The following is a 144179-nucleotide window of genomic DNA, read 5'->3' on the forward strand; positions in this document are numbered from 1 at the left end:
GCATGATGGCATAGTGATTTGGAAAGACTTCATAAGTAAGCTGCTTGAGAGAAAGACAGGAGAGACGTGAAGGGGGAAAGGGTGGGTGTGGTTGGTCTCAGATTGTTAAAAAAGAACTGGTCAGTAAGAGGAGCAATGCACCGCAGATTTGTGAAGTGTGTAGAAAAGGGAAGGCCAGTTTGGCTGTCGGTTTGTCCATCTCATTCATTGTAGGTTATCTTGAGAAACAAGGGAAGTGCAGAGTGAAGAACCAGTACAGACGTGAGGGAGGGAAATGCATGTTCTATTAAAGCTGGCAGCAGAATCCCTTCTAGAGAACTTTTGTTGTTGTTGTCAGCAAAGCACTTGCTGAAAAGTTAGGTCCCAGGATCTGGTTTAGAGAGCAACACATGACACAAAGAAAGCAAAATTGCTTTGCCAAATAAAGAAGAGTTTTGAGTTTTGGCTGGCCACACCAAAGGAGGGGTAAAGGGATCCTGGGAATCGAAGAGGGAAAGGGAAAATTGAGACGGATGGGAGAGAAAGTTCCATGACTCTGAGCCAGCAGGCATTATACCCTGTCCCCTTTTTACAGGGAAGGAGTCCTGTAGCTTTCACATGGTAGAGCCAGGGTTTAAACACAGAAATTCGAAAGCCTGAAAAAAAAAAATAACCCAAACCCAGAACCAAACAAAAGCCTGGTGCTGTCTCTGCCTGCAGCCCCGCCCCAGTCAGCATGAAGGAGCTCGGGTCTGAGCAGGAGGCAGTTGGTTGGTCATTCACAAACCCTCTGGTGTCTCCATCTATGGAAAGGCTTTGTGGTGAAGGCCCACCTCAGTCGTGAACTCTGGCGTCAGATGCTCTGGCAGGAAGCTCTACGACAACCTTGGGGCACAGGCAGTTTCCTCTGGTAGTGCTGTGGGTGATGGTTCCACCTCCTTCCCCAGAACAAACCGGCAAACAACCTTCGCCCCACCTTCCACCCGCAGGTCTCCAGCAGCCAGGCCTCTGTTGCTGGGGCAACTGATACTTTCAATTTCCTAATAAGCAGGGGACTGGCATCTGGGCCCCCACAGAATAAGTACCAATCTGAATTTGGTTTCCTTTGGGTTTTTTTTTTTTTCCTGTATATCACAAAAGAAAAAAAACGATAAAGCAAAAGCAAAACAAACAGTTTTAATTTCATAGTTCCATTCACCCTGGGAACCTGATGCTCATGGTCTCCCACATATTCACACCTTGATTGCTGCTCAGATTTCCCACCAGCGGGTACCAAGTACTGCTCCGTTCCTCTTCCTCTTGGCAGCAAGCTCACTAGTGAGCTCCATTATATACCCCACTGAAGTACACGGTGTAATATTAGCTCAGATACTCCACTTATTCAAAATATTTTCACAATTGAAGTCTCCCCTGGGCTTTGCAAAAAGCCCACAGGTTATGTTGGGTGTGAAAACTCTGAGAGCTGAGATGGTGCCTCCTCGGAGCCAAGTTCAGGTCTGTAGCACCAGGCAGCATGCCTGGGACACAGGGGATGCTCAGCAAGGGACATCTGCAGGGAGAGGTGTTGGAGTGACAGGTGAAGGGGAACTGAGAAGAGGAGAAATGATGAAGTGGGCTTGGCCCTTCTCAGCTCTCAGTCAGGTCTGGTAAGGGCACCCGCCGAGGCTGAGGCTGACACTCACCCTTGAATCGGCGTCTGATTTCAAGAGTGCAAGCTCCAGAGGGCCCCGAGTTTGAGTGGCTGTACTCAGTAGAGTCCAGTTTTGGAACACTCGTCAATTTGGTACCTATAGTTAAATAGACCCATGGGCATCTATGTGAGTGTGTGTATAAGTCCGTACACACATCTATGTGCATCATCTCTTTAAGTATGACCAAGACAGGGAGCCTGGGTGGCTCAGTCATTAAGCGTCTGCCTTCGGCTGAGGTCATGATCCCAGGGTCCTGGGATTGAGCCCCGCATCGGGCTCCCTGCTCAGTGGGAAGCCTGCTTCTCCCTCTCCCACTCCCCCTGCTTGTGTTCCTTCTCTTGCTGTGTCTCTCTGTCAAATAAATAAATAAAATCTTAAAAAAAAAAGCATGACCTAGACATAAGATGGAATGATATTCCCTGCAGGAGCAAAAGGGAAGAGAAGAGAGCAGGCTCTAAGACCCAGGTGGGGGGCCATGGTTTTGAGGGTGATGCCAGTCCTGCCCCCAGCCTCTCTACCCAACCACCTTTCTCTCTTCCCTCCAAGTCCCACCCACTGTGACTTCTCCCCTCCCTTCCCCCTTTCCTCACATGCTTGTCTTTCAAAGCCTTTCATCATTTCCTTAGCTTCCTCCACAATGGCCATGGTCACAGTTGTTCAGCACAGCTCCTTCCTGGGCTAGGCAGGGGCGGAGGAGGGGAATTGTGGGGGCATGGAGGTCATACCTTCCTGGGCTTTGTTATTAGGGTGAACGTGGACAGCTGGGTGTTGATGTCATTAATCAGTCAATGAACAAATATTTACTGATTTCCATGTCCTAGGGCTATGCTAAGTGCTCACTGCTCTCTCTGTTGTCTTTGCTTATTAAGTGAATAAAAGGGAAAAAATAGATTATTCATCAGATCCCTTCACTGGGCTGAAGACGGGCTTGGACAAAGTCATCTCGGGTTCTGATCCTGACAGCCACTAACTAGTTGTATGGTGACAAGACTTCCCCACCATCCCCCCGCCCCACACCCCTCCAGCCCAGCCCCTACCCCTGCCAGCAAGGCCAGCAACTGGCAGACTCTCATTTTCTCAAGGCGGGGATTTTCCTATCGCCGAGACCGTGCCTGCTGAGGTGCCAGCATGTGACAGGGACAGCCTGGAGCATAGGAATGCCTCAGACACAGTCCCTTCCGACTGGACATTCTATAGTTCTAGGCTGCTTCTGTCAATAAATGACCAGAATATGGTGGTGAATGAGACAACTGAGATGGAAGCGGACAAAGAGGGTGTGGAATTCAGGCAGGCGGTAGAAATATTTCACTGCAATTCAGACAAGGAGAAGAGTTTGGACTTAAATTAGTCAATTGAAATTCATGTGGAAGACATCTTGGTAAAAGTGTTATAAAGGGTTACCATTCAAAAAACCAAAACAGTGATAGAAGATGCACTATATTCTGAGAAAGGCATAGGATTGAGAAGTCTTTTGGCTCTAAGAAGGGTTCAGCTTATTAGGGTAGGGCTCATCTAGAATGATCTTGGAATTATTGTGCAAGCCTTGTTTCCCCATCCAGAGTCTCAGACCAAACCCTGACTCTGAAATGTCAGTTACTGCTGTCATGACACTGAGGTGGTTTTTCAGTTGGTCAGATGAGAAAAATATGTAGTTCTGGGAAATTGTACAAAGAAGCAGGGAGACAATAAAGAAATGAATACAGAATCAGGACCTTCATAAATTGTGTTCATTCAGGGAAAGTAATCTGTCTTTGCAGAGCTGCTTCGGTTACGCTCTGTCTGCTCACCACATTTAGCAGGCTGATATGTTTGATTTACAAGACTCGTCCACCTGCTTGGAAAGATTGTGTTTATTGGATCAGAAGTTTGGAAACATTGGAGAAAATCAGGTATTTGTCATTTCTAATTGTAGGTGGAAATGTCTAATAATCTTTGATGAATTACAAGCCCTCCCTGATCTTTGAGTCCCCTTCTTTCCTCCTACAATGAATGGTGAATGGTGGGCTCATTTCCCCAGCATTACAGAACTATATGTCTGTCTTATCTCTGGAGGTGTCATGTACGTCTCGGGACTTCCAGCAGCTGTGACACCTATAATGATGAGCCTCTGTCCCATGTAGGAAACAACAATGACAAAAAAATAAAAAATAAAAAACCCTCATATATAGTTTGGGGAATTCCTCAGTGTGGAAGGTAGGGCACTTTGGGAGCAGTGAGCAGACTGGCCTGACTGTAATCACACAGGATATCTGTTTGAGGGCATCATAGGAGACTTTGAGTACTGGACTTTCACAGAAGATTCCACAGCAACTGCTGATATACTCATCAGCAGTGCCCTCTCACCCCTTCTCCACCACCAAGAACCTGGAGATAAGGTTCTCATCTGAGTGTGAATGAAAGGAGCAGTCTCCCTGCTTTGTGACTTTGGGCAAGTTTCTTAACATCTTTGAGCCTGTTTCTTCATCTATAAAGCAGGGATAGTAATACCTAGCGCAGAGGATTATCGGTAAAGCTGATTTGAAGTAATGTTTATAAAATGCTTAGCATAGTGTCTGCATATAGAAAGAGTTCAATCCATGAGAGTTGTCTGTTCCTATTAAACGAATGGCCGGGGAGAACTGGGAAATTCCTAAGCGTAATCAAGGGGTTAGGATTATAGCTCAGTTCAACAAATACGTGTTGTGCATGTGTTAATATTGTAGTCATACTGCCGGGAATTTATTCATATTTGTTCAACAAATACTACTAAGCAGTTGCTTGTAAGAAAATTGGTTCTGCCTATCGGTTACTCAGAGCCCTGAATAGTGCCAAAAAGATACTTTCCAATTCTATCCGTTCTTTTTCTTCTGAATGTATTCTGTATTTAGGAAGGTTTTTTAAAAAAGTAAGTAGACATTGCTAAGTGAAAGAAGCCAATCTGAAAAGCCTACATACTGTATGATTCCAATTCTATGAAATTCTGGAAAAGGCAAAACTATGGAGACAATAAAAGATCAGTGGAGGCCAGGGATTTCAAGGGAGGAAAGGAGGAATGAGTAGGTAGAGCACAGGGGATTTTTAGGGCAGTGAAACCATTCCATCTGATACTGTAATGATGAATACATGTTACTATACATTTGCCAAATCCACAGAATGTATGGGACAAACAGTGAACTCCAAAGTAAACTATGGACTTCGCTTAATAATAGTGTATCGATATTGGCTTATCAATTGTAACAAATGTAACACACAAAGGCAATATATTAATAATAGGGAAAACTGTGTGAGGGTGAAGATGAGGGAATATACAGGAATTCTCTGCACTGTACTTTCCTTTCGATTTTCACATACCTGAAATTACTCTAAAAATTTGTGTATTATGTTTTTTAAGTAAATAGAAATTTCTGATTTCATTTTATCTCCCAGTCTTACCTCCTGGAGATTAGACTTTATTTCTTGGGCTGGAATGCACATTTCTCCTTCATGTCCCTAAATTGCTGCATGTTTCTCTTAATCCCAGTACCTCCTCATTAAAACATCTTTCCCATAGGAATGGAAACTCCGTAAGGGCAGGGACTATGCCTTATTCATCTTCGTGAGATCATGTCAGTTTTCTGGTCAGAGCTCCTAATGTCTCCCAATCCCAAGTGCTTTCCATGTGTTAACTCATTAAATCTTTAAAACAACCCTAGGAATTAGGTTCCATTCTTATTCCCACCAGATAGGAGAAAACTTAATCACAGAGAGGTTAAGAAACATGTCCAATTTAATAAACCTAGTAACTGGCAGAGCTGAGATACCAACCTAGGTAGTCTGATTCCAGAATTTGCAGAAAAGTACCAGAAAACCCCCAAATTTTTTAAGGAGTAGGTCACACACATTTTTTGGGTGGTGTAATCATTAGAGGGAGACTCAATTATGTCTTTTCATTTTTTAGAAACTTATTTACTTATTTTAGAGAGAGAGAACATGGGGCGGGTAGAGGGAGAGAGAGAATCTGAAGCAGACTTGCCACTGAGTGAGGAGACTGACATGGGGCTCGATGATCCCATGACCCTGAGATCATGACCTGAACTGAAATTAAGAGCTGGACACTTAGCCGACTGAGCCACCCAGGCGCCCCACTCAATTATGTCTTTTTAAAAATGCAATAATAGAATGGAAGAAAAAAAGGAGAAACACCTTGCACAGAGTAGGAGTGGTATTGTCCTGCGAAAGTTTTGTTTTTTGTATATTACATGCATGTGTATTTGTGTTGGATGCCATGTAAGATGTATTTAGAAAGCTCACTGCCTTAATCTGTAAGGAGAACTATTAGCTCGGGTAACAAGAAGTGCAGAGCTGAGGCGGCGGCAGGCTCCTGCCAGCCACACCTGGTACCTGCCCCCTTGCTCTGAGAGCATGTTGGCCTCGTTCTGCGCATGTGCTGGCTTCGTCTCAGCAGCTTCTGTCATGTCCAAACGCAGTGATGTCCAGAGGCAGAAAAACACCATCCCTTCTAGAGAAACCTGTACCAGACATCCCCAGCAGATCACCCCTTGACTAGAATAGATATCCCCTTACTAGTCAGAGCTGAGTCTCATGCCCACTATAAATGAAGGTCAAGAAAGGAGACTGGGACTTCTATGATCAGATTCCGCCCACGTGATACAACTCCGGCCAAAGACTGCCAGCAAAGATAAAAGGCAGAATGGGTGTTAAGCAACCTAAGTGTTTGCCCTGAGTAGAACCCAGAAAAATAAAAACGTTTCAAGTAATTTCCTGTCTCCTTAGAGATGGAAGTTTAGGGCAGACTATCCTTTGATTCATCCATTCATTTATTCACTCAAATATTTACTGATTACCTCGTGTGCACCTGGGACACAGAGTTAAGCAAAAGAGACACGACTAATGCCTCTTTGGGAAAATTCTGGAAAAGGAGAGAGTAGTTGAATAATCTCAGAAATATATGTGTAACTACAAATTGTTATAAGTGCTTTTACAGAAACAAGGGAAATTGTGTGAATTGAGGCTGTAACAGGAAGATCTGATTTACATGGGGGAGGGTCAAGGTTTGGTCAAGGTTATGCAAAGAGAGAGCACAGACTCTTGTCTAAAAGAGAGAGATTTGAGAACTTTGGCTCCAGAAGCTCTTTGTGTAACATAAAAGGTCATCTTTGTTTCCATTATTCAGACATCCTTTACAAATCCTGGCCACCATTGCTTTTTCCTGGTGAATGTATGGGTTATTGTCCAAGTCATTTATCACAGGAGATCAGAGGCCAAAACTTCAAGATGGTTTGAAGGCTAGATAGTTGAGCTTCTGTTCACCTCAAGCTATGAAGAGGAATTGCACGGGACTATTGATAATGTTATTCTGTACCAGAGAGCCCATCCTTTGGAGTGGTTTTTGATTTTGCTCTTGTTCTGGTGTCTTTGTGCCAAAGGGCAAGATCACATCCTGTGTATGGGTCCGCATTCTCCCCTGAAGGTAATAAACATTGTCATCGTCGATAATTCTAGAACATGTGAATATGGAGGCAGGGCTGGACTCCAGAGCATTTCCACTGCAGTCAGGTCAGCTGGCCCCTGGAGCATGGGGGTGGGTGTGAGGGCAGGCAGAGAAGTATCCAGGAGAGGACCCCGCTGCAGACCCCAAGAGCAGTGATACTTCACGTTTAACTTCCCTCTTTGGCAATATCCATCTCGTATCACTAAGCCTTCAGCAAAGTCTTAACAAACCTTCTTTCCTGATCTTAGCAATCACTGTACGGAACTGGAGATAGGATCAATCTCTAGGTTGGGCAAAATGGCATGGGGAGAGCAGCAGTCTGTCTTGAGGCAAATGGGCATAACTGCAGAAGGAGAGGGTAGTAGTTTGGATCCCTATGATGATGACAAGCAGCTACCAGAATTGGTCTGTAGAGCATGTAAACACTTCTTAAGGGTTTCTCAGGAGCACCTGGAAACAGGAGCCTGGTAAAAGACAGTACTTCTGCAATGAAAAGAGACAGAGTGGAGACTACGGTGATTTGGGGCATTAAAGTGATGTGTGAGGTTTGGACATTCAGATTACAGTGTATTCTTTCTAGTGCTCGCAACCCCCCTGCAAGGTGATTTTATTATCTTAGAGGAGAGTGAGGCTCAGGGGGATGCCAACCTCAGGCTACAGGGCAAGTAAGCGGCAGGTAGGGCTGAGTCCAATGTCAGTCCATTCTGCCACATTACCTCCCCAAATAAAACTCACTTGGGAGCTTCCTTTCAAGACCGTCAAGAAAGAAAGGCTCATGTCATTTTCTTCTGCTTCCCCTCCAAACTCTGGGAGAATAACCTGTGGAATAATGTGGGGAATGGCAGTTACAGGAAGAAAAGAGGAAAGAAGCCTTTTCTCTTAGCAGAAACTGAGGTGTCTTGTTCTATCCTGTAACTTCCCACTTTCTGACCTACAAATCAATCAGCATCCATACCCATTCTCATCTCCTGTTTTCCCCTTCAAATAAAGTTCTCTTTTCCCTTTTGAAGCCAATCTTGTACCTACGCCTTCTCCCCTCCTCTCAGACCTTGATCCACCTGCCACTCTCATACTTTACATCTCGTCCCTGCTGTTCCCATCCCTAGGCTTATAAATACCTTCTAATCTGTCCCATTTCAAACCCATATGTCCCTCTAACCAAGCAACAATTAACTTTCCTAATGTTATCTGTACTTCCTCATTCTCAACTGGCTTATCCTCCATTTATGTCACCCTAAGGTCCTAATGAGCATTTTAAAAAATCTTTTAAAATTAAACTCATATAGGGGCACCTGGGTGGCTCAGTCGGTTGAGCAGCCAACTTTTGGTTTCGGCTCAGGTCATGATCTTGAGGTTGTGGGATCCGGCCCCGCATCCAGCTCTTCGCTCAGCACGGAGTCTGCTTCAGATTCTATCTCCCTCTCCATCTCCCTCCAGCTCTCTCTCTCTCTCACCACAGACACGCACACACTCTCTCTCAAATAAATAAGTAAAATCTTTTTTTAAAATGAATAAAATTAAACTCATATACATAGAGAAAAATGCATGGAAGTGTACAATGCAAAGAATGTTCACACAGTGAACACATCTATGTATCTGCCACTAGGTAAAGAATTAGGACATTCCCAGCACCCCAGAAGCCCTATGGTATTCTTCCAATCGTTACCTCCTCCTTCCTTCATAAATCTACCATCATCCTGGCTTCTCATACCATGTATTAGTTTTGCTTGTTTTTTAACTTTGTGTAGATGGAAGCTTACATTATGTGCTCTTTTGTATCTGGGTCTCTGGCTCAACATCACATTTGTGTGATGCAGGCAACGGGGGTTAATTTACGTTTTCACTGCTGTATAGTATTCCATTGTAAGAATGTGCCACAATCCATCCATTTCACTGTTTAGGGACATTTGAGATTATTTCCAGTTTGAGGCTATTTCAAATAGGATTTCCATGAACATTCGTGCATGTCTTTTTAGTGTGCATGTGCATGTATTTCTTCATCTGTTTTTAAGGGAAGGAAATAATTTGGTTGGCACCACCGTAAAATAGGTTGGGAAAATTAAGGCACAATAATATTCAACCAACCGGACAAGTTGATCATGAACAACCACTATACTTACACAGAGAAGCATAGGACACCAGGGCAGCCAAGAGAAGACACTTGGGGAAGAGATGTGTCCTTGTGTGTGGGTGTAACACACAGAGAATAGGGAACAGAAACAGACCGTGTAATTAAGTACAAAATTGCATAGGCCCAGAGTACAGACAACTCTTAGAACCTCCTGGCAAAGACTAGACAGTTTAATACCAGGGCTGGATTCTCCACTCCTGCTCACCCACCCTGTCTGTGACACAAGAGCTACCTGGAGGCCATTCATGGGAGAGGGAAAGGAGCTGTAGGTCTGAGGGTCATTTCTATAGATCCCAGACATATTTCTGGCTGTGTCTTCTGCCCTCTGCCTCCCACACTGAAACTGAGGCTAAAACCTCTGTGAATGGAGACACATCGGATGGACTCCGCACACCCTCCACCCTTCCCACCCTACAGGTGCAGGTCTGGAAGGGAGAGGGGAGTCCTGCAGATGGCCCAGAAGCAAGTGGGGCTTATCAGATGCAAATTTTCATGTCTGACCACTAAAGCTTGAAGTCTCTGTGTGTTTGGAAGCCAATGAATATAAGAAGGGTGGAGGAGGAGCTGAAAGGTTGTTTGGGGATTTGGGATTAGACCACGAGTGTGGACAGCTACAATTGACATCATCATCATCACCACCACCACCGCCACCACCATCATCATCCCTTACATGTGTATCACATAAGAGTCTACAAAGAGCTTTCTGTTCCTTAGCTTTCACATCTCTGTGGGGCGGCAGGGCAGGAATTACCCCCCCACTTCGCTGATTTGCCCAAGAACACTCTGGAGGGAAGGCAGGGTCAGAACTCTAAGCGCCTCTCCTGTCCCTCCTTGGGAACCCAAAGGGCAGCCCTTGGCTTGCAGTCGTTCTTAGGGAAGTGAAACAGGGAAAAGAGCGAGGGACACGTGCCCTGCGGGTGCAAGGACACAGAAGGCAAAAGATCTGGAAATGGTCAGAGGCTAAAGCGGTTGCGGGGTGGAGAGAGATGAAAGGTGGGAGGGTGTGCTGACTCTGAGAATTCTGTGCCCTCTGAGGTAAGTCCGGAGCCACCTGGAAGAGGCACCGATACCCAGAGGGCACTCCCAGCCCCCGCCGCGGAGGTAGGGCGTGACCGCGTCGCACCCGCGCGTTTGGGGGCTGCGGGCTTCGGCAAGTCAAACTTCCCGGGGCGCCCCACGGAGGGTGGGAGCGCGGTGGCGCCGCCCCCTCCCGGACGCGCGTCGAGCGCCCTCTGTCACCCCACGCCACCCCGCCGGGGGGCCGAGGGCAGAGCCGGCCCGCCCAGGTGCGCCGGGGGTTGGCCCACAGTCCGGAAGGTGCGCCGCCTCGTCCCGGGCCTGTGCCCTCGACCTCCCCCCGCGTGAAAGCGAAAGTGCCGGGCCCGCGAAGGGCGAACTTTGGGGGCGGGGCCGGCGCGGACCCGGGACGGGCGCCGGGCACTCGCCGGGCCATGGACGGGCTCGGCCGCCGCCTCCGAGCCAGCCTGAGACTGAAGCGCGGCCGCGGGGGTCAGTGCGGGGCCGGGGCGCGGGGGCGGCACGGACGCCCGAGGTCGGAGCCACGAGGCTGGCGGGGCGGGGGCCTGGGGAGCGTGGCGCGGGGGGCGGCTCCGGGGGCAGTCCGAGGGCCACTAGGAGCGCAGGCCCGGCGCCAGGTGAGCCGGAGTGGCGGGTGGCGCAGGTGCAGGGGATGGGGCCAGGTGGCGGTGGCGGAGGTCGGAGGTCAGAGGAGCGGCCAGGCCCCTGGGGGCGAGGGGGGAGGCGGCGGGCCAAAGGAAGCAGTTGTGGGGCCCCGGGGCCACGTGTCCTTCTAGCCAGGAAGCTTGTGGTGCAACCGCAGTGTTCTTGAGGCGCCCTCCCGGAGCCCTCGCCTCAGCCCCGCCCCGCCGCTCGGCTCCCCGACGTGACCACCCCCACCTGCGGGCGGCGGGGCCGGGGAGAGCGTGGCCCCCAGCAGACCGGGGACAGAGCCTGCTCGGCTGCTGCCTTAGAGTGTGCGGACCAGACAGGGCACGCCTCCCCTGGCTCCTGACACCCGCCCCCCCCCCCCGCACCTCCCCCCAGGTGAGGGGAGAATAATTACAGGGTTGTGGGGATTCAGTTAGAAGTCACTGTTCCTTCGTTCCCTTTCTTCTTAGCAGGGGCACTGGGTTTTGCAAGAACGCGATTAGGAGTTCCTTCATGTTTTCATTCATTCAACAAACATTTATTTCGGCTTGCCAGTAGCCAGTCCTGTGTCTGGGCAGCAGTAACCCTTAGATACTTGGCCCAGAGTTCCCACCTACCGAGGAGAGAGGAGCCGATTGGAAAGTAAATCGGGGCCGTTCCCAGCTTTCTAACATTGGCAGTCAAAAAGTTTAGCGAGACCCCTTCCTACTCCAGGCCGCCGAACTGGGGAGATCTGGGAATGAGATCAGCGCCCCTTCTACCATCACTCCTACCCCCCCACCCCCACCAACTCCCAGTCCTTGCTGTTCTCCCTAAACCCAAGGCTTACAGTATCTGGTTATTTCAAGGCAGAGAGGTCAGAGACCAGAGTGGGGGCAGAGCCTGGAACTGCAATGGCTGGAAAAGAGTTCAGCTACTCTGGCGCGCCTGGTGTCTGTCCTCTTTTCTCCGGAGAGTACTGGCCTGATCTTTCCTGGGCTCCCTTAACCCTCAGAAATCCGTGTGAATGGAAGAGTTCTGCCTTTTGCTGCCCAGAGGAGACATTCCAGTTGTTTCACCCACCCCAGCCCCCAAACTGGGCTGATGATTGTGCCTGGAGCAGCTTCCTGGGCACGGAGTAGCTGTGAGATGAGCAGCCTGGATTACCTGTCCGGAGGTCAGCCACCTGTCAGGCCAGGAGAGTGTGCCCTCTTCATCTTCCATAACACCCTCCACCTTTCTGGGGAGTTCCCCATCTTCTTTTGCCCTTTTGGCCTCAGGGCAATTGTGTGATAAGAGGGTGTGTGTGTGTGTGTGGGTGTACATGTGTGTGTAAGTCATCCTGGTGGGAAGACGTGGCAGTGGTGGTAGTCCTGAGTTGGGAGCAGCTGAACTAGAAAAGGAAGGGCCAGCTTTCCAAATCAAAGTTCCAGAGAGTCCCCTCACCTATACTCTAGCTGGTTCTGTAACTTTACTCGGGTGCCTGTGGGAGGGGCTTCCTGGTGGAGGAACAAGTGTAACCAGACTCCTGACTTCCCTAGAAAGGGTGACTCCCTCCTCAGCTAAAAAACTCAGGACAGGAATTTCATTCCAGGGCCCTGGGGATTAAATGAGATGACCTACATTAATAGGATGGAGTGTTTTCTCTTCTGCTTTTCTCTTCTGTTGATAAACCTCTTTGAAAGGAAGAAGAAAGCAATCTTTTTCTGGATTTCTTGGGCTTCAGCCCAAAAGTCTAGTAACTTCTTTTGTTTGATTTTATGAGTTTTGCTGTTCTCCTGGCTCTCCTGATAAAGCAGGAGGAAATGGGCTGAAAATGCAACCCAAAGGGTTTAGGGAAAGGAATAATTTCCTGAGGTTCTGGAATGACCAGTGAGAAGATTTGGGTTCTCAAAGACCCTTGCAAACAGGAGGCACCCCACATTGGTGGGATGTTTGGTGTGTACTGCATCCAGAAGGCGGGAGCATAGACATGGAACTGTCATAATTCCTACTCCAAACAGACTCTGTTAATAGTCCCTAAATAGTCCCTGAGTTATTCTGTGCCTCAGTTTCCCCATCTGTATCAGGAAGATACTTGTTCCTCAGACAGGTGGTGAGGATTATGCAACAAGTCTGTGTAGGTTGTGAGTAAGGCGTGGTGACAGTTCTGAGTGTTCTGGGTCATTGTCCTCATCATTACAGCATTTGTGACATCCTTATTTACTGTGATTGGGGTTCTCCCCAGGAGTCATGTCTGGGCCCCTGAGTACTGGCTCTTACTAGTCCCAAAGAAGCCTGGTCTGGAGCTCTTAAGAACAAGGCAGCCGTCTCCCCCTATTCCAGCAACCCACTTTCTGCCAGAAGGCTGCAAATTCTTTGCTGGAGTGGCAGACAAGGGACACCAAACGCTTTTGCCTCCTGGCTCTTACCCCATGCATTTACTCACTCAGAAATTGACATGAAAATCCCACGTGACTTATTGCTATTTTTCTCTTTTCCCCAGCCTCCGGACACAGCCTCGAGACACCACTAGAGCCCAGGGGGTCAGCTGCTCTGCTCTTAGCTTGGGCAGAACTATTGACCTGACCCAACAGGGGAAAAAGACTGAGCAGGAGTGGGGGTGGGGCAGGGATCACCCCAGTTGCTTTCCACTGTCACTGAGTGAGCCTCAGGCTGCTGATGCAATTAGTCCCCTACTGGGGGCCAGGGAGAATGTCCTGAGTCAGTGCTTCCTATGTGGGAAGAGGGATTCTTTGCGGGAGCTCTGGAGCCGGTCCCTTGAGAGAAGTCAGTCTTAGGATATATTGCAGGGGGGCGCCTGGGTGGCTCAGTTGATTAAGCGTCTGCCTTCGGCTCAGGTCATGGTCCCAGGGTCCTGGAATTGAGCCCGCGTAGGGCTCCCTGCTCAGCAGGGAGCCTGCTTCTCCTTCTCCCTCTGCTATTCCCCTGCTTGTACTCTCTGTCAAATAAATAAAATCTTAAAAAAAAAAAAAAAAGGATATATTGCGGCTGGTGAGAGATGCACCACTGTAGATCATCCTGACATATCAGGAACTCTTCAGCTCAGAGATGAGTTTGCTCTTTCTTTTACCTCCAGGAGAGGAGGGTTTTAGGTTCGGATCTATTTCCAGAACTCTCCTGCTAGAGAAAATTTTCCATGTAGAGAATTAATGGGCCGAGTCTATTTATCTTAATCAAGGGAGGCAGTGGTCTGCTGGCTGTGGGGAAGGTTTGGTCCTCTGCGCTTGCTTGCAGTCCTGAAGTTCTGGAAGCTTCAGCGTGCAGCAGGGGGGCCTTGCAGGGCTTTTTGGCCGTAGTGAATCAAGTTGAGATGTGAAAGGTCAGGAGTCAGAGTTACGGGGATATCAGATCCCTGTCCTGGGGCTGGTGAGGTTCCAGTGCCCACAGTCTGCTGCTGCTGGGCATTCTTCACTGTCCCGAGGTTGTAAATAAACCCATTGGGCAGACTGCAGCACAGGATTCACAGCCCTTAGCCCAGAAGCAGCTGGGCCTTAGAGGTGTTTGCTCGTGACCTTTTTTCTTGCCACACCTTGGGGCTCTTGGGAGGAGCTGAGGTCATAGCTGCAGTGCCAGTATGCTGCCTCTGTCAACGCGGGCGTTCGGCCGCCTTCCTGGGTCCCGTCACATCCTTCTTGCTCAATCATTGGGTGCTCAGCATGGAAGCTGCTCTCCCCTATCTGGAAGGCAGCACACGGGGTGGCTGCATGGAGTTGTGTTTGGAGACCGAAGCGGCAGCCTCTCTCCCAGGCTTTCTGTAGCCAGCTTGTGCTGGAGGAAGGGGAAGCGCTCCATGCGCCTGCCCCCCCCCCTCCCCCCGCCCAGGCTGGAGAAGATGGAAGGACAAGTGGTAGGCGGGATGCTCAGGCTCTTCCGCAACCGGCTGCCTCGACTCCGAGCAGGTCTGGACTGGATTGCCCACTTCCTGTTTTCTAGGGTGACCCCTCCGATGGGCTGTTTGCTTCTTCCTTCTCTTCCTGTAGAGTCTCTATAGCCTGACCTCCACCTAGTCCCCCATGTGAGGAGGCCGGGATGCTTCCCCTATTAGATTTCAGAGCTGGTCGTGCTGTCCACGGGGTTGGTGTGGCCACAGACACATGGCCCCGGGACCTGTTATGATTCAGGTCCATGTCCGCTCAGGCCTTACTGCTTCAGGTCCTGCGCTGGGCGCCTCTGGGTGGGCACAGTCTCTGCCTCTGGGGCAGAGGGCCTCCCGAGTGGCTCCCCAGTACATGTCCTTGGTTTCCACACCAGTGGTTTCTGTCCTCCTCTTGGCTCCCTGCGCTTTCAGAAATCTCCCAGGGCAGGCACGAAAACTGCCCAGGTGGCTCTCAGCCTGTGCCAGGCCCTGGGTCGCTGGGTAGGCTCCGGGGACCTTGGCATTGGCATGGCAGCCCCGAGGGGAGAGGTTGCCTGGAACCACACAGACCCCTTGGGGCACGGGCCACTGAGATACCAAGTGGGCCTTGGTGTCTTGGTTTCAGGATCTCTCCAGGACAATCTGAGGGACGCTGTAAAGGAGCCAGAAAGGGCCCAGGAGCACTGTCTGCCCCCCTTTGCTGGAGGGCAACACTTCTTTGAATACCTCCTCGTGGTTTCCCTCAAAAAAAAGGGTTCGGGGGCTGACTATGAGCCCACCATCACCTACCAGTTTCCCAAGGTAAGGTTGGAAGGAGGGGGCAGCGGGAGACAGGATTTGGGTGTTTGAGAGGCAGTGGGGGTAGGGAGAGGAGCCTCTCTCCCACTCCACCCTGCCGGGGCTTGAGTCTAGAGCCGCCCTGTGCTCAGTGCTCCTTTCTTCAGGCCCAGCCCGGTTTCCTGTTATCACCCACAGGATCTAGGTCTGGCTTCTTTGTGAGGAACTGACCTGGACTCCCTAGCCGGGAAAGGAGGCGGGTTCTTCTGCCCCTTTTGGGGCCTCCTCATTCTTCCAAATTCTGTCCTCAGTCACCCTTCTCTGTAGAGAGGCTTGCCTTCTGCCAGACCTCCTTGCAGGCCTCCCCTCCCTGGGGTGGGTGGGAAGGAGAGGGTGGGGCCGGCTTACCGCTGGTGGGCAGGCTCAGCCTATGGCCACAGCCCAGACACCAGGCTTCTTCTTGTCTGCGCCTGGGCTAGGGTAAGGGGTGGGGATAGGGCATCCTTCTTGTTAACCCCAACGGTTCGACAGCTGAGCTGGCCACTTCTCTTCTCTGATATGGTAGCTCTCTCACGTGGCCCTCCCAGGAGGCCAGGCAGCCTCTGGGCCTTTTTGTATTCAGTGAGGCCCTGGCCCCCTTCCTGCCTATGTGGGTCCTTAGGATCCTGATGTCTAACTCAGGCTCGTGTAGATTTGGCCTAGGAGGGGCTGTTCCAGCCCCGGGGTGGGTCCAGCCCCAGACTGCAGTCCCTGTGCCGAGTGACTTTGAGGCACACTTGAGCCCCCATGCCAGCAGGAAGGCTTATTCTCACACTGATCTAGAGCCTCAAAAAGAAGCCTGCCAATGCTCAGGCCCTCTCCGCCTGCCGCGGCCTCCACAATTCACTGGCTTCTTTTCCCGTTCCTTCTAGCGGGAGAACCTGCTTCGGGGCCAACAGGAGGAGGAGGAGCGGCTGCTTGGAGCCATCCCCTTGTTCTGCTTCCCAGATGGGAATGAGTGGGCACCGCTCACTGAGTATCCCAGGTAATTGCTCGGGCCTGGGACAGAGGAATCTGTGAATAGGGGAGAAGGGACAAGTGTGAGCTCTGTGGGCCCTGTGGCTTGCTGTGCATGCCAGTTTCTCACCAGCTTACCTCCTGACGCAGAGGGACTGGAGTTGACTCACTTATAAGCATCTTGCCTGGAGTCCCCCAAGGCCAATGGTCTTGACTAACCAGGTTGACCAGTCAGTCACCTGTGTCCAGAGAAGGGCAAGAATCTCTCACCTATCCTGGGAATGACGGTCGCCATGTGTTGACTGCTTCTGGCAGAAGCTGGACTTTATGGAAGGCCTTTGGCTTCTAAGAAGGCAAAGTGGCAAAGTCCCTTTCGGCATCACTCCTGGAATTTGGCTGCCTGAGCTCAGATTTTGGCTTTACCACTTTTGAGTCAAATGACTTTGGATAAGAATGACCTCCTCAGTCTTGGTGCCTTTGTCCTTAAAGTGGGGATAGTAACTGAACCCCCCTCAAAGGGTTGTTTTGAGAATTAAATGAGGGGGTATATTTAGAGCTGGGTGCCGATAAGCACATAATAAATTATTGATGTTATTATTACTCTCATGATTAATCAATCAGCAGCTCCCCTCTGCCCTCCTGACCCCCCTCAGCATCTGTCTGAGGCTGACTGCCTTCCTCTTTTAGATCCGGTAAGTAAATGCAAACCATGTGTCTGCTCTTCCTCAGGGAGACCTTCTCCTTCGTCCTGACCAATGTGGATGGGAGCAGGAAGATTGGATACTGCAGGCGCCTCTTGGTCTGTGCCACTCAGAACTGCCCCCTCCTCTCTGCGGCCTGCTCCGCTCCACAGCTGGGCTTGCTCAAGCTTCAGCTGCAAAAGCCAAGGCTCCCTGGCAGTGGTGGTTGCCGGGAGAGCCCAGCCCAGCACCTGCTGCCATGTTAGTGCCCTCTGCGCCCCTGCAGGAATGGGGACGCAGGCCCCTCTCTCCCCACCCAGGGGACCTTCGCGGGCCATGCTGTGGTCTCTGCTCTCCCCCAGGCTTTCAACAGCTCGCCCTGTGGGAGGCTCCTACCTAATCCTCCCTCCAGCTTCTGTACCCAGGCCTAGCTGCCTCGGGCCCTGGAGCCTCCCAGAGCATAGACCGGGATTCAGACAATGATTCTTGGGTCTTGAGAGGATTCTCCAAGTCACTTTTACAGTGTTGTCATCTCTAGCCATTCCCTCGTCTCCACAGCGCTCTTGTTCCCTTGCTCTGCAGACCCCAGATGGTGCTGGTGCTGGTGGCGGCAGGGCTTGGCCCCTTCCAGGCCATCTGCTTTTGACTTGGGTGGCCGCTCCGGCCTTCCTGCTGTCCGTGCCACAAACAGAACCTCTGCCCACCTCTGCCCACCCCCTTGCCCCGTGAGCCCCCCAGCCCCAGCCTCGTGCCCCATCAGCCCCAGTTGGGAGAAGCCCTAGGGAGGCTGCAGCACTGAAGGAGCCTCTCTGTCCCTCCCCAGCCTGCCGGTCGTGGCCCTCGCCTTCCCAAGGTGTACTGCATCATCAGCTGCATCGGCTGCTTCGGCCTGTTCTCCAAGGTAGAGGTGGAGCGGGATTCCTCGGGGCCTGTTGGGCCTGTTCAGCTCCCAGGTCTGCCTGGTCGCCTGACCCATCTGTGCTCCTGGGGCCCTGAGTGGAGCTCTTCCCTCACAGCCGGGGGCAAACCAAGGCACATTTGGGCAAACTGAGGCAGAGAGGAGCTTGGGCTCAACTTGATTTTAGAGAAAAGTGGGCGCTGAACCCAGGGGCCTGTCTCCCCTGCAGAGAGCCCAGGCTCCCCTTCTGGTCAGCGAAGAAAGCACCTGGAGCAGGACAGCAGGGAGAGCCCCAGGTTAGGAGGCGGGATTTTCCCGTTCCTCATCTGGCAAAGCCGTGCAATGATCCCTCACCTCCCTGACTCATGGTCTGGCGCGAGGCTCCAATGAAGTGACGTGAGAAACGCGGAACACTGAACAAATAATGAAGATAGTTACTATACAGGGTCATAGTATACTATTCCGAGACTCCCTCCGACTCCTCGGAGGGTGGAGTTCTCTAGGGCTTCTCCTGCTGGAGTAACTGGAGCGTCAGTACACCTGAGTTGGTCCTCAGAGTGAATGCGGTGTGTCTTGGTGGCCACGCAAGAGCTTCAGTGTGCTCTGGCCCTAGCAGGCCTTTGGGAGGATGAGGAGGGGACACTGTCACCTTTGCTTGGCGGAGTGTTCTGAGGGATGGAGTCTGGCCCTGGCTCTGGGGAGTCTCCAGTGGAAGTAGGAGGGCCGAGTGTCACCCAAGAGGCCCAGGCTTCGAGCTCCCGCTGCATCCAGCATGACTGGACATGGTACCATCGTGGATGATGATTTACTCTGGGAGGACTCCTGGGGGGAAGGCAGCTAGGAGGAATGGGGCCTGGTAAAGAAGGTAAGAGGAAGAAGGCAGCAGGTCTCCTCTTGCGCAGGAGATAAACAGCAGACTGGGCTCTGCCAGAGAGGAGAGGGAAGCAGTTGGTGGAGGGGCCTGGAAGGTCCTCAAGGATTGGCTGGACCAGAGCAGGGGTGGGGTTGGTGGGGTAGTGGAGCAGGGCAGGGATGGGATTGGTGGGGTAGTGGAGGGGGGAGGCTCACACGCGGGGCCTCTGCCGCCTCCCAGTGGCTCCCTTTGAGCCTTGCCTCCCACAATCCATACCTTGCCTTGCAGATCCTGGATGAGGTGGAGAAGAGGCACCAGATCTCCATGGCGGTAATTTACCCGTTCATGCAGGGCCTCCGAGAGGCAGCCTTCCCTGCTCCCGGGAAGACCGTCACCCTCAAGAGCTTCATCCCCGACTCAGGCACGGAGGTGGGTTACTGCGTACATGAGCCCCTCCCTGGCTGGAGAGGGCAGGCTTGGTGGGGGGCGGGCACCGCTCTCTCAGTCCTGCCATCCACCGGGTTAGCACAGACAGACTGAGCCAGGCAGGGATGGGGGCCCGACTGGAATTACCGACAGAGCTGAGAATCAAACCCACGGTTTCTGATCCTCCCAACCTGAAGCTCACAAGTACCTCATTACTGTTCAAGCCACCAAGACTTGTATTTATAATAAAACATGTAAGCTGAGGTTCCTGGTGCTAGAATGGATGATGCCCACAGCCCCCAAACTGCCACTTGTCTCCATTCCCCCCCATCTTCCCGTGTGTGTCCAGGATCTCTACCTGATGGCCTCCGTCAGTCTACTTATCATCCATCCCCACCCGTGCATCCCCACCCATGCCTCACGGGGATGCTACAGTTGCAGGCACTAAGCAGACCGAGGCACCAAGTAGGACATTGTTTTAAGAATCCCAGTCCTGACCCTGGGGACTGCGGAGGATCCGTGTGTCTCTCTGAACCTTGGCTTCCCCACCTAAAGACAAGGGGGGGGGGGGGGGGCTAGGCTTTTCCCCTTTCTCCCAAAATAAGCACGGAACGCTTGCCATGCGCCAAGCTGTACTATTTTCTGGATATGAAGTGGTGAATACAATGAATGCGATTCCTGACCTCCTGGAGCTTAAAGTCTAGCGGAGGAGACAGATGTTCAATAAGTAAACGCACGAGGAAAGTATTTTATTTAAAATGGCGTGACAGTGATGAATGGGAAGGCACGGGATGCTTCCTGAGAACATGATGGGAAACACACATCGAATTGGAGGGGGCCTCTGAGACGGAGGGAGGCGGAGACCAGGGGGCCTGAGCCGCGAAGGCCCTTGGGCAGGAAGAGTGCATGGAGGGGCGGGCGCAGGCCGGCCTGTGGACCAGGCTCCGGACCCGTCCGCAGGGCCCTGAGCGCGAGGGAAAGGAGGGGAGGAGCGGGGTCCGATGTACGTCGGTGGGACGAATGGAGCGGAGGCCGGTGGAGGCCCAGCATTCGCGGCCCTGTGATTTTTCAGTGTGGCGATCCCTCCTCTCTCTGATTCCCCTGCAGTTCATCTCCCTGACGCGGCCCCTGGACTCCCACCTCGAACACGTGGATTTCAGTTCTCTGCTGCGCTGTCTCCGTTTTGAGCAGATCCTTCAGATCTTTGCCTCTGCGGTGCTCGAGAGAAGAATCATCTTTCTGGCAGAAGGTCTCAGGTGGGTCCAGCCGCTGAGCAGCTCTCCTGGGCTGACTGGCACCCCCGGGTTCAGAGGACAGGCTGGAGGGCTCTCTGAGGGAATCCGGCTGTAGGACCTGCGTGCCTCCAGGTCTGATTTTGTACTAAGCCTCGTAGAGAAACAGCTGTTGCAATTCCCCTGCTTCTGCCTCCAAACTTGATTGCTTCCTAAGCCTAAAGAAATTTCCAGATTTAGCTCTGAGCAGGGCTTGAAGTGTTCCTGGGACAGCTCAGGCGGAGACCAGTCAGGGTGGGTGCAGATGTGATTCTACTCCTGATGGCTTAGGGAGGGAGGCAGGGCACAGGACAGGGTGAGAAGGCGTATGCTGGTATGGAGGCCAAGCCCGTCATCCTTAAGGGCAAACACATCTCATCTATCCATTTATTCACTCATCCAACAAACATTTATTGTGTGTCAACATCAGGAAGATAGGGACAAACTAGACATGGTCATTGACCTTAGGATATGTAGAATTCTCTAGTGGTTGAAAGCAGAGATGTTGAAATCAGCAGAACAAGGTTCAAATCCAATATATTCTTCCACCTTTAGCTGTATGCTTCCCCTTAGGTCAGTTTCTTAACTTCTTGAAGTCATGATCTCCTTATGTGTAAAATCAAGATAGCAATTGTACCTACCTTATAAGGTTGTGTCGAGGGTTAAATGAAACAGTGCACATTAGGTACCTACCACCTTTCCCAAGTGCATACATATTGGTAAGAGCTAGCTGGGATTTTTTTGGGGGGGGGTCTTTTAATTTTACTTATTTATTTTTATTCTTTTGATTATTACTTTTTATTAAGTATAGTTGACATAGAGTGTTATGTTAGTTTCAGGTGTATAGCATATTGATTCAATAATTCTATACATTATGCAGTGCTTACCCAGATAGGTGTAGTCAATGCCTGTCACCATACAATACTATTACAATATTATTGACTATATTCCCTATGCTGTACTTTTCATCTCCACGACTTATTTATTTTATAACTAGAAGTCTGTACCTCTTAACCCCCTTTGCTTATTTTGCCCATCCTTCCTCACACCTCCTCTCTGGCTACCACCAGTTTGTTCTCTGTATGTATGAGTTGGTTTCTGCTTTTGTTTGTTTTGTTTTGCTTTTAAGATTCCACATAGAAGGGAAATCACATGGTACTTGTCTTTCTCTGTCTGACTTATTTCACTTAGCATAATATCCTCTAGGTCCATCCATGTTGGTATGAATGGCAAGATTTCATTATTTCACATGGCTGAGTAATATTCCATTGTATATACATCTTCTTTATCCATTCATCAATCGATGGACACTTGGGTTGTTTTCCTATCTTGGCTATTGTGAATAGTGCTGCAGTGAACATAAGGGTGCACGTAGCTTTTCAAATTAGTGTTTTTGTTTTCTTTGGGTAAACACGCAGCAGAATTACTGGGTTGTATGGTATTTCAATTTTTAATTTTTTGTGGAACCTCCACACTGCTTTCCACAGTGGCTGCACCAGCTTGCATACCCACCAACAGCGCACGAGGGTTCCTTTTCTCCACATCCTCTCCAACACTTGTCATCTCTTGTCTTTTTGATACTACCCATTCTGACTGGTGTGAGGTGATATCTCATGGTGGTTTTAATTTGCGTTTCCCTGACGATTGGTGATGTTGAGCATCTTTTCGTGTGTCTGTTAGGCCATCTGTATGTCTTCTTTAGAAAAATGTCTATTCAGGTCCTCTGCCCATTTTTTAGTCACTTGATGATGATAATTTTTGGTGCTGAGTTGTAGGAATTCATATATTGTAGATATGAACCCTTTATCAGATATATCATCTACACATCTTTTCCCATTCTGTAGGTTACCTTTTCATTTTATTGATGGCTTCCTTTGCTGTGCAAAAGCTAGCTGCTATCCTTAATAATAAGTTCACAGTTGAAGATATCTCTGGGCACAGTCAAAGAAGGGTACTGTCATGTCTTGGTCTCTGCCTCTTAGGGGCCTCAAGTCTGAGAAAAACACGGGGAGACATGTGACAGAATGGAGGAGAAAAATATGAAACAGTGGGAGGCTGACCGTCTATTGCTGTCTGGGGAGGGAGAAAGCCAATGAGATTGCGTTGACAACCCTGGTTCTGTCTTTTAGGGAAGAAGAAGAAAAGGACGTTAGGGACTCAAATGTTAGGCCAGAGGGCCAGGTGGATATCATGGGTTTTAGAGGAAAGGAAGTTTGGGCAGGGAGTAAAGGCTGTGGGTTGAACCTTCTACAAAATCAGTGATAACCAAAAAGGCACTAATTGTAAGCCAAATCCTTCATGGAAGTGGTGTAATCTTTTGCTCTGGAAATAGCACTTCCACTTTCAACCCTGTAGAAAAATGAGAAGGTTCTGTTGTGGCTAGGGCTGGGGTTCCTGCCTTTCCCCTGAGATCAGTGTTAAGGAAGTGAGGGTGACTCCAGGTGCCCGCTGACCTGGATACAGGCCCAGGTTGGCAGGATTCGCCGCTCAGGTGCTCACTTTCTCCAGGGGAATCCCACCACTCCCCATTTCCTTCCCACACTGAGTTTGCCAGGCTCCCGAAGCCCAGGCAGGGAGGGGACTTCCAGTCAGCCTCAGCCTTGGCTGGACCCTCAGAGACTCAGTCTTTCTAACTCAGGAATTGCGAGCTCCATACCAAGAACTGGAACAGGGTTCCTGCATGCGTGTTTTTATTGGCCTTGGCAGGAGGGTTGTTTGGAGAAACGGAGAGCCATGAAGAGGCCGTGGGGAGGACAGAGAGCGGGGCTGGGTGTGTGTGTTGGAGGGTGGGTGGGGTGAGGAGTCTGCCTGAGCCGTGACCAAAGCAGTGATCACGCAGGGAATGCTTCACTGGAAGGGTGGAGGAGCCACCTCTCTGGGACTTTCCGGCTAGCAATCGCTGGGCAAAGGTTCCTGGAATCTAGGAATTTCCCAGGCTAACTCAGGCACCAACCTGTTAACTTTAAATAACGTCGAGGGGCCAGAGGGAGCTGTGAGAGGTAAAGACTGGGGGTGAGGGTGGATAGTCACAAGGAGGAAATAGGGCTTGGCCTCTCTGCTGTGTTCCACTGTTTACATGTTTGTCTCCTTAACTACGCTGTAAGTTTGTTAAGCAGGGTCAGTGCCTTGGACTTCCTGGTCTCCACATCCTTAGCACAGTGGCGAGGCTATAGAAGGCTCACCCCGTGATTCGCTGGAGTGAAGGCATTTCCTCTCCCCTCCTCTTTGGGGCCACTAGTGTTTTTGTGCAGAGGTGAGAGAGAAAACTAACTGAGAAAAGAAGGATCAGAGAGAGGCCCTGTCCTTGATGAGAGGAGGCTCAGCCTCTCCTGGTTTCCGTCCCTCCGCTCCCAGCTACCCTTCCTCACAAGCTCTGCGACCAGCACAGCTCCCAGACTTGCTTCTACTGTTGGCGGGGGAGGGGCCATGGGGGCTGCATAGGGGTGGAGGCGCAGGGAGGCCTGTCTGACTCGTGTTCTCTGTGCCCTGTCCCCAGCACCCTGTCTCAGTGCATCCATGCTGCTGCCGCGCTGCTCTACCCCTTCAGCTGGGCACACACCTACATCCCCGTTGTCCCCGAGAGACTTCTGGACACTGTCTGCTGCCCCACTCCCTTCATGGTCGGAGTCCAAATGCGCTTTCAGCAGCAGGTCATGGATAGCCCCATGGAAGAGGTACGGTGCTAGAAGAGGGCATGACTCGGAGCCAGGCACAGCTGGAGTCAGACCTGGGCTCTGCTGCCAACCGCTGTGTGACCTGGAGCAAGTTGCTTCACCTCTTTAAGCCCGAGCTTCTTATCTGTAAAATGGGGATATCGGTGTTCAAGTGCTAGGGATTTGAGGGGAAATAACCTGCAAAAAGCTCATAGCCTGGTGCTTAACATAACTGATGCTCAGTAAGTGGTTGCTTCCTCCTCCTGAACGATTTCCTTTTGGATGTAAGGGCAGCTTATTCAGGGGTCATTCAGCTGTCCTAGGTCAGTTAGTTCCAAAGGGCAGGCTTTGGGCTGTCCTATCTCTCATCTGAATGGACAAGCACAGCTGGTCTATACAACACACAGCCCACTAGAATTCATTCGCATTCCTTGCAAGTGAGCTAACGTAGCCCTCCTACAAACTATGAGTCTTGAAAAATGCAGATTTTTGTAGCAGGAGTTAACTTTTTTATAATTTTAATTAATTAATTTATTTTAGGGGGTGTGTGTGCATGCAAGTGGCGGTGGGGGGGGTTGGGTGCTCAGAGGGAGAGGGAGAGAATCTTAAGCTGAGTGCGTAGCCCGATGTGGGGCTCAATCTCACACATCTGAGCATGACCTGAGCTGAAATCAAGAGTCAGATATATAACTGAGCCACCCAGGTGCCCCAAGTTATCTTTCTGATTACCTCAGAGTGCACTTGGCTAATGAGGATATAGGTCCAGATCCCCCTTGATTTTGTCATCTTATTTCTTAGCAATGCCCCAGACACACCAGAGGGCTCAGTGGTGAAAATGGGCATTGGTAGCATAAAGCTATCTCCAGTGTTGGAAAAACAACTCAAAACGTGCACTCTGCTTTGAGTTGTCGGTAGCCACTTTCCGAAGATCACCTTACTGTAATCTCGAGCCACCAGAGTTACTTAGTTGCGTCTGCACTGGCCAACCATGGACTCCCCTGTGCAAAGGGCTGACCAAGGGAAGAGGTGGGGTCTTGTAAGCTACTAAAGAGGCAGGAACCAGCCCTGGTGGGAGGACTTCTTCCAATTGCATAAGAAATAACGGAGGTCCAGAGAACTGTTGATTCATTCGAGGCCACACAGGCAATGATGGAACCTAGCACCACAGATGGAACCAAAGCCCTTCTTATACAAAGTGTTGCCGGGAAGTAAAGAAACGGGCTGTTTCCCTTCCTCGCTTCCTTGGCCTTCCCAGACCTCCTCAGAAGTGCTGAGTAGATGGGCCCTTTGAAGCAGCCTTTGCCATGTGACTAACTGGGTCAGAGTAGCAGCCCCATGTTTGGCAATGACTTAAAATGTCCCAACCCTAGGAGTTATGAAACTTGCTGACGCTGCAGTTCCAGCCCCCCCCCCCCCGCCCCCCAACAGCCAGGCAGGAAGATACCCCAAGGCCAGCCAGACTGCAGCTCCTGCTATCCAAGAGCCTTGGCCCATTTTAGTCCTCAGCAGCTGCTCTGTGAAATGGGCAGGGGATGAGGAAGGGGGAGGGCCAGGGGCCAACTGTGGCTGTGGGGGGATTCTCTGCCCACAGAAGCTCTGGAAGGGATTACTCGACGGACAGTAATATAGCAAATACTGGAAAGATTTTGGGGAACTTCACAAAAAAATTCTTCATGCACATTCTTAGCTCCCTGAAATGAACAGCCTTCCCTGAATAAAGAACGGCATCTAAGCCTGTGTATTCAAGAGGCCTCAGGCCTGGGCTAGTTCAGCTTTTCTCCCCTGAGGATGCATGATGACACTGCCTGTTCTGTCTTTTGGCACACTTGCCTGTTCCTCTTTCCCTTTATTTGGAAGAAGGGCGCATAGAAGGATCATTCACCGTACTGACATTACGGAGAGTCAAAACTGAAAAGATGGGCCCAACAGGCATTTAAATGACCAACCCAGACTCTGGGGGATCCTGGTAAACTGCGGAGCACAGGTCCTGCCTAAAGGAGGCAGCTGCACTCCGTTCCATCCGAACATGGTCCTTTAGAAACGTGGACCAACCAGTGTTAGAGCTACTGACTTTTCAGAAGCCCCCAAAGCAAATTTGATGTGAAATTTTCCAATTTAAATATTGGAAACCAACTCAATTGTTTAAAAATACTCTGAGGCTCAAAGAAACAGATCGGCAGGCTGGAATCTAACCAGCAGGATGCTAATTTGTAATGTCAGGTCTAGACGGAGGGCCGCTCCGGCAGTGATGAACTCAAGTGCCAGCCCTGTGCTCGCCTTCCCCACCGCCTGCAGACACATGGTCTCCTCACTGCCTTTCCTTCCCTGTTCCTGTTGCCCTGGGCTCATTTCCTTCTCTTCCTGTTTCCTTCGGGAAGGCCCAACAATCCCAGGGAGTTTTTAAAGTAGGACTCCCGGGCAATCGTACATAAAGTTGCTGCAAGCATTAAAAGATCAAAAGGTGTCCACTGCTGGCCTAAATCTGATCAGAGGGCAGGGAGCTGAAGGCGTGGGGAGGAGAGGGACGCAGTACCTAGGACAGCTCGATCTAGGCTTGGAAACCGGTTCTACTATTTGTAGGACCTCAGGCAACTTCTCTGGTTCCTCATCTGCAAAATGGGGATAGTGCCTCCCTCTACAGGAGCGTGGGGAGGATTGAAGGAGAGAAAATGTGCAAAGCCTGATCGTGTGTGCCGTGTGCTCAATGTTCCATATATAGAAGCCATTCCTACGATCAGTGTTTCATTAGGAGAGTGACCGCCTGTGGCTTCCCCAGTTGTAGTCTCTCCTACCTCAGCGCTCCTCCTCCACCTTCCTACACCTTCCTGCCTTTCCCCAGGAAGGGACCTGGGGTTTCCAAGGATGGTGAGAAAGGAGGGTGTCAGGCAGAAGGGAGAATTGCCGGTGCTGATCTTGTTGCCCACTTGGGCCGACAGGTGCAGCCACAGGCAGAAATGCAGGTGCTGTGCTCCTGAGGTCTCTGATGGGAAGAGAGAAAGCCATTCGTTCTGTTTATTTCAGGTCCTGTTGGTGAATCTTTGTGAAGGAACCTTCTTAATGTCGGTAAGTGTCTGGGCTCTGGCCCCCTGCAGGCCCACCACCAACTCCATCACTCTAGTGTCTCCCGTGCGCCATCTCCTTGCACAAACTTGAAGTGCTTTTCTTGGGTGAGAACCCATGCTAATAAGATCTCTCTCCAGGAGCCCGTGGCAAAGACGCAAACGGCTTCACTACCAGGCAATCGGTTTTGGTGCCTCTAGAGCAGGGATGTAAACCCCGTGCCACAGGGATACAGGGGAGAGTTGCTAATGTTTACAGTCAGATGGAAGGCCAAGAAGCGGCTTCTGTTGCTTCTCTCCTACGTGACCAACTTGGGGTGGAGTCGGGGTGTAGAATTCATGCCCTCCTCAGGCTTTCTACCAACACGGCACACCTCCTCCCGGACTGCTTGACTTCCGAGCTCTCCTCTCCTAGGTTGGTGACGAAAAAGATATCCTTCCACCCAAGCTTCAGGATGACATCTTAGACTCCCTTGGTCAGGGGACCAATGAGCCACAGAGTAAGTCCTGGGTCCCCCTTATTTTGGGTTTCTCTACAGAACCTGAGGGCAGGATTCCCAACCATCCCAGCCAGAACTAAAATGCACTCACTCAGCAGTCCTGGGCCAGTCTCAGGGGCCTAGATTCTAGGGCAAGTCTGAGTGTGAGATTTGTCTTCCCAAGCAATGGTGAAGAACCTGTACCCAGTCTCCCATTTTAATCAGTAGTCATGAGCCCGACCCTAGCTGCTTCCCCAGGAGCTTTCGACCTGCCTCAGAAGGCACATGGGGGCAGGAGTGGGTGGTTCTTCTGAGATGGCCTCTGTGTGTCTCCTGCAGCTTCAGAACAGCTCAACGAGCATGTTTCGGGCCCATTTGTGCAGTTCTTTGTCAAGACGGTGGGCCACTATGCTTCCTATATCAAGCGGGAGGCAAACGGGCAAGGCCACTTCCAAGAACGGGCCTTCTATAAGGCTCTGACCTCCAAGGCCAACCGCCGATTTGTGAAGAAGTTTGTGAAGACACAGCTCTTCTCTCTTTTCATCCAGGAAGCGGAGAAGAGCAGGAACCCTCCTGCAGGTATACGGTGACAGGCCCCTATCATTCCAAGGCCAGAGAGGGTCACTGCCTCCAAGTCAGGTGTGGCACTAGGATGAAGAGCATTGGCTCTGGAAGCCCGCAAAATAGACAGGAGTCTTGTCGGTGGGGTTGGACCGAAATAAGCTGAAGCCTCAGAAAAATGCCTCTGGGCTGCCATTTTGTCCAAGTTGTTCTTTGTTTTAGTCTGGAGCTAATTTCTATTAATTATTCTATTTGTAGCCCCGGTTTGGGGCCAAACTGAGTACCTGGCTCTCGAGAGGCCCATGAGGACATGGGAATCCTAACGGGAATGTGGGTGTGGCGGGGGAGCACGGGGAGCAGAGAGGTTACTTCTGATCCCCATTCCTAAACTCATCATCGTCCGCCTGGCCAGATGACATGCCTCTAACACCTGTATAACCCACAGGCTACTTCCAACAGAAGATACTTGAATATGAGGAACAGAAGAAACAGAAGAAATCAAGGGAAAAGACTGTGAAGTAAGAGCTGTGGTCAACAGGAGGGACTGGACTCACAGGCCCGTTTTGGACTTTGGCCCCTGCCAGCATGGTGGGATCGGCAAAGTACGCTGCCGCCTCCAGAATCCACAGGCTTCTTCCAGGTCCTGGTAGCCAGGTCTTGGGTTTGGGACCCCTGGAATCAGCTTTCTCTAGACTCTGGAAGGCTCGGCCTGTGTGCTCAGAGCTGGGCTCCAAGCGGCATGTTCTGCACGGGCAGCGCAGGGCGGCAGGCCGCAGTTAGCACAGGTGCTGAGGAGCTTCAGAAGTCGCCGTGACTGCCCTCTTCCAGGAACCACTATTACAAAATCCTCAACACGGAAAGCACTTGTGGCCCAAAGGCTCCGTCTCTCCACATAAAAAGAAGTCTGTGGACATGTGAAGCTAAGAATAAAGATGAACATCTCCTTGTTGTCTATGTGTTATCTTTGGCTTCCACTCTGGGGGCGGGGGGAGAACCAGGAGCACAAGGCCACAGATGAGAGAGTAAACGGACTGGGAGGGGGGACGTGGGCACAGTGGCCCCGAACTCTGGGGCTGTGTCTGCAGTGGGACAGCTATGCGGTCAGCAGCTCTGCTTCTAACAGAAGGCAGGGCACACTGGTTGAAGCAGCAACAGCACTGGGACAGGGCAACAGTTCTTGGTTCCAGTCACGTGTGCCTGCCAGAACCTGGGAGGAAAGGCTGCTGGCCAGGGAAGCTTCTGCGGTCTAGGGCAACTTGAGGGTAAGAAATTTCAGTTCCCAGAAGCTGGGAAAGAGCTCTATGCTGCCTCCATAGACAGGTCTGTCTGCCCATCACTTCTGGTTTGGAGCCTCCAGTTGTAGACATCCAACTTCCTACTTGGTTATTTTGAGAAGCCCAGCTCAACTCTTTAGCTACAGGTAGAGGGTTTGCCTCAATGCCATTTTTTTCCCTTTCAGAAAAGAGTATTATAATCTTAAGCGTCCAAAGGAGTTTAGTGGTCACCTCAACCATCTTCCCGCCATACTTTTTTTTTTTTAAGATTTATTTATTTGAGAGCAAGCGAGCGAGCATGGCAGGGAGTGGGACAAGCAGACTTGGTACTGAGCACAGAGCCTGATGTGGGGCTCGATCCCACAATCCTGAAGATCATGACCTGAGCTGAAATCAAGAGTCGATGGCTTCACTGAGCCACCCAGGTGCCCCTTCCCTCTATACTTCTAATGGCAGCTTCTGTTCCAACACTGCAAGGGGTGGGAAACTTTTAGAAGCCTCTTGTCTTTCAAAACTTTCACCTTTTTAATGTGTGTATGTGCCCTGGCATTTTCCTGCATGCACTTCTCTACCCCAGATGCTGGAGAAGTTGCTAGCAAGCAAAAACAGAGATTTCTCTTTACTGTTATAGTCTAGCAAAGAAATGGAAGGTTTCACGGTCACTGCTACTCAAGATTACATGGGATTAATGGAAGCATTAAGAGTGCAAGAAAGTAGAGTTCCGCCTGCCAGCTGAGGCAGTGCAGCTACTGTTCACCCACGGTTATGGAAACAGGGTATAAATAAAAACCAGTAAGAAGATACCTTGTTTTAGCCAATAGTTTCTTTTCTGCTGTCCCCCTCCATTCAAGCAACTGTACTATCTACACACAATGGAAACAGATCTGGATTATAGTTAGTGAAGAAACCTGGTTCTCATTTCAAACTGTAGTATACTGCGGAGCCAGAACAGGAGTATGACTTTTCAATAACTGCCCAGAGAGGCCTAAGCCTCTCTTCTTGAAAATTTGGGGGAAAGGTTTGAGATTCCTAAGACATAATCTCAGGGCACCTGGGTGACTCAGTCAGCTAAGCCTCTGCGTTCGGCTCAGGTCATGATACCAGGGTCCTGGGATCGAGCCCCACATCGGGCTCCCTGCTCAGTGGGGAGCCTGCTTCTCCCTCTGCCCCTCCCCCTGCTCGTGCTCTCGCTCTTAAACACATAAATAAATAAATCTTTAAAAATAAATGATGCTGCCTTTAAAAAAAAGACAACTGCAACAAAAAGAAAAAAAAGAAAAACCTATTGAGAGGGAAAATGAACACAGTTCTCCTAGGTTTCATTTTTTTGTTTCCTGTTTTTTAGTTCTCCTAGGTTTTAAATTAAACAGCTTATACAAAATAGAAAGATCGCAGGACACATAATGACAAAGCAGCTGACCGAATTTCCTTATTTATTAAAGAAGAGAAATAAATTTTGCTTGAATTTTAAAAAATGACATTAAAACTTAGTTATCTTTCCACTGAATAAAACTGAGAAAAAGGCTGGCTTTCAGGTCATATATTTATTTAAAAAAATAAAATGGATCAACAAAGTTACCACATTATTCTGCATGCTAATCAGATTTCCCAAGCCCATGAGATACCATTTCTTGAGCAATAAAAAAAATGACTTCCTCACCAATGTAAAGATAGGAAACCTTTCAATCCAAATTCAAGGTCTTTATCACTAATTCCATCTCATAAGCTAGTGGGATATGTCTGTGCCACAAGCTGAGCTCTTTAGTTAAAGAAAGCCTGAGAAGACACTAAACAAGGATGTCACTAAAAGATGATGATTTGTTAAAATTATAAAGCAACCATCTTTTGGCCTGCAAATATTTTACATTAGACATCTCCACCACTGGGGATCTGCTCCCCAGGACAATTTTATTCTGAATCCAGGATAATTACAAACACGTGGCAATTTTTCCTGCATGCTTCCTCGGGCCAAACCCTGTATGACAACATGTACAATTACAAGATGGGACTTGAAATTCCCACTCTCACACAGGATAGTTAAGGAGTGTTACCAATAACAAAGAAAAGTTATACAACATTGATTATTATAAATTATATTTGTTCTTATCCACCCCATTCTCCTTAATATGTTCGGATTCTTTCCTGCAGAAAACAGGAGTTTCCTATATAACACGGAGTTTACGTCATTAATGATGATTAGAATGAGCTGTAGAGACCTTGATTCTGAAGACATGTATGTGCAGGTGTGACGCAATCTGATTGCAAACACTGACACAATAGCGGATCAAATCAAAGAAAGAGAAGACCTAGAAAGAAGAGAGACCGTTAGATTCTCAGGACCTGCTTAGGCCATCCCTGAGCTTCCTGAAAGTAAAGAGGAGGAGCTTCTCTGACTTTCTTCCTTTCTTTTCAGATTTGTCTTCAATTCCATACGATTTAATAACTTAATTTCCTCACAGACTTTTCCTTTACACTAAGGATCAACAAACTCTCAGAGAGACAGTACATATTTTAGGCTTTGTCTGCATCTCAACTGCTCAACTTTGCCACTGTAGCATGAAGGCAGCCACAGACAATACAGAAATGAATGGCCATGGCTGTGTTCCAATAAAACTTTATTTACAAAAAACACGTCACTGGCCCACAGGATGTAGTTTATCAGCTCCTGCTTTAGTCAGAAATCTGGAATTTTTAAGCCCTGACAAAGGCAGGATTAGTAAGAATAATGCAAAAAATGGCTCAAAGACAAAGCCACAAGGAACTCGCAAAGTCCCATAATTGTGGTTTTCTGGCATGCCAAATCATTACAATTATATGATCTTATCTTTCGGGACTGGCCCACAGAAACAAGAAAACAAGTGGCTTCCAAATCATGAAATAGGACACAGTACAATACTTACCAGGGCAATCCAAAGTACAATATATTCATCAATAAAGCTGTTAAAATACTGGTCCAGAAACAAAAGTGCTGGGCCTATGAATGCTGTGTCGAGCAAATGCATTTCACTTTTAGTCATGTGTGCCACCTGCAAATAAAAGAGACACCGTGATGCAGGCATTTTCATACTAGAGCAACTGTGAGCTACACATTAAATCAGTTTTGTGCTCAAATCACAAGTTTCAAGAATTATTTAGCAATACTGAATAAAAAGTTGAATTTCCAAACTAAAAAATTGACAAGAAGTATGTGTGAGAGCTATACACCAAAGGGAGAGCCCATGTAGCGAAGCCCCCCAAAAGATGCTTTTCATAAAGAGCCTTAATTTGAATGTACAGACTGAGACTGGAGAAGGCAGATAAACTAAAGCACCAAATTAAGCTGCAGTAGAAAGAAGTGTTGCGGAGGTCCACGGAGCTTCTGGTAATGTCAAGTTGTAGCTTCACAGAAGAGAAAAAGAGCTCCCATGTTGATGGAGGACAGCAAACTCTAGAACTGCTCGGGAAGCTGTGGAATGAAAACTAGGGCCATAAAACCAAAACAAGATGAATGTTAAAAACAAAAAAAATAAAAACTCTGGTGCTTACCACAAGCTTATTAGTGATTTTAGCAGATACAAAACCAAATGTCAGTATATAAAGACAGGGATGCTTTTCAAAAAGCTGAACTGCTGATTTCTTATAGATCATTGCAGCTAGGGCAATCACCGATCCAATATGGAGAAAAGGAGAGAGGACGCTTGTTCCCTGTGCGGAGTAAAGAGAGGGGAGGGGTTAACGGCACTCAATACTGTTAGATACCACTTGGATCTGCTGTAAGGCAGATCAGCTCAAACTTCTAAGAACCTCATGGTGCCTGCCAGCCAGCAGTTTCTGTAACTGAATACCAGAACAGCTAATGAAGAAAGCAGTAGCATGGGCTGGTTAGGCCCAAACTGAGGATTTTACTTACATGGCCAGGTTCATTTTACAAAGCAGATCATACTTCTATTTACTTTAAAATTTTTATTTATTTATTTGAGAGAGCACAAGTGGGGAAAGGGCAAAGGGAGAGGGAGGGAGAAGTCCCAAGCAGACTCCACACCGAGTGTGGAGCCCGATGCGGGGTTTGACCCCAGGACCCCCAGAACATGACCTGAGCTGAAACTAAGAGCCAGCGGCTCAACCGACTGAGCCACCCAGGTGCCCCTGATCATACTTTTAAAAATATATATGTGTATAAACGTGCATGTGTCTGTGTGTGCATGCACAAAACAAAAAAGCATGTAAGCATATAAACATATGCACGTATAGATAGAACTGAGAAGGTCTGGATATCATGTTTGTTTAAGACTAAGCAGAAACTCTAAATTAACAAGTATTTTATACAATTCAAATCAAAAAAGCAACTACAAAACCAAGTCCTGGTATAAACAATTGCTGGAAATCTTAACATGTACTCACTGCTATCGTTGATCCATTTTTTCCAACACCACCTGTGAAGATTACACGGAAGTAATTTGTACAGGAAAATATGGTCCCTGCTACAGTACAAAGTGCAGGAAAAATTTTCATTTGAATATTCAGCACTGGAATCTTTAATGGGTAGAGAGAGAGAACAATTAAGATATATACAAATTAAAATAAGAAAATACAACAAACATTTGATTCATATTGCCATATATCCTCCATTCCTTCCAGTTTAGCAAATACTTAAATTAATGAACATTTCCCTCTTTCTATTATAAACAATATAACCAAGAGAAGAGGCTATATAGAAATTAATCTCACTTCTGACACCAACCTTTAAAAAAATTACTGATCCAACTTTATTAATTTGTGCCACTCGCTAAGTAGAGTTCACCTAATGCATCCCAGAAGTCTGGCAACCGTGGAACAGGCTGTCTTCTGGACTTTGTATAAATGAAGTGTACTTTGCCTTTTTCTCTGTACATTTTTGGAACTCTGCCCTTAAATCTGTAGTTTGTTACTAATTGTTACGGGAGAGAAAGTACAGAGCATAAAAGACTAGAAATATTTGCAACTAGATTTAAAAATTCTGCAAACTAGGGAATGGAAGACGAAGGTTGTACTCAGAAGAGTTCCCAACTCCCAACTGTTAGGATACAAGCAGCTTGAAAAAGCAGAGGGCAGCCAAGAAGACATTCATATACAGGACAAAAAAGACATCAAGCACATCAAAGCAGGTACAATTTTGTATCCAAAATTTTAACATGTTTAGTTTCCTTTTCAGAATAAGCAAATAATGTACTTTTATAGTGTACTGAAATACGGATTGATTTACCTAAAAGTAAGGGGGGCTGAGGGCATTGGGATCACATATTCAATCTTGCAAGCATAATATCCACCATTTCAAATGAAATACACTTGTACTAACTTTTTAAAATCATTTAAGATTTTCTTCCTTTTTGCACCTCTCATTCCAGCTTTTAAGAAGGCTCACATTGTGTCCAATATGTGTTGAAAATAGAGCAACATAAAGCGATATATTCTATTAATAGAAACAAATGAGTATAGGTACAAAATTTCAGAAGCCCACAGGGTTTAATAGGCAATGAGTTCTTATAATGAAAACATTTTAATTAGGGCTGTTTATACTTTTTAGGGATACCATTTCAAAACCAAATAGGAAATGTCACATTTCCCACTTTTTTTTGTACATATAAAACCCAAGTAAAATTGGTAAAGACATAAATCTTAATGTTTAGATACTCTATTTCTTCAAAACTCTGAAGAACTCAGTTTGTTTACACAACTCTATGACCTCTTGCAAAACTGCAGCTCAAAAAAAAAAATTGTAATCAACTGTTCAAATTTCAAGTTGTACTATGGCAGTGTTTAGTTTTCTAAAATGAAGTAAGTCAACTTAACAATTAAGCCCAGAACTTTAAGGAGCATCCTAAATAGCCTTCTTCCTTCCCTAATTCATTTCTAAACCCTACAGCCCAAATCAAAACTTGTTTACAGTAAAGGAGAAAATCAACACCATGGATGCTTTGAGCTCCAAGAAATTTTTCTGCTCTAGTTCAGAAAACTAGGGATATTGCAATCTTAATCTGATGCACCTAGCTTAAATTTAATACCCTTGCTAGTTTCCTTTTCCCTCCAGATAAAAAGGACCTGTATGGCAAAGGGGGAAATACTACAGTCCCTCAGATTTCAAAAGAAGCAAAGCATTAAGCCATTACAGGGGCATGCCTGTATTAGGGCCAGGGTATCAAATGAGTGCCAACCTTAGAGTAGCAATAATCTGTGCCACAATACTACTACAACTATAATTAAAATTTGGTGAAAATGCTCTTAGGTAAATGGAAACTGTTGCCTGTTGAAAGAAGAAAGAATAAACAGAAATATTGAAGAAGCCAGGCAAATTAGTAAATGGCTTGGACCACAAAGTAAGCAAGCAAGCTACAGACTTAGGAGAAAGGTATCATAAACATTCTTAAGACCCTCTCCACTTCCATCATATAGGATAGCTATATACACCAAACCATAAGCTCCTGAGTGTAGGATTTTGTTTGCACTGATTTTTATACTCTCTGTAGAGCCGTGCATATTATAAGTGCTAAATATACACTTGTGGAATGAAGATTAAGATCTCCCTTTCTCTTACTCTCTATGCAGAATTATTGTATGGGAGAATATGAAGACACATCTTGCCCCTATATTAAGAAGGAAAAAGGATGTTAGCTAAGGAAAAAGGATGCTAGCTACAAGAAAATCTGAGGCAAAGTGAAGGAAAAGCTAGAATGAGAAGAATCCCAAGGCTCACCATGCAATCCCTTAAAACTCAGCACCAACTGAACCACTTATAAAAAGCACTAAAACTGTTGTTGCCATTTTCACCTCCCACCCAAGATCAAGGAGGGTGGGCACATTCTATCTTCTTCAATTTTTCCCTTTCTGTCCTCCTTCTCTTGGAACTTGTCTAAAGCAACCAACATGTATACACTCTACAGAAATAGCAAGGACCGATATTGAAAACACCTTCATCAGAGCTCTGGGTCTTTTGGACTAGGGAGAGTAAGAACTCCCTCGGGTCATGGTTTCTGCTCTACAGCCAGGGGAAAACCCTCTGGATTCATGCTACCACATTATGCATTTAAATAGTACCAATCCAATGTAATTCATTTTAAATAAAGTTAGAGATAGAAAAGCATTATTAAATTCTCAGATTTACCAGATTACAATGGACATGTTTTGGTTCAACAGTTTGGATCAATATAGAATATCAATTATTAATTTGTTAAGACTTAGGAGCATAAAATGTTCTTATAGGCTTTGCAAATTTCAGCAGAAATATAATGTATCACTTTGAGATTAGATACTATTAACTGTCTTCCAAACAACATGGCAATGATTGTTTATAAATACTTTTAATATAAGTGATTTCCATCTAAATTTAATATAACAATGATTACAGTGTCTACCAAGTGTTTAAGGAAAATCACCATGTCTTAATTATTTAAGTGTAAGGGTACTTCTTCAGTCTTTTAGTTTAAGAATGAGACACAAATAAATTACACTACAGAGTAGGTCTTTAGTTCTACCTAGGGAATTCTGAAACTTCACCTGAAGTCTCTCACGACTTGCCTTAACTGGATTCCAGAAGATATCTCATGATATAGTACACATTTAATCAACTACTACATTTAAAATAATCAAACATCAGTGAAAGTGACCATGAGGGGATTACATGTGGGTCCCTTTCAAAGTGATGATATTCTCCTTTAAAAAAAAAAAAAAAGAAGAGTGATATGACAAATGATAGTTTCAAGACATTCCAAAAGAATATACTCTTTTGGGGAAGCAATACAGAAATCAACAATACGGATTGTTGTTTTATGTCTTGCAATGTGTAAACCTGTGCACTGACTTTTGTGCATGAAAATAATTTCTTTCCTTAAAAAAACACTCCATAAAAAACCACCAACCAAAACCAAAAGAACTAATTACAGACTTTGGTAAAAACCCATCTTCTCTGAAGAAAAAAAAAAAGCAGCAGCAAGAAACGGGTAATCCATAAGCAGCAGATATAAATCACTTATCTTTGCAAAACAGCTGATCTTCTGGAATCAGCTTTATGAAGACATTTGTACTGTTTTTGTTTGTTACCATAAATTTGTTTCCTAACTATCAGTAAAAGCCTTTTATGAGGATTTGGAAAGCAATGTCAATTTTATGCCCTCGACTTCAAAAGGGATGAAAATTTCACATCTGGGCCCTAAACAGGTATCTTTGCTCCATTTTGGCACACGAATAAGTGAGAATATTACATGTAATCTTTCCTAAACTAACATAATGCGATTTGAAACATCATATTCATGGGGCGCTTGGGTGGCTCAGTCGTTAAGCGTCTGCCTTCGGCTCAGGTCATGATCCCAGGGTCCTGGGATCGAGCCCCACATCGGGCTCCCTGCTCTGCGGAAAGCCTGCTTGCTTCTCCCTCTCCCACTCCCCCTGCTTGTGTTTCCTCTCTCGCTGTGTCTCTCTCTGTCAAATAGATAGAAAAAAAAAAACACCATATTCACTGATGAATATGGGCCAAGTAAAAAGAAAAAAATATGGTGGTCTGAGGTCAATTATGGGAATCTGTACCGGGAACTGCTCAAAGAATACACAGTATTTCTCTGAGCCTCCAAATATCACCAGAGAAGTCAGGCCCTTCCCTATCAGTTTAATGATGGTCACAGTACGGCCAGTAACACCAAGACAAAGGCCTGGGAATCTGTTTCCCTACTGCAACCTAACCTCACTACTACTGGAACTGGATTGCTGGGCCTGGGGATTTTCAGTCTTCGATCTGAGACTTCCTAAGGTCACTCTTTAAAATATATAATAAAAAAGGATGATTATATTAATTATCGATAAAGACTGAACAAAATATTTGATCCTTTTAAAAGAAAAAAAAAATCACTTCTGTTAAGTACATGTATATAAATCCTAGTAAAAAAGGTACCAAGTGTACCTGAAGCAAATTCACTGCCAGGGACCACCTAAAAAAAATAAGGATATATACGGCCTCAGTCCATTAAGTGTCCGATTCTTGATTTTGGCTCAGGTCATGATCTCAGGGTCATGAGATACAGCCCTGAGTTGAGCTCTGTGCTCGGCACAGAGCCTGCTTGGGAGTCTCTCTCTCCATCTGTCCCTCCCCCCACCCCACTGTGCGCTTTCACACGCGTGCTCTCTCTCCCACACACACTCTAAAAAAAAAGATCCTCTCTCGCCTCTGCCCCTCCCCCCTCGCTCTTGCACTCTCTCTCTCAAAAAGAAAAAAAAGGATGTATGTATAGCCTATAACTTCATTTGCAATAATGCTTTATGTATTTCCATACTGATAAGGATAATCAGGTATATATAACCAACGCTGACTTGTTTTCCAATGATCAAGCCAGAAATCAGTTTTTGGTTACTGGTATGACAAAACTTTATCGGTAATTTATATATGTTTAAGATAATATACTTAAAAAATTTTGGAAGAGGGGGGATTTTGGTATAAAACACAAAGTCTATGAACATAATAATCAACATAGTCAAGAGATACAAAAAATTTAAGTCAACATAAAATTGACCCTCGAACAACATGAGGATTAGGAGTGCCCACCCACCCCCAGCTCCATGCAGTTGAAAATCTGCGTATAACTTTTGACTCCCCCCCCAAACTGAACTACTAATAGCATACTACCAACCAGAAGCCTTACTGATAACACAGTCAATTAACACATATCTTGTGTATATATATTATATACTGTATTCTTAGAGGAAAGGATATGAGAGAAAAGAAAATGATATTAAGAAAATCATAAGGAAAATACATTTGCTGTGCTGTATGAAAAATTTTTTGCATATAAGTGGACTCTCACAGTTCAAATCTGTGTTGTTCAGAGGTCAACTGTATATATAAAAATAACAATATTTTTAACCTACTGGAAAGTAAAATAAAAATTTCTCTATATATCTATATATCTATATATCTATATCCATATATCTATCCATAGAGCTCAGATTTCACTAGAATATATCTTAGATTTCACTAAAGACCCATTGGCTTTTGAGACTAATGTGTAGGAAAGATGTGAATTTGCATGATATTATATACATAACTGGACAGTTTCAGAATTTTCCTGGTTGACTATGGATTATTTTTATTCTTTTATCTCCTTCCTTCTCACAACCCTATCCCTCCCAACAAAAGGCATTAAACAATTTCTGGTGATGAATACTCAGGGAAGTATGTCAATTACACCTCCTCAAGTATCTAATTTACCATCATAAAGTGAATTAAGTATGGGAAAGATCTTGTTCAATTTCCTTTATACCTTAAAATTCATCTGAATTTTTAAGAATCGTTTGTTTGGGAGTAGTACATCTTTTGGTTAGATCACACCAAACAAACTGTAAATTCTGAAGCAGTGGTGGTAGTGATCAGCAGTTACCTGGACCAGGGCTTACAAACTACTGTGGCTCAAATCTGGAAGGAGTAATTCCAACTGTAAGAGCGGCTTTCACTGATACTGTAATTGATACACACTGTTCTAAAGGCTTTACATGTATTATTCATTTAACAAAAAAGAATAACCCTATGAAATAAGTACTGTGATTGTCCTCATTTTACAGAGGAGGAAACTCAGCCACAGTGAGTTGAGTAACAGATGGTGTTCACATCATAGGCAGCGGAGCCTGGATCAAACTCAGGCAGTCTGGTTCCTAAGTCTTGGCTGACATATTATATATATTATGTCCCCTCTTTCAGAAATTTGTGGAAAAAATATTTGTGTTTATAGGTCAGGTTGAAAGTCAAAGTCCTGGCTTGTTAAAACAATTCTATGTCACCGATTTCAATAAGCATTTGTTCTATTTTGGGGCTAGTTTATTTACTACCCCAAATTTGTTAATTCAGCTTTAAGCATATGATAGAAAAACTAGTAGACTCATATAGCTCAGAAAGAGAAAAAAAGTCTCATCTTGTCATTGGTTAACTTGGTATACTACCTGCTGTTTCCTCAGATGTAAAATGGGATGACAAATAATAATTCAAATAGCCTTCAAAAACAATAGCCCTGGAATGGACCTAATGTACTACCTAACTCCAAGTAGTAAAATTCACCATTCCCTAAAAAGAAGTTTGTGTCCTACCATTGCTGTGGTTTTTCATTTTCATAAAAAATAAAATAATTTTACATATCACCCTTTAACTGGATTATCCTGTATTAGAAAACACAAGCAAAAGACAACATGCATTACATGGGATACACAATGTGAACAAAGTTACCATAGATTGCCAAAAAGGTGGTCCTCCAATCACTGCCAGCAAATGCATGATTATTATGAAGATTTGCACTTCAGTCACATCAATTCTGATTAGGTACAAAAAGCCAAAAAAGCAGAATTACTCAAAACAATTTCAAGTTAATTACTTGCAAGCTTAGCAGCATTCCTCTATCATGCACAATAGAAAAAAATTTCAAATATTGAGGAGAGGGGAAAAGGAGGTGTCAAAAATTTGTTATGAGCAAAATCAAATAAAATCCAGAGGCTTTTAATTTAATTTGATGAATTTCACAGAGCAATAAAAACCCCTCCTTTCCATAGGAAATTTCTGACTCCTTGAAGTTGGGCTGAAACTATAGCTTAACCTTTCCCACCAAAAAAACAAAAACAAAAACAAGAAAAAAAAAAAAAGAAAAAGGGGCTGGGGCAGGGTATGTGTGTATTAAATTTTGAGTCTCAAGCAGAGAGGACTGCATTGTACTGCTATATAATATGAAATCTTGAAACAAGTGCTTTGTAATACCAAGTGGAGGAAATGGTGAGTTTTTACTAAAACAACATAAATCACCGAGATCTTACAAAACTTACTGCCCTTTAGTTATAGTCATTTAATGCCTTCCATGGTAGGGGGTTTGAAAAAAAAATTTCACTCAATTCTCAATCAAATTCTTAAGCTTATTAGGTCAACTACCCTAAGATCTCTGGAAAGAAGAACTAAAAGCAGCCAAGAATTAGTTTTGAGGTTGCTGAAAATGATCTTATAGTCAAGAAAAGACAAACCTGGTACAAAAACAGGGCAGTAGAAATTAGAAGTCTGAAAGCCTGGAAAAAAAGAATATGGACAAAAAGACTGAGGAGCAAAGCACAAACTGGTATTCCTTTCCTTCTATAGATTAACACTTTGTATAATCTTGAGATTATCATTCTCAGATTATTGGATCCAAAATTAAAATTCTCAGAATTTATCCTAGAGATATGGTAGCACAAAATGTTTGCACAAGGTTATTTATTACAGCATCATTTATAATAGGAAAATTTTTAAAATAGCCCTCAGTGCGGGAGTAGTTATAGAAATTCTGGTACTTCCATACAATGAAATTTGGTAGTTTTTAAAAAAAGAGTGGGCAGCTCCCTACATAGTGATATTGAAAAATATCAAAGATATACTAGGTGAAAAGGAATGTTGCAGAGTGTATAAATGGTATTTTTTTGTGTAAAAAAGAGGAAAAATAATATTCTATCTTTATTTTTGCCAGTAATTACATAACAAATTTCTGGAAGGATGTACATTACAAACTAAGAACAGTGGTTACCTATTGGAGAGGACAGTGTGGGAATAGACAGCTGGGAGATGAGGATGGGAAGGAGACCATACACTGCATACCTTTTTTATAATGTTAGTTTTAAACAAAGTGAATAATTTATCTATTAAGAAGGTAAATTTTTAAAAAAATTAGTCCAAGAAAAATAGGTATCAACAGTAAGGGGATTCAATTCCCAGAGTAGAATGGAGCACCCATTTCTAAAACTGACACTTAAAACATATAATGTGAGCTAGATAGGTAAGCTTTCATGCCCATAATAAATAACTAAGTTGAAACCAGTCTCTCATAACTAAAAAAACTGAGCTTTGTTTGCTCAAGAATGTTTTTTGAACAGAAGCTTATTAAATTGCAAACATATAGTGATGTAGTTATCTTTAAATACACATTTATTGGGGGGAAAATGGACTGAATTAGGCTAAAAAGAATCTGTAGAGCTGACCTGATGAGTGGTGTTGCCAATAAGGGGAATTACACTCAGTAGCAGATTCAGGAGACTAAGCAGGTGTCAAAGATGATCGACTCTGTCTTGGGTGGAGGAGGGTAGACATCTTACAACATTTTTCTGGATATATGAAGTAGCCTTTTGGGAGGGGAAGGGCCAGAAGTATAGAATTACAAAATAAAAATGGAGGGAACCTCATGCAATTTATCTTTGTACCTTGGATGAATGTAAAAGAGAATAGGAAACATGAAAGATCTTTACAAAGCCCCAAAATGGGATTCCTAGGTTAAATTTTATGGATTAGCTTGTTTGGAAATTTTGGAAGACAGAATTTTCTAAACCATTCTGATACTGTCATTGTATTTAGATCAACAATGCCTTAATGTTAGGAGGGAGAGCCCGGGAAAGCTTACTTACCAGTTGTAGGTAGTTAAGAATATTTTTTCCTGTTTGCTCATCTGATTTAGAGGAATACTCAGTACTCCTGGATGAGCCCCTCCTGCTCTGAATCATGAGAACTGCCTATCACCACTCCTGGAGGTGTGGCTCTAATCTTGACTGTCAATGAAAAAGGGTGCAGTAAGAGGCCATCCCCAGAGACAGGAACTAAACAAGCTAAGAGGACAGGAGGCAGAAGCTATTAACAATGAACAAAAAAGTCAACGATTCTATTTAGGAAAGAGGGGTTATGTGGCAGTTCATCTTCCCACCTTTCCACTAAGAAGTCTCTTAGTATGGGCTGAACTTATTGTAACATGTATTAGGACAGGGCTCATTTCACTCCTTTTGGCTGGGGAGGAAAGACAGTTATCCAGAAGGAAGAATGTTATAGAAAGGTAGGAATCTGGCACTTCTGTAGTCACTTCCTTATTATTATTTTCAAAATAATAACATGGGTGATAAAATTCCCAAATGTTGGGACTTCTCAAAACAAACAAACAAATCATCCTCCATAACTACATCAAAAATAAGCCCTTCAAGATATAAAGAATATATGGTAAAAGAGCATCCAAAACACGAGTGATTTTTTTTTTTTTTAAGACATATGGGAAAACAAATCTCTTCTCCACAGCATTAGATTTCCACAGCCTAAAAGTTTCAGAGGGGGAAAACTCAATGATAATCCACTTAATTTTCTATAACCATGAAGGTATTTGAATATCCTGAATGGTACTGCTTTAAACAATTTCCTATTTCTACTTTATTTTAGTATAGGTTGTCGAAGTACAAAAGGAACCTCCCCAACGCTGTGTGAAATCCACTTAAATCACTACCGCAAGCCAGCAATAAACAACATTCTGATGGCTACCACAGAAGACAAATGGAAAGAAGCAAACCAGTTGTGGAGACTAAGCTCCCTCATTCTTCTGATGGGGAGGCTCTAATGTGGCACTCAAAATAACTTTGAATAGTCATAATAAATCCCCTGGGCCCATCACTCCTAACAACATCTCAATGGTCTATTGACAAAGAGGTAAAGAGATCAAGGTACCTTAAATGAATATGAGTAATTTTAACTTCTAAACAGGGAACAGAAACTCTCTCTAGTTGGAGAGAAGAACTCATGGGGCCTTCATCAAAACAGAAAGGCAGCCTAGATCAGTTATTACATCAGAATTACAGGTTTACAATATGACTCAGGGGTGTAACAACCCCAAACTACCTAAGTTAACTAATTATGAAGAAAATTTCTGTTTTGAATTTCATTTTTATTTTTTAGTGTTTAGAGAGATACCTAACAAATGCATTTGGTTTGAATTCCAACAAGACTCAGGAATAACAGGGATGTGAAAGGACTTAAATGACATTCTGTGAAAGTTGGTAAGCATGTTAATCATCTTTTCCCAGAATGTTTTATGTCTTTCCACTTTAATATCAGAAATAAGACAAGTTAATCTATTTTTCTTGTACGTGTAACATATGCATTCAAAGATATATTTGCAGGGCGCCTGGGTGGCTCAGTCGGTTAAGCGACTGCCTTCGGCTCAGGTCATGATCCTGGAGTCCCGGGATCGAGTCCCACATCGGGCTCCCTGCTCGGCGGGGAGTCTGTTTCTCCCTCTGACCCTCCTCCCTCTCGTGCTCTGTCTCTCATTCTCTCTCTCTCAAATAAATAAATAAAATCTTTAAAAAAAAAAAAAAAAAAAAAAAACAAAGATATATTTGCAGCTAATTTGCAAACATAATTTGTTATACCACACATAGTAAATGTAATGGTGTTATAATCTGGGTTGGCTATTAGCTTGGTTAACACAGAATATGCTCTAGGGCTAAATTCACAACGTCAAAAAACCCCAAATTCGTACAACTTGACTTGTGAGCTATTTATTATTTAAAAAGAAGAATTTTGTTTGAAAAGACATCCACTGAGGGTGTCTGGAATCCTATTCAAGAATTTGATTGTTATTACCTACAGATTTGCAATTATCTATAAATGGATCTGCAGGTCTAGGGAGCTTATATATAACCAGAACACTTATTATACCAGAAATACCATGGGTGGGGTGAAATCTTGGTAGACTGCAATGAAGACTGGCCTAGAAATTGATCATACTGCCTTCCAATATTTTACTTTCTACTCTTGATAAGGGACAAACTGGGCATGGCAAGCTAAATGTTAAGTAACATTAACCAGACAAGTGAATGATAACTATGATATTTTAAAATCAAGTGGTACATACAGAGAAATTCTAAGCATCTATTTTTGAGATAAGCTGAATTATTTAAAACCGTATTATCTACCACATGAATGACTACATGGATCTTTCGATTATCTGAGAAGACTAAAAAATACGAACAACAGCAACCCATCCAGGGATTTTTGAGTAGGAAGACAAAAACAGCCAAAGGCTTAAAACATAGTAAGTCCTCTAAGAAGAACTCAAGTTCAGGTCTCACATTTAAGGGGACAGCAGACTCTTACGCCCTTGGAAACAGAAGAATTAGGAGAGTCCTCTCACCTCATTTAGTAATAATGTTGATGGAGTTAAATGAAGGGATCATGGACCTATTCTTCCTCTCAAACTAGCACAATCAATTCTGGAACAAATCTGGAAACTGTTGGGAATTACTAACACAGGTCTTAAAATTAATATAATAATAGTGGTAACAAACACTATACACCAGGCGCTATAGTTAGCACATTACATTTTGACTTTTTTAATCTTCACAACTATCCTAGGAGGTAGGAACTACTGCCACCATTTTATAGATGAGGAAATTCAGTCAGATAGGTTAACTGACTTTTCAAGGTTAGACAGATAATACATGGCAGAGCCTTGAAAGAATCTGGAAGTGTTGTACCTACACAATGCTAAAAACTCTTTAGTTTACTGATCAACTGGGGTAAAATTTGTCCTAAGTTTTTAACTTTTTATCACTAAGGAGCCCACACAGGATGATGTTTCTTATATACTAACACAACTTTTCTTAAATTGGTAGAAAACAACAGGCAATAGAATAGGAAGTTTAGATGCTAATAAATTAAATTAACTCGAAACAAAATATAATGAACAACTCTTTAAGCTTATTTTCCCCCTGAACTTTGTAAAAAAAGAAAGAAAAGAAAAACCCACAAAGAAACATATGACAGTCTCATTTCAATGATCAAATCAGTTAAAGCAACAAATATTAAAAGCAAATCTCTGCAAGTTAGCAACTGATAAAAGAATGCATTTCCAAAAGATTTTTCAGGACGTTAAAATTAAAATGCATTAGTTTCTAGAAACATTTTAATAGGAAAGGCTCTGTAAATACAGGTACTTTGTTATCATAAACAAGGTGAAAGTCATTTAGTCAGTATTCTATTTTCACTAAGAACACTGGGGAAAAAAGACCTTTGGTGAGTGTAAGTAATTAATAATCATAAATGAGCCATCAAAAATTATAAATGTAGACAACGGCAGTGAGCATAAATTTTCAGGTCTTTGAAGAAAGTGCCAGAAGACAGGTTATGGGTAGAGGGGTGCTAAAAAATGACACATTCTTAACTATGCACATTATTTTACCCTACGAAGGACTCCCACAAATAATTATGCAAATACATTGTAAATTCAAATGAAAATGGCTTTTGTTTTGCTGCTAAATCATGCCTATAGTACCTCTCAGTATTTTCCAAATTCTAAACTTATTTTGAAAAAAAGATGTAGACTATCCCTCTCTTATTAATCTGTCCCCAAAGACGTCACTACTGCCACTGAATAAATGGATTTACAATGCTGCAAGATACCTTTCAGAAAGAACTCTGCTACCAGACTTACTATTTCTATCACATTATTGAAACATTTTTGGGCATGGGGATTCAATATAGGAAACCTAATGCAGCCTTGTATTGCTAGAATGATCTGTTAGGTGTCCATATGAACAGTTCCCCAATACTCCCTGAAAGCAAGATAAATGGAATTTAAGTTCTATTTTTCTTGTGAATAAACCTTTCATACTAAAGTGTGGATTCTTGGCTATTCTACTGGGAAACCATTTTCTAGTGAATCTTTTCGAACTTTTAAAAGTCATAAGGTCAAAATTATAATTCTAATATGAAAGGAAAAGGAGATATTATTCACTCAGCATCAATTAAGGAAATATGGATTTACTAAAAACAAACCAAACCTGAAAAAGGAGGGTATTCAAAAGATAGCTATAGTAACATGAAAAGCAAAGGATACTTAGTTTTAAAAGCACACCTAAGAGAAGAAAACAATAAACAATACAAATAGGAATGAGAATAGTTTCAAGCATTAATTTTTTAAAAAATCAAGTTCATCGAAAACAGAAGAAGTGGTACTAGATTGCTTAAAGAATATATTCTAAAAGAGTTAAGAGAATACACAGAATCTTTCCTATTACTATTAAAAGTCCTCTCAATTCACTTATCTAAAGGGCAACCCTGCTTTATTCTATTTTCAAAATATAAATATCAAAAAAAAAATCTAGTTAATGGTGGAAAGGTATTTGTTTTAAAAATATTACATAGAGGAAAAATCATATTAGGTATAGTAGGTAAGTGAGATAGATAATTTTTTTTAGCATCAAATCACCAGAAATATTATCTTCAAAAAATTTTAATAGGGTGGATTTTTATTGCCCTATATATATTAAAATTATTTTCTATTAACCTGTTTGTCTGTGAAATACCACCAGAAGACGTTTTATTTTTTACATTTTAATTACTCTGTGCATGACAAAGGTGCTGTCTTTATTGAGTTCACGCCACTGTTCATTGGACAGCATCAATATTCTAGCAGTTACCGTGAAGTTCCAGAACCAAGGTCCCAGGGTTCCTGTGAGAAGCTGGCATATTATAATTATGATCTGGGACTCTGTAACATCGAATCTATGCATAAGGAAACAAACATTTCAAAATAACTTTACTCAGAGCTTTTGCCAAAGAGCCTTACAGGTAGCAAAAACAGATTTAGAAGGTAGCATTCTCCTTATAAAGACATCTAAAGATTCAATGATACAATTTATACAGTACTATTGTTATCCTTATGCAAACATGTATATTTCTTACCCAAACCAAAACATTAGAAAAGTTTAAAAATTCTAAGTGTAACACACTGAATAAATGACTTGTAAATAGGGAGCTGGTAACACTAGAACTAAAAACACAGTCAACTCTTAATTACCTTAGTGAATACTACTTGCCAAATAATCACATTATCTTTAACATAGGTCCTGTCAGTGCCAGAACCTACCCAGACTTCTCTGGAGAGGAATGTTTTCAGAAGCCCCAGGGCACAGTCATCTATGTGTTTGAAGAACCACTAATCTATCCCGCACCCCTTCACTGCCCCACATCTCATCATACTCCTACCTCTGCTATCTCAGTAGAATTAGCACATGCATGTGGAAAGGACATTGGGAAACTGTGACTCCTTTGGATACGGTTAGAACCAAATCAACTGGTCAACTCCTTGTCCTGTTTCCTAATAATCTCTAGTCCAGAATCTTATCCTCTTTCCTCTTTTTCTTCCCTTAATTCCATACCAGCATTATAACTCTCTACTATATCGGATTAGTTTATTAGTGGTAAAAATTAGTAAAATGTCCAATTCAATCACTAATGAAGTTTTGGAACACAGATGGTGACAGAAAAAGACTTGTGGTATAGAATAGGCTTCAAATCAAAACCATGTAATCAAAATTAAGAGCTGAGGAATGCTAAAGGAGATAGAAACTAGTCTACGATTTTACCTGATGATCCAAGAGTCCAAACTGCAATCTAGGCTTTATGTTAATATAAATAGGTGTTTTAAGATATGTTCTATAACAATTTAACAAAATTAAAATGAGCACAGTCCTAATGACTGAATCATTACCAACAATAAAAAATACACTTCTAGGGAAACTAGAAACTGAAAGGAAAATCTCTGATATTTGTTTATGTGATCAATCTTAAACTTTTAAAGAGGCAAATATCCTATACAGGCATTCAATAGGAAGTTTCCTAATTCTTAATCCACAAAAAGTGGATTATACATTAACAGAGAGTTTGGATTATAACATTAACGGTTTTTAATTACTAGGGTATCTTCAAATATTTATTCTTTAGAGGTTTCTTGGGTAAGAACTGAATCGGATTTGTTAGACTACAAGTAGAACACATAACCTATTGACTTCTCTCATTTAACTAGAAAAGAAAAAGTCAGAAGTTATCTACTTACATAGAAATAAATGTGGTAGCAGTTATTAGCTAATGTAAATGTGAAACATGAGAAGCATGAATTGAAAAATGTAATAAAGATAAATACTCTGCCTGCTATAATTATAAATAATTAAGTACATTGGAAACAATATCTGTGAAATTAATAGACTTTCAGAAGGAACCTCAGACACCATCAAATCCAAAACTGATTTACAAATTAGGAAATGAAAGTTATAGGCCTTGCCCAAGCTGATAAACAGACAATAATTTGGAGATAACACCTGAGGCAAGATATACTGATCTGGTTCAATTCATTATAATTTTTTTGTCTTGTGAAAAGAGTGTCCTCCCGCCCCCCGCCATGCCCTACAAATGATAATTTGAGAAAGAATTCTACTTTTCACAGTGTGGAGGGTTTTTTTAAGGCCAGTATTTTGCATAAACAGTTTTATTAGAGATTGTTTAGAGTTTCTAAGCATTTAATTTATAAAAATGATTCCACATATATGTAGAAATTACCGATTTTAAAATATCTAGATATACAGGGTTTAAGCCTTAAGAGAGGAAACGTGACCACTTCCATTTAATATAATCCATAAACATTTTAAAGAATATTTTACAAATATTTACAAATGAGCTCCAACTCATAATTCTTATCCTCTTCCACCGACCCGTTCCTTCTGTGAAGGTCTAGCCTCTGAGCCCATGTCCCTCCTGTCTTTCAAATCCAAGCTAGTAAAAATCCTAACAGGCTAAGCTAGACCAAGAAGGGTCCCAATAAGCAGTACTCATCTTTGTCAGATCTCCATACTAGCTTGGTCCAGAAGGACTGTGAGGACAGGGGTCTGTCTAGATGTGAAAGGTACTAATATTCTCTGTATAAGGAAGCTTTCAGCTGTGATCAGAGCAAAGTGCTGAAAGATTTAGCTCATAATTTCAGGGATAATGTACCCAAATCACATTGGCTTTCTCATAATATCAGACTTTGAAAGGAAATTACTTATAGATGAATTAAATTACAGAGCCTATTTTTGATCGAGATACTATGAGCAAACTTAATAGCAACTAAAAATGATGACATTAGGAGACTAAGAAAAACAAATAAAAATATCTTATTTGGCAAATACGGTATGTGGTTATTAAACACACAACAACCTAAACTGGTTATATATAAAAAAGAAATCCTTGTGACTTTTTTCACTTGTGTGTAAACATCAAAATAAAACAATTAAAATAAAAATATTTTAAAATAAAATTTCCAAGGTACCTGAAGCTGCTTTCACTTTTTTCCAAAAAAGGAATAAGAAAAAGCAAGGGATTTAAAAAAATTTCGTTAGTCAAATTCCATTTCAGAGTTTATCTTATTATTTTCTAATTAAACAAAATAAAATTTGGACTTTCTCCTCCATACATAAACTTTAGTTCAATATTAGCGTATTATACACCTGCCTATTCTCCCTGCTCTTGAAAAGAATGTGAAATCTAAAATAGCATTTTTAAAAATTCTTTAGGAATATCGCTATTATTCCATATGCCATTACATTGGTATTTTGATAAATACCTCCTTAAATGTAAGCACTCACAGCACATTACTATGAGTGTTGAGAACTGCTTTGACTTTAAAAAAGAAATAGTGCAGCCTTAATATGAATGCAGGATTTCAGAAAATTGTATTCAAATTTTCCAAATCAAAACCAATTTCTTGTAATACTAATATGTAATTTAAATTGAGATATTATATTCAAACTGGCCCCAATATTTCTATATATATAGTCTCATCATAAGAAAGCACTAGAGTCTCAGGGGGAGAGTGTCCTCCCATGTAGCCCCTCTGCCTGTTACCCTAAACTCTGGTCTTGCATTTTCAACAATCTAGCTCCATATACCCATCTCTCTCTTTTTTCCCCAAATATTTTCAATCTCTTCTCTAGTCAATTTCTTCTGTGTAAATACAAAACCCTCCTTCCTTTGAACCTATGTCTTCTTCTAACAGATGCCTTGTTCCTTCCCATCATCACAGCCACCCATTTTCTAAGTCACCTGTACTAAATGTGTGCTTATTTATTCCCTTCACTTGTCATCCCTACAATCTGGCTTTTACCTTACTGCTACAGAGAAACGACTCTGGATGGCCTCACACTGCCACATTCAGTGTACAATTTTCTGTCCTCGTTTTGAGTCTTGGCAGCATTTATCGTTGTTCTCTTTTGAAATTTCTGGCTTTTCATTCTGGTATGCCTCCTCTGGCTGTTCAATAATTTTCACGGGCTTCTTTCTAGGCTTGCTTTCTAAGTTTTCTAAGCTATTTTCATTCCATTTGGATGTCTAAAATCCCTCACATACACGTTCTAGTAGAACTCTCCCTTTCACAGAGGTTCCTCTGCCTGTAGTGCCTTTCTCCACTTTCCATCCAACCACCCATGGAGGGGAACTGGGAGTTAAGTCCCTGCTCACTCATTCATTCCCCATATGCAGACAGAGACGAGATCCTACAGTTTCTACCTCTTAAACCTCCCTCCAACGTATGACTTTCTCTCTGATTGCACTGTCATCACACTAGCTCCGGCATCAGCATTCCTCACGCTAATGATGCTGATGACTTCTAAGGGTCTCCTTACCTCTGTCACAGCCCATTCTAATTCACCCTCCGAATATGCCAGCCTGCTCTTTCCAAACTGTCCTTTTGTCATTTCCCTGGTTTAGGTCCTGCAAAGGCTCCCCACAGATTCAGGACAAAGCCCCTATTTCTTGGCAGGACACAGAAGTCCCTGATTCTCTGGATCTCCTCCAGCCTTATCTCCTGCCACTCCCTACAAGCATCTTATGATTTAACGGTATAGAACTGCTCATAGTTCTCCAAGTACGTATGTCATTAAAAGAATACACCACAAGGGACATTCCAAGACTGGCAAATAGAAAGCTGTGATATCAAATCGCTCCTAAAAACACTATTTATTCTTCCCCTCCTTCCATGGTTCCTTCGCTCTCCTTCCTTCAGTTCCCATACCACATGGTTGGTGCTGCTTTACTTGAAAGGGAAAGATAATTAATTAGAGCTGATGATAAATAAGCTTTCAAAATAAGGGCTTGAAAGTTAACTATGAGATAATAACCACTGAAACAAACTATGTCAAATTCAGATATTACAAATTCTCCTATTTTTGAAAACAGTAACATCACTAAAAACTAAAAGTGAATTAGGGCGAACCAAGTGATCTTAGAAGTCTAATATATTTTGTGGTTTCACCAATGCAGAGAAATACTATGAAAACATTATTGAGATAAAGGCTATAAAAACAACATTGAGAAAAAATACATCTGCACATAACATTTTCAATTACTGCTTTTTTTCCATCAGAAATCCATAATATTTTCTGAGCACTGATCATTTTATAAATTGCTGAAGAACGTAGAGGCATAGGATTTTCAATTGGACACACATGTCCACTATTGTCACTAAGGGCATTAAGATGGGCTTTAAATATGTTTTCTAAACTTCTAGGACATGTCTTTTAGTTAACATCCAAAATTTTAATAGTTATTGTTACTGTCATAAGTTAAGAACATCTTAAGTTCTATTTAAATAAGTTTAACAAAAATCATTTGAACTAAACTTGTAAGGAACAGCTGAATTTCTGTGCAGCCTAGTTCTTACAAGACCTAGAAAACTAAGTTTATTCGGGATCTAAAAATTTAAATATCCACTAATGATTCACCTTAAAGGGACTAGGTTAAGATGTTCTATCATTTGCAATCACAGATTTTTATTTGGCTATTTCATGAAGTATTCAGTCTTTTCTCAAGTTCTTTGTCTTTTAATCCTACACCACGAAAAAAATAATACTAACTTGAGCAGTGTAAACAGGATCTGTGATACTTAATTAAACACCGGTTGATAAATTCATCCTTTACCTCATTCTAAAACTAGTTTACTCATTAATATTTACAGAAAAGTACTGATCATCAGGTAGAAACCATTCATTTTGGAGTTTGAAAGCAGTATGTATTTCATTTTTTAAATTCTTGGGCATTTTGTTGGTGGTAGTAATCTACATGGTATGTCATGTCAGCTGAATTATCAAGAGCTTAGATTTTTATAGATTCATAAAGAATATGAAAAGAACAAAATCTAATTAAACTATGATATTTAGAGAGGAGAGTTGCTCTTTGCTCTCATAAACTATCTTATTTTTCCTGAAAACGCATTTCATATGTCAAAATAAAACATGGAATTACGGTGAATAACAATAGGAAAAATACAGTGAATTTATCTGAGGGAAAAACAAGTGGGTATGAGAGAGGAGGGACAACTGCTTTTCATATTATTTAAAAAATATTGGTTGGGAGGTTCTAATAGTTCCATTAGGCAGCTATAATAATGAGTTTTAAATTTCTTTTATTTGTTAAACTAATTTAGTGCTTTGATCCATTCCTAATATTGAAATACTTAAAAGCAACATTCTCCATATCTTAAAGAGGAAACAACAACAACAACAAAATCACCATTAAGTGTTACTTACATTCCAAATCGCAATGTTCCAGAAACATATGTCTGCCAGTGTGCACAATAGAACATGAATGTCCCAGCAAAACAACAAAAAAACATCCAGTCAGGGTTTGTCCCCAGCTGCACTGCAATACAAGTTCCAAGAACCACGAAAACTGCAAGAGAAAGATCACAATTAAAACTGAATAATCTGAAAAATCAACATTAACTGAGCTGGGAATGATTTTAGATGAGGCAAAAAGAAGACATGCTATGAATATACAATCTTCTCTCTGTTATCCAAGGTACCAGAAAAGCAGGATGTAATCTTTTACCCCGTATTTTCAATTTCTTCTTTCAATACACCACATAGTGGAACCAAAGGTCTCAAAAGCAACTAAAATACTTGAGCATTTTTTGGAGTATACTCCCAACTCAGTGATACTAATGAACAGTAAAAAATTATAGACCAGAGTTAAAAACAAAACAAAACAAAAAAACACCCCCTGTGCCTCCGCTTCCTCATTTGTAACATGACGATCAAAACCAGATAAAATAGGGCGCCTGGGTGGCTCAGTCGTTAAGCGTCTGCCTTCGGCTCAGGTCATGATCCCAGGGTCCTGGGATTGAGCCCCGCATCGGGCTCCCTGCTCGGCGGGAGGCCTGCTTCTCCCTCTCCCACTCCCCCTGCTTGTGTTCCCTCTCTCACTGTGTCTCCCTCTGTCAAATAAATAAAATCTTAAAACAAAACAAAACAAAAAACCAGATAAAATATATCAGTATTGTAAAGGATTTCAAACAGTGCCTGAAACATATTAAACACTATGTGATTGTTGAAAAAAAAAAGAAAAACTAAAGGCCTACATAATTCACAAAAGGACTCACTTTTTAGATTCATAGCTATCTTTTCTTAGGTAGCAGATGTAATTACGGGTGACTTATATAGAAAAATACTTCCTGTAAAAGTTTGGAACTCAAACTACAGCACAAAAATGACTATCACTTAAAATAAAAAATAGGATACCTATCATTCCATAGTCACCTAATTATAATATCCTTTCAAGACGCCCAACAAGCCTTTATATTCAGTGAAAGTCTTGAGTTTTTCTTGAGTCCTATAAGTTATAAGTGCTTAGCTATTCACTCTCCTCTACTAAGCAGGCTATTGTTAGGACACACCAAAACAATGATTTTCACATGAACCTACATCTGCAAATCTGAGTTCAGGAGGTAAAATTATCATGGGTTTTTGTTTATTTTAAAAATATTTAAAATGCTATGCCAAATGACAAGAAATCAACAGAAAAACTAAGTAAAAATATGTGTGTGTGTGTGTGTGTGTGTGTGTGTGTGTGTGTAAGGGGGTGGGGACATTCCTATCAGGAAGGCTAGACAGAAACTGTCATTTAGTTTCTAAATCTTTTTTTTCCCTTTCAAAAAGTACTAAAATATTCTTAAAGTACTAAAATATTCTTTTTAAAACAGTACAAATAAAGATATATCACCTATAATCTAATATATAGTAACTCACCTACTGCTAGCACTTTAGTATATTTCTTTCTAGTCTTTTTTTTTTAAAGATTTTATTTATTTATTTGAGAGAAACAGAGATAACGACAGAGATAGTGAGAGAGAGCATGAACAGAAAGGAGGGAGAAGCAGGCTCCCCACCAAGCAGGGAGCCTGATGTTGGCCTAGATCCCAGGATCCTGGGATCATGACCTGAGCCAAAGGTGGATGCTTAACCAACTAAGCCACCCAGACGCCCCCTTTCTAGTCTTTTTATCCAAGCCCATTACCAGTTATTCTCCAAGTCTACAACATAATCTTAAACATCCACAGAATATCCATTTAAATATAAAGACCACGAATTTCCTAGTCTCCCACTATTGTACTCATCTATAATTTATGAGATTTTTGATGATGACAATAAAATCTTTTAAAAAGATTTTAAAAACGGTAGGTGCCAAAAGAATAATATTTAGGTTTAAAAATAACTTCAGTAGAAATAATTTCTAAATTAATTTCTAAATTTCCCCATACAGGCAATAGTGAACAAACATTAACTGTATTTATAGTCTTTTGAAAACATTAAAACTTGATATAAATCACTTATTCGGATAACTATCATAACACCATAAACCTCTTATTTATTCCAACACTTTTCTCACATTAATTTTTTCACTATTAATCATTAACATTAAAAAATCAACAATACCTGTTGATAGTGAATCACAACCATGATCAAAAAGTTCTCCCAAAGGAGAACTGCTATTGGTTCTTCTTGCCTGTTTCCCATCTATAGCGTCCAAAGATTGGTAAATGAAAAGGCCACATGCACAAGCAATATATGCCCACAGAGGAGCCTGTGAAACAAATAAGAAACATAAGTGTTATAAAGACATTCATTACTATGTTTTGCTGATATATTTTTACTCACAGATATTTTATCTTTATTCTCCAGAGAAGTACTACTGGTTGGAAGCTATGGGAGAGAATCCAAGAGCTATGTGATGAAAAACTTTTTGAGACAATTGGAATTGTAAAAGAATCAAATTCTTTGCTTTGTAGGGGTGCTTAAGTAGATGCTGGATAACTACTTCATACGGTTATATAAGAGATCAGACTAGGTAACTTCCATAACATTCCTCCTAACATTTAGACTCTAAGAGTCAATTAAAAAATAATCTAGTACAGTTCTTCCCAAATTGTATCTTTCAAGATGTTTACAGGTCTTATGTGAAGAAAATGAATTCCACACTAAACTCACGTGGGAAGTACGTGAAGTCTGTTAAACAATGTTAAACAGACTTCTCTACTGCAGGACTTCTTCCAGCCATTAATCTTGCTAATACACACTGTGAATATTCAAGAAGGGGGACACAATACGCTGCCATTTTCCAAATTTATTTGAGCATGTAACCTATTTTTCAACACACTTCTTCAACGTTCCATGGAATGACACTAGGGAAATGATGATCTAGTACACAGAGTGCTTAGAACATTATTTTTCAAATATTTATGGGCACATTTTCAAGGAACAATTTCTTTTCCCAGACAGAAATTGAACCACTAATACAGGATTTAAATGTTGTGTTAAAAAAGGGGAGCTTCTATTTGACATGTTCTCTTTAAGAATGTAGAAGAGTGTTTTTTATGACTTTTCACTATTTTCCCATGCCCAAACCATGAAAAAATTTCTATAATCACAAGGTATTTTCTCAGATATTGGTTATCAAGTTAAACCGAGTGTTAAATGCTCACAGCAGCAAATTAAAACTACTCGGAGCTGCAAATAATATTTATATCCTGCACTGCAAAGAGGTTTCTCTCAAAATTCTATTTAGTTCTCAGTATTAAAGGTAAGGATCTTCTCTTAAACATTTTCTTAGAGTCTCATATTTTAGAACACTGAAGCTGTCAAAAGGACCATAGCATAAACCAGAGTTACAAACCCTGAACGCAATCACTGTGATTGTGTAATCATACTTTATGTGCAAGCTCACTGGACTGATTAATCCTGAGTGACTAAGAACCCCACCTTCCAGACTTTGAGTCTACTGGTTCTTGCTCCTAAAGGAATCTAGTAACTCTCTAGAGCTGCTCTGTCCTACATTAGCCATTTTAGTTTAGATTATTAGATATATTTTAGATTATTTTAGTTTCAGTTTAGATTATTAGATTATTTGGATTAGCTATTTTAGTTTAGATTCACTAAAATCATAAAACTAAAACTCAGTTCCTCAGCTACACTAGGCACATTTCAAGTGCTCAATAGTCAGATGTGGCTATGGGCTACCATACTGGACCACACAGAACATAACTATCATCACAGAAATTTCTATTGGACAGTACTGCTTTACAGGACTAGAAAGCTGGGGACTTCTTGGGGTCTAAACTTTGGATTTAAATGGGGGCAAAGTGTTAGTCTGAAACAGAGACAGCTTCAACTATCAGTATACACACAGTCCTAGAAAATGGCAAAATAGTAATTACATATATATATAAGAGAAAGCAAAGTCCTGTAGTCTTCGGATCGTTCTTTCTTCCTGTGAATCTGTAGAATACTAAACTAATATTTACATATTTCTTCCTTGTTCCCATTCTTTCACAACTCAGAAGTGTTTTAGGAAGAAAGCTTTCTCGGGGCGCCTGGGTGGCTCAGTTGGTTAAGCGTCTGCCTTCGGCTCAGGTCATGATCCCAGGGTCCTGGGATTGAACCCCCACTGGGTTCTCTGCTCAGCGGGGAGCCTGCTTCTCCCTCTCCCTCTGCATCCCCCTCTGCCTACTTGTACTCTCTCTCTCTCAAATTAATAAAACCTTTAAAAAAAAAATAAAAGGAGGAAAACTTTCTCATTCAGGAATAAGCCTGGTCTCAGCTGGTTTAAGAGCCTGAGAGATACACTGAATCAATAAAGGAACACATTTATCACTCAGGAAAGCATCACACCCTGATAGGTGGGTAGAGAAGGATCAGCATAGGAAAATAATCTTATCACAATCAGGCAATGAACTGACTTGCAAAATCTTGCAGAGATGTTCTTATACGAGTCAACTCATGTGAAAAAATTCTAAGAAACATGGTTTTATGGAGCTTTTGAAACAGAACTGTGGGGTTTACATACATACAAATATGTACATAGGCTGATGCAATAGTGTTTATTTTTTTCTTTTTCTGGGAGAATATATCAAAAACTTATTTACATTATGTACAAGAAGAGGAATTAGAGGTAAGAATGGAAAGGGAAGTCAGGTAAAAAAGATTTTACTTTTGTTTTATTCCTTTCTGTTTGAATTTTTCCAACTATGTAGTTTCCCCTTTCCTTTTCAATGTCAGTAGGAGTCTGGGCAGTAAGATTATGGGCAATGTGCCACTTTAATTTTCTTTCCAATCTTCTATATTAAAAAAAAATCTAAGAAATTTCTTAGCAAGTCAGATCAAAAACATTAAATTTGGCAATATAAAACAAAAACAAATGAACGTTAAAACAAAAAACTCTTATGATCATATTCCAAAAAGTTATATTTAAACCTGATGGGAGCTCTCACTGGTAACAGCACATAGCTCAATTCTGGTTTTCCTGTGTGTAAAATAGCTAATACCAATTTATCTATCTTATGCGGCAAAGGTAACTCAAGCATGTGTAACATATATCAAGCTGCAAGATAAATTCCAAATTAACTTAGGAAACTAAAACCAAAGCTACTAGCTGATAAGATTTAAATACTTAGGCTCAGAAATAGATCATGAGGATATTATGGTACCCATATAAAAAGGGCTAAGTCTACATTTCTACCTTAGAAATGTGAAAAATAAGGGCTGATTTTCCTTTCTTATCTACTGGAAAGTTATTTTTTAACAAGAATGGCAAACTCCACCGAAACCATCACAATAGTGACATTCTTTTCTACTAGAAAGATTATCTGAAACTCTAATATATTAAAAGAAAATCAGTAACATAAAAAATATATGGAAAGTTCACAACACCTGGTGACATGAAATTTAATGTTCACCCACTGGGACAAGGCCCAAAGGAATTAGAGCTAAAATGAATGAGAATGTCCCTGGGTAATAAATTTATGGAACACTTTGACTCCAAAACAGTGATTAAAAAATAAATAAATAAATTCAATTAAGGACTTAAATAATTTGTGATACCATATATATGTATTATTAGGGGAAATCAGAATAAGAGGAAGGTTGTGGGAAAGAAAATGTTACATACTTAATGTTTTTGACCAATGAAATAATAACCACTTATTGAGCATTATATGTTAGGCACTCTAAATGGATAATTTTTATTTCTCTTAATACCACAAAATAAAATTTCAAAGGATAAACTGTGACTTAGAGAATTTACATAATTTACTGAAGATCACAGAGATATAAGAAGACATGGAAGACAGCCATGACCTATTTTAATGCACTGTGATCTAAAGCCTAACTAGGATTTCTACTGTGCAGCTGTAAATGCATCCAGGCATAGCCTTTGTGGACACTACCTTCCCTAGCAGAGCACCAAACAGTGGCTCCAGTCATGTTCTACCTTGATTCCTCCTAGCAGCAATTCTGAAAAGTTCTCTGTGATTAGAATAGTTCCCATTCTGGAAGTTTCCTCAATAAATGTATTCAATAAATGACTATTAGTGGTTGAGCTACCTTTGAACTTGCACTCAGTCCCTGATCCCCATCATGGAACTAGCTTAGGATTGTTGGAGAGCTTCCTTTAGAATCAACACACCTCCCTGTTATCTGCTGTATCTCTAAGGATATGTGAGACCTGGACCAAGTTCCTCTGGAAGTGGCTATCAGGTCCTCAAATAAGCCACAGGTAAAATAGTTCAAAGGACATGTGATAAAGAATCCCAGAACACATTTAAACAGTCATACTGGTTTTTGTTTTTTAAGTTTCCTGATTGATATAAAGGAAGATAGTTAAGAAAGTGATAAAAATCAGAAATATATTCATACAATCTGTATGAATATACAATCTGTATGGACGGGATTTATATAGTAAAAGAGGAATTAAAATAAAAGTATTCAAGGGTGAGGAAAAAATGAACATCTGGAAGAACACAAAAAAACAAGTAAACGTGTTTTATAGGTAACTGTGGAGTTCAACAGCCATTTACTTTAAGAGCTATATGTGGAAACAAATGAATTGATGATAACCAAAAAGGACAGACAGAGGGTTGTATGGTGATAATTTTACTGCAAAGAACAAATCATCTGAAAAGACTACTTAAATGATTACTTCAAGTTTAAAACAAGATAAGGACTATTGTGACCATGATGATTTCATATGGTTCAGAGTCACCTCTGACACCTTCAGTTGAGGATCACCTTCTATTTTCTTGATTACCCACGACTGATCCCTTGGATTAATATAGGCACAATAAATGTTTCTGATTCTCTTCCATTTACCTATTTTAGTTCCCTTTTTATCAAGGAAATTTTAAAACCGAAGAGATAAATATCGATTTACTTATTCTGATGAAGAGCTCTAGTTTCAGTTTTGGTTTTAAGTAATGGGTACAGAGGGTAAAAGAGGGACCAGCAATAGAGACTTGTGCTTAAGAACGCCCAGGAAGAAAGTCTTCGTCAGCAATAACTGCTCGCCTTCTTAACAGCAGCCATTGCAGAATACAGAACAGGAAATGCATTATGTTGACTTTTTCTTACATGTCTTTTGCTTTGTTAGTACAAGAGAGATATACCTGAGGCCTATCAGTCACATATATTTACAGGAAGAGAAAAGGGATATTCAAACAATTCTCACAGGAATGGAGAGGAAACCACTTTTGATAAAACGGATTTACAGCTGTGCCATCTCACTACTAGAGACTTTTTCTCTCTGATCATTTTAAACTTTGCTAAGATTTCATTCAGCTATTAAAAAATTAAAAAAAAAAATTCACTCATTTTTAAAAACTTTTTTTATATTGAGATTTACTGATTTTAAAAGGAATATCTTTACGTGTTAATCCCTGATAATATTAATTTACCTACTAGAATCAGATTCCACCTTTTGCTTCTGGGTTTCATAAACAGAGGGTATAAAATAGACTGCAGTTATAATCTTTATTAATAGTATGTGTGATACAGTATTTTAAAACAGTTGATAAACAGCTGTCAAATCATCTTATCTTTAGCTAAAGTGACCTAAAAATCCCAATTACAGTTTTGGGTACATAACAAATGCTCAAAATCTGTTAAGAAATTCATCTTACCTGCTCTGTAGCTGTGGGACAGTAGAAGACTAATAAAACAGTTGTACAGATGTTTATTGACAATCCAATGATGGTGATGAGATTTGGGGCAATCCAGGAGGGAACTCTTCCAACTAGCCATTCCCAATACCCCTGCATTAAGGGCTCAAGCAAGGACCGTCCAGCACTCTGATATCTGTGTTCTTCTAGCCGCTTTAGTTGATGTCTTGACAACGGTGGTGTAGGTAACTGAAACAATTTATTTAATACACACCCTGGAGTACTCATATGCCCAAAGCCCACAGGGGACTCCGGGTGAGAATCTCCACATCGTTTCCTCGTTGACCGATGCCCACTCATGGATCTTGGCTGTCTTTTATTTGAAGAGAATAATTTATCTTGTTTCACGGCTTTTTGTGGCTGGTCTTTACCTGAAAAAAAGAGAAAAAGACACATCTGTCAGCCACTATTTATATCAATGTCAGTAAATTTTAAAAACAAACTAGTAACAGTAATGCATGTCAAACAGATCAGAAAACCAGGGATCTGTTTTTAGTTCTTGTTCTTACTGATGGTGTGAGCCAAAAGAAGTCATATAACCTCACCCTCAGGTGAAAAATATTAAGGGATTTAATAGTAATATGCTTCTTGATACCTTAGGGCTTGTCTGACTTCAAAGCTCTTGCCTTTTTTTCCTATCTCACACTGATTTCAGTAATACAATGGAACAAATCTTAGAAATGACCTAATCATTTCACATACATGGACACTGAGGTCCAAAGGCATACCCAAAGACAGCCAGCAAATTAGTATTAATATCAGAGGAATGACTTGAATAGTATGGGTCTTAAATCGGATTTTAATTTAACGTTAATAGCTAACATTGGGCACTTACTACACACTAACACTTGAAGCATGTTTCACATTTTAACTCATTTAATCCTCACAACAACTCTAGAAGGTAAAGATTATTAATTATCCCATTACAGAAAATGAAACTAAGGCACAGGGGCTAACTTGTCCAAGCTCATACAGCTGGTAAGTGAGGTTCACACAAACATAGGGTTTCTGTCTAAGCTAAACTGAAAGATAAAACTTATTAGTGGAACGGGATATTGATGACATTTCAGCATTTCAGGCAGGGGTGAAGAGCAAAAAAAAAAAAAAGAAAAAACCAAAACCTCACCCTAGGAAGACAGAATATACATATTAGCAGAGTGACCTAATAATACCTAATAAAACTAAAGTAGTAAGAAAAAAGTGTAAGTGTATTAAGTGATGACTATTCATAAAGGACCTTGAGTTTAATCCCTGAAATACTTGCACTTGACTTAGAAAAGATTAAAGATAACATAATTATTATAAATTACTAAGCAACATAAGAAAATGACAAGAATATTTTCAAGATTAAAGGGTAGTTATATATATTCATCAGACTGCAGAATGTAGTGAGAACACTCAAAAATTAGTATGGTGACTTCAAACGTTTGAAGTGGTGAGCACCTAGAAGAGGGTGGTAAAAATGGAAATGTGAAAGACAGTCAAATCTATAATTTCTAATTAGAAGGAAGAATCAAGGGAAAGCACTTAGGAATTAGATATGAAAGGTGAAGGAGCAGAAGAAAACACAAATCAACAGAGACAAAAAAGGGAAGTTAGGAAAGAAAACCACTTTGGCTTGGAGGGTGATGGAAGGGGATCTGGGGATACAGGTTAGAAAGACATAAAAGTAACTTTTTAAGTAGATATGTTTTAGACAAGATCAAATACCTGGAGTTTAAGACGTGAAAATTTCAAGTTATCAACTCTGGATGCTAAAATCTAGTTTTTTGTTTTGTTTTGTTTTGAAAGTAGAAAAGTTCTAAACGGGATTAAGTATGAGGAAAAAAGGAAAATAATAAAGAACTTGGAGGAAACTCAGGGTTACAGAGCAGAAGAAAGGAAAGCCATAAAAGGATTAAAGTGCGGGGGGAGGGATAATCTCGATAGAACTAAAAGGGTAGTGGCATCAAACCAAGAGAGGTGTACTTCGATCTTCTGGTAGAAAGCTATCCAGAATGCAATATGAAATTCCCAGAAATGTTCCACTAGAGGAATACAGAATGTGATACAGGAAGCAGGACATTTCAACAATGGACCCAATATCAAACATGCCCAAGACTACTCCTTTCTATTCCCATACATATCAAGTTCCAAAGTTTCAATATCACCAAGGATCTAGAGTGACAACCAAAATTTCAATCATGTGTCTCAATTGGTTCAGAAAGTAGTTTTGTAATTATCAACTGCCTTAAATTTTCAAAAATCTTAAAAAAATCACCAGCGCCAAAATGTAACTAAAGTGCTCTGAGATAAAAAATATTGAAATAATTTTCAAACCAAGGCAAATCAAAGCTAATATCTTATTATTTCAAAGAATTCTTCCACACACCCAATTGTATCACAAAATAATTGATTAATGTCAACTGGTTACAAGATCATTTTAGAGAAAGTGACAGACTGATAACCACACAAAACTTAATTTTATAGTAGTCAAATTTTTCTATAGTTAAATGATGCATCTTCACATTTGATGAGCTATAATAAATCAGCTTTTACAAAATTCAACTTAAAATGGGAATAAAAAGTTTATTCACCTCAATTTATATTTTATTATTGTAGTATTCCATTTTCCTACTGTAAGAATCAAATGACATATTGAGGGTGCTGGCTTGCTTTTGGCACTAAACAACTACAAGCAACTGATCCTAATGGTTTTAAGTTTGAGCATTTGGCAGGATTATATGATAAACTGATACCTTCCTTCTGAGTGCTTTCCCCCTCTGACCTAGATTTTTTTTTTTACCTTTTATTTCTCTTTTAGAAAAGTCTACATTTTGAAAAACCTTCCTAGATCTAGCCATTACATAATTCATACATGAAAAAAAGCCAATGAGGGGCGCCTGGGTGGCTCAGTCAGTTAAGTGTCTGCCTTCGGCTCGGGTCATGGTCCCAGGGTCCTCGGATTGAGCCCTGCATCTGGCTCCCTGCTCCGCCCTCTCCCACTCCCCCGCTTTGCGTTCCCTCTCTTGCTGTGCCTCTCTCTGTCAAATAAATAAATAAAATCCTTAAAAAAAGAAAAAGAAAAAGAAAAAAAAGCCAATGAGTTTTTAACTATTTCAATTTGGCAACACTGTCTCTATGAAGCTATTAGCAACAAGATTGCAAATATAAATTCAGATACATGTAGCCCAACCTACAGATATCTACTTTGCTTTCAATACCTGCCTACAGACATAGACACAGAGGTTGTTGTCACTGCCACAGGTGCATCTCCACTCTTCGTTCATCTGATCACATCGAGACCCACAGGCTACTGCAATTCAAACCATCTCAGGAAAAAACAGGTGCTTTTGAACTTCAGCAAAGGAAAAACAAGCATATCTCAAGGGAGTGCAACAGGGTAGATGACTATTATAGGAAGATCGAACTTTATGGAGAAAAAGGGAAATAGGATGTGGGATAGGAATATGGAATGGAGAAGCAAATAGTACAAATATTATTCTAGCCACTTGAGATTTTTTACCTAGTCAGGCCTATGCCCAAAAGGGTGAAGAGAAAATGTCCTTTTCCTGCCACACTACAAGGAACTAAAACAATTAATGTAAGGAGTTAAAATTTATTACTGGCTAGCCTAGAAACCATCAGTCATAAGTTTTTATGAGAAAATGAATTCCAAGTTCCAAATGGATTCAGCCAATATTGAGTGCAGTAAACAAGACAGACACTGTCCTGGTTCCCATGTCCAGTTGGAAAATAACTAAAAACAGGTAAACAAGCAAACAGCATTACACATTGTGATGGGTGCTATGAGGAAAACAAAGTGTGGAGCCAGAAAATAGTAAGGGGTGCACATTTTAGATAAGGTGGTTGAAATCTATGAAGAGGTAGCATTTATATCAAAATCAGAGGAAGAAAAGGAGTTAGCCATTCCAAAAACAGAAGGAAGAACAGTCCAAGTAAAGGGAACAGGGCCCGAGGCAAGAAAGAGCTTGTCTTGTTCAGGTGCCTTTGAGATCACTATGGCTGGATAGCAATAAATCAGATGGAAGAGTGACATAAAATAAAGTCTGAAAAGCCAGATAATGCAGAGGTTTATAGACCATGGTAAAGAACTGAGATTTTATATTGATGTTTTGAAAAGTCATCAATGAGCTTATAAAAAATTTTATAATTTTGTAGCACAACCTATTTATTAACTGAGGATATATTTTCATAAATCATAATAGTAAAAGTGAGTATTTTCAGGTGAAAAACTTCCCATCACCTGGAATTCATTTTGGTATAATACTGATCACAGGCCTATAGCTATTGTAAACTTTCCACTTGTAATCAGCAAATTCCCCTTCTCTGTTATAACCTGGCTCTAGTGCAATACTCATTTCATAGCACTTAATCACATTTTGAACTTTTCTGTTTGTTGTATTGTTTTTGGTCTTTTCCCCACACTGGTCTATTAGCTCCATGAATGCAGAGACCATGCCTGTCTTAACATTCTTTTCTCAGACTCTCCTATCATACCTAACATTAAGTAGGTAATTAGGACTTATTTGTGGAACAAGGAACAAAAATGGTTCATCTAGTATTTAATGAGCACCTAGTTGTCCTAGACCCTGAAGAAACAGACAGACTGAAGTATGCCATCCATGATTCCAAGAAACTCAAGGGGGTGGGGAGGAGAGTCTTATAAACAACTAAGTTATAATGTGCTGTGAACAAACCGTTGTGGTAGTCCAGAGGAGGGGGGGGCACATATGGTCTAACAAAAAATTTTCTTTGTGCAGGCATGAATATTTATGTGAAAAGCCCAACAAAGGTACAAAAATGTAATCAGAGATATTTAATGAATACCTTTACTAAAATTACACACAAATTGTGAAGCTAAATCTATGACATAGAACATCTGTGCTTATAGCAGCTGAGGAAAATGGCATGCTGCCTACATTATTCCTGTGTTCAGCTTTGGGGAACATCTGACAAGTATCCCACTAAAAAAAGGCATCTCCAACTGCTCAGCAGAGCATAAGGTAAACTTACACAATATCGAACCTGTAGTGTGAAATTTCAGAATTCCCATCCCCCATGCCTAAGGGTGCCAAGTTTTGAGCTGCAGCACTGATTCAGCAGTATGTTTACAGTCCTTTCACAGGAATTAGTGACTACACAGCTCTTTCCAACCTTTATGGCACTACTAAAGAAAAATACTAACGGCCAACACTATTTGGAAGGTAGAGCAAATTATAAAAAGTAAAAAAAAAAAAGGGGGGGGAAACTAATAGGATCACAGGATTACATTCAGCATTATTTAACAAGTGATACATAGAACAAGTTAGCAAAAACAAAAGCCTTTTCAGCAGACTTGGAAGCAAAAACAGTACTGTGTAATACAATTCAGATCTACTGTTTTGCTGGAGTGAAATCTTACATTCCTTAAAAAAAAAGGAAACAACTTCCTCTAGAAAAAAAGAAGAAGAAAAGCAAAAGCCTGGCATTTTACAGATTATTTCCATATTCCCTTAAAAAAAGACAACACAGCATGACCCTCAAAAGAACATCACCAGCACTTTTAGCCAGCTTAAAGAACAACTCTACTGCTGCCTAGAAAACAAATTGACTATGCAATAAAATGTAAGTTGACTTATAGCAATTTTAGAGTTATAGTATTCAAACATTTAAGTGTTTATAATGTAAATTTGAAGAGAGACTGGGTGTGGGAAAGGAAGGAGAATAAATTTATGAAACCATAGTTGTAAATATTCAGAACAATCTATTAATTGGACAAAAAAATAAAGATGCCTCTGGCGGAACAGGTTAATACAAGAGGCAGATTTATCAAACTTATTTCTCAAATGGAAGCACTGTACAGTCAAGTTGTACAAGGGGCTCTGACTAGTTTTTCTCAGCACAAAACAAATATGTCGCAAAATAAATGCTTTCAGAACTTCAATCGCTGGAACTTTATGTGAACGCCAATGTTCTAAAGTAGTAATGCTAAGTATCCTTACGACAGTCTAACTTGTCGTTAAGTCAATTAAATACACACATTGAACACATTCTTATCCTACTAGTTCGAGTGTAGAAACTGAATCTTTATTCTCTGCCCACATACAACATAAGACACTAATATTTGCTGAAAGATAACTATGAATTTGCCTATTATAATATGGATTCATTAATGAACTAAGAAACCTCAAGCAAAATTATATATTCGACACCAATGATGCAAAACAGCAAAATGACACAACGCCAAGCACCGAATTGGAGAAAACAAGTTAAACACAGCTAATTATAAAGATCCTATTCATCCAATGTCCCTGGGAACACTTGCAAACACTGGCAACCCTCCTGTCCTTTCTCCTTCCAAGAATACTGCTGAAATAAACCCTAGCTATTTATATACTAGAAATATACGCTGAAATTTCTAGAAAAGTTATTGATCAAGAAGCGTGGCCCAGCCACGAAACACCAGCACCGCATTCCAAAAGGCCGGCCACCCCGGCACCGGATGCAACACGGCTTGGGGACCTGGCAGCACCTGAGCAGGAGGGTGTGGACCTGACATGGCAAGGTCGGTTCTACGCGGGCAGCGCCCCCAGCCCTGAGCCCGCCCAGCCCCGGCCGGCCGAGGTTCTCCGCTCCACAACTCCCGGCTCCCCCACTCAGCAGCCCCCGGGCTCCCGTGCTAGCACTTCGCCACCTCAATCTCTCCACCCGGGGCCAGAGAGGCAGGCGCCCCTCGTCCTCCCCACAACCCCGCGTGCGAGGCCAGCCGGCGCGAGGAAGCACTGCGTTCGCCTCGCTGAGTCCATACACACCTATATTCCAATGCCCCACCCCAGAGCATACAGCTCTCTCTCCACGCCTCTCGAGAGTCGTGCCCCCCAACACGTCCGTCACACCCGGCCATCTTCCCAAGGCCGAGCCCCGCAGCCTTACCCCGACCCCCGAAAGCACACCGCTAGAAATAAGACCTCCGCCTCCAGACGACTGAGTGACTCTGAACGGCGGCAGCCCGTTCGCGACACTTTCGCGTTGCCGTAAAGGGATACAGGGTCGGAACGAGCGGCGGCGCGGGCGCGCTCCTCGGGGAGGTAAGCGCGCCCCAGGACTGCCCTGGCTGCTCGGGAGCGCGCCCTAGCGTCCCGCCCTGTCTCGGTCCCGCGGGCCGGCTTCGGACGCGGCGGCCAGCCCTGGCGGGGTCATCCAAGCAAACAAGGTAGGCCGAAAAGGGCCTGAGGGTGGGCCCCAGCCCCCTGTAGGGGTGTGCGTCAGAGAATGGGATTAGGCGGGTCTGGGAAGTGTAAGTCGCCCGGAGCCCCTACCCCCATGGCCCGCGCGCGAGTCGCGTGCCGGATGGCCCTGCCTCCCGGGACTACATTGTGCGAAGCGCGGGAGAGGGACCCGCTGGTGGCCGGAGCGCAGGCGGGCTCCTGGGGACCTGGGGGACGGGGGCGGGTGCGGGTGCGGGCTGGGCTCAGGCCTCGGTGCTTCACCTCTGCCTCCCCATCCTTGGTCTCTCCTAGTTCCTCTCCCCTACTAACCCCGAGCAGGCGGAGCCAGGGTCCGCTTCCCGCATCGTTTCCGGGCCGCAGGCAAAGCCCAGATGAGATCTGCGTTCCAGGGCTATGCGCCTCTGTAAGGAGGCAGCGGTGTAAATAATGCCTTGGGTTTTGTTTCAAGCGGCTACCGAGAACCTTCGCCCTAGTGCCACAAAAACTGCGGTTGGGTACGCATTCCAGTTTTCACTCCCGGGCTCAGATTCCAAGGTAGGGGGGTTGGGGGCAGGTTTGAAATTGAGATCTGTGGTGACCTTGTGTTTATCCGAAGATCGTCTACCACGCGCAGTTCTGTCGCGGGGCGGACCTGAGGGGCAGAAAGGTAAATGGCTGGTCCTTTGTATCCTCACACTGTTCGTTCTTTACATTAGGATACATTTGAAAACCAGTAAACACACCGGGGAAATAATTTTTCCAGTTCTCCCAAATTTTAATTTATAAATCAGTACCCAAACCCCAGTTTCGTAATTCTTGTGGCATTATCAGATTCTCCCCCCATTTCTCCCCTTGTAACATTTGATCCAACTTATATATAAAAAGTTACTTATCTTCTAGACTCTTTAGGATTTAACAATTACAACAATATCACATTTGTCAGAAGGCCAGGTTACAGTTTAGAAAAATAACCGTTTTCTCTTATGCTTTGCTTTGGGCCTGGTGGTTCTGTGGACTTTTAAAAAGAGCTTAAGGCTTTCTCTCTTCACTTGGAATATCCAGAATTTACTTTCTTATTGTTTCTTAGCAGTCACCACTTAGAGGAGACAGTATAAGGAATTAATCTTATTACCAGTGGCATTCAAACATTTGTGAAATTTAAGAATTGTAACTGCTGTTCTGATTCATGGATCTTCAAAGAAAGCAGAGAAGGTAGGTGAGAGATGCAAGAATATTTCATTAAGCACTCTGACTGCTAGATGGAGGTTGTTCTTGCCTATTTTCAAAGATTTCTTAAATCATTAACCATTAAAATTTTAATTTTGTTTACTTGGCAATTAGCCAGCCACACTTCTAGCTTTCCACTGTGAAAATACATGGGCAAAAGTAGTTTTCCTCACCGAGTCAGGGCCCTTAAATTTTCCAGTTGTCATTAGCAGACTGGTAAATCATTTCAAGCCCTGCTTGTCTTCTAAACTGTCAGTTTAAACAGAAACCTCAAAGGCTGAGGAGATAGGAATCCAAGATGATTCACACATGCAAAGAATTAAGTGTTGTTCCCCATCCTTGTGGCTAGTTACAGTTGTACCGAATTGATAAATCAGCTATCATTGTTATATTGTATGCTTTCTCTGTTCTACTCTAAGGAACAACCCTTTGAGATAGCTACTTTACAAATCAGAATACTGTAACTCAGAGAAACTTAGTAATTTTCCTAAAATCATACAGCTGGGACTTGATAAAGCTAGGATTTGCCCTTGGGTAAAGCTGATCTCACAACTGTGTTCTTCCCGTTGCATCACACAGACTAGTTAATGTTTTATTTTGCTTAATAATAAACTATTGTTCTTTGCTCATTTTTGTCTTTCCTTCCATAGGAGGAAATTCAGTGTTTTTCCTTTTATTTTATCTTTTTTGACATCAGCGAAAGGTGTCTAATGTGAGAAAGGATAGGAAAATTGATATCCTAGATTTAAAATATTAATTTTAGATGGTACAACATCATTGTAAAACAAACTAGTACACTTAACCTGATGAGCACCAGGTATTGTATGGAAGTTTTGAATCACTGTATTATACACCTGAAACTAATATAACTCTGTATGTTCACCAAACTAACTTTAAAATAAAAAAATAAACACAAGTATTGACTCTTCAAAGAAAAATAACTTATTAATAATTCTATAACATAGTGTCCTACCCATGAACAGATACTGGTGCATTGACTTGAAATTGTACGTTTAAAAGAATGTGGTTTGAAACATTTTCTTATTTTCTTTGTATATAGATTTCAGGGTTTACAAAGGTGCAGGTTGGTGCAGATTTGAAGACCAATATCTTATGAGCTTGTAAAACAGGTAATTCATCTTTTACAGTCTAAAAGAGGAACAACAGCCATTTATTGATCATCTGTGACAGTATTTTACATATATAAACTCATTTAGTTCTTGCATAAACCTCTGTGAAGTGGGTATTATTTTAGACCATTTAACAGTACTAAAAGCTACCACTTATTATGTATCAGTAACGTGTTTCTTTACTTGTGCTATGTCAGTACAATCCCTATAATAGCTACTCAGCAGCATCCAGTAGAACTTTCCCATGATAATGGAAATGTTCTCTATGTTCACCATCCTTTATGGTAGCCTCTAGACACATGGGGCTTTTGAGCACTTGACATGTGGCTAGTGTGACTGAAAGAGTAAATTTTTAAGTTTTATTTTAGTCAATTGAAATTTTAATTTAAATAGCCACATGTGGCTAGAGGATGCTGTTTTGGAACCTAGCGTTACTCTCAGGTCTTAGAATCTGGATAACCTGGAAAAATGGCAATACTGTTTACTGAAATAGAAAAATCATGAATCTTTTTGGGGTTTAAGAAGATTTGGTTTTGGCTGTTTGTACAATCAGAAAATATTTAGTGATTACTCTAGGCAAGGCCCTCTACTGTGCTTAGTGGAGTCTCTCACCAAGGATTTTATCCACTTAAGAGCCTTTCCTTGTTTGTCATACTGTAGAAGACAATAGCCATAAGAGATGTGCAAATCAAGTGTTCTCAGAAGAAGGAGTGCTTATTTCCGGATGCAAAGAGATTAGGAAAGGTCGAGTGTGGAAGATCGTATTTGAGCTCGATTTTAAAGAATAGGAAGGATGTGAGCAAACAAAAATGATTAAAGGAAGAGGAGGTTATGCTTCTAGCAATGAGATGGACACAATGTTTTGGAAATTCCTTTTGCCAAAATTCCTAAATGCTGGATTAGCCTTTTAAATGCATTGCAGGCCTGTAGAACAGAAAGGGAAATCCCCAGTGCTAAAAGGTCAAAGAGAAAACAAACCAGAGTAGTAAACTAGCAGTGTGTCTTTTGGTTTGGCTGATAGTAGAAATAAAGCACAATTAGGGACAGGTGATAGGCTCCTCTTGCTCCCCACCCAAGGTAGAGAGAGAAAATTCATAGCCCTTTGACCTCTCAGGTATACAACTCCAAGAGGCACCATTCACATGGTAGTTTGTATAAATGTGTTTCAGGGGATGATTTTGTTCATAAAAGTTAAAATGTAAATATTTCTACTTGAAATTGTACAACCCATGGCCTTGGAGAACCACGTTCCCCCAAATTCAGCCTGGATCCTCAAAAAACTACACTTCATGAAAGGTGGGCTAGGGAAAATACCTCTTTCCTGGCCAAGGGGGATCACAAAGAAATTTGTTCATTTTCACCCAGGTCCAGGTGGGTGAGTAAAGCTACCTCTTGTGAACTTGAAACTGCAGGGTCTGCCATCACTCAGATTCAAGGTTCAAATTTACATATCTACATGGTCTAAAAAACCTGAAAGTCAGGAAATTAAAGTTGGCCCCTTGGTAATGTGCCAGACCGCTTGGCAAAAATAGATATAGACCCTCCCTGGAATGATTCACCCTTAACCTAAGCCTTTTAGAATACTCCCAATTAAAATCCAAATCCTAAAGTTCATAGTGAAAAACTATAAACAGGTGCAAAGGTTGGTGGAACCAACAAATATGAAACTAGATGCCTCTAAGGATGTTATGTTAAAATTATCCAAAATAAAATGTTTTTCAAAGAGAAGAAAGGAAAGAAAGATTTAAGAAGTAATTCATAATTTATAGAAATTGAGAATTATTGTCTCAGAAACTTATGCTGGGAAAAGCACTATAGGAATGTGGCAAGGAATTGTCATGTTTAACTAAATTGATGAAGAAAATTGATAGAATGTTAAAGACTAAAAAGGAAAAAAAAGAACAAAAAGGAGGAGATTATGATAATTCAAGCAGGAAATTATTCAAATCAAGTCTATAATGGTGACTTTAGGGATAAAGGAAAAGAAACTTATTTAGCAAGATTTAAATGTACATATTTAGCAACAAGTCAGATGATCAGAGTAAATGACAAGTACAAGTCAAAAATGGCTGAGATTTCATTATTTGGAAGAAGCTGAGCACATTGGAGGATTATGCAGATAAGAGTTGTTACAAAGTTCATGGGAAATATTCAATTTCTGTCCATCAAACTATGAGAAGATACTCCTCCAAACATGACATTATTTTTACATGCATAGGAGTAACTTCTTATAATTTGAAAGTATTTCTGTATTTATTTTTAAAAATTAAATGCATTCAGATACATTAATGTCAAGTAATCATAAGTGAATTCGGAAACAACATCCTCAGTCTGGAATTTAAGAGAGAAAGTGGTGATGTGTGATATGTGTGTATTTAGGTGCTCTTTTTCTTTTCTCTCTCATGTAGGAGCTGGAAATAGAATGGTGAACAAAACGGTTGGTTCCTGCTCTGTCAGAACCTAAGGTTTAGTGAGGAAGATAAAACCAAGCAAACAAGCAACAGTTAAGTGAGATGAATGCCCTGGTCGGGGAGGTAAAGGGTGCTCTTGGAAACAAAGTAGGGACACTCAGCTCAAGCTGGAAGAGTTGGTACTTGAAAATATATAGGAGTTAACAGGTGGTAGTGAGGCTGGAGGGTGATAGCATGGTAGTCTGTTACCCAGACAGAACAGTGTATGTGAAGGTCTGCAAGTGTACAAGAGAGCATGACACATTTGAACATCTGAAAGAGGTTTGCTGTAGCCGTATAGCATAGTGATTGATGTTGGAACAGAACTGCCTGAGTTTGAATTCTGTCTCTACTGAGTCCCAGCCCTGTGACCTTGGACAGTGCTCTTAACCTCTGTAATTCTGTTGTGAGAAGTAAATGAGATCATGTATTTAAGGTGATTAGTAACATGCTGACACAGAGTAGACACTGCTTGCATTTGTAACGATGATGAAGACAATGAAAGCTAGAGCAAGGAATTGGGAACAGAGAAGTAGCCAGAGATGAATTACCGAAAGGTAAGTAGAGATCAGATAATGCAAAGACCCTGTAGACTGAGTTAAGGAGGAAAGACAATTTATAAGGGCACAGGGAGGACCTGAAATATTCTTTGTAGGTGAATAGGTAGTCAGATAGGTATTTCTGAATTAGAATGATCACTCTGGTTTTAGGGTGGAGTCTAGATTGGTCATGGTCCACACTACAGAAGGACCATTTGGGAGATTATAATAATAATCTGGCCAAGAAATGATGGTGCTTTAGGTAGAGTAGTGGCAGTGAAGATGGAGAGAAAGGGTAGATTTGAAGGAAATTTAGGAGGTTGAATAAACTGCTTACTACTTGATTATGTGTGGAAAGCTGGGGTAGAAAGAACGTTTCTAGATATGGCAAGTGGGTGAAGCTTGGTTCCATTTACAGAGAAATTGAAAGCAAGCAGGTGTAGTAGATGGTGTGGGGGATGATTTCAGAAGTGGAACAGCTCATGAGATAAGTACAAGATAGTGGGAGTGGGTGGCTAAAGTAGAAGAGATGAAATACTTGTGAATAATCTTCTCTAATTTGTTTTTTCTACTTCAGAAGACCTGTTTGAGATGTGGTGGTTTCAGCAAGGTCTCAGTTTCCTCCCTTCTGCCCTAGTAATTTGGACAGCTGCTGCTTTCATATTTTCATACATTACGGCCATAACACTTCACCATGTTGACCCTGCTCTGCCTTATATCAGGTCAGTGAAATGTATTTTTTTATAGGAGACTGTTTATGCATCATTCACATTCTAACAGTGAAGCTAACATTCCATATTAACATTTTAAAATTCAGATTTTATATTCGACATTACAACAACAAAAAGAATATAAAAAGGAAGTTGTATTTGGTTCTTTCTGTGTGATAGAGAAAGGTGGAGACAGAGGGGTATGATTCACTTAGTGAATTAGTTAGTGAATTAGGACACTTTAAGTGCCTTGTCTTCCAAATAAACATTTGAGGTTGTCTCAGAAGATAGAAGTGGAATTATCTCCCCTTAAAATTCAAAAATGCTGCAAACAACAGTAATAGTATTAAAAGATAATGGTAATGACAACTATTTATCCATCTACTTACTGCATGCAAGGTAATGTTCTAAGCATTCTTCAGATGATAAATAATTGAATCCTTACAACTACCCTTTGAAGAATTTTTACCCCCATGTAAGAGAGAAGGAAATAAGTTATTTGTTCAAGGCCACATGACTCAGTAAGGGATGGAACCAAAATGCAGTTTGGGCAATTTGACTCTGGAGACCCTGCTTTTAACCTTTATGACATATTGTCTAGATCTTTCTGACACATTAAATATCAAAACTTATCAGTAATATTTTTGAAATTTCAAAACTAATTATGATATAAGTATGGGCACTCAGTTGCTTGTGCTATGTTCATAACTCTTTTTTTCCAGTTATAAAGGCAATATATACTTATCCTAACAAATTTTAAATAATAGTAGACTGATTATAAAAGCAAAAAATGAAAGTCTATTTCAACCCCTCTCTAGCTCCTGCCTATCCAGAGGTAATTAATGGTTTGATTGATTTTCTTCCATAGTTTGTTGTTATAGTTTTTCATTTATTTATTTGTTTACATTCTGAAAAATAACCTCTCCAACATAGAAAATAGTGAATTTTTTAAGGATGACAAACCAGAAGCTAAATTTATCTTTTTAAAATATCAAGAAGAGATCAGAATGTTACTATCTACATTTGTTCCCACAATGGTATGGTATGGAGCAAAGGATAGCAACAAATTGGCTACACTTTGGGAAGATGTGCAAAAACCAAAGATATTTTAGAATTTAAGGTTCCAACTCTAGGAATAATTTGATGACTAATCACCACTGATCACCACTCTGCTAGAGGAACATGTAGCTTAAGGAGCCAGTTCATTCTTTAGTAACTTTTTAGAGAACATACATCAGTAATTCCTGAGTGCCTTTCAGCATTTTTATTTCCCCTTTGGGAACTTGTCTGCTTTCACTTTAAAGAGCTTTTAATCATTTAAGAGGCCTTTGGGTTCTTTTTCAGAGTTTCAGTTCTCTGATGGTACTGCATGTGATTGTCCGATAGTACCCTAGACACTTCCTTTTCCATCCCTGTTCTGCCCTTTTATTTTTCTGTATTATTATTGTATTATGTAGTATTATTACCCTGGGATCTTTCTCCAATGTTCTAATACATTTAAACTCAGTACTACTTAATTTTACTCCTCAGGCTCATTTCCTTCATTCGAAGAATGCTTAAGTTAGACTAGATGCTCTGCAAAGTTCCTTTCAGTTCATAGACCCCTATCTAAAAGGTTTAATTGTCAATAGTCCCAAAAGAAATAACCAAATGTAAATTTCACTCCAAAGACAATTCCACTGCAAGTATGTTTCAGGTGTTCTCTTAGTTGGTTCAAGTAGTGGATGCCCAGGTAGAACGCAGGAGAAGAGTACTGGAGCACGAGAACAAATTATTAGAATTTCTATGTATACTTTTTAATCTTGATATTTGAACTTATATAATAAATACATATATTTTGAAGTTACATAATCACACCTTTTTTTTTTTTTTTTTTGATGACATGTGATCAAAATAGTTTGATGACCACTGGGTTGGAGTGCTGTGCTGATGAGGTGATGGACTTGGCTGTTTTCACTTGTAGGCCAGTTTGTATCAAACTGTTCCAGAGCCGAGGCAGCCAGCCATCTTGGAAATGCATGCTTTTGTTTCTTTCTAGGATATTTTGAAACTGCAGCATCTCTTGAAATACAACTATTAAAATTTTAGGGAATCAGAAAATTTTTTTTCTGATTATAAGAAAATATATATATATATATTATTCTTGAAAATTTGAAAAGTAGAAGAAACAAACAACAAAACCATAATCCTCACTCCCTGAAGATGATCAGAGTAACAAAATCTTTTGTTTCTAAAGATACATCTTAGAGTCGGAAGGAGCAATCCTTAGAATTTATATGTGTTACTTTACTTTCCATAAACCTAACCCAAATGTTCACCAAACCTTATTGATTCCTTACCAGACGTGATTTTCCATCTCTTTTTTATTCCCATTACATTGTGTTAGCTGAGATCCTTATTATCTCTTTCCTCTAGTACTTCAATTCGTGGCCAAAGACTTTGTCTTTTTCATCTTTACTGTAGTTTGAGGGAAGGGAAAGGAACTAATATTTAATGGGTGTCTCCCGTGTCTGCTGCTGTGCTAAATCTTCACATGTATTGTCAGTTTCATTTCGTCATGTTGAGCTGATGAGGCTGGGAGGGAATTAATGGCCCCACTTTGCCGATAAGGAACAGTCATAGAGAGATACAAGAGCATACCCAAGGTTCTACAGTAAATGGTAGGTGGGCTGTTATCTGGACCTGTGTTTTCCCTGCTGCCCTGAAACACAAGCATGTAAGCTGATGCATCGCAATACATTGTGATCAGTGATTTTAACAGAAGTCTGGACAGAATGCTCTGCGAGTCCTCATTCTGCTAGAGGAGTTGGCCAAGGCTTTGGAGGGTAGGGAAAAATTGGTCTCCTAAAATGGAAGCTCCAAGAGGGGAAGGGCTTTGTCTCTTTTACTAACCACTATACTTCTGTCCCTAAAATACTGTCAGGCACATAGTAGGTGCTTGATAAATGTTTTTTTTAAATTAACAGGAAATGATTAGGTATTAATTGATTTGTAGACAGGGTCAACAAACAGATGACAAAGCAGAGTTGTGAAAGGACCTGTAATGTTTAGGGAACATTCAGGTGGGACAGAGGAACATACCTGCCCAATTGATAGAAGTTAGTAACACAGCCCTAACATACCCAGGATAGTTTTGGTTTTTTAAATTTTTTTATTTGTATATATTTTTAAGATTTTTATTTATTTGAGAGAGAGAGAGAGAAAACAAGCGGGGAGGAGGGGCAGAGGGAGAGGGAGAAGCCGGCTCCCCACTGAGCAGGGAGCCTGATGTAAGACTCGATCCCAGGACCTTAGGATCATGACCTGAGCCAAAGGCAGACACTTAAGTGACTGAGCCACCAGGTGCCCAGGTTTGGGTTTTTTAAAATCAATTTCTATTGATTTCTGTTATCTGAAAAAGAAATAATCTCAAGTGATATGAGAAAAAAATGAACTAGGGCGCCTGGGTGGCTCAGTCGGTTAAGCATCTGCCTTGGCTCAGCTCATGATCCCAGGGTCCTGGGATCGAGTCCCGCATCGGGCTCCCTGCTCAGCGGGGAGTCTGCTTCCCCCTCTCACTCTCTCTCTGTGTTCTCCCTCTCTCTCTCTCAAATAAAATCTTTAAAAAAAAAAAAGTGAACTAGATAAGTACTGTGAGCTCAAACTGTCATGTTCTCATAAAATTATATGAGTTAAACTTACAAATGTATAAAAAGATACAGGATTTGAAGTAGCCCATTATTTCTTATTCTTTAGAAAAAATACACATGTATATTTAGTGTGAGAAATCTACATACCTTCTTTTTTTTCTTTCAGTGACACTGGTACAGTAGCTCCAGAAAAATGCTTGTTTGGGGCAATGTTAAATATTGCCGCAGTTTTGTGTAAGTAATGGGAATTGTTTTAAAAATCAAAATTAATAGTGAAATTGCCCTTTCCTTCTTTAAACACTTGTGTTACTTGTTTTAGTTTCTGGTTATACCTGAGGGAATGTTATCACTAAATTATTGGTCCCAGATATGTTCCTTTTAAAAGAAAAGCAATTTCTAAAAATGCTTAATTATAGAAATAAATCCTTAAAAAATATCTATAAGGCTATTTGACTACTCATCCAAATAGAAGTTGTAAAGTATAACCAAATATTTCTTGAGACCTTAAGTGGATTTCTTAAGTGACCAGTAGAGGACAAAAAGCTATAAACACACCGACCACAACTAACACCAACTAAATTCATTTAGGAAAAACAATTTAGAAGTTTAAGAGTATAGCAGTGGAACCGTGTTTTGATTTTTGAACAATGTTCTAACATCAAAGGAATGGAATTCTACTGCATTTTACATTCCTGTTCATTATTTATTTTTTGAATCAAGCTTTTATTAATGATTAAAATATTTTTTCCATCAATTGTGATTGTTTTAAATATTTGAACTCTTCCATATGATATTTATTATCTGCTTGGATCAGAAATTGACGTCAAGGAAATGAATGATTCAGTGCATAGAAGTTCACCTTATGACTAAAGTTTTCAAAAACATTTCTTTTTTTTTTTTTTTTAAAGATTTTATTTATTCATTTGACAGAGAGAGAGACAGAGAGAGAGGGAACACAAGCAGGGGGAGTGGGAGAGAGAGAAGCAGGCTTCCCGCAGAGCAGGGAGCCTGATGCGGGGCTCGATCCCAGGACGCTGGGATCATGACCCGAGCCGAAGGCAGACGCTTAACGACTGAGCCACCCAGGCGCCCCTCAAAAACATTTCTACAAAAGCATATCTCTGTTTCATTTTCTACACTTCTGAGTTCTTTGGCAATATTTTTGCAATGGAAAATTTTATTTGATTTGACCCTTTCTTGACTAACAAGGATGGTAAAGTGGGTGTTTTTGTTTTCTGTGTAATCGACTGCTATATCTGATTGAACCAAGTTGTAATAATTTGAAATAAAATGCAATGGGAATGAGGCAAATTACCTTTTGGTGTTTTTTTTTTTGCCGGTACCCATTTTATCCATATTTTAGCAATAATTACTTTAAACTTTAATGCTTATCATATAGGATATTTTGTTTTATATAAAACTTATCATTAGAAATTGTCAGAAAACATCAGACTTATCTCTTAAATTTTATCCTAAATATTTGTAAATGTGAGGCCCATGGAGGCCAGTGCCTTTCAGTCACACAGAGATATGACTAGTTTCATAATGCAGCCTTAAATGTTCTTTAAAATCAACAGCTGTTTCTGCTTTTTGTTTTTTCTCTTCTCTCAAATTAAATTTGAAAGGAAGATACATGTTAAGTGACCTTTGTTAACTCTTTGTTGGCAACTTTATTCCCTGCTTACTTATTACTTTGTTGTCTTTCGGATTATCTCTTCCCAGGCATTGCTACCATTTATGTTCGTTACAAGCAAGTTCATGCCCTGAATCCTGAAGAGAGTCGTATCATCAAATTAAACAAGGCTGGCCTTGTACTTGGGTTACTGAGTTGTTTTGGACTTTCTGTTGTGGCAAACTTCCAGGTTTGTGTTTTAGCTCAGCATAGGTATTTTCCTGAGGTACATAAATTAATACATGTTAAAAAGGAAACCTGAAACATTCAGTTACACACTGTTATTGTTTCTTTGCCTTAACAAAGTAGAATCCCCTGCCTTTAAATTATTTGACCTTCTTCGGGATCACTACATACACAATTAGAAAAATTCATTCTCAGTAAGCTCCTGAACACCTATAAATTATTCTGACCTTTTAAGAATTCACAGGACTCTATTAGATTCTTCATTACTACTTAGTTGGAGATTACTCCAAGACCAGAGAGAATTGATATAAATTATAAGTGACACAATTATAGATTTAAATTTAAAAAAAATATATATATGAGAGGGGCACCTGGCTGGCTCATTTGATAGAGCATGGAACTCTTGATCTCGGGGTTGTGAGTTCGAGCCCCGTGTTGGGTGTAGAGATTACTTAAAAATAAAGATCTTTGAAAAAAAAAATGCCTAACAAGTTACACTCATTTACCTATTTTATATTCTTGTTTAGATGTTCCCATTGATCACCTCTATTTCTAGGTGCTCAGCCCCTCATATGAGGAAGTAAAGGGAGGGTATGGAGCTTTTTCCAGCTTTTTCTCAGGGAATTTTTTTTTTTTTTTAAGATTTTATTTATTTATTTGAGATACCGAGAATGAGAGAGATAGAGCATGAGCAGGGGGTAGGGCAGAGGAAGAGGGAGAAGCAGGCTCCCTGCTGAGCAGGGAGCCCAATGTGGGACTCGATCCCAGGACCCTGGGATCATGACCTGAGCCGAAGGCAGACGCTTAACCTACTATGCCACCCAGGTGCCTCTTCTCAGAGAATTCTTAAAGTAGCAGGTTAACCTTCACAAATATTTGCAAACTCTTCACATTCCTTTCTATTGACATTCTTTCAGATGAGTCTTCGGTAATACCAGCTGTATCCCGGGCGTATAGGTGTTTTGTTTTTTTTTTGATTAATCTCTGCAGTCTTCAGAGTTTCAGTTTAGACATCTGATAACCTATTTAGACATCTAATAACTATTAATACACACTCATACAGATACACATATAGAGGCATATTCATGCATCCACTCCGGGTATTTTTGGCTGATAGACGGCTTTCCTCCCACAATGATTTAAGGCGCAGACACTATCCATCTTTGAGCACTCCCATTCTCTTAAGTCCTTATTGTCCTCTGCATCCAGCCGATTGAAACAGTCAAAGAGAATATAGAGAAATCACACCTGCTTCTTAACAACCTTGACCTGGCAGTGACTCACATCATTCTACTAACATTTATTTGCTAGACACAAAAGGGGCTGGGAAATGAAGTCTTTCTGAGCATCAGTTCCTGGGGCAACTCCATACTATGGAAGGGACACAGAATTTTTGATGGATAGCTAGCTAGCTGTCTTTGCCACAAAGAGGATCCTGCCTTCACTAATCAGTTTCTAAAGCTCAGTGTTAAAAATATGTTTTGGGGAATTTTTAGTATATGGATAGTGATTCTTTGTTCCAGTTGTCCCTTTATCAATTTAACAGTATCTCTCATCTCTGTATGGTAAAAATGAATCCCAAAGTGACCTCCACACTTAAGATGCTAACTCTGTTAGTAACTGATATTTGTTTATGTGATCCAGTAAATTCCAATGGCAGTTCCTGATTGTAAACTGTGCACTCTGCCTTTCTACCTTTTCCTCATTTGCCTACAAAAACGGTTTATATACTTTTTTTGCTGTGTTCCTTTTAGCTTTCATTCTAGTTAATCTTCACCACAGGGGTCCCTGGGCCTTTGAATTTTGAATCAAATTTCCTTTTTTCTCTCTTGATCACATCTCTTTTCATGCAACTTTGGACCTCTGCATCCTTCACTGATGGCTTCATTGCTGGGCCCTATTTATAAGCAGACTCTATAACAGTACCCCGATATCCTTCCTTCCTTTCTCATGTAAACTTTTACTGCTTATTTTAAGTGGTGAGTGCATTGCCCCTGCCTCTTCCCACTCTGTCTTGCAGAAACAAACTCAAGTTATAGAGTTTGACTTGGAAGAGACTCTAGCACTGTGTTTTAAAGTAGGGGCTTGTTGGTTTTATCCCTTAAACATTTCTTGAAAACATCTGCTTCTCTCCATTTCCATCTCCGCTTGCTCTCCCTACCATCTCCTCAACCAGATCAGATTTCATTATCTCTCATAGCCTGGCCTGCTACCATAGCCTCCTAAATACTTCCTCTGCCTTCACTCTTAACATCCCTTTCATTTAATATTGCAGCCAGTGTAATCTTTTGGAATTATGTATATATCCCACTCTGTTTCCCTGTACCCCTGCTTAAAGCTGAACAGCGCCCAAGTTCCATGAAAAGAGATGTAATCAAGAGAGAAAAAGGAATTTGATGAACTGCCAAGCTGCTTAATTAATTCAAAGGTCTTGCATGATCTGGCTGCATGATCTACTTCTCCAGCCTCGTTCTACATCATTCCCCTTTTTAATATCCTCCCTTGTATATAACACTGGACTTTCTTTGTTCCTTAAATAAGACAAGTTTATTTCACTCCATTTCACATGTTTCTTTTGTTGGACATTTCACAACCCCAAACCTAAATAGATCTAGGTATGTCTTCAACATCTCTGTGCAAACTACTTCCTCAGGGAGATCTTCTCTGTGGTTCCTATATAGTTCGAGTTTTCTTTATTTGAATTCTTTGTGTTCTCTAAGCCTCTGGAAACAAATTCTTCACAGCACTTACTATAGTCTAATTTTATATCTATGGTTTTTAAAAATTTTAGATGATATTTTTCTCCATTAATTCTAAGCACAATGGTTTTATTCATCATTGTATATTCAGCACCTAACATAGCACTTCAAACAAAGATGTTCTCATTGTTTAGTGACTTATTAAAGAGGCCAAAGGGACTATGCATGATGGATAAAAATTCTCTTGCTATTATTGTGGTTGTCTACGCTTAAAGAGACCCATTGGGATTTGAAAAAATCTGACTTAAAAAACACAAATTTAATTTCTTTGAAAACAACTGTGTATAATAATATTCAGCAAAACAAACATATGCTAAGGGTCCTCAGTGCCTATTTAGAGGAATTTTTCCCTTCCTAGGACATTTATCCTCAAGGAAACTTGGAAGGGATAAGTAAGCAGAAATCTATATTAATTTCATAGGGCTGCCATAACAAAATGCCATAAATTGAGTGGCTTATAATAACGGAAATTTATTCTCTCAAAGTTCAGGAGGCCAGAAGTCTAAAACCAAGATGTTAGTAGGGATAGTTCCCTTTTGGGGACACATGCCTCTTTTTTAGTTTCAGTGGTTACCAGTAATCCTTGGTATTGCATGGCTCATGGCAACATAATTCTATGATATGTGCCTCTGTTGTCACATGCCATTCTTTCTTCCTATAAAATTTATCCTCAAGGATAAGTAAGCAGGAGATTAGTTCCTAAGTTTCATTAACTGCTTGTAGGTAAAGATTACAGACCATTGAATATATAATTTATAAGTTCTTTATCAGACATTTGCTCCTGACCACACATATCTCTGTAATTTTTCTTGTCTTTGTCAAAGGATAAGTTTTTGTCTTTGTTTTGTGAAAGGATATATTTTTAAAGAGGATAAAATAATGACTTTTGCACATGTGCCAAAGATTTTATTTAACTTATTAATTAATGAGGGAAATATTAGGTATTACAAATCAGCTCAAAAGAAAAGTCAAGGTACCACACGTTTGTAGTCAGATAGGGAATGCTAAAATAAATTTATGATGTAAAACTGGTCATATTCACAGAGTGACAATTAATAACATTCAAAAAGACACAACTTGCATTTGTATAGATATGGATTATTTGCCTTACTATCAGTTTTCTATAAGTTAACTTCTGTCTCTACACATAACTTCTATCATGACGGAAATTTTCTGTGAAAAATAGCCTAATCAGAGCCAAGTAAAACTCATATTCGTGTAGAACCAGCCCCAGAGGCTCTAACGTTCCACTGGAAAAATACTCTCTGGCCTATTTCAAGATCTTTTGCTGTTTCCCTGGTCTCTAAAATGACAAAATTGAATGTACAAGCAGAAGTACTGCCAGTTAAAACCAGTTTTAAATGCCTTTATTTTTAATTATAAAAATACAGTAATAAGCACTCTCCATTCTTTACTTTTACTTTTTAATTCACAGGATTTTGTTGTTGGGACTGTACAGTGATCACAGGTGGGCATCAGTCAGGCTATATCTGTATTTATCTTCATCAATACATATGAGAATTTTTTTTTTTTAAGAAAAAATTCACCTGCTCGTAGCCCTAAAATAGTTAATTTCATTTTTGCCTGTATTTTTCTAGCCTTTATTCATATGTATAGATAAATTCCCATAAGAAGATAATACCATTTTGTATTATGTTTTACGGGTGCTGAAGTTTTTTTTCTTTGTTACCCAAAGTGGTAATAGCAATGCATTTTTTTTTCCCTTCCCAGTACTCATAACTTACTGCCAGTTATAACACCACAAACCGAATCAAAGTAGCCCTTCCTCTCCAAAAGAAAACCAATGGCTTTGGCAAAAACGTTACTATCTTTTACTTCTTATAGCTTCAACTAAGAATTGGGCTCTATGTTTGTGAATTAGCACAGTCGATTGTGAAAGAAGGAACCCAAGCCTTAACCTCTCCCCTCTTGTTACCCCATCATACACTCTGCCAGGTGCTCTATGGTGCCTTCTCAACCAAGTGACATACAGACTGCATCACCTTCAGAAACTAGAGTGGTTCAACCAAAAACGTTTGTAGAATTTTTGGAGAGCTACTGTTGTCACTTTTAAGCAGAGGGTACATGTGATAATAAGTAAAATGTAAATGGATACTGATGAGTGAGATAAAGGAGAAAAGAATTGGAATTTATCAAAACCAATCAGTGAGAGCCAAGAGGGAATGCTTAATTTTTTGACCTTTCAATTGTACTTAGATTTAAATTAGATTTAAGTTGAAACTCCCTCCCTCCAGTTTCCCAACCATCCTGATCCTCCTTTGCCATGCACTACTCTTTTTCTATAACCCTTATTACCATCTAGCGTACGATGGACTTTACTTATTTCTAAAGTTTATTACTTATTGTTTGTGCTTCTTCACTTGAATGTAAACTCTGAGGGCCAGATTTTTGTCTGTTTTGTTCACTAATATATCTGAGTACTTAGAACAGTGCTTGACACAGAAAAGGTACCCAAATAAACCTATTATTCAGTGAGTACATGAATAATTACTGTCATATTTTCAGTAGTGACATGTGAACAATTTGGTTTACTGTAATCTTCTGGCTTTTGTGGAGTACTCTGACAGAGAATTGCTTCAGGAAGTAATCTCTAGAATTCACAGTGCTTTTCCATTCAGCGACTGTTCTTTTGAGATCACTAGCTTGTGCTTTCAAATATTGTGTTGGCAATATGTTTTGAGTTTCCCTTATTTACTTATTTCTTCTTTCTACCTCTCAGAAAACAGCCTTTTTTGTTGTGCATGTATGTGGAGCTGTGCTCACCTTTGGTATGGGCTCGTTATACATGTTCGTTCAGACCATCCTTTCCTACCAAATGCAGCCCAAAATTCATGGCAAACAAGTCTTCTGGATCAGACTACTGGTGGTTATCTGGTGTGGAGTAAGTGCATTTAGCAGTATCCTTTGCTGTAAAATGTGGCTATACTTGGAAGGGAATTGAATAACAGAATTTAAGTGAACACTGTTGGCATATTATGAGCAGGCATTTTGTGGGTGAGATTCTTGGGTTAGTAACCCTAAATTAAAGGACTTGAAACATGAAATTCAAATTTTACGTAGGATCTCAGTAATTGAGCTGAGAACAAAGATAAGATTTAGCCTGATCATACTCACTTCAGAGATAGGAAGGATGAGTTAATGCCCTCCCGAGAACAATTATGTAGCAGAATCTTAGGCTAGTGCTGCTGAGTTACTGAGCAAAGAGGGATTGACTATGCAAACCATTTCATAGTAATCCTCTGGGTACATTTTAATTTTCACTACTGCTGTATAATATCTAGTCTTTAAGAAAATGGGTTTGGACCTTGGAAACAAATGTATGAGTAATCCTTGTGGACCTTTAAAGTGATTTTTATTTTGAATCTAAGCTTACAGGTTTTCTCTGAGATTCTCCTTGACTTACTTTTTTTATAGTGCTGACTTGCTCATCCCTTTTGTACAGTGGGAATTTCGGCACAGATATCGTACAGAAACTCCATTGGAACCCTGAGGACAGAGTAAGAACTTGGAATCTATAAAACTTAGTTTAATTGTATAAAGGATAACTATTATGGTTGATTTTGATGTATTTTTCATGTCATCACTAAAAAAATGATACTTTTTCAGTAGAATAATCATTTTGTTAAATTAGGATTATTTTCTATGTATGATTGAGTTTATGTAGCACCACCTATATTCTTCTGTCACGTTTCAACAGTGAACATTTTCAAGACACAAAGAGAATTGTGATGGCAAAGAGTTTTCTCAGAAATTGACTCCTCTAAATATGTATATAATGTACAACATACCCAACTGAGATCTTTTATTATTAGAATACTTGTTTTCTGAATTACCATCTAGAGATTTATTATTATGGACTCTACATTTGGGTTTCAATATAGTGGATATGTGAATGGAGATAACATCTTTGACCCTGAGGAAAAAAAGAGGAGGGATATATACTAGCTAGATGATAAAATAAGTTCATCTGTTTTCACAAACCTTGCAGTGGCATTTCATTTTGAATTGTTTTTAAAGAATTAGCCCCGGATGGGATATGTTTGTGAGAATGAAAGAATGAAATAATTTACTAGTTTCCTTCAGTTATAATCCATGTATTATTTAATGCTCTAAAAATAACACGTTTATCATGAGCATTTTTTACTGACATTTTTAGTGGCATTTAATGAATCTTATGGCTGTGGGAAAGGCAGTAACTTCCCAATTATAGAGTAGAGGTTCTCCTGTTCTTAGTTCTTCAAATGGAAATTTTATTTGCTCTAGAGGAGGTTATGATAGCTAGATCATTTAGGAGGACTTTCCTAATGTCTTTAATTCTTGAGATATGTGCAATAAATTAAGGGTTGTTTTGTTTTGTTTTCCAGAGAGTTCAGATATAGAATTATTTATAAAAGATAAATAGAATTAAGTTTTTAAACAAACCTTATTTTAGGCAGTTTTATATCTACAGAAAATTGTGAAAATAGTGCACAGGGTTCGATGTTATCAATATATTCTGTACCTGCTTCTTTTAGTAACATCTTTAATTAATATGGCATGTTTGTTACAATTAATAAACTCATGGATACATTTTTAACAAAAGGCCATAGTGTATTAATATGTCCTTAGTGTTTACCTGATGTCCTTTGAATTTCAGAAGGCAGATTGGTTTGCAGGTTTTATGGGTCTTTTATTTGAGAGAAATTCTAGATCATTCAGATGAAATTTCACAGAATTATTTTTTTTTTCCGTTGTCACTCAAGGGTTATGTGCTTCACATGGTCACCACTGCAGCAGAATGGTCTATGTCTTTCTCCTTCTTTGGTTTTTTCCTGACTTACATCCGTGATTTTCAGGTAAGAAAACACAGCATTAGATTTATGCAAACTTCCTTCAGGTGGAATAAAGGAAGTTCCTATAGTCAAGTCTCCAACCTTTCTGAAAATTAACTTCATAAGCAGCGATGCCAGAAGAGCTTCTCAGGTAAATCATTTCTGTGTTTGGGGAAGTAGTGTGTTGTTAGTAAGGGGTTCAACCTTGAAAATAGGATTGTAAAACAAGTAAGCAGAAAACTTTTCACAGAATTTTCATCAACTCTGCCTGTGTTTACATAGGCCATCCTCAACATTTAGTTTCACTGATTCCTTTTAGTAACCAAAGAAAAATGAAGACCTTCTGAGTCGGACAGCTTGGTTTACCTAACTGTTGGTACTACAGATACCTTTGGCAGTACAACATCTGTCTCAATCTTGTTACTCATTAGAATTGATTTACATCTCCAGTCCCACAAATATTCTTCAGAACATGTTGAAGATGTGATGTTGAAGACATTGAAGATGTCTTTAAGGAACAAACGCCTATATATAATTTTCTTTTCTGTTACAGAAAATTTCTTTACGAGTGGAAGCCAATTTACATGGATTAACTCTCTATGACGCTGCCCCTTGCCCTGTGAACAATGAACGAACACGGCTACTTTCCAGAGATTTATGATGAAGGGATAAAATATATCTGTGATGATTATGATTCTCAGGGATTGGGGGAAATGTTCATGAAAGTTCCTTATTCTGCTCTGAAATTTTTAACCATTTAATCAAGGCTGACAGTGATGTTGATGAATACTGATAATCAAGAGACATAAATAAAGCCATTTCACAAGTTATTTTAAAGGATATCTTCAAGAAGACCATGTAAAAACATTTATGCCTATACTTTTTTTAATCCCAGAAAATAAAACCAAAGGACTACAACACTGTAGATTTTTTTCTACTTTATTTAAGAGGAACAACAAGAGGTGCACCAAGCAGTCTGCAAAATCCAGCCTTTCATATTTTCTAAATCATTGTAAACCATGTTTTGTTTGGAGCACTTTTATAAGAGATATTTTCCAGGACCCCAGATAATCAGCATTGCTCAACAGCTCTTTTAGAATTGGATTTTGAAATAATAGTTTTACCATATCAGTACATTTCTTACAGTCTTTATAAAATGTTTTTCTTCTGGAATCCACTTATTAAGGGGAGCAGACCTGAATTCATGTAAGTGCGTTCATTGCTTAAGCTTTGCACAGGTGATTCTCTAGGTATGGACTTGATTCCTGCCACAAAGCCAAATACTATGCCAAGTGGTCTGTCACATACACTTGAAATAGTTTCATGAAGCTTAGTCTCTGAAATGAGATTTTAATCACTAATGCATGAGAGACGTAGCTATAGGCAGATTTACTTCAGTTGTGTTTTACATAAAACAAGGGTTCGTGTTCATACATAAGGCTGAGAAGTTTGTGAATAACAGCAGATATGATTAATGTAAGTTACCACAAACTGCAGTCAAGAGCTTCTTAGATTTTCATTTATAGCAAATTATAATTATTTATAGAAGTCTTGAATGGGCAGATATTAAGCCTTTTAAACAGGGTGTGAACTTTGTAGAACCCAAATTCTAAAGGACAAAATCAGTCCAAAAAAAAAACACAAGGTACAAAATAATTGTGATATAGGTATCCACCAAAATGGTTTTCTTTCTCTCTGTCATGCAAATGATCAGATAGCTTCTACTTGGATCCCTATCTGTGCAGATAAAGGATGGTTTACAGATCCCAGATAAAATTCAAATTCCAATTACTCATCCAGAAGGTGCTCAGTGACTGGTTCTCAGAAGAATCTTTGAAGAAGATTAACAAGGTTTATCATTTTAGAAGAAATGGTTCTGTAGCCAAAATAAAAAATGGTGAGAACAAGTTTAAAGTACAAAGAAGGAGCACTTTTAAAGGAAAATGGATATATGGTGGAAACAGATCTCAATTAGGAATAAGTTGCTAGATATAGGACTATGTAAATAATATTTCTGAAGACTTCTGGGCTAATAAGACAAAGTGGAATAAAATACTGTTTATCATGCAGCAGTGAACATGGGAGATATTTCAGTAAACACTGGTTCATTGAAATCTGGCATCACTAGGAAAAAAATGGTTACAAACCATGAAAAATTTCTGTCATGCTTCTGAAAATTATGGTGCAGCCACACCTGAGAAACAGCATTCAGTCCTGACTCCTGTACATCAGGGAAGATGAAATTCAAGTTGTGAAGGACCACAGTGTGGTGAGAGAGGAATTGATAGAATCGAAGTTTATAAATATGTGGGGAGGATGGCATAGGGAAAAACTTGGATTTACAGGTCCATACTAGAATATTAGGCTTAGAAATGTGCACTAACACATTAAAGAAATTATTTTAAAACAAAATGTTACTTTGATAGTATTTTAATCCAATCATTTAACCTTTACCCTTAGGCATAACAGAGGCTGAAAATATTAAGTTTAAAGGGGATTATAAATAGATTTTTGAATATGTGTTTATCCTTCACTTATGGCTAAAGTAATGGAAGGTAACCACCTCCTCCCTCAAAGTATACCTTGCGTCCACTGTCAGTACAGTAGCTTGGATAAACAGATAAGGCATTCCTTTTCAGTTCAATCAACATTTTTGTATTGAATATTTATCTTTAAAAATAAAAGGTCTTAAGCTGACAAAATTAGCGGGTTCTATGAACTGAGTGTATCTATTTCTTTTTTGTCCTGGAAACCCAGCAAGACTATATTTCCCAGCTTCCCTTTCAATTAAGTATGAGCATGAGACTGAATTTTAGCCAGTGAAATGTAGATGAAATGGGTGTTCATTATTTTCTTATTAAGATTCTGAAAAATGGGAATGCTCTTACCCAATTTTTTCTCCTTACACTAAATGGATATTGATGACAAAATTTTAGGAGATGACAGAATCACATGATAAAATGAACCTGAACTAGTCCACTTCTAATTTTAGATTTTAGAAAATCAAATGAGATCTTTTATAATTTAGGAACTCCATTTTTATCCATCCCAGTTACTTAGATTATATTGTATGTTGCCAGAATAGTGCCATATATCGTAAGTGTTCAGTGGATTTGTGAAAAAGAAAGAGAACTTTTCTTTATCTCGTCAATGTCCTGTATAGGCTCACTGTGAAATGAAGTTCAGTAAACATTGGCTTATTGGTAACTTTGTAAATCCACAATGTATGTCTTCTTTTCAACCAGCCAGATTGCTAATTTTAGTAAACCACTCATTTATAGGAAGATAAGAACATAGAACAGAACTAAAATAAAGAAAAAAATCTTTCTGAGGCATTGTGAGTATAAGCAACTGTATCCTCCAAAAGGCGTGGTAATTTGAGAGAGAGTTCACCTACTCAGGAAGCCTGAGTAGAATACAAAGAATACTTCAGGAATTCTAAAATATGCTGTTGGAATGTAGTGCAGAGAGGAAGTCCCCATGTTTGGAAACCGGGCAGTTTAGCTGAAAAGCACAAAGATTCCACTAGGATCTCACCAATGCTCAGATCCCAATCCCTGCTGAAAGGAAACCCTTTTAATTTAAAATATTTGAAGCAAGTGGTAAAGTTAAACTAAATCAGCAGCAAAGCTCATCTCCACCTCAACTACAGATTAGATTAACTCAGCTTCCCACTCTAAGAGCCTGACAAAGGAACAGGCATGCCCTTTTGTGGAGGTAACTATTATTTATTTTCATTTTATTTTCTACTGTTCTTTTATGGAAAATACCCAGCATACAGCAAGAAATTATAAGACCTGCAAAGAAGCAAAAAATTTGATCCAGAGAGCAAAGAGTCAATAGAAGCAAACTCAGAGATTGCCCAGATGTTACAGTTATCAGAGGTAGATTAACTATGATTAAAATGCTGAAGGAAGTAGTAAAAAGGGTGGAAAACGTGCATGAAGAGATGGGGAATTTCAGCAGAGACATGTAAATTATGTGAAATAAAGAAAATTCTAGAATTGAATATGATAGGATTACACATAGAAGAAATGATAGACTTGGAAGACAGGACAATCGAAAGTAAAAAACAAAAGAGAAAAAGGGAGTGAAAATAAAAAGTATAGAGTATTTGAGTTTTGTAGGCAAAATCAAATGGCCTTGCATCTCGTAATTGAGTTTCTGAAGGCGAAGATAAAGACAATGGTATAGAAGAAATGTTTGAAGAGATGATGTTGACTGAGAACTTATCCACAATTGTTAGAAATTAACACAGAAAATCAAAATCAAAAGTGAGATTTTGAAAATGATAAAAATTGATAAACACTTATCAAGAATAATATACAGGCTTGAATAATAGTCATGTCCATCCAGAACTTTAGAATTTGACCTTATTTGGAAATAGGGTATTTGCAGATGTAATTAGTTATGAGATCATATTAAATCCAATGACTTGGTGTCCTTATAAGAAGACCATAGAGAGACATAGAAACAGAAGGCCTAGTGAAGACAAAGGCAGAGATTGGAGTAATTCATCCTCAAGTCAAAGATTGCCAGCAACCAGAAGCTATTAAGAGGTGAGGAGTAATCCTCTCCTACAGCCTTTATTATTATTATTTTTAAAGATTTTATTTATTTATTTGAGAGAGAGAGAATGAGAAAGAGAGCACATGAGAGGGGGGAGGGTCCGAGGGAGAAGCAGACTCCCTGCCGAGCAGGGAGCCCGATGTGGGACTCGATCCCGGGACTCCAGGATCATTAGCTGAGCCAAGGCAGATGCTTAACCAACTGAGCCACCCAGGCGCCCCTCTCCTACAGCCTTTAAAAGGAGCCTTGATTTTCGATTTCTGCCCTCCAGAAATGTGAGAGAATACATCTCTGTAGTTTCAAGCCACTCAGTTTATGGTAATTGTTATGACAGCCTAGTAAACAAAAACCTGATCAAGTGAAAAAGAGAAAACACAAATTACTAATATCAAGAATGAAAAGGAAGATACCACTACATAGCTTGTTGGACATTAAAGATAATAAGAGCATGTTATGGATAACTTTATACCAATAAGTTCCAACTACTCAGATGAAATGGACAACTTGTCTTTTAACCCATAGCTTGTCAAAAATACAAGAAGAAAAAAATCTAAAAATATTTCCATATTTATTAAAGTGTTGAATTTGTAATTACATATCTTTCCAGAAAATAAGAAAACTTCCAAACCCTGAATAATCCACTGGTGAATTTTGTTAAATATATCATTTAAAAATAATACTGAATTCTACATAAACTCTTTCAAGAAATAAAGAGGACTTTTCACCTTGTTTTATGAGGCCTGCATAACTCTAGTAACAAAACTTGACAAATATGAGAAAAGAAAAAGATTAATATCCCTCATGAATCCAGCTGCAAAAATACTTAAAATAGTAGGAAACAAAACTTAACAATGAAAAAAATGATATAGCATGACCAAGTTGGGTTTATCCCAGCAATATAATTCACCAAATTAACATAAAGGGGAAATGACAGTAATGAAAACAATTTGAAAAAATTAAACACTCAAGATGAAAAACTCCCAGTAAACCAAAAATAGAAGAGAATTTTTACCATTCCATAAGGACATCAATGAAAATCTAACAGCTAATATAATGTTTAATGGTTTAATATTAAATCCTTTTCCCCTGGAATTGGAAAGGAGGCAAAAATATCTATGCTTGCCCCTTCTATTCAACATCACAATAGAAGCCCTGGCCAGTACAATAGGTAAGAAAAAGAAATAAAAAACAAAGATTAAGAAAAAAAGGGAAAGTAATTGTGTATTTACAAAAATTATATGAAATTTTCAAAACTACTAATTTTGGATGAATAAGTGAATTTAGAAAAGTTACAGGATAGAAGTTCAATAATGATACACTGCAATTCTATATTAACAATGAACACTTGAAAACTGAAATAATATGATCTATAGCATAAAATAGTCATATACCTAGGAACAAATCTAATTACATATGTATGAGAACTTTATACCGACAGGTACAAAAGTTGCTGTGAATAATTTAAAAATGCCTAAATAAATAGAAAGGTATGTCACATTCCTATGTTGGAAGACTCAATATTGTTAAGATGCCAATCTCTACTTGATCTATGGACTCACTGTAACTCCTAAGAAAACCCCAGCAGGATATTATGAGGAAATTGACAAGCTGATTGTACAATTTGGAAATTTACAACATCTAGAATAGCAAAACCAATCTTGAAAAAATTGGAGGACTTACATTACACTATCAAACTTCAAGATGTATTCTAATTAAAATAAACAAGGCAGTGTAGTGTTGACATATGGATAGACAAATACACCTTGAAACATAATAGAGTCCTAATATAGACCATACATTACATAGTCAATTGATTTTCAACCAGAGTCAAGAAAATTCAACAAGAAAAGGAAAGTCTTCAACAACTGATATTTTTACAAACCAGACCATCCAAATGGGAAACAGTGACCTCAACCTTTACCTAGTCCTAAATAGACATTTTGAGGTGTTTCATGGACTTAGAGGAAAGAGCCCAAACCGTAAAGCTTCTAGATGAAAACCTATGAGGATATATTTGTGACATTGAGGAAGGCAAAATTTTCCTAGAAACATAAAATGATACAGAAGACTTTTTCAAAACTTAAGATTTCTGTTCATCAAGAGATACCTAAAAATCTAAATAGGCAAACCATAGACTGGGTGAACATGTTCATAGTATGTACATTTTACAAAGAACTTGTTTGCAGAATATATAAAGAACATGAACAAATAAAAAATAAAATGAACCATCCAGATTTTTTCAGATGTGCAAAGGACTTGAACAGATACTTCACAAGAGAAGATACATGAATGGACAAAATGCACATGAAAGAATGCACAACATGGAATAATGGAAATAAGTGCCAGAAGCAGATGTCATACCCACTAGTGGCTTAAACAACAGAAATTTATTTTTTCTTACAGTTCTGGAGGCTAGTAGTCCATGATCAAAATGTCAGCAGGTTTGGTTTCCTTTGAGGCACCTGCTTGGCTTCCATATAATTGCCTTCTTGCTGTGTCTTCATACATGTCCTCATGTGCATGCACATGTGTCTCTCTCTTAATGTGTCCAAATTTCCTTTTCTTATAAGGACACCAATCAGATTAGATTAGGGGCCAACCTAATGGCTCTGTTGTAATTCAATTACCTCTTTAAAGCCCTGTCTCCCAAAAATGTTTTATTCTGAGGAACTAGGGATTAAGACTTTATCATATGAATTTTGGGAATACACAATCCAATCCCTAACAGTCCACCCTCTGCACCACCAAAATCCATGTACTTATATGCAAAATACATTCATCCTCATCAAAACACCCCAAAAGTCTTGGCCAATTTCATCAACTCTAAATCCCAAATCTCATCTAAGTATCATCTAAATCATATGTGGGCAAGACTTGAAGTATGATTCATCCTTAGGCAAAATTCTCCAGTTGTGAAACTATGAAAGCCATATAAGTTATCTGCTTCCAAAATACAATGATGGAAGAGACATAGGTTAAACATTTCCATTTCAAAAGGGAGAAATCAGAATGAAGAGAGAAGTCATGGTCCCATATGAGTTCAAAACCTAGGAGGCAACATTTCACTAGATTTTAAGACTGGAGAATAATCCTCTTTAGCTCAGTGCTGTGTCTTCCAGGCCACTGGGGAGTAATCCACCTTCTTAGCCTGCTAGGGTGGTAGTGTATGGCCCCTGAGGCCCTGGGTGGCAGTCTTTCCTTTACAGCCCTGAGCAGCAATCTGGCCTACTGAAAACCATGAGATGGCTCTGCCCTCTGGAATCAAAGTTAACAAAGGCTTCAAGAGGAAAGGAAGCCTTGACCCGTGGACCTGTGCCTTATGATCCCATAGTAGCAGTGGCAGTCTTACTGATCTCGGAATACCTTCAGGGTCATTCTTCCCTTTTCTTGAAGTCTAAAACATGTTCACAGATGGATAGTTCTGAGATCCAATTCTGTAGTATCCCGGAAGTCTGATAGCCTGCCTTTCTATTTTCCCATCTCTGTCCCCTTCAATCCAAGCTAGCAATGTTCTGCTGGTATAACCCCATCTCTCTATTCCTAGCTACTGCTGAGACAGCTGATTTCTATGAGTAACATCCTGTCTTAGTCCATTCAGGCTGCTGTAACAATACTATAAATATGGTGGTTTATAAATAACACATTATTTCTCACAGTTCTAGAGACTAAGCCCAAATCAAAGTGCCAGCAGTTTTGGTGTCTGGTGAGGGCCCTCTTCCTGGTTAATGGTTTTGTTTTGTTTTGTTTTTTTCTTTCAGTATCCTCACATGGAGGAAGGAGAAAGGTAGCACTCTTGGGTTTCATTTTTAGAAGGGCACTAATCCCATATGAGGGCTCCATCCTCATGACCTAATCACCTTCAAAGGCCCTACCTCTAAATACCATCATATTGGGGAATAGGTTTCAACATTTGAATTTTGAGGGATACAAACACTTGTAATCTCTTTATCAAATGAGTGTTTAGCCATACTCTTAGTGTTATCTCAAAAAATGTTTCTTGATTTTTGTAACATTGATGGGCTGGGAATATTCTAAATCATCAAGTTTAGAGGAGGGGCAGAGGGAGGTGGAGAGAGAGAATCTCAAGCTGGCTCCATGCTCAGCTCAGAGCCCAATGCAGGGCTTGATGTCACAAACACTGAGATCATGACCCGAGCTGAAATCTAGTCAGAAGCTTCACCGACTGAGCCACCCAGGCGCCCCACAATTCCATCTTTTTTCCCCCATTTATTTATTTATTTATTTATTTATTTATTTAATTTAAATTCCATGAATTAACATATACTGTATTATTAGTTTCAGAAGTAGAGTTCAGTGATTCATCAGTGCTCATTACACCCAGTGCTCATTACATAATGTGCCTTCCTTAATGCCTGTCACCCAGTTACCCCATCCCCCCACCTCCCTCCCCTCCAGCAACCCTCAGTGTGTTTCCAAAGGTTAAGAGTCTCTTAGGGTTTATCTCCCTCTGATTGCGTCTTATTTTTCCCTCCCTTCCTCTATGCTCCTCTGTTTTGTTTTGTTTTTCTTTTTGTTTTTTAAATTCCACATATGACAACTCCACCTTCTATCATCTCTCTCCTCTGATATTTTACCATAAGTAGCAAATAGGAACAGGCCACTTTAGCAGCACTTTGCTTAGAAATCTCAGGTAGGGGCACCTGGGTGGCTTAGTTTAGTGTCTAACTCTTGATCTCAGCTCAGGTCTTGATCTCAAGGTTGTGAGTTTGAGCCCTGCATTGGGCTCCACCCTGGGTATGGAGCCTACTTAAAAAAAAGAAAAGAAAAAAAGAGAGAGAGATCTCCTCAGTTAAATACTCAATTTCATCACTTACAAATTCTATCTTCCACAAAACACTAGAAAACAGTCCAGGCAAGTTCTTTGTCACTTTTTAACAAGGATCACCTTTCCTCCAGTGCACAACACATTTCTCATTTCCATTGGAGGCCTCCTTAGAAGCACCTTTAAGATCCATACAACTGCCAGTAGTCTCTTCAAAAACAGTGTAGGGTTTTTCTAACATGCACGTCAAAGTTCTTCCTCTAGTCGTTAATTAGTTCCAAAGCCACTTTTTTTTAGAAATTTGTTATAGCAACATCCCACTTTTGGGGATTAAAATTCTGTATAATTTTGTTAGGGCTTCCATAACAAAATACCACAGACTGACATTGTGCAGAAGAATATCTTCTTTGACCACAATAGGATGACATTAGAAGTTAATAACAGAAGGAAAACTAGAAAATTTACAAATTTCTGGAAATTTAACAGTATAATCTTTAAAAATGGGTCAAAGAAGAAATCACAAGGACAATTTAAAAAATGTAGGGAAGAATGAAAACAAAGAAAAAAACACCAAAACTTGTGGGACACAGGAAAAGTGCTGAAGAGGAAATTTATAGCTATAAATGCTTACATTGTAAAATGTAAGAAAGTACATGATTACAAAGTACTTCAACAACCTAATTTATAATTTAATGAACTAGAAAAAGAAAACTAAGCCCAAAAAATTAGCAAAAAGAAGGAAATAATAGAGATTAGAGGAAATTAGCAAAATAGGAAACTAATCGAGAAAATCAATGAAAAAAATGTTGGTGTTTTGAAAAAGTCTGCAAAATCAATAAACCATTACTTAGATGGACTAAGAAAAAGGGGAAAAGATTCTAATTACTAAAATCAAAAGTGAAAGTGAGAACATTCCAACTGATTCTACAGAAATAAACAGGATTGTGAGTACTATGAATAATTGTATGCCAACAAATTAAATAACCTATATAAAATGAACAAGTTCCTAGAAATTCAAAATCCACCAAAACTAAATCATAAAGAAATAGAAAACCTGCTAATGTCCTCCATGCAATGAGCACTGGGTGTTATGTGCAAACAATGAATCATGGAACACTACATCAAAAACTAATGAACTGTATGGTGATTAACATAACATTAAAAAAAAAAAAAAACTCTTCCAAAAATGAAAAAAAAAAAAAAAATAGAAAATCTGAATAAACCAAAAATCCTAAGGAGAGTGTATCAGTAATAAAAAAAATCTTCAAAGAAAGAATACCCCTGGACCTGGTAGATTCATGGTGAATTCTGCCAAGCCCTTAAAGAAGATCTAATACCAATCCTTCTCAGACTTCCAAAAAGTGAAGGGTACATTTCCTAACTTACTCTAAAGGCCAGCATTACCCGTATACCAAAGAAACTACAAGAAAACTATAGACAAATATCCCTTATGAACATCAACGCAAAAATTCTCAACAAAATATAAGGAAGCAGAATTTGGCAGGACATTTAAACGATTAGAGAACCTGAGCATCAAAATTTATTCCTGGAATGCAAGGATGGTTCAACATATAAAAATTGATCAATGTAGGAGCCCCGGGTGGCTTAGTCAGTTAAGTGTCTGACTCTTGATTTCAGCTCAGGTCATGATCTCAGAGTCGTGAGATCAAGCCCTGGGTTGGGCTCCATGCTCAGCGGGAGTCTGCTTGGGATACTCTCTCTCTCCACCCTTCCCACCCCTCTAAAAAATATGCTAACAGTGAACAATCTGAAAAGGAAATTACAACAATTTTATTTAAAATAGCATGAAAAAGGGCGCCTGGGTGGCTCAGTCTTAACTTAAGCGTCTGCCTTCAGCTCAGGTCATGATCCCAGGGTCCTGGGATCGAGCCCCACATCGGGCTCCCTGCTCAGCAGGAGGCCTGCTTCTCCCTCTCCCACTCCCCCTGCTTGTGTTCCCTCTCTCGGTGTGTTTCTCTCTGTCAAATAAATAAATAAAATCTTAAAAAAAAATAAAAATAAAAAAAATAAAATAGCATGAAAAAGAATAAAATATTTAGGAATTAACTTAACCAAGGAGGTAGACAAATTGTACATGAAAACTACAAAACACTGCTGAAAGAAATGAAAGGAAACATGAATAAATGGAAACACATGCTATGTTCCTGGATTGGAAGACTTAATATTGTTAAAATGCCAGTACTACACAAAGTTATCTACAGATTCAATGCAATCCTTATCAAACTGCAATGATTTTTTTTTTCAGAAATAGAAAAACATATCCTACAATTCATGTGGAATCTCTTGACCCTGCATAATCAAAAGAATCCTGAAAAAAAAAATCTGGAGGGCTCACACTTCCTGATTATAAAACTTACTACAAAGCTACAGGAACCCAAACAGTGTGGTATTGTCAAAAATACAGACTTATAGACCTGTAGAATAGTATTGAGAGCCCAGAAATAAATCTTTATTATATAAAGATATATATGGCCAAGTGATTTTTTTTTCTCCATGGTTTTAAGTTCCAGCTAGTTTACATACAGTGCAATATTAGTTTCACGTGTATAATTTAGTGACTCAACACTCACATACAATACACGGTGCTCATCATGACAAGTGCCCTCCCCAGTAACATCACCTACTTAAGCCATCTCCCCACCAACCTCCCCTCCAGCAACCCTCAGTTTGTTCTCTGTAGTCAAAAGTCTGTTTCCTGGTATGCCTCCCCACCCCCATCCCCGCCAATGTTCATCTGTTTTGTTTCTTAAATTATACATATGAGTGAAAGCATATGGTATTTGTCTTTCTCTGACTTATTTTGCTTGGCACAATATTCTCCTCCATCCACATTGTTGCAAATGGCAAGATTTTGTTCTTTTTAAAGCTGAGTAATATCCCATTGTGTATGTGTGTGTGTATATATATATATACCACATCTTCTTTATCCATCAATGGACATCTGGCCTTTTTCCATAATTTTGCTATTGTTGATAATGCTGCTATAAACATCAGGGTGCATGTGCCCCTTTGAATCACTATTTTTGTTTGCTTTGGATAAATACCTACTAGTGCAATTGCTGGGTCATTGGGTAGTTCCATTTTTAAGTTTTTGAGGAACCTCTATACTGTTTTCCAGAGTGTCTGCACCAGTTTGCAGGGTGAAAGGGTTTCCCTTTCTTTGCATCCTTGCCAACATCTGTTGTTTGCTGAGTTGTTAATTTTAGCCATTCTGACCAGTGTGAGGTGGTATCTCATTGTGATTTTCATTTGTATTTCCCTGATGATGAGTGATGTTGAGCATTTTTTCATGTGTCTGTTAGCCATTTGTATGTCTTTGGAGAAATGTCTATTCATGTCTTCTGCCTGTTTCTTGACTGGATTTTTTGTTTTTTGGGATGTTGAATTGGTAAGTTCTTTTTAGATTTTGGATACTAGCCCTTTATCTGATATGTCATTTACAAATACCTTCTCCCATTTTGTAGGTCGTTTTTTAGCTTTTTCGATTGTTTCTTTTGCTGTGCAGAAGTTTTTTATCTTGATTTTTGCTTTTGTTTCCCTTGCTTCTGAAGATATGTCTCGTAAGAAGTTGCTGCGGTCTAGGTCAAAGAGGTTTCTGCATGTGTTCTCTCAGATTTTGATGGATTCCTCTCTCACATTTAGGTCTTTCATCCGTTTTGAATTTGCTTTTGTGTATGGTGTAAGAAAGTGGTCCAATTTCATTCTTCTGCATGTGGCTGTCTAATTTTCCCAATACCATTTGTTGAAGAGGCTTTTTTCCATTGGATATTCTTGCCTGCTTTGTTGAAGATTAGTTGACCATAGAGTTGAGGGTCCCTTTTGGGGTTCTCTATTCTGTTCCATTGATCTTTGTGTCTGTTTTTGTGCCAGTACCATACTGTCTTGTTGATTACAGCTTTGTAATTCAGCTTTAAGTCTGGAATTGTAATCCCTCCAGCTTTGCTTTGCTTTGCTTTTATAACATTACTTTGGCTATTAGGGGTCTTTTCTGGTTCCATACCGTTAGAATTGTTTGTTCCAGCTCTATACAAAATACTGGTGTTATTTTGTTAGCCATTGCACTGAATGTGTCGATTGCTTTGGGTACTATAGACATTTTAACAATATTTATTCTTCCAATCCATGAGCATGGAATGTTTTTCCATTCTCTGTTTCTTCCCCAATTTCTTTCCTAAGTGTTCTATAGTTTTCAGAGTACAGATCCTTTACCTCTTTGGTTAGGTTTTTTCCTAGGTATCTTATCGTTTTTGGTGCAATTGTAAATGGGATCAATTCCTTGTTTTCCCTTTCTGCTGCTTCGTTATTAGTGTATATAAAAGCAACAGATTTCTGTACATTGATTTTATATCCTGTGTCTTTGCTGAATTCCTCTATCACTTCTAGCATTTTTTTGGTAGTCTTTTGGGTTTTCTATATAGAGTATCATGTCATCTGTAAATAGTGAAAGTTTGACTTCTTCCTTGCCAATTTGGATGCCTTTTATTTCTTCTTGTTGTCTGATTGCTGAGGCTAGGACTTCCAGTACTATGTTAAATAACAGTGGTGAGAGTGGACATCCCTGTTGTGTTCCTGACCTTAGGGGAAAAGCTCTCAGTTTTTCCCCATTGAGGATGATATTAACTGTGGGGCTTTTTGTATATGGCCTTTATTATGTTGTGGTGTGTTCCTTCTAACCCTGCTTTGTTTAGGGTTTTAATCATGAATGGATGTTGTGCTTTGTCAAATGCTTTTTCTACATCTATTGAAAGGATCTTATGGTTTTTATCCTTTCACTTATTAATATGATGTATCATGTTGATTGCTTTATGAATATTAAAGCACCCTTGCAGCCCAGAGATAAATCCTACTTCATTGTGGTGAGTGATTCTTTTAATTTACTGTTGGATTAGATTTGCTAGCATTTTATTGAGAATTTTTACATCCATGTTCATCAGGGATATTGGCCTGTAGTTCTCTCTTTTAGTGGAGTCTTTGGTTTTGGTATCAGGGTAATGCTGTCCTCATAGAATGAATTTGGGTTTTCCTTCTATTTCTGTTTTTTGAAATAGTTTGAGAAGAACAGGCATTAACTCTTCTTTAAATGTTTGGTAGAAATCTCCTTTGAAGCCATCTGGCCCCGGGCCTTTGTTTGTTTGGAGATTTTTGATTACTGATTCAATCTTTTTTGCTGGTTATCAGTCCAAGTTTCTATTTCTTCCTATTTCCCTTTTGGTAATTTATATGTTTCTAGGAATTTATCCATTTCTTCCAGTTTGTCCAATTTGTTGGCATATGGTTTCTTATAAAATTATCTTATAATTGTTTATATTTCTGTGTAGTTGGTTTTTTTTTATTTACATTCAATTACCCAACATATAGTACATCATTAGTTTTTGATGTAGTATTCATGGTTGTTGTTTCTCCTCTGTCATTTCTGACTTTATTTATTTGGGTCCTTTCTCTTTTCTTTTTGATAAATTTGGCTAGGGGTTTATTAATTTTATTAATTCTTTCAAAGAACCAGCTCCTATTTTCATTGATCTTTTCTACTGGTGTTTTTGTTTCAATATCAGTTGTTTCTGCTCTAATCTTTATTATTCCCTTCTGCTGGCTTTAGCCTTCATTTGTTCTTTTTCTAGCTCCTTTAGGTATAAAGTCAGTTTGTTTATTTGAGATTTTTCTTGCATTCTGAGGTAAGCTTGTATTGCTATTTACTTCTCTTTTAGGACTGCTTTTGCTGCATCCCAAAGGTTTTGGACTGTTGTGTTTTTATTTTCATTTGTTTCCATGTAATTTTTTTCTTCTTTGACTTCCTGGTTGACCCATTCATTGTTTAGTAGCATGTTATTTGACCTCCATGTATTTGTAGTCTTTCCAAATTTTTTCTTGTGGTTGACTTCAAGTTTCATAGCATTCTGGTCAGAAAATATGCATGATATGATCTCAGTCTTTTTGTACTTGTTGAGGCCTCATTTGTGAACTAGTATGCAATCTATTCTGGAGAATCTCCCATGTGCACTTGAAAATAATGTATATTTTTCTGCTTTAGGATGAAATGTTCTGAATATACTATTAACTCCATCTGGTCCAGTGTGTCATTCAAAGCCATTGTTTCTTGTTGATTTTCTGCTTAAATGATCTGTCCAGTTGCTGTAAGTGGGGTATTAAAGTCCCCTACCATTGTTGTATTAGTATTAATGAGTTTCTTTAAGTTTGTTATTAATTGATTTATATATTCAGGTGCTCCCAAGTTGGGGGCATAAATATTTACAATTGTTAGATCTTGTTGTTTAGTCCCCTTTATTATGATGTGGTATCCTTCATCTCTTGTTAGTCTTGGCTTTAAAATCTACTTTGTCTGATACAAGTAGTGCTACTCCATTTGGGTGTCCATTTGCATGATACATATTTCTCCATTCCCTCACTTTCAATCTGCAAGTGTCTTTAGGTCTAAAATGAATCTCTTAGAGGCAGCATATAGTAGATGGGTCTTTTTTTTTTTTAATCCATTCTGATACCCTGTGTCTTTTGATTGGAGCATTTAGTACATTTACTTTCAGAGTAATTATTGATAGATATGTATTTAGTGCCATTTTATTATTTGTTTTATCGTTGTTTCTGGAGATTTTCTCTGTTCCTTTCTAGTCTTTGTCACTTTTGGTTTTTCCTTTCCACTCAGAGATTCTCCTGTGGAGTTATTCTTAGAAAATATATTGTAAACCCTAAGGAGTGAGTGTGGAAGCAGCTGAAACATCAGCAGCATTCTTGTTTTTGGGCTATTGAATGCAATGGCCCACTAGGAACAGGATCCCATGATCTCCTGGGGTAAGGCATAGATTAACAGAATATATTGTAAACTCTAAGGAGTGACTGTGGAAGCAGCTGAAATGTCAGCAGTGTTCCTGTTCTCGGGCTATTGAGTGCAGTGGCCCGGTAGAAGCAGGATCCCATGATCTCTTGGGTTAGTCTTAGAAAGTATATTGTAGGCCCTAAGGAGTGACTGTGGAAGCAGCTGAAATGTCAGCAGCATTCCTATTCTCAGGCTATTGAGCACAATGGCCTGGTAGAAGCAGGATCCCATGATCTCCAGGGACAGGGCATAAGTTAAGAGATATGAAAGAATGTGACCCTCAGTACCCTCTTTCTGCACCTGGCAATTGCTAGCCCAAACATCTCGCTCCTCCCTTATCCCATGACTGACTCCCTGTGTGCCTACGTGTAGGGGAAAATGTTAGCCTGCTTCAAGATATTCGCCATCCCTTTGTACTCCTTTCCCACACTTGGAGGCATCTGTCCTTGCGTTTCTGATAAAAAACAAAATAAAAGCTATGTGCAGGATTCAGTTGCTGCTGCTGTCCCTTGCAGAGGCAGCCCTGCATGGCTGCTCAGATTGGTGTCTGAAAACTTTATTTCAGTGCGTGAGGACAATCTCCTTTAATATTTCTTGCAGGGCTGGTTTAGTGGTCATGAACTCCTTTAGTTTTTGCTTGTCTGTTAAACTCTATCTCTCCTTTTATTCTTAATAGTAGCTTTGCTGGATAGAGTATTCTTGGCTGCAGGTTTTTCCCATTCAGCACGTTGAATATATCATGCCACTCACTTCTGGCTTGCCATGTTTCTCTTGAGAGATCTGCAGCTAGCTTTATGATTCTTCCCTTGTAACTTAGGGACTTCTTTTGTCTTCCTGCTTTTAGGATTTTTTCTTTATCACTATATTTCGCAAATTCAATTACAATATGTCTTGTTGTTGTATGGCCAAGTGATTTTTGAAAAGAGTATCAAGACCATTCAATGGGGAAAACCCAGTCTTTTCAACAAATGGTGGATAATTAGATAATTTAAATAAAATGAAAAAAACAGAGATTAGGAAAACTGGATATCTACATACAAAAGAAAATATTGGACCCTAATTAACAACACTTACAAATTTAAAATGGGTAAGGAATCTAAATATAACACCTAAAACATAGATCAAAAGCTTCACAGCATTTGATTTGGCAGTGATTCCTGGGATATGACACACTAAAGGCATGGCTATCAAAAGAAGAAATAGATGTTAGACTTTGTGAAAATTAAAAAAATTGATATATCAAAAGATATTATCAACAGAGAAAAAAGGCAACACACTTAAAGTTATAAGATATTTGTAAGTCATCTTTCTAATAAGGGCTTAATATCTAGAATATATAGAGAACTTCTAAAACTCAACAGCATAAAGCCAGATAAATCAATTCAAACTTGAGTGAAGGACTTAAATAGATATTTCTCCAAAGAAGATATGTGAATAGGCAATAAACACATGAAAAAAATGCTCAATATCACATCATTAAGGAAATGCAAATCAAGAGCAAAATGAGATACCACCTCACATGTATCAGGATGGCTACTATTAAAAAAAAAAACCCACAGAAAACCCCCCAAAACAACAAGACTCATTATTGCTTTTTTTTTCTTTGCCAAAAAAACATTCCATAGTATAAATATACCACATTTTACTTATCTGTTTAGCAGTTGGTGGCAATCTGTGTTTCTACTTTGGGGCTATTATGAATATTGTGCTTATGAACATTTGAGTACAACTTTTTTTGTGGATGTATGTTTTTATTACTCACGTATATACTTAAGTTGGATCATATGGTAAGCACCTTTAATAAATTTAAAGGTTTCCAAACTTTTTCAAAGTAGCTGTAGTATTCTATATTCCCACCAACAATGTATAAAGCTTCTGATTTTTCCACATGCTACCCAATACTTGCTTATCTGACTTTTCTTTTCTTTTTTTTTAAGTCATCCTAGTGGATTTGAAGTGTATTTTATTGTGGTTTTGATTTGCATTTCCCTAATGAGTAATGATATATCCCATCTTGTCATTAGTTCATTGGCCATTTGTGTATCTTTTTTGGAGAAATATCTATCTAAATTCTTTGCTTATTTATTAATTGGGTTATCCTTTTTATTATTGAATAGTAAGAGTCCTTTCTATATTCTAGATACAAGTAGTTTATCAGATATGTGTTTTATATTCATTTTTACCATTCAATGGGTTATTTGTATTTTCTTAATGCTGCCTTTCAATACACAAAAGTCCTTAATTTTTATGAAGTCCATATTATTTATTTTTTCTTTTGTCACTTGTGCTTTTGGTGTTATTTCTAAGGAATCTTTGCCTAAATCAGGTTTATGGGGATTTATTTGTAACCTTTCTTCTAAGAACTTTATAATTGTAGCTATTTCATTTTTGTGTATTACGCATTTGAGTTAATTGTTTTGTATATGGTGTGAGGTAGGGGTCCCAATTTATTTCTTTGTATGTGAATATCTAGTTGTTCAAGCACCACTTGTTAAAAACACTACTTTTTCTCCCATTGGGTGTTGTGGCTTTCCTGTTGAAAATAAGTTTACCACAGATATCTGGATTTATTTCTCTACTCTCTATTCTATTCATATATATAAATATATATGTGTGTGTGTGTGTGTGTTTGTGTGTCTTCTCATCAGTACCATGCTTTCTTGAATTCTGTAACTTTATAGAAAGTTTTAAATTGAGAGGTGTGAGTCTTCCAAATTTATTTTTCATTTTAAAAATTGTTTTGACTATTCTGGGTCCCTTGCATTTCATTATGAATTTTAGAATCAGATTGTGAATTTCTGCAAACAATCTAGCTAGGATTTTGATAAGGACTTTGTTGAATCTGTATATCAATTTCAAGAGCATTATCACCTTAACAACCCATGAGCACAAGATGTCTTTCCATTTATTTTTTTTTTTTGTTTAGTTTCTTTCAACAGTGTTTTATAGTTTTCTGTGTACAAGTCTTACACTTGTTTTGTTAAATTTATTCTTATTGTTAAGTGTTTTTGATGCTATTGTAAATGGAATTGATTTTCCAATTTCATGTTATTTTGTTTATTGTTAGTGCACAGAAAGACAGTTGTTTTTGTATATTGATTTTACAATCTAGCTGAATTTATTTATTCTGATAGTTTGTGTGTATATTTATGTACAAAATCATGTCATCTGTGAGCCAAGATGATTTTGTTTCTTCCTTTCCAATATGGATGCCTTTCATTTCTATTGTTGTTGCCCAAACAAGAACCTTTGTTATAATGTACAGTAGAATTGACAAGAATGTATTTCCCTGATAAAGGACATTTCTTCCTTCTGATCTTAGGGGGAAATAATTCACTCTTTCAACATTAAGTATGATATTGGCTGTAGAGTTTTAAATAATGCCCTTCATCAGGTTTAAAAAGTTCCCTTCTATTCCTAGTTTGTTGAACATTTTTATGAGCATTTTATGAATAGGCATTGAATTTTGTCAAATGCTTTCTCTGTGTCTACTGAGATAATCTTGTGATTTTTATTTTTAATTAAATCAATATGATATATAGCATTGATTTTTTTGGTGTTAGATAGCCTTGCATTCCTCAGATAACTCCTGCTTGGTAATGTTGTATAAAACTTCATTATGTGTTGCTGGATTTAGTTTCCTAGTGTTTTGCTGTGGATTTTTCATCTATATTCTTAACAGATACTGTTTTTTGCTTTTGTTTTTTGATACCAGGGTAAGACTATGGAGGACTGATTATAGTTCTTAAACACTTAAGCTAGTTGGACCTGGGGTTTTCTTTGTAAGTTTTTTAAACTACTAATTCCATCTCTACTTGTAATAGGTCTATTCAGATTTTCCATTTCTTCTTTAGTCAGTTTTGATAGTTTGTGTTTTTCTAGGAACATATTGGCATGTAGTTCATAATATTTCCCTTTTTCTTTTTTTTTTGTATTTCAAGTTTTTATTTAAATTCTAGTTAGTTAACATATAGTGTAATACTGATTTCAGGTGTAGAATATAGTAGAATATAGTGATTCATATAACTTACATATAACACCCAGTGCTCATCACAACCGCCCTCATTAACACCCATAACCCATTTAGCCCATTCCCTGCCCACTCCCCTCCAGCAATCCTCAGACTATAGTTAATAGTCTTTTATGGTTTGACTCCCTTTCTCTTTTTTTTCCTTCCTTCCCCTATGTTCATCTGTTTTGTTTTTTAAATTCCACATATGAGTGAAATCACATGGTATTTGTCTTTCTCTGACTTATTTTGCTTAGCATAATGCACTCTAGCTCCATCCACGTTGTTGCAAATGGCAAGGTTTCATTCTTTTTGATGGCCAAATAATATTCTTGTGTGTGTGTGTGTGTGTGTGTGTGTGTGTGTGTGTGTGTATGCCACACCTTCTTTATCCATTCACCAGTCAATGAGCCTTTGGGCTCTTCCAATAATTTGGCTATTGTTGATAATGCTGCTATAAACATCAAGGTGCATGTGTCCCTTCAAATCAGTATTTTTGTATCCTTTAGGTAAATACCTAGTAGTGCAGTTGGTGAGTCATAGGGTAGTTCTATTTTTAACTTTTTGAGGAAATTCCATACTATTTTCCAGGGTGGCTATACCAGTTTGCATTCCCATCAACAGTGTAAGGGGGTTCCCCTTTCTCCACATCCTTGCCAACACCAGTTGTTTCCTGGGTGGTTAATTTTATCCATTCTGACAGGTGTGAGGTGGTATCTCATTGTAGTTTTGTATTTCCCTTTAATATTCTCTTATTTCTGTTTGGTCAGTAGAGAAATCCCTTTAGTTATTCCTAATTTTAGTAATTTTAATCTTCTCTCTGTTTTTTTCATTAAGTTTTGGTAGGAGTTTGAATAGAATTGGTGCTAATTTTCTGTTTTTTTTTTTCTCCTTTAAATGATTGGTATAATTCAGTAGTGAAGCTATCTACTCCTGGACTTTTCTTTTTTGGAAAGTTTTTGATTACTGATTCAATCTCTTATAATAAATCTATTGAGATTTTCTATTTCTTCTTGAGGTCAGTTTTGGTGATTTGTGTATTCTAGGACTTTGTCCATTTTATTTAAATTATCTAATTGTTGGTGTATTATTTATAGTATTCTTTCAAAATCTTTTTAATTCTTTAAAGTTGGTAGTAATGTCTCTACTTTCATTTCTAACTTTAGTTATTTGCATCTTCCTTCATTTTTTTTTAGCATGGGTAAAGGTTTGTTCATTTTGTTATTATTTTCAAAGAACCAACTTTTGGTTTAATTTATTTTCTCTTTTTTCTGTTTTCTATTTCATTTATCTCTGTTCTGATTTTTATTATTTCCTTCTTTCTGCTGGCTTTGGGTTTAGTTTGTTCCTCTCTTTTCTGATCACTTGAGGTGTTGACTTAAGTTGTTGATTTGAGATTTTTATTTATTTTTAATATAAGCATTTGTAGACATAAATTTCCCTCTTAGCCCCACTTTGGCTTCATTCTATAAGTTTTGGAATTTTTATTTGTCTCAAACTATTTTCTAATCTCCATAGTAATTTTTTCTTTGACTTGTTGTTTAAGAGTGTATTTAATTTCCACACAGTTCTGAATTCTACAGTTTCCTTCTGTTACTGATGTCTAGCATTTCCATTGTGTTAGAAGAAGATATTTTGTATTTCAATCTTGAGAATTTTATTGGGAATTCTTTTATATACTCGAATGGTCTAACCTGAAGAAGGTTCTATGTGTACTTAGAAGAATGTGTATGCTGAAGTTGGATGGAGGCTACTGTGTCTATCTGTTAAGTCTAGTTTATTACAGTGTTCTTAAGTTCTCTATTTCCTCATTGATCTTCTGTCTAAATGTTCAATCCATTATTGGAAGTGGTGTATTGAAATATAGAACTATCTATTTTTCCCTTCAATTCTGTCAATATTTGTTTCATATATTTTGGAGCTCTGTTTCTGGTGCATGTATATTTTTTCTTGATGAATTATCTCTTTATTAATATATGATGTCCCTAAGTCTCTTGTAACAGTTTTTGATTTAAAGTCCATTTTGCTATTGTGGACATTGCTGCTATAAACATTGGGGTGCATGTACTCCTTCGGATCACTACATTTGTATCTTTGGGGTAAATACCCAGTAGTGCAATTGCTGGGTCGTACAGTAGCTTTATTTTCAACTTTTTGAGGAACCTCCATACTGTTTTCCAGAGTGGCCACAATAGCCAAACTATGGAAAGAGCCAAGATGTCCATCAACAGATGAATGGATAAAGAAGATGTGGTGTATATATATATATATAAAATATTATGCAGCCATCAAAAAAACCGAAATCTTGCCATTTGCAATGATGTGGATAGAACTAGAGGGTATTATGCTTAGCAAAATAAGTCAATCAGAGAAAGACATGTATCATATGACCTCACTGATATGAGGAATTCTTAATCTCAGGAAAGAAACTGAGGGTTGCTGGAGTGGTGGGGGTGGGAGGGATGGGGTGGCTGGGTGATAGACATTGGGGAGGGTATGTGCTATGGTGAGTGTTGTGAATTGTGTAAGACTGATGAATCACAGACCTGTACCTCTGAAACAAATAATACATTATATGTTAAAAAAAAAAAAAAAAAAGATAGTAGAAAGGGAAAAAATGAAGGGGGGGGATATCAGAGGGGGGAGACGAACCAAGAGAGACTATGGACTCTGAGAAACAAACTGAGGGTTGTAGAGGGCAGGGGAGTGGGGGGATGGGTTATCCTGGTGATGGGTATTAAAGAGAGCATGTATTGAATTGAGCACTGGGTGTTATATGCAAACAGTGAATCATGGAACACTACATCAAAAACTAATGATGTAATGTATGGTGATTAACATAACATAATAAAATAAAATAATAATGTCCATTTTGTCTGATGTTAGTATAAACACTCAGCTCTCTTGGCTGTTATTTGCATGGGATATCTTTTTTCCATCTTTATACTTTCAACATATTTGTGTTTATGTATTTAAAATGAGTCTGGTCCATGCAGCATGTACTTGGATCATTTTTTTAATTGATATGCTATGACAAATCTGTCTTTTAATTATGACTTTAATACGTTTAAATTTAAAGTGACTATTGACAATGAAGGACTACAACAATTTTACTATATTTCTATATATATTTCTATATGCTTTATACCTTTTTTCTTCCTCAGTTCTTTCTAATAACCCTCCTTTGTGTTTGATTTGTGTTTGTGTGTGTGTGTGGTGTAGAATTTTGATTATCTCTTTATTTCCTTTCAGTGTATATACATATTTCTTGGTTATTTTCCTAGTGGTTACTATGGGCATTAAAGATAAAATGTTAACTTTATAATAATTTAATTTGAATTGATACCAACTTAGCTTCAAAATATACATGGATGCTTCTCCTATTTAGCTCTGATCCCTCTTTTATGTTGTTATTGTCACAAATTACATCTTTTTACATAGATTTGTAATTAATCTTTTATGTGTCTTTTAAATCTTATAGGGTATAAAAAGAGAGCTTATAAACTAGAAAACAATTATACTTGCTTTTATGTTTACCAATGTAATTACCTTTACCAGTGATCATTATTTGAATGGCTTGGAGTTACCATCTAATGTCCTTTCATCTCAGCCTGAAGGACTCCCTTTAGCATTTTTTTTTTTTTCGGTAAGGTGACTCTGATATTGACAGCCCCTCTTAGCTTTTGTTTTTGTGAGACTGTCTTATTTTTTCCTTTATCTTTGAAGAGTAGTTTTACCAGATATAGATTTCTTGGTTGACAGATTTTTATTTTCAGCTTGCTTTAAATATATCCTTCTACTACTTTCTCTCTCTCTCTCTCTCTCTTTTTTTTTTTAAGATTTTGTTTATTCATTTGGGAGAGAGAAGGAGCACACAAGCAGGGGGAGCAGGAGAGGGAGAAGCATACTCCCCACTAAGCAAGGAGTCCAATGTAGGGCTAGATCCCAGGACCCTGGGATCAGGACCTGAGCCAAAGGCAGACACTTAACCAACTGAGCCACCCAGGCACCCTCATTCTACTACTTTCTTGCCTCCATAGTCTCTGATGTTCATCTTCTTGAGGATCCCTTATACCATGATGAGTTGCTTTTTTTTTTTTTTAAGATATATTTCTTATTTAGAGAGACAGGGGAGAGGGGCAAAGGAGAGAGAGAATCTCAAGCACACAGAACCCAGCATGGGACTCAATCTCATGACCGTGAGATCATGACCTGAGCCAAAACCAAGAATCGGATCCTTAATCAACTGAGCCGCCCAGGCTCCCCAATGAGTTGCTTCTTCCTTTCTGCTTTTAAGATTCTGTCTTTGGTTTTGTCTTTCAGTAGTTTGAAATAATTTGTCTTAATGCAAATCTATTTATCCTGTTTGTAATTTGTTGAGCTTCTTGTGTGTGTAGACTTATGTCCATCATAATTGGAAATTTGGGTCTTCACATTTTTTTTTGTCTTCTCCTTTTCTTCTCTCTTCTCAGACTCCCATAATATGTATATTGTTAAGCTTACTGGTGTCCCACAAACCCCTTGGTCTCTGTACACTCCTCTTAATCTCTTTTATTTTTCCTCTGAATGGCTAATTTCAATTATTCTATCTTCAAGTTCTCAGATTCTTCCTATCTGAATCTGGTATTGAGCTGCTCTAGAGAATTTTTTATTTTAACTATTGTATTTTTCAGATGCAGTATTTCTATTTGGTTCTTTCCTATAATTATTTTCTCTTCATTGATATTCACTATTTGCCCATACATTGTTCTCTGATATCCTTTATTTGTTTGTTCATTATTTCCTTCAGGTCTTTGAGCATATTTAAGACAGAGTCTTTGTGTCATCAAGTTCAATGTCCAACATTCCTCTGGGTTGGTTTCTATCAATTTTTCTTTTTCCTTTGAATAAACCATGCTTTTCTGTTTCTTTGAATGCTTTGTAATTTGTTGTTCATAACTGGACATATTGACCATCATAATGTACTGATTCTGGAAATCAGATTCCCCCCTTCTCCAGGGAGTTCAATTGTTGGTTGATGATAAGCAAAATTATTCTTTCTTTAAAAGGTGACTTTTCCAAACTATTTGCAAATGTTGTATTCTTTGTCATGTGTGATCATGATGTCTCTGCTCTGTTATCTACATGTTTAGCCAGTGACCTGACAGAGGTTTCCTTAAATACTTGTACCCAAAAAGAAAATACAAGTGTTCTTTCCCTTTAAGTTCTTTAGACAGTGGAAATCACTTCTGTCTGTGTTTGAAATGATCACCCACTGTGCTTTTATGCGTTTGTCAGTCAGATCAAAATATAAACCTAGAATTTTGGAGGACAAAGCTTCTCTGGAACTAACAAGCCATAGCAGGATATGGACCACTATCTTATGGCCGACTCCTGCATGGCTTCCCAATTTCTTTGCATGATTCATATTTTTTGTTAAAAACTAGTTATTTTGTTTTTCTTATTTTTTTGTTAGTTTTAGAATTCTTCCACATTTAAACACACATGCAGGAATGGGTCTACAACTCAAGCCATAAAAGCAGGTTGATCCAAAAATTCCAAGTTTTGATAGAAAAGTCTTCCCTTAAATAATTTTAAAAATACTGAGACCTACACACTCCCAACTTAAACTCTTACCTACACAAATTTACAATATTTATAAACAAGTCACAGGCTAGTGCTGAATTGCTTTTAACATGAATTCATTCTAGAGCAACACAGACCAAAATATCATTGAAGCTAATTAATATAATACAAAGTTAAGTTTTAGACTTCCACATGACAAATGATACCAACATGAGACATTAAAGAAGGTAACCTAACCCAATAAATCTACAGCAGTTTTGATAAAAGCCACTGAAGTACAACACAGCTAAGTTGCAACATGCAAGGGTCAGTTCCCTGCCCCCACAGCTCTTGGTGCAGTGATTTCCTAGGTGGATGGTCTACACAGGATGCAGGACATGACATAGTCCTCACCCCTGAACAAGTCCAGCTTCTTTTTGGGGGTCAGGGCCTGCAAGTGCCTGTCAGCTCCAGCCTTTAGGTGCTTGCCCCTACCTTGGGAGAAGACAGCAAGTGGACAGGCTGGGGTGGGGCTGTAAGCCCCCTGCTGTCTGCCATCATACCCAAACTGGGCATCTTCCCAGTCTAGGCCAATGCTGGCTGAAATCCAGGGACAGGACATTTCTGCCTGGACATAATGTGTTACCCTGGCAAGCACCATAGGTCTCCTAGACCCAGAACAAGATCCTGTTTGTGGCCACTGGGGTGCACAGCCCTTGGTACCTGCTAGAGCTGGGACCCAGGCTCTATCCACTATTGCTTGGCATCTGCCTGAAAACCTCACTGGTCACTGAATAAATGAGGTCCTCTCAAGGGCTGGACTGATTCTGGACTACTAGCCAGAACCTGTCACTTTGCCCATGCAAGGTCAGTGGGAGGCCACCTCAGTGGCTGCTCCACAGGCCCACAAATGACTCTGGCTGTGGCCACCTCCCAAGGCATCTGTCCTGGCCTCCTTCCAGGCCATTGTGACATATGGCAGGTCAGTGGCTGCAGCTCAGGGTATGACCTCTTTCCTCTGACAGCATTGTGAGGGAGGTGGGGACCAGTCATAGATGTCGGAGAGCCACAGCTGCACCTCCTGCTTGTACAAGTAGCCCTCTTGCATCAGTATGTGGTGCTTCTCCAGCATGTCCTCTAGGCTGGGCTTGTGTGTCACCAGGTACTGGTTACTGCAGGCACAGTACTTGTACTTGGTGTTGAAGCCTGGGTTGTGCGCATGCTGTATGTCCATAGACAAGAGCCAAGCACCCAGGAACACCTAAGTTACTGTGCCACGTGCACAAGTGTGGCTGAGGTGCAGGTAGTGCATCAGGTTGGTCGAGAGCACATAGCCACCCCCCAGCGTGTAGGGTAGCTAGTAGTCACAGAGCAACCAGGTGGCCTCGTACTAGTGCTCCTGGGCTTGACATGGACTTGACCTAAAAAGAAGCCTCAGTAGAGGTGGCTGCAATGCACAGGGTCACACATGTGCAGGTTGGCCAGCAGCCGGTCCAGCTGCATGAACAAGTCTGCATTGAGCACAAACTTGAAGGCCACATGCTCAGCCAGCATGGCCAGCTCCTTGGCTGTGAGGTTCTTGCACACGTTGTGCATTGTGGACAGCAGCAGTAGGTCACCATGCTGTGCCTGCTCATACCCCAGGGCACACCCCTCCCCCACCCCCAGGCTGCCTGTGCCCACCATGAAGCATGCCTACACATCATCTGGGCTGCCTTGCCATGCCACTGCCAGCCATGTGCCATGTGCCAGGCCACCCAGGCCTAGTGCCATCTGGTGCCACCAGGCAGGCCACAGCAGCTTCATGATGCACATGTGGGAAGAACCCAAGGCCCTGAAGTCAGCAGGCAGGCCATGTCCACTGATGGTGGAGGCAGAGGGCCAGGGAAAAGCTAGTATATAGGAACTCTAGAAATCAGCCCTACTCACCCTTTACCCCCATTTCCAAAAGTTTGTTACTTTGCTGCTTGATCACTTATTTGGATCAATTCTGTACATTCCATATTCTTTGTTGTGTGGAGCCAACAAAATCTTTGGTAAGCTTCATAGTCAGCTAGTGACTGGTAGAAACTTTCTTAAATGACTTAAAGCAATAAATCTTCCACCATTTGCAAAGAGGTTCTGTGTATATATGTTGCAGTATGCCTTCAATGCTCTAATACTTTACAGTTCTTTCTTAGCTTTCATTTCCTGCTTGTGCAGTAATTCAGAGTTTCCATAGGGGAAAGATTAGGATCTTTTAAATTATCTTCCTGAGCGTCCATCTATCCTTGCCCATGTATTCTGCCATCTGGGTCTCTAGGAATAGTGTGTAACCTTTCAAAGCCATTTGTGAACATTTATTCCCTTGATTTTCCTATGTAATTTTCTTGGCCATCTTTTTTTGCCCTAACTAGTTTTTCTGCCTGAATTTTTTGCCCTAACTAGTTTTTCTGCCTAAAATTGCAGCTGCAATTTTATACAATTGCTATTATTTGTTTTTGACTATCAACCAGATGTTTCCTCACTGCGTGAACTCTGAGTCAGTTCAAAGCCCTGTGAATGGGCATTTCCAGGAAGCTTCCAGTCAGGTCATACAGTGACAGTTCTCTGGCAGTGGGCTTTTTTGGAAACTTCCCAAACAATTGTCCCTTCAGTAGCTACTACACTGCTGGGGTTTTGTTTTGTTTTTAGTTACTCTTGCTCTTAGGCCTCTCTTTTTCAAGACTACCACTGACCTGTGGTGGTGAGTAGGAATAGAGCATCCTCAGAGCTTACAGTTCTCACTGAGATTTAATTGTTGTTCTTAAAGAAATGCTCTCCAGCTTGTTGCACCTTTGGGTCATTTACAAAGTTTTGAAAAAGTTGATGTTGACCACTTTGCCAGTGTTCTCTCTGTGTCTGTCTCTCTCTGTGTGCTCTCTTATAGAGGAGTGGATATAAGAAGTCCTTACTTGACCTTTCCAGAAGTTTCTCTAAGACACTTTTTAGTAACATGTTTAGAGTTTGAAAAAGTGAAGTGAAAATACTCTGTCAAAACAAGATTCTTGCCAGCCCCACAATCAGGTGAACCAATTATTTCAAATAAATCTCTTTCTCAAGAATTTAGTTTTGGAAGCAGGAGGTGAGGAAATGAGTCTTGCTTACAAAAACTTATGAAAATAATACATCACATATATCTGGTCTACATATTTTTAACATGGGTTCCAAAGAAAGTCAGTGAAAAAAACCATAGTTTTTTCATCAAATAGTGCTGGAACACTGAATAGACAAATAGAAACAAAGCTGGCACTTACCCAATACCTTACACAAAATACATATTCTACATAGACCTCTATTTAAGATTTCTAATTTATAAAATTGATAAAAGTATATTTATGAGTAATTTTAGCATTCTTGGGGTAGGCAAAGTTTTTTTTTTATATATATATATAAAATGTAAAAGGCTTGAGCCATTAAAATTGATAAATTAGACTCATCATAATTAAAATTTTCTGCTTCAGACACTCTGTGATGATTAATTTCACGTGTCCAGTTTGGCTAAGCTATGGTGCCCAGTTGTTTGGCCAAACACTAATCCAGATGTTGCTGTGAAGATACTGTTTTAGATATGATTAACTTTTATAATCAGTTGGCTCTCAGTAAAGCAGATCATCTTCCATAATGTAGGTTAGCTACATCCAATCAATTGAAGGCCTTATGAGCAAAAACAGGTTTCTCAAGAAGAATGAATTCCACTTCCAGACTGGAACATAAAAAGTCTGACTGAATTTCCAGTCTTTTGACCTGCAGTGGAGATTTTGGACTCAATACTGCAGTGTCAAATTCTACCTGAATTTCCTACTTGCTGACCTCCCCTATATATTTCTGACTTGCCAGCCCACACAATCATGTGAGACAATTTAAAAAACTCTCTACCCCCCCTCCACATATATGCTCACATGCACACACATACACACACACATACAGGTTTCTTTGGGGAGCCCTATACACACCCTTAAGAAAATGAAAAGGAAAACTGGAGAGTAGGCCAAACCATTTTAAACATATATTTTACAAAGGACTTGTATCCAAAATATTGAAAAACCCTTTTAATCCATCAACATAAAGATTCATAAAGAAGGGGAGCAAAATTAAACACTTTGTAACATGAGATAAACAAATGGTCAATGGCAGAATCAAATTATATTCAGCATTGTTTGTCATTAGGGAAGTGCATATTGAAATGTCTATATAATTATACTACACACCAACTAGAATTACTAAAATTGACATAACTGACACAAATATTGCCAAATATGGAGTATTTGAAATTTTAATATGTTTCTGGTTATTGTAAAATTTATCACCACTTTTAAATATTGTTTGGCAGGGTTTTTTGTTTTGTTTTGTTTTTTGTTTTTGTTTTAATTTAATTTTATTATGTTATATTAGTCACCATACAGTACATCATTAGTTTTTGATGTAGCGATCCACGATTCATTGTTTTCATATAACACCCAGTGCTCCATGCAGTACGTGCCCTCCTTAATAACCATCACTGGGCTAACCTATCCCCCCACCCCCTCCCCTCTAAAACCCCCAGTTTGTTTCTCAGAGTCCATAGTCTCTAAAGGTTCATCTCTGCCTCCGATTTCCCCCCTTCAACAAAACAAAGAGGCATCCCACAGAATGGGAGAATATATTTGCAAATGACACTACAGATAAAGGGCTGGTATCCAAGATCTATAAAGAACTTCTCAAACTCAACACCCAAAAAACAAATAATCAAGTCAAAAAATGGGCAGAAGACATGAACAGACACTTCTCCAAGGAAGACATACAAATGTTTGGCGGTTTTTTATAAATTCAAATTTACAATTACCATACAAGTCAGCTGGATATTTACCCAAAGTAAATGAAAACTTATGTCCACAAAAACACTTGTATTGGAATTTCATAGAAGCTATATTAATAATGACTATAAACTGGTAATAATGCAAATGTCTGTCAGCAGGTAAATGGGTGAACACATTGTGGTGTATCTGCACAATGGAATGCTAATAAAAAGAAACAAATTGCTGATATATGCAAAGATATAGATAACATTTTAAAACAGTGTTTGCTAGACACAAAAGAGTACATTAATATAATTTCATAAGAAATTTTAGAAAAGGCAAAAAACAAATTGTAATTTGTAATTATATAAGACAAATCCATCTTTGCCTGGGTTTGGGTCTTAGGAGATTGGCTGCAAAGGGAATTTGGGGGAAATGAATACTTTTACTTCCTAATTCTAGTAGTGTTTACATTGCTGTATATAGTTTTCTTTTTTTTTCTTTTTTTTATTATGTTATGTTAATCACCATACATTACATCATTAGTTTTTGATGTAGTGTTCCATGATTCATTGTTTGTGTATAACACCCAGTGCTCCATGCAATATGTGCCCTCTTTAATACCCATCACCAGGCTAACCCATCCCCCCACCCCCTCCCCTCTAGAACCCTCAGTTTGTTTCTCAGAGTCCATAGTCTCTCATGCTCAACATCGCTCAGCATCAGGGAAATCCAAATCAAAACCTCAATGAGATACCACTTCACACCAGTCAGAATGGCTAAAATTAACAAGTCAGGAAATGACAGATGTTGGCAGGGATGCGCAGAAAGGGGAACCCTCCTACACTGTTGGTGGGAATGCAAGCTGGTGCAGCCACTCTGGAAAACAGTATGGAGGTTCCTCAAAAAGTTGAAAATAGAGCTACCGTATGACCCAGCAATTGCACTACTGGGTATTTACCCCAAAGATACAAATGTAGGGATCCAAAGGGGTACGTGCACCCTGATGTTTATAGCAGCAATGTCCACAAAAGCCAAACTATGGAAAGAGCCAAGATGTCCATCGACAGATGAATGGATAAAGAAGATGTGGTATATATATATATAATGGAATATTATGCGGCCATCAAAAGGAATGAAATCTTGCCATTTGCAACGACGTGGTTGGAACTGGAGGGTATTATGCTGAGCAAAATAAGTCAATCAGAGAAAGACATGTATCATATATGACCTCACTGATATGAGGAATTCTTAATCTCGGGAAAGAAACTGAGGGTTGCTGGAGTGGTGGGGGTGGGAGGGATGGGGTGGCTGGGTGATAGACATTGGGAAGGGTATGTGCTATGGTGAGTGCTATGAATTGTGTATATAGTTTTCAAAACTCATCTAACTCTATCTATACTTATATCAAACACATTTATTTTATGTGAGTTATACTTCAATAAGGTTTATCCTAAAAAGCATAAATATGTTAAAAGGCATTAAAACTTACATAGGTATATTGGCAAATTTGGGAGCCAAACTTTAAAAAGAAGAAATGCTCAAAGAAGCAATCCTGTCATTGGTGCTGCTTTTTCCTCAAATTATAGCAATTGCTGATTCTAAAAGTAGATACAGAGAGTGTACAAAACCAAGCATCACTTTCTGTGGAGTCACTAATAGTATATTGACAAATATTTCAGTAATTGGCCCTAGGAAGGAGGTGAGACCTTGGGAAATAAGCGCACACATTCGGTTGGGACTCTGAAAGGAGTGAGGCTGAGGTACATGTAGAATTTCCCTTGTATAGTTTGAAGCCAAGCTTCAGATCATATTATTCCTTAAATAAGTCATCCTGCTGTGGGATTTCTAGTTCCTTTAGCTTATCTTCCTAACAGAAGCATGAGCAAATCCTGTCTGGAGAAAGGTCACATCACCCAGAGTCTCAAATTGTATCTATAGTTTTTCACATTAAATCTCACATTAATATATCTGACAACTAAATGAGTATATGGGTGGGGGAGGGGGAAAAACCAAATACCAAGAAAATATTTTAGACAACCAAGAAATCCGAATAATGGAGTTAACAGACATGGACTTTAAAACCATACAAAAAGATCAAATGGATTTGTTAGATAAAAACTTGTAATAACTGAAAATAATATTCACTTAATAGATAAGATGTAGAGGAAAAGAGAATAAGCAAACTGGAAGACTGGTCAGAAGAAAATATTACAGTGATGTCATAGAGAAGCAAATAGGTGGATATTTGAAGAAGGACCATAAGAGATATGTTGGTTATAGTGAAAAAAGACTGATTGGAGTGAAGAAGATAGTGGAGAGAGAATAGGGCTGAACAGTACTTGAAGAGATACTGGTTAAAGAATATTAGAAGATTGAAGAAAGATCAATCTGCAAATTAAAAAAAGCATTATAAACAAACTTAACAAAGGTAAATTAAAAGCAAACATACATAGGTACATTATAGCAAAACTAATAAAAATTAATGAAAAGGAGAAAGTCTTCAAAGCACCCAAAGAAAAGAAAAATTGTGTTTAAAGGGGGAACAAAACATTTACAAGTGACTTGGTAACAGAAATGATGGAAATCAGAATTCAATGGAATAATATATTCAAAGAACTAAAAGAAAATAATTGCCAACACAAACCTGTGTATCAAGTGAAACTATCAAAATTAAGTAAAAATGATGACATTCTCTCCTTTTTTTCTTTTCCCCCCTTCCCATATGTTCATCTGTTTTCTTTCTTAAATTCCACCTATGAGTGAGATCATATGGTATTTGTCTTTATCTGACTGACTTATTTCACTTAGCATGATACACTCTAGCTCCATCCATGTCATTGCAAATGGCAAGATTTCATTCTTTTTGATTGCTAAGTGCTCTAGAGAACAAACTGAAGCTGGATGGAGGGAGGTGGGTCAAGGATGAGCCAGATCAGTGATATGTTTTAAAGGGTGTTGTGAATCACTGAATTCTACTCCAGAAACCAATATTGCACTGTAAGTTCACTAACAAAATTTAAATAAATAAATGAATGAATGAATGAATGAAAGAAATACTCTAAGTGAAAAAATAATTTTTTTAGACAAACAAAAAAATGATGACATTTTTGGACCTATAAAGCCAAGACATTTCACCATTAGGCCTTCATTAAAGAAATATTAAAGGAGGTTCTTTGTGTAAATTTAAGATTCCAGAAGCACTATGAGCAATTAAAGAGTAAACAGAAACAAAATGGATATATAAATGGGTAATTCTAAATTACTGTTGATTGTATAAAATCATCATCATCATTATCATATCATCATCGGCCTAGGTCTAATATATATGTAGAAGTAAAATATATGAAAAAATACACATGAATCAGAACAAAGATAAATGGAATAGAAATGTTTTAATTTCCTTTAATTGCCCCAGAAATACACAGATTTTTATTTTAATAAGGGGTGTCTGCTGGAATCTCTATATAACCCCTAAGATTTTAGTATGAGAATGTGTAATTAGGAGATAATAAAAGGAAAAATGGAATAATAAAAATTAAGCCAAAATAAAGCAGGAGGATTGAAAAAGTAATAGTACAAGTGAGATAAATGTGAATATATCTATATTTCTTTTTTTTAATTTTATTATGTTATGTTAGTCGCCATACAATACATCATTAGTTTTTGATGTAGTGATCCACGATTCATTGTTTTCGTGTAACACCCAGTGCTCCATGCAGAACGTGCCTTCCTTAATACCCATCACCAGGCTAACCCATCCCCCCACTGCCTCCCCTCTAAAACCCTCAGTTTGTTTTTCAGAGTCCATAGTCTCTCATGGTTCATCTCCCCCTCTGATTTCCCCCCTTCATTTTTCCCTTCCTTCTCCTAATGTCCTCCATGCTATTCCTTATGTTCCACAAACAAGTGAAACCATATGATAATTGACTTTCTGTGCTTGACTTATTTCTTTTAGCATAATCTCTTCCAGTCCCATCCATATTGATGTAAAAGTTGGGTATTCATCCTTTCTGATGGCTGAGTAATATTCCATTGTATATATGGACCACATCTTCTTTATCCATTCATCTGTTGAAGGGCATCTCAGCTCTTTCCACAGTTTGGCTATTGCGGACATTGCTGCTATGAACATTGGGGTGCATATGGCCCTTCTTTTCACTACATCTGTGTCATTGGGGTAAATACCCAGTAGTGCAATTGCTGGGTCATAGGATAGCTCTATTTTTAACTTTTTGAGGCACCTCCACACTGTTTTCCAAAGTGGCTGTACCAACTTGCATTCCCACCAATGGTGTAAGAGGATTCCTCCTTCTCCACAACCTCTCCAACATTTGTTGTTTCTTGCCTTGTCAGTTTTTGCCATTATAACTGGTGTAAGGTGGTATCTCAATGTGATTTTGATTTGAATTTCCCTGATGGCTAATGATGATGAACATTTTTTCATGTGTCTGTTAGCCATTTGTATGTCTTCCTTGGAGAAGTGTCTGTTCATGTCTTCTGCCCATTTTTTGACTTGATTATTTGTTTTTTGGGTGTTGAGTTTGAGAAGTTTTTTATAGATCTTGGATACCAGCCCTTTATCTGTAGTGTCATTTGCAAATATCTTCTCCCATTCTGTGCGTTGCCTCTTTGTTTTGTTGACTGTTTCCTGTGCTGTGCAGAAGCCTTTTATCTTGATGAAGTCCCAAAAGTTCATTTTTGCTTTTGTTTCACTAGCTTTTGGAGATGTATCTTGAAAGAAGTTGCTGTGGCCGGTGTCATAGAGGTTACTGCCTATGTTCTCCTCTAGGATTTTGATGGATTCCTGTCTCACATTGAGGTCTTTCATCCGTTTTGAGTTTATCTTTGTGTATGGTGTTAGAGAATGGTCGAGTTTCATTCTTCTGCATGTGGCTGTCCAATTTTCCCAGCACCATTTATTGAAGAGACTGTCTTTTTTCCATTGCATATTTTTTCCTGCTTTGTCAAAGATTATTTGACCATAGAGTTGAGGGTCCATATCTGGGCTCTCTATTCTGTTCCATTGGTCTATATGTCTGTTTTTGTACCAGTACCATGGTGTCTTGGTGATCACCACTCTGCAATATATATTTAATAGATTTAAATCCGATGTATTAATAATTATAATAAATATTAACTATAAATTGTCTAAAAGGCAAACACTGCTATAACTCTATAACAGAGTGGCAAATAATGTAATGAAAATGGGCAGAGAACTTATTTATTTTTATATTTATTGAAATATCATTGAATATAACATGGTGTCTATTTTAAGTTTATGATGTATTGGTTAGATACATTTATATATTGCAATATGTTTATCATCTTAGCATTAGCTAATACTTCTATCACATCACATAATTATCATTTCTTTATTGTAAAAACAATTAAGGTCTAGTCTTTTAACAACTTTGAAGTTTATAATAGAGTATTATTGACTATAATCACTATGGTGTACATTAGATCTCCAGAATGTGTTTATCTACTAGTTTCAAGTTTGTACCGTTAAATATTTTTCCAATTTTCCCATTCCTTAGTTCCTGGTAACCACTATTCTACCTCTGTTTTTACTAATTCAGCTTTTTAAGATTACACATATAAGTGATATCATGCAGTACTTCTCTTTCTCTCTCTGACTTACCTCCCCTAGCATAATGCCTTCAAGGTCCATCGTGTTGTTCCAAATGGCAGGATTTCCTTCTTTCTCCCTGCTGAATAATATTCCATTGTATGGGTGTTTGTGTGTCTGTACACACACACACACATATCCACATCTTCTTCATCCATTTATCTACTGATGGACATTTAAGTTGTTTCCATATCTTAGCTATAGTAAATAATGCTGCAGTGAATATGAAATAGCAGATACCTTTTTGAAATCCTGATTTCATTTCCTTTGGATATATACCCAGAAGTCGGATTGGTGGATCATATGATCACTCTATTTTTTATAACTTGAGGAACCTCCATACTGGTTTCCATAGTATCTGTACAAATTTACATTCCCACCAAGACTGCACTGGGTAGGGTTCTCTTTCCCACATATTTTCACCAACACTTGTTATTCCTTATCTTTTATATGCTAAAAATTCTAACATGTGTGAGATAATATCTTACCGTGGTTTTGACTTAGATTTCCCTGATGATTAGTCATATTAAACATCGTTTCATGTTTCCATTGTCTATTTGTATGTCTTCCTTGCGAAAATGTCTATCGAGTTATTTTGCCCATTTTTAGTTTGATTTTTTGTTGTTGTTATTCAATTGTATTACCCTTATCCAATATATGGTTTGGAAGTATTTTCTCCTATTTTGTAGGTTAACTTTTCATTTTGTTGATTGTTTCTTTTCCTGTGCAGAGCTTTTTTGTTTCATGTGGCCTCAACTTGTTTGTTTTTGCTTTTCTTGACTCTATTTTTGGTGTCATATACAAAAATCATTGCCAAGATGATTACCAATGCCATTACCAATGCCAAGGAGTTTCTTCCTTATGTTTTCTTTTTTTTTAATTTTTAAAGATTTTATTTATTTATTTGACAGAGAGAGACACAGTGAGAGAGGGAACACAAGCAGGGGGAGTGGGAGAGGGAGAAGCAGGCTTCCCGCCGAGCAGGGAGCCCGATGCAGGGCTGGATCCCAGGACCCTGGGATCATGACCTGAGCTGAAGGCAGACACTTAACGACTGAGCCACCCAGGTGCCCTATTCCTTATGTTTTCTTGAAGGAGTTTTACAATGTCAGGTCTTATATTTATATCATAATCTATTTGGAGGTATTTTTAATGAGTGCTGTAAGATCGGGGTCTGATTTCATTTCTTTGCCTGTGATTATCCAGTTTTCCCATCACCATTTGTTGAAGAGGGTACCCTTTCCCCATTGAATGTTCTTGAAACCATTGTCAAATATTATTTGACCATATATGCAGGGGTTTATTCCTGGGCTCTCTCCCATTGGTCGTGTCTGTTCTTATGCCAGTACCATACTATTTTAATTACTGTAACTTTGTGGTATAATTTGAAATCATGAAGTTTAAGGTCTCCAACTTTGTTCTTTTACCTCAGAATTGCTTTGAGTGTTTGGGGTCTTCTGTGGTTTCAAACCAATTTTAGAATTATTTTTTCTGTTTCTGTGAAAATCACCATTAGGATTTTGATAGGGATTACACTGCATTTATAAATAGTTTTGGTGGTATGGATTTTTAACAATATTAATTCTTCTGATCCATGAACATGAGATATCTTTCCATTTATTGTGTCTTCTTCAATTTCTTTCATCAAAGTCTTATAGTTTTCATTGTACTGAATGTTCACTTCATTGGTTAAATTATTTCTAAGTATTTTACTATTTTTCATGCTATTGTGAATAGGATAGCTTTATTTCTTTTTTCAGATATTTCATTGCTAGAGTATACAAACACAACTGATTTCTGTATGTTGATTTTATATTTGTGACTTTCCTGAACTCATTGATTTGTTCCAACATGTTTTGGGTTGAGTCTAGTATTTTCTATATGTAAGACCATATCACCCACAAATAATAATTTTACTTATTTCCCAATTTGGATGCTTTTTATTTCATTGTCTTTTTAAATTTCTGTACCTATGGCTTCCAGTAGTATGTTGAATAAGAGAGGTGAGAGTGCATGAGGGAAAAGATGGCAGAGTAGGGAACCCTATTCCAACTGGTCCCCGGAATTGAGCTGGATATCTACAGAGTGGATATCCACTCTGAGCACCCACGAAATCAGCCTGAGATGCAAGACGATCTGGATCTCTACAAACAGAAGATTGCAGGTGGTTGGTTTCGAGGTACAAAGCGGGGAACCATGATTCTGCAGGCAGACATCGGAGGATAAACAACAGAGGGAGGGAGCCTGGCCATCGGGATCCTACACCGTGGTGACTGATAGCCTCCCATGCTGGGGAAGGACACAGACTCGCAGACTGGTAGCAGTAGGGAAAAGACTTTAGGGCAGCCCCCAGACGGACACCCAGAGCGGCAGGGTCGTGTGTGCGAACTGGGGGTGGCTGGCGGTTTTAGAAGCACAAAGGGCAGAGACATGCTCCGCCCTGGAGGTGAGGACTGGGAGCACTGTGGAGGGGCGCACAACCCAGGATACTGCAGTTTATAGAAGCACAGACAAAACGGAGACAGTGTGGCCTGGAGAGTTCACTGAAGAACAGACTGCAAACTATCTGCTCTGAAGCAGAGGGTGGGAAACGGTCTCCTCTGCTCTGACTCTTGGAAGAGACGAGGAAAGCCACCAGGGAAGGCCGCCAGAGAACAAAAGCCCCAAAACACTGGTTCCCACTGAGCCCATCTGTCCCCACAGGGGGGGCAGGGTAACTCTGCCCAAACAGGGTTGCTTGAGTAACAGCGTGGCAGGCCCCTCCCCCAGAAGACAGACTGGGAGAACAAGAGGCCAGCAACCCTAAGGTCCCTAGAAAACAGGTGCATCTTGCTTGGGTTCTGGTCAATAATTTGGACTCTATACATTCCCTCAACCACCCATCAACAGAATGACTAGGAGGAAGAACCCCCAAAATAGGAAAGACTCAGAGATTATGACTTATGCTGCAGATTTACAAATGGATGCAGATATAACCAAGATGTCGGAGATGGAATTCAGGCTAGCAATTGTGAAGACAATAGCTAGAATGGAGAAATCAATTAATGGCAACATAGAGTCTCTAAGGGCAGAAATGAAAGCTGAGTTGGCAGAACTTAAAAATGCTATCAATGAGATCCAATCCAATCTAGATAATCTAACAGCTAGGGTAACTGAGGCAGAAGAAAAAATTAGTGACCTGGAAGACAATTTAATAGACAAAAAGGGAAAAGAGGAGGCCAGGGGGAAAGCAACTCAGAATCCATGAAAATAGAATCAGAGAAATAAGTGACACTGTGAAACATTCCAATGTCAGAATTATTGGAATCCCTGAGGTGGTGGAGAGAGAGAGGGGACTAGAAGATATAGTTGAGCAAATCATAGCTGAGAACTTCCCTAATCTGGGGAATGAAAAACATTCGTGTCCTAGAGGCAGAGAGGACCCCTCCCAAGATCAAAGAAAACAGGCCAACACCCTGGCATGTAATAGTAAAACTCGCAAATCTTAGAACCAAGGAAACCATCTTAAGGGCAGTTAGGGGGAAGAGATTCCTTACGTACAGAGGGAGGAATATCAGAATAACGTCAGACCTATCCACAGAGACCTGGCAAGCCAGAAAGGCCTGGCAAGACATATTCAGGTTACTAAACGAGAAGAACATGCACCCAAGAATACATTATCCGGCAAAGTTGTCATTTAGAATGGATGGAGAGATGCAGAGCTTCCAAGACTGGGAGAAACTGAAAGACAATGTGACCACTAAGCCGGCCTTGCGAGAAATATTAAGGAGGTTTCTATAAAAGGAGAAAGACCCCAAGAGTGATATACAACAGAAATTTACAGAGACAATCTATAAAAACAACGTCTTCACAGGCAACATGATGACAATTAATTCACATCTTTCAATAATCACCCTCAATGTGAACAGCCTAAATGCTCCCATAAAACGGCACAGGGTTGCAGATTGGCTAAAAAGACAGGACCCATCCAGATGCTGTCTACAAGAGACTCATTTGGAACCTAAAGATACATCCAGACCTGGAAGTCTTCTTCACCGAAAGTGAAGGGTTGGATATCCATCTTCCATGCCAGCGGACCTCAAAAGAAAGCTGGGGTAGCAATTCTTTTATCAGACAAATTAGATTTTAAACTAAAGACTGTGGTTAGAGACACAGAAGGACAATATATCATTCTTAAAGGGCCTATCCAACAAGAAGATCTAACAATTGTAAATATCTATGCCCCCAACATGGGAGCAGCCATCTACATAAGCCAACTGTTAACCAAAATAAAGAGTCATATTGATAATAATATGTTAATTGTAGGAGACCTCAATACTCCACTCTCAGCAATAGACAGATCATCTAAGCAGAAAATCAACAAAGAAACAAGAGCATGGAATGACACACTGGACCAGATGGACCTCATAGATATATACAGAGCATTCCACCCTAAAACAACAGAATACTCATTCTTCTCGAGCGCACATGGAACTTTCTCCAGAATAGACCACATACTGTGTCATAAATCAGGACTCAACCGATACCAAAAGACTGATGTTATTCCCTACATATTCTCAGACCATAATACTTTAAAACTGGAACTCAATCACAAGAAAAAATTTGGCAGAAATTCAAACACTTGGAAGCTAAAGACCACTCTGCTCAAGAATGTTTGGGTCAACCAGGAAATCAAAGAAGAACTTAAACAATTCATGGAAACCAATGAGAACGAAAACACATCGGTCCAAAACCTATGGGATACTGCAAAGGCAGTCCTAAGGGGGAAGTACATAGCCATCCAAGCCTCACTCAAAAAAATAGAAAAATCCCGAATTCACCAACTAACTCTACACCTTAAGGAAATAGAGAAAAAGCAACAAACGATGCCTAAGCCATGCATTAGAAGAGAAATAATTAAGATCAGAGCAGAGATCAATGAATTAGAAACCAGAAATACAGGAGATTACATCAACGAAACCAGAAGCTGGTTCTTTGAAAGAATTAATAAGATCAATAAACTACTTTCCAGACTTATCCAAAAGAAAAGAGAAAGGACCCAAATTAATACAATTATGAATGAAAGGGGAGAGATCACGACCAACACCAAGGAAATAGAAACAATTATTAGAAATTATTATCAACAACTATATGCCAATAAACTGAGCAATCTGGATGAAATGGAGGCCTTCCTGGAAACCTATAAGCTGCCAAGACTGAAACAGGAAGAAATTGACAACCTGAATAGGCCAATAACCAGTAATAAGATTGAAGCAGTGATCAACAACCTCCCAAAAAACAAGAGTCCAGGGCCTGATGGATTCCCTGGGGAATTCTACCAAACATTCAAAGAAGAAATAATACCTATTCTCCTGAAGCTGTTTCAAAAAATAGAAACAGAAGGAAAGCTTCCAGACTCATTCTGTGAGGCCATCATTACCTTAATCCCCAAACCAGGCAAAGACCCCATCAAAAAGGAGAATTTCAGACCGATATCCCTGATGAATATGGATTCCAAAATCGTCAACAAAATCCTAGCTAATAGGATCCAACAATACGTTAAAAGGATCATCCACCACGACCAAGTGGGATTTATCCCCAGGATGCAAGCATGGTTCAACATTCACAAATCAATCAATGTGATAGAACACATTACTAAGATGAGAGAAAAGAACCATATGGTCCTCTCAATTGATGCAGAAAAAGCATTTGACAAAATACAGCATCCTTTCCTGAGTAAAACTCTTCAGAGTATAGGGATAGAGGGAATATTCCTCAAGTTCATAAAATCCATCTATGAAAAACCCACAGTGAGTATCATACTCAATGGGGAAAAACTGAGAGCTTTCCCCCTAAGATCAGGAACATGGCAGGGATGTCTGCTATCACCACTGCTATTCAACATAGTACTAGAAGTCCTAGCCACAGCAATCAGACAACAAAAAGAAATAAAAAGCATCTGAATCAGCAAAGAAGAAGTCAAACTCTCTCTCTTTGCAGATGGTATGATACTTTATGTGGAAAACCCAAGACTCCACCCCAAAACTGCTAGAACTCATACAGGAATTCAGTAAAGTGGCAGGATATAAAATCAATGCACAGAAATCAGTGGCATTCCTATACACCAACAACAAGATAGAAGAAAGAGAAATTAAGGAGTTGATCCCATTTACAATTGCACCCAAAACCATAAGATACCTAGGAATAAATCTAACCAAAGAGGCAAAGAATCTGTACTCAGAAAACTATAAAATACTAATGAAAGAAATTGAGGAAGACACAAAGAAATGGAAAAACGTTCCATGCTCATGGATTGGAGGAACAAATATTGTGAAGATGTCAATGTTACCTAGAGCAATCTACACATTTAATGCAATCCCTATCAAAATACCATCAACTTTTTTAAAGAAATGGAACAAATAATCCTAAAATTTGTATGGAACCAGAAAAGACCCCGAATAGCCAGAGGAATGTTGAAAAAGAAAAGTAAAGGTGGTGGCATCACAATTCTGGACTTCAAGCTCTATTACAAAGCTGTCATCATCAAGACAGTATGGTACTGGCACAAAAACAGACACATAGATCAATGGAACAGAATAGAGAGCCCAGAAATGGACCCTCAATTCTATGGTCAACTAATCTTCAACAAAGCAGGAAAGAATGTCCAATGGAAAAAAGACAGTCTCTTCAATAAATGGTGTTGGGAAAATTGGACAGCCACATGCAGAAGAATGAAACTGGACCATTTCCTTACACCACCCACAAAAATAAACTCAAAATTGATGAAAGACCTCAATGTGAGACAGGAGTCCATCAAAATCCTAGAGGCGAACACAGGCACAACCTCTTCGACCTCAACCACAACAGCTTCTTCCTAGAAACATTGCCAAAGGCAAGGGAAGCAAGGACAAAAATGAACTATTGGGATTTCATCAAGATAAAAAGCTTTTGCACAGCAAAGGAAACAGTCAACAAAACCAAAAGACAACTGACAGAATGGGAGAAGATATTTGCAAATGACATATCAGATAAAGGGCTAGTATCCAAAATCTATAAAGAACTTATCAAACTCAACACCCAAATTTGGAACAAATAATCCAATCAAGAAATGGGCAGAAGACATGAACAGACATTTCTCCAAAGAAGACATCCAAATGGCCAATGGGCACATGAAAAAGTGCTCAATTTCACTCGGCATCAGGGAAATCCAAATCAAAACGTCAGTGAGATACCACCTCACACCAGTCAGAATGGCTAAAATGAACAAGTCAGGAAATGACAGATGTTGGCAAGGATGTGGAGAAAGGGGAACCCTCCTACACTGTTGGTGGGAATGCAAGCTGGTGCAGCCACTCTGGATAACCATATGGAAGTTCCTCAAATAGTTGAAAATAGAGCTACCCTACGTCCCAGCAATTGTACTACTGGGTATTTACCCCAAAGATACAAATGTAGTGATCCGAAGTGGTACTGCACCCCAATGTTTATAGCAGCAACGTCCACAAACTATGGAAAGAGCCAAGATATCCATCAACAGATGAATGGATAAAGATGTGGAATATATATACAATGGAATATTATGCAGCCATCAAAAAAACCCACGAAATCTTGCCATTTGCAACGACGATGTGGATGGAACTAGAGGGTATTATGCTAAGCAAAATAAGTCAATCAGAGAAAGACATGTATCATATTATCTCACTGATATGAGGAATTCTTAATCTCAGGAAACAAACTGAGGGTTGTTGGAGTGGTGGGGGGTAGGAGGGATGGGGTGGCTGGGTGATGGACTTTGGGGAGGGTATGTGCTATGGTGAGTGCTGTGAATTGTGTAAGACTGATGAATCACAGACCTGTACCTCTGAAACAAATAATACATTACATGTTAAAAAAAAAAGAGAGAGAAGATAGGAGGAAGGGGAAAATGAAGGAGGGGATATCGGAGGGGGAGATGAACCATGAGAGCCTATGGGCTCTGAAAAACAAACTGAGGGTTCTAGAGGGGAGGGGGGTGGAGGGATGGGTTAGCCTGGTGATGGGTATTAAAGAGGGCACATATTGCATGGAGCACTGGGTGTTATATGCAAACAATGAATCATGGAACACTATATCAAAAACTAATGATGTAATGTATGGTGATTAACATAACAAAATAAAATTTTTAAAAAACTAATGTATTGTATGGTGACTAACATAACATAATAAAATAAAATTTTTTAAAAAACAAATTATTGATAGGTACGTAACCATTTTGTTACTTGGTTTATGGTTGTTTTTGTAGTTTTCTGTTCCTTTCTTCTCTTGCTATCTTCTCTCATTATAAGTTGGCTCTCTTTAGTGATATACTTGGATTTCTTTCTCTTTATTTTTTTATATTTATTACTGGTTTGATTTGTGGTTACCATTAAGTTTGTATATAACCTAATATCTATACATACATAGTAATCTATATTAAGTTGGTGGTTGCTTAAGTTTGAACCCATTCTTTACCCTTCCCCCCCCACACCATTCTGGGCATATGGTGTCATCCTTTATATCCTTTTACTTTCGTAGTCCCTTGACTGATTTTTATGGATACATTTACTTTTACTGCTTTTTTTGTTTCCTACCTTTCATTCTCTTACTATGGTCTTTCCTTTCCATTCATATACTCCTCTTTAACATTTCTTGTAGGGTTGGTTTAGTGGTCATGAACTCCTTTAACTTTTTTTTTTTTTTTTGTATGGAACATTCTATCTCTCCTTCTATTCTGAAGGGTTAGCCTTGCTGGATAGAGTATTCTTGGCTGTAGATTTTTTCCTTTCAGCACTTTAAATATATCATGTCACTCTTTTCTGGCCTGCAAAATTTCTGCTCAAAATTCAGCTGATAGCTTTATGGGGTTTACCTTGTATGTAACTGTTTTCTTTTCTCTTTCTGCTTTTAAAATTCTCTATTGCTACTTTTGCTGTTGTAATTACTATGTGTCTTTGTGTGGACTTCCTTGAGTTGATTTCACTGGGATATCTCTGTGCCTCCTGAATCTGCATCTCTGTTTCTTCTCCAGATTTGGGGACTTTTCAGCTATTATTTCTTCAAATTAATGGTCTGTCCCCTTTTCTCTCTCTTCTCCTTCTGAGATCTTATAATACAAATGTTATTACACTTGATGGTGTAGCTGAGTTTCCTAAGTTTATTCTCATTTTGCATAATTTGTTTTTCTCTCATCTGCTCCCCTTGATTACTTTTTATTATACTGTCCTCCAGGTTACTGATTTGATCTTCTGCTTTCTCAAGTCTGCTATTTATATCATCTAGGGAATTTTTAAATTTCATTTATTATGCTCTTCTTGGATTGGTTCTTTTTCAGCTCTTTGTTAAGGGACTCACTGATATCCTCCACTCTTTTCTCAAGTCCAGTGAGTAGATTTATGATCATTACTTTAAATTGTCTATCAGGCATATTACTAATCTCCATTTCCCTAAGGTTTCTTGCTGTGATTTTGTCCTTTTCTTTCAATGGGGACATTGAAATTGTCTTCTCATTTTGTTTTATTCTCTGTGTCTGTTTCTGTGTGTTAGGAAGTTAAGCTATGTTTCCTGATCTTCAAAATAGTGACTTTATGAAGAAGAGGTCCTCTAGTGCTCTACATTGAAGCATCTTCTGTTACTGGAGCCTGGCATTTCAGGGATGTCTCCTATGTGTGTTATGTGCCCACTACTGTTGTGGCTTAGCTGCTTTTGCTTTCAGTTCAGTCATCTGCAGTAGTTCTTTTTGCCTGTTGTGGGCAGTGTTTGATTCCTGTAGTGTTAGTGGGCCAGTCTGGGGCTGTCTTGGGCTTGAGGTGATTCAGACCAGGCATTTGTCAGAAATGTAGTAGCACCAGGGGCACCTGGGTGGCTCGGTCAGTTAAGCTTCGAACTCTCGATTTCAGCTCAGGTCATGATCTCAGGTTCGTGAGATCAAGCCCTGCATCAGGCTCCATGCTCAGCGGGGAATCTCCTTGGATTCTCCTCCTCTCCCTTTGCCCCTCCTCCTGGCTTGTGTTCTCTCTCTCTAAAATAAATAAATAATTTTAAAAAATTCAGTAGAACCAAACTACAGTGTGCTTTCTCTGTGTCATCCCCTGAGAAGTTTTCATTGGTTGGCATAACCTGTAGTCAGACCAGCTCTCTGCCCCTTGTCCAATGCTGTGACTGCAGTTTGACTGGTGTGTTTAGTTATCTTTCCCTCTCCTCAGGGCAGGAGCCACTTTGGAGTGGTGCTGGCCCATATTGGGGCTGTTTGCACACTGCCAGGTGTGGTACCACTTTGGATGGGCTCCAGCCAAGAATGTATTGGAGGTGGCAGATTGCAACATGCAGAGTGGTGGGGCATGCAGTTTAGCAAGGTTGTGAGCCAGTCTTTGAGAGGGGACCTCAGCACTAGAACTATGGTAGGCAGATTCATCAAAGCATGGGGGGGTGTATGTGGCAGGACACTTGGTGTTATCAATTTTGGTAATGAATGTCAGCACCACACTGTTTTCTGCAGGTGGTTGTGTGTTTATGTTGGGAGGCGGAGATGGGGAGTGGGAAATGGCACCTGCCAGCTCCTTTGTTCTGGAGGAGTCTCACAATGATCTTTGTCCCTCTAGGGCATGCTCTGAGATTAGTAAACTATTTTCCCTCCTGTATGCCCCAGGCATTTTTCAAACTGCTGTTTCTATGCTGTATCTCTGGGGGCTGTTTGTTGTGCTGTCTCTTTAAGGGCAGAGACTCAGTTTCCTCTCACCCTATCAGCTCTCCCAGAACTGAGACTGCTAAGTTTTAAAATTCCTGGTTTTAAGTCCCTCTGGTTTAAGAAGTCATGAAATTCCATCCCTCCGGTTTTCGAAGCCAAATGTTATGGCAGTTCATCTTTTCCATGTGGGTTCCCCAGTGTGACAGTCTTTCTCTTCCCTCTCTGCACCCATGGGTCTCTCCCTCCTGCAGACAGTCCCAATGGTCCATTTAGTTCCTCCCTGCGTCTCTATCATTCCTACCTTTTTCAGTGTTGCCTCATCTCTACATTTAGTTGTAGAGTTTGTTCTGCCAGTCTTCAGGTGGTTTTCTGGGTAATTTACACTCATGTGAGTATTATCTAGTTGTATCTGTGGGATGAAGTGAGCTTAGGGTCATCCTACTCTGCCATCTTTCTTGTCAACCTAGTCCTGTTCATTATTGAAAGTGGGTCATTGAAGTCTCCAACTATTACTGTTTGTGTGTATTCTCCCTTTCTTTTTTTGCTTTATATATTTTGGTGTTCTGTGATTGGGCATATGTATGTTTATATTTTTAAGGAGGGCACGTACGGCATGGAGCACTGGGTGTTATAGGAAAACAATGAATTGTGGATCACTACATCAAAAACTAATGATGTTTTGTATGGTGACTAACATAACGTAATAAAATAAAATTAAAAAATATATATCTTCCTGTTGGATTGACCCCATCAAAATTATAAAATTTCTCTCTTGATAACATTGTTTTAAGATCTGTTTTATCTTATAATAGGCATTTCAGCTTTCCTGTGGTTGCATAATATATCTTTTCCATTCTTTTTACTTTCACTCTATTTGTTTCTTTGTATCTAAAGTTTCTCTTTAAACAACATAGAGTTGGATCGTGTTTATTTATCCACTTTGAAAATCTGCCTTTTGATTGTATTATTTATTTTATTCACATTATTGATATAGTTAGATTTATGTCAGCCATCTTACTTTTTGTTTCCATACATCTCATGTCTTATGTTTACCCTTTTTTTGTATTTTTTTACATTTTTGCATTGTGTGAATATTTTCTAATATACGAATTTAACATCATTAATAATTTCTTCACTATATTTTTAAAGTTCTTCTTTTTGTGGTTGCTCTAGGCCTTATCATATACATGATAACTTAATAGAATCAATTTCAGACTTATTCTGGCTTAATTATAGTAATATATAGAGATATTAGTCCTTGTTAGGGGTTGAATTGTGTCCCTCCACCCCCATTCATATGTTGAAGTCCTGTTACCTTAGAAAGTGACTGTATTTGGAGATAGGGACTTTCAAGAGGTAAGTAAAGTAGAATCACTATGGTGTGCCCTAATCCAATATTACTGGTGTTCTTATAAGAAGAGGCTATTAGGACACAGACAATACAGAGCAATGACCATGTGAAGACATGGCTAGAAGGCCCATATGCAAGCCAAAGAGAGAAGCCTCAGAAAAATTAATTCCATGAATACCTTGATTTCAAGCATCTAGCCTTCCTAACTGTGAGAAAATAAATTTCTGTTGTTTAAGCCACTTATTCTCGGATACTTTGTTATACTAGCCTTAGCAAAGTAATGTATATTTCTATATAACCCTATTCCTTTCCATATTTTTGTGGTATTATTGTAATACATATTATATCTATTAATGTTACAAACACAACAATGTATGATTATAATTATTACTTTGCCATTTGTTACCATTTTATTAGCCATTAGGTCTTTCCTCTCACTCACATCCTTTGTGTTTTTCTGGTAAGTTTATTAAACATGTATTTCTATATGTTATACATAATTTTTTTGCTGATATTTTGACTGTATGTGTATTCAAATTCATGTCTGAGGTCATTTGCTTTTAGCCTGAAAAGTTCCTTTATTATTTGTTATGAATGGGTTAGGTAGGAACAAATTCACTGATTTTGTTATTCTGGGGAAGTCTATATTTTGCCTTCATTTTTGAATAATAGTTTTGATAGACATAGGATTTTGCTTAACAGGTTTTTTTTCTCTTTAAACAATATGAACATGTTATCTACTGCTTTATGGCCTCCATTGTATCTGCTGAGAAGTCAGTGACAAGTTGTTTTTGTCTTGCAGATTCCAAAATTTTTTGTTGTCTTTCACTTTCAGCACTTTTACCATGATGTGTCGGTCTCTGCATTTTTTATTTGGAATTTATTGAAGTCTTTGTCTGGTTTTGGGATCAGACTAATAGAGGCCTCATAGGATGAATTTGGAAGTTTTCCCTCAGTTTCTATTTTTTTGGACAGTTTGAGAAAAATAAGTATTAACTCTTCCTTAAATGTTCAGTAGAATTCTCCTGTGAAGCCATCTGGCCCTGCACTTTTGTTTGTTGGGAGATTTTTGATTACTGATTCAATTTCTTTGCTGGTTATCTGTCTGTTCAAGTTTTCTATTTCTTCCTGTTTCAGTTTTAGCAATTTATATGTTTCTAGGAATTCATCAATTTCTTCCAGATTGTCCAATTTGTTGGTGTATAATTTTTCATAATATTCTCTTATAATTGTATTTCTGTGGTGTTGGTTTTTATTTCTCCTCTCTTATTTGTGATTTTATTTATTTGGGTCCTTTCTCTTTTCTTTTTGATATGTCTGGCTAGGGATTTATCAATTTTATTAATTTTTTCAAAGAACACTGATCTGTTCTACTCGAGGTTTTTGTTATTTTTTCGTTTTAGTTTCTATAGCTAAATTTATTATTTCCCTTCTGCTGGCTTTAGGCTTCATTTGTTGTTCTTTTTCTAGCTCCTTTAGGTGTTAGGTTAGGTTGCTTATTAGAGATTTTCCTTGCTTTTTGAAGTAGGCCTGTATTGCTAAATACTTCCCTCTTACGACCACTCTTGCTGCATCTCAAAGATTTTAGACTGACATATGTTCATTTTCAGCTATTTCCATGCTTTTTAAAAATTTCTTCTTTGATTTCCTGTTTGACCCATTCATTTTTTAGTAGCATGTTGCTTAACCCCCATGTATTTGTATTCTTTCCAAATTTTTTCTTGTGATTGACTTCAAGTTTCATAGCATTGTGATCTAAAAATATGCATGGTCTGATATGTCTTTTTGTACTTGTTTGGGCCTGATTTGTGACCTAGTATGTGAGCTATTCTGGAGAATGTCCAGCTTGATAGATGTGTAGGCTATTGTTTTGGTAAATTCAGGGAATTTTCTACTGTTATATCTTCATTTTTTTTTCTTTCTCTCCTTTTCTGCTGGTATTCCCATTGCACATATGTTGGTGCATTAAATGGTGTCCTACATTTCTTTGATGCACTCTTCATTTTTATTCATTCCTTTTTATCTCCATTCTTCAGCTTGCTTAACCTCTATTGATCTTTCTTAAAGCTCACTTTTCCACCAATTTTAATCTACTGTTGGGCCCTTTAGTAAATTTTTAAGTTTTCATTTATTGTAAGTCTTACCTCCAAAAAGTCATTGGTTCTTTTTTATTTCTTTTATTTTTATTTTTTAATTTTATTTTATTATGTTATGTTAGTCACCATACATCATTAGTTTTTGATGTAGTGATCCACGATTCATTGTTTTTGTATAACACCCAGTTCTCCATGCAGTACATGCCCTCCTTAATACCCATCACTGGGCTAACCCATCCTCATACCCCCCTCCCCTCTAAAACCCTCAATTTGTTTCTAAGAGTCCATAGTATCTCATGGTTCATCTCTCCCTCTGATTTCCCCCCTTCATTTTTCCCTTCCTTCTCCTAATGTCCTCCATGCTATTCCTATGTTCCACAAATAAGTGAAAACATATGATAATTGACTTCCTCTGCTTGATTTATTTCACTTAGCATAATCTCCTCCAGTCCTATCCATGTAGATGTAAAAGTTGGGTATTCATCCTTTCTGATGGCTGAGTAATATTCCATTGTATATATGGACCACATCTTCTTTATCCATGTTGAAGGGTATCTCGGCTCTTTCCACAATTTGGCTATTGCAGACGTTACTGCTATGAATATTGGGGTACATGTGCCCCTTCTTTTCACTACATCTGTGTCTTTGGGGTAAAATTGCTGGGTCATAGGGTAGCTCTATATTTAATTTTTTGATGCACCTTTTTTCCAATGTGGCTGTACCAACTTGCATTCCCACCAACAGTGTAAGAGGGTTCCCCTTTCTCCACAACCTCTCCAACATTTGTTGTTTCTTGTCTTGTCAATTTCTGCCATTCTAACTGGTGTAAGATGGTATCTCAATGTGGTTTTAATTTGAATTTCCCTGATGGCTAATGATGTTGAACATTTTTTCATGTGTCTGTTAGCCATTTGTATGTCTTTGTCAGAGAAGTATCTGTTCATGTCTTCTGCCCATTTTTTGACTTGATTATTTGTTTTTGGGTGTTGAGTTTGAGAAGTTCTTTATAGATCGTGGATACAAGCCCTTTATCTGTAGTGTCATTTGCAAATATCTTCTCCCATTCTGAGGGTTGCCTCTTTGTTTTGTTGACTGTTTCCTTTGCTGTGCAGAAGCTTCTTATCTTGATGAAATCCCAAAAGTTCATTTTTGCTTTTGTTTCCCTTGCCTTTGGAGATGTATCTTGAAAGAAGTTGCTGTGGCCAATGTCAGAGGTTACTGCCTACGTTCCTCTCTAAGATTTTGATGGATTCTTGTCTCACATTGAGGTCTTTTATCCATTTTGAGTTTATCTTTGTGTATGGTGTTAGAGAATGGTCGAGTTTCATTCTTCTGCATGTGGCTGTCCAATTTTCCCAGCACCATTTACTGAAGAGACTGTCTTTTTTCCATTGCATGTTTTTTCCTGCTTTGCCAAAGATTCTTTGACCATAGAGTTGAGGGTCTATATCTGGGCTCTCTATTCTGTTCCATTGGTCTACATGTCTGTTTTTGTGCCAGTAGTATGCTGTCTTGGTGATCACTGCTTTGTAACATAGCCTAAAATCCGGCAATGTGATGCCCCCAGCTTTGTTTTTATTTTTCAACATTTCCCTGGCGATTTGGGGTCTTTACTGATTCCATACAAATTTTAGGATTGTTTGTTCCAGCACTTTGATGAATGTCATTGGAATTTTGATCGGGATGGCATTGAAGGTGTAGATTGCTCTGGGTAGCATAGACATTTTAACAATGTTTATTCTTCTGATCCATGAGCATGGACTGTTTTTCCATCTTTTTGTGTCTTCTTCAATTTCTTTCATGAGTGTTCTGAATTTCCTAGAGTTTGGATCCTTTACCTCTTTGGTTAGGTTTATTCCGAGGTATCTTATGGTTTTTGGTGCTATTGTAAATGGAATTATTTCTCTAATTTCTCTTTCTACAGTTGCATTGTTAGTGTATAAGAAAGCAACTGATTTCTGTGCATTCTGTGATTTTGTATCCTGCCACATTACTGAATTGCTGTATGAGTTCTAGTAATTTGGGGGTGGAGTCTTTTGGGTTTTCCACATAAAGTATCATGTCATCTGTGAAGAGAGAGAGTTTGACTTCTTCTTTGCCAATTTGAATGCCTTTTATTTCTTTTTGTTGTCTGATTGCTGTTGCTAGGACTTCTAGTACTATGTTGAACAACAGTGGCGAGAGTGGCAGTACCTCTTTGACATTTCCCACAGCAACTTCTTTCAAGATACATCTCCAAAAGCTAGTGAAAAAAAAGCAAAAATGAACTTTTGGGACTTCATCAAGATAAAAAGCTTCTGCACAGCAAAGGAAACAGTCAATGAAATAAAGAGGCAACCCACAGAGTGGGAGAAAATAGTTGCAAATGACACTACAGATAAAGGGCTGGTATCCAAAATCTATAAAGAACTTCTCAAACTCAACACCCAAAAAACAAAATCAAGTCAAAAAGTGGGCAGAAGATATGAAAAGACACTTCTCTGAAGAAGACATACAAATGGCTAACAGACACATGAAAAAATGTTCATCATCATTAGCCATCAGGGAAATTCAAATCAAAACCACATTGAGATACCACCTTACACCAGTTAGAATGGCAAAAATCGACAGGGAAAGAAACAACAAAAGTTGGAGAGGTTGTGGAGAAAGAGGAACCCTCTTACACTGTTGGTGGGAATGCAAGTTGGTACAGCCACTTTGGAAAACAGTGTGGAGGTTCCTCAAAAAATTAAAAATAGAGCTACCCTATGACCCAGCAATTGCACTCCTGGGTATTTACCCCAAAGGCACAGATGTAGTGAAAAGAAGGGCCATATGCACCCCAATGTTCATAGCAGCAATGTCCGCAATAGCCAAACTGTGGAGAGAGCCGAGATGCCCTTCAACAGATGAATGGATAAAGAAGATGTGGTCCATATATGCAATGGAATATTACTCAGCCATCAGAAAGGATGAATACCCAACTTTTACATCAACATAGATGGGACTGGAGGAGATTATGCTAAGTGAAATAAGTCAGCAGAGAAAGTCAATTATCATATGGTTTCACTTATTTGTGGAACATAAGGAATAGCATGGAGGACATTAGGAGAAGGAAGGGAAAAATGAAGGGGGGGGGAATTGGAGGGAGAGATGAACCATGAGAGGCTATGGACCTGAGAAACAAACTGAGGGTTTTAGAGGGGAGGGGTGGTGTGGGGACGGGTTAGCCCAGTGATGGATATTAAGGAGGGCACGTACTGCATGGAGCACTAGGTGTTATACGAAAACAATGGATCATGGATCACCACATCAAAAACTAATGATGTATTGTATGGTGACATAACTTAATAAAATTTAAAAAAATGCATAGCAAACTAGGAATACAAGAGAAATTCCTTAACCCATTAAATGGCATATATAAAAATCTCATAGCCATCCTCACATTTACTGGTGAAAGGCTGCTTCTCCCTTTAAAACCGTATTCGTATAATACGAGCACTTTGTCCTTTCTAAGCTGGATGCCTTTTATTTCTTTCTTGCCTAATTGCCCTAACTAGAACCTCTGGTACAATGTTGAATAAAAGTAGTGAGAGCAGACAAACTTATCTTGTCCTGGTTTTAATTTTGTCAAATGCTTTTTATGCATCTATTGACACAATTATTTTTTGTACTTTGTTCCTTAATATGATTTATAATATTGGTTGATTTTTGATATTAAACTATTCCTACATCCCTAGAATAAGTCTCACTCGGACATGGTATATAATCCATTTTTATACACTGCTGAATTTGGCTTGCTAGTATTTTATTGAAGATTTGTGTCTTTCTATCCATGGGATATTGTTATACAAAAATAATGAATTGTGGATCACTACATCAAAAACTAATGATGTATTGTATGGTAACTAACATAACATAATAAAATAAAATTTAAAAAAATAAAAATAAAAAATAAAATAAGAGAAAAAAGAAAAAAAGGACAAAGTAAAATCTACATTGACAGGTCATATGATCTTGTATGTAGAAAATCCTAAGGAATATGTACACACACAAAAATATATTAAAGCTAACATATGAATTCAACAATTTTTCAGGATACAAAGTATGTGTGAAATAATCAGTTGTATTTCTGTATTCTTGCAACAAACAAAATGAAAATAATATTAAGGAACAATCCCATTTATGATAGCATCACAAAGATTAAAATGCTTAGAAATAAATGTTTTAAAGTAGTGCAAAATTTATACTCCAAAAGTACAAACAATATAAGAAATAAAAGAATCTAAGTAAATGAATAAACGTCCCATGTTTATTGATTAGAAAGTTTAATATTGTTAAGACGGCAATATTCCCCAAATTGACCTATGGATTAAATTCAGTCCTTATCAGATCTGCATGCCTTCTTTTTACAAATTGACACACTGATTCTAAAATTCATAAGGAATTGCAGGGGACCCAGAATAGCCAAAACAATCTTTTAAAAGATGCACGAAATTGGAGGACTTACACTTCTCAATATTAAAACTTAACACAAAGCTTCAGTAATCAAGATAGTGTGGTTTTGGGATAAGACATATAGATCAATGGATAGAATTGAAAGTTTGAAAAGAGTCTATTAAACTATGGTCAATTGATTTTTTTTTAAAGTTTTATTTATTTATTTGAGAAAGCACAAGCAGGAGGGGCAGAGAGGGAGAGAGAATCTCAAGCAGACTCCTCACTGAGCATGGAGTCCAACATGGGGCTCAATCTCATGACCCTGAGATCACAACCTGAGCCAAAACCAAGAGTCAGATGCTTAATCAATTGCACCACCCAAGCACCCCTATAGTCAATTGATTTTTGACAAGGGTGCCAAGACAATAGAGAAAGAACAGTCTTCCAAAAATTGTGCTGGGGTAACTGAATGTTAACATGCAAAAGAATAAAGTTGGACCCCTACCTCACACCATATACATAAATGAACTCAAATACATAATAGACTATAAGAGCTAAAATTCTAAAATGCTTAGAATGAAACTTAGAAGTAAATCTTTGCAATCTTGGGTTAGACAATGATTTGTTAAATACAACACCAAAAGCACAGCAACAAAGGAAATATATGTAATAAAATGAACCTCATAATACCTAAAAACTTTTATGAATCAAGGAATACCATTAAGAACATGAAAATGCAGGGTGAGGGAAGATAAGATGGCAGAGGAATAGAGAAACATGGAGCTTGCCTCATCCTTCAAACACAGCTAGATGAATATCAAATCATTTTGAACACAGAAGAAATCAATCTGGGGACTGAGAGAGCAAAACTGCACAACTGGAGCTAGAAAGGCAACCACATCATGGAAGGTAGGAGCTGCAGAGAGTTGATTTGGGGGAGAAAAGAACTGCAGGTGCTGTGAAGGGTAGGGAGCCCTGGTCATGGAAAGAGGAGCAAGAGAGAGAGAGAAAGAGTAAGGGCGTGTGCAGGGTATATCACAGAAAATTCTTTCCCAAAACCATTGACTGAGAAGAGAAGAGGGGTGAACCACTGCAAGAATTTATAAAAGGTGGAGCCCAAAGTCTGAAGTTTTGAAGGTCTACGCCATCACCAGGGTCATGCCTGATGGGCTTAGAGGTGTTCCAGTGGGGAAGGAGGATAGTCATCTTAGAGCAGACCGTGTAGGCTCAGGATCCCCAGGGTCACATGGGGAGAAACAGTTCCCCTTCTTGAAGTGCATTTGGGAGAAGTGTCATGGCCTCTCCTGAGACAAAAAGGCCTGGCGGGTGGCAACATGCTGACCTATTCACTGGCATAGGAACAGAGATGCTGGCTGAGGACAGCAAACCCGGGTTCCAGGTTTTGTCTGTGCTTTATCATAAACTCTGAACTGATGCAAGGTCACATGTTCAATTTCCAGCAAACAGCAAAAGTGTGATAAGACCCTCCCCCAGAAGAACAGTACATGTACCTGTCATGCAGATCTCTAAAATTTGGAGTT

The 144179-nt window shown here is 39.5% G+C and overlaps 3 protein-coding genes and 1 pseudogene across 11 annotated transcripts; 2 read left to right on the forward strand and 2 right to left on the reverse strand.

The window, feature by feature from the left end:
• The first annotated feature begins 10556 nt into the window (after positions 1-10556).
• Positions 10557-29362, forward strand: DENND2D (DENN domain containing 2D). 3 transcript variants are annotated; one of them, XM_032415850.1, is made up of 12 exons: positions 10557-10780; positions 15403-15578; positions 16466-16578; positions 17280-17349; positions 18054-18131; positions 19270-19410; positions 20515-20663; positions 24175-24352; positions 27353-27394; positions 27806-27890; positions 28209-28448; positions 28876-29362. In XM_032415850.1, exons 1-12 carry the CDS (start codon positions 10723-10725, stop codon positions 28950-28952), a joined length of 1407 nt encoding a protein of 468 aa, XP_032271741.1. In that variant the 5' UTR covers positions 10557-10722; the 3' UTR covers positions 28953-29362. The 3 variants fall into 3 exon arrangements, with proteins under 3 accessions (XP_032271741.1, XP_032271733.1, XP_032271752.1); XM_032415842.1 differs by lacking the exon at positions 10557-10780 and adding an exon at positions 14559-14820; XM_032415861.1 differs by lacking the exons at positions 10557-10780; positions 15403-15578 and having other exon boundaries at positions 16500-16578; positions 17280-17491.
• Positions 29363-31128: 1766 nt separating this feature from the next.
• Positions 31129-68601, reverse strand: CEPT1 (choline/ethanolamine phosphotransferase 1). 2 transcript variants are annotated; one of them, XM_032421639.1, is made up of 9 exons: positions 68500-68601; positions 61546-61955; positions 56033-56180; positions 53849-53990; positions 40917-41001; positions 34085-34216; positions 33230-33388; positions 32605-32730; positions 31129-32010 (listed from the first exon to the last, which is right to left on the reverse strand). In XM_032421639.1, exons 2-9 carry the CDS (start codon positions 61882-61884, stop codon positions 31891-31893), a joined length of 1251 nt encoding a protein of 416 aa, XP_032277530.1. In that variant the 5' UTR covers positions 61885-61955; positions 68500-68601; the 3' UTR covers positions 31129-31890. The 2 variants fall into 2 exon arrangements, with proteins under 2 accessions (XP_032277530.1, XP_032277538.1); XM_032421647.1 differs by having other exon boundaries at positions 68379-68506.
• A 59-nt stretch (positions 68602-68660) lies between these two features.
• Positions 68661-91417, forward strand: DRAM2 (DNA damage regulated autophagy modulator 2). Of its 6 annotated transcripts, none has more exons than XM_032421662.1 (11): positions 68661-68779; positions 69862-69986; positions 71062-71131; positions 73540-73634; positions 74698-74842; positions 78626-78693; positions 80182-80321; positions 85817-85994; positions 86512-86594; positions 87840-87932; positions 88462-91405. In XM_032421662.1, the coding sequence occupies exons 5-11, from the start codon at positions 74712-74714 to the stop codon at positions 88567-88569; spliced, it is 801 nt and encodes a 266-aa protein (XP_032277553.1). In that variant the 5' UTR covers positions 68661-68779; positions 69862-69986; positions 71062-71131; positions 73540-73634; positions 74698-74711; the 3' UTR covers positions 88570-91405. The 6 variants fall into 6 exon arrangements, with proteins under 6 accessions (XP_032277553.1, XP_032277562.1, XP_032277570.1 ...); XM_032421671.1 differs by having other exon boundaries at positions 69865-69986; positions 88462-88826; XM_032421679.1 differs by lacking the exon at positions 68661-68779 and adding an exon at positions 68982-69289 and having other exon boundaries at positions 88462-88826.
• Positions 91418-114660: 23243 nt separating this feature from the next.
• Positions 114661-115349, reverse strand: LOC116641595 (annotated as a pseudogene).
• Positions 115350-144179: the final 28830 nt, after the last annotated feature.

The sequence above is a fragment of the Phoca vitulina genome, unplaced genomic scaffold (genome assembly GCF_004348235.1).
Source record: "Phoca vitulina isolate PV1807 unplaced genomic scaffold, GSC_HSeal_1.0 scaffold2, whole genome shotgun sequence".
NCBI lineage: Eukaryota > Metazoa > Chordata > Mammalia > Carnivora > Phocidae > Phoca > Phoca vitulina.

Bases quoted from the DNA above. Each gene is read 5' to 3' on its own strand.
- DENND2D (XM_032415842.1), top strand. From the start codon at position 14,712: ATGCGCCTGCCCCCCCCCCTCCCCCCGCCCAGGCTGGAGAAGATGGAA. The intron at 16,579-17,279 runs GTAATTGCTCGG...GCTCTTCCTCAG, and splicing joins CCGCTCACTGAGTATCCCAG to GGAGACCTTCTCCTTCGTCC. The intron at 27,891-28,208 runs GTAAGTCCTGGG...TGTCTCCTGCAG, and splicing joins GGGGACCAATGAGCCACAGA to CTTCAGAACAGCTCAACGAG.
- CEPT1 (XM_032421639.1), bottom strand. From the start codon at position 61,884: ATGAGTGGGCATCGGTCAACGAGGAAACGATGTGGAGATTCTCACCCG. The intron at 32,731-33,229 runs GTAAGCACCAGA...TTTTATTTGCAG, and splicing joins AAATCACTAATAAGCTTGTG to GTGGCACACATGACTAAAAG. The intron at 32,011-32,604 runs GTAAGTATTGTA...TCTTCTTTCTAG, and splicing joins TTGTACTTTGGATTGCCCTG to GTCTTCTCTTTCTTTGATTT.
- DRAM2 (XM_032421662.1), top strand. From the start codon at position 74,712: ATGTGGTGGTTTCAGCAAGGTCTCAGTTTCCTCCCTTCTGCCCTAGTA. The intron at 86,595-87,839 runs GTAAGAACTTGG...TTGTCACTCAAG, and splicing joins ATTGGAACCCTGAGGACAGA to GGTTATGTGCTTCACATGGT. The intron at 87,933-88,461 runs GTAAGAAAACAC...TTTCTGTTACAG, and splicing joins CTTACATCCGTGATTTTCAG to AAAATTTCTTTACGAGTGGA.